Source organism: Fundulus heteroclitus, unplaced genomic scaffold, assembly GCF_011125445.2.
Source record: "Fundulus heteroclitus isolate FHET01 unplaced genomic scaffold, MU-UCD_Fhet_4.1 scaffold_112, whole genome shotgun sequence".
NCBI lineage: Eukaryota > Metazoa > Chordata > Actinopteri > Cyprinodontiformes > Fundulidae > Fundulus > Fundulus heteroclitus.
In genome coordinates this window covers 305,148-449,326 of record NW_023396525.1, presented here as the reverse complement: position 1 = coordinate 449,326, position 144,179 = coordinate 305,148, and the positions used below count along the sequence as shown (strand labels likewise).

The 144,179-nt window shown below is 38.4% G+C and overlaps 3 protein-coding genes across 7 annotated transcripts; 2 read left to right on the top strand and 1 right to left on the bottom strand.

The window, feature by feature from the left end:
- Window positions 1–23,732: 23,732 nt before the first annotated feature.
- loxl1 (lysyl oxidase-like 1) lies at window positions 23,733–54,986 on the top strand. The gene is made up of 7 exons (XM_012850899.3): window positions 23,733–25,254; window positions 32,519–32,627; window positions 34,688–34,825; window positions 50,280–50,436; window positions 51,389–51,484; window positions 51,817–51,932; window positions 52,817–54,986. The coding sequence occupies exons 1-7, from the start codon at window positions 24,195–24,197 to the stop codon at window positions 52,821–52,823; spliced, it is 1,683 nt and encodes a 560-aa protein (XP_012706353.2). The 5' UTR covers window positions 23,733–24,194; the 3' UTR covers window positions 52,824–54,986.
- Window positions 54,987–77,993: 23,007 nt separating this feature from the next.
- Window positions 77,994–91,384, bottom strand: LOC105916395 (secretory carrier-associated membrane protein 5). Of its 5 annotated transcripts, none has more exons than XM_036128716.1 (9): window positions 91,316–91,384; window positions 89,582–89,842; window positions 89,257–89,434; window positions 86,795–86,842; window positions 86,583–86,708; window positions 84,925–85,081; window positions 82,872–82,973; window positions 79,793–79,910; window positions 78,870–79,049 (listed from the first exon to the last, which is right to left on the bottom strand). In XM_036128716.1, exons 4-9 carry the CDS (start codon window positions 86,799–86,801, stop codon window positions 78,870–78,872), a joined length of 690 nt encoding a protein of 229 aa, XP_035984609.1. In that variant the 5' UTR covers window positions 86,802–86,842; window positions 89,257–89,434; window positions 89,582–89,842; window positions 91,316–91,384. The 5 variants fall into 5 exon arrangements, with proteins under 5 accessions (XP_012706354.1, XP_035984609.1, XP_035984607.1 ...); XM_036128714.1 differs by having other exon boundaries at window positions 89,257–89,431; XM_021309660.2 differs by having other exon boundaries at window positions 89,257–89,431; window positions 91,321–91,383.
- A 9,367-nt stretch (window positions 91,385–100,751) lies between these two features.
- On the top strand, window positions 100,752–142,848 carry LOC118558234 (immunoglobulin superfamily DCC subclass member 4-like). Its single transcript, XM_036128721.1, has 3 exons — window positions 100,752–101,236; window positions 134,880–135,194; window positions 142,769–142,848. Exons 1-3 carry the CDS (start codon window positions 101,170–101,172, stop codon window positions 142,846–142,848), a joined length of 462 nt encoding a protein of 153 aa, XP_035984614.1. The 5' UTR covers window positions 100,752–101,169.
- The last annotated feature ends 1,331 nt before the right edge of the window (window positions 142,849–144,179 follow it).

The following is a 144,179-nucleotide window of genomic DNA, read 5'->3' as shown; positions in this document are numbered from 1 at the left end:
ATATATATATATATATATATATATATATATATGCACACATTGATGTTGATATCTGTGATTCTGTATATTGGGCAGTTAAAACCTTTTTCACATAAGATAATGTTTTATCTTATCTTCATTTATAGGGTATAATATTATATTATATTATATATATATATATATATATATATATATATATATATATATAGTATATATATACAGTATATATATATATATATATATATATATATATATATATATATATATATATATATATATATATACTGTATCTATACTACTATATATATATCTATATCTATATATATATATATCTATAATATAATATAATATTATACCCTATAAATGAAGATAAGATAAAACATTATCTTATGTGAAAAAGGTTTTAACTGCCCAATATACAGAATCACAGATATCAACATCAATGTGTGCAATTTTGAAAACATACAGGATTGCTTGGATACAGTATTTTGTACTATATTATATTTAAGGATCGGTGCATGCTATTCCTGCATGCCAAAAATATATTTGGCCTCTTGTATAAAATATTCAGACTGTCATGTGTGACCATATGTTATAACATATGTATTATATTGTTGCTGTAAATGTCATAGAATGTTTAAATGAATTAGCTCCACTACTTAGCCAGAAAAAAAGAATTGCACTCACATATCATTTACCCCCAAAAACTCTCTCTCTCTCTCTCTCTCTCTCTCTCTCTCTCTCTCTCTCTCTCTCTCTCTCTCTCTCTCTCTCTCTCTCTTAGTTGTTTATCAGCATTTTTACAATTTATCCTAAACAAGATCTTGCTTTATGCATTCATAATTTCTGTGCCCTCAAAACTTCCTGATGGGGTAATGTATTTTCTCACTTCTTTCCTTTTCTGTGATCATTTGCATAACTAATCTGGTATTTATATTCATCAATTGCCTCATTAATTAGGTCAGTGATCAAAGCAGGATTTTCTATCATTCGAAAAGGAAGGGAGAAAATGCATTTTATTGGCTCTCTGCTACAGCTCTGCGCTGCAACAAAGGGAAATAAAAGCAGGGAGTTTGGGTTGAGATCTAACACATAATTTCTTATGGAGAGCCTGCTGAGAGATACTGCACTCTTATGTAACTCTGTAACATCATTATGATGACAGTCTGAGAAAGCCTCCATCTTTAGCTGGTACCTCCAGCAGCACAATCGGATCGCCCACGCCATCTACTGGTAGACAGCTGGAGGGATTCTTAACCTCTCCTAATGACCACACAGGGGAGAGGGCTAGAAAGAGAAGGCAAAGAAAGTAAAAAAGAATTTAAAAACTTAAACAGTGTTGACATGTGTGATCCACGTTCAGTCGATATTTTTTAGTCAGGTGAGGGTAATCGAGGTTCTGAGAGCGACAGTGGTGCACTGCTGCTCCTTTGTCGGCAGTGATATGTAATTTGTCCACCCTCGCCATTTATACGATCTCCGCTTTCATGAAACATCGGCCTGAAGACGGCTTTTTAGTCTGCTGGGCGTTCGTGTTGTCTTGCTGACACACACAGTGTAACCAGTGAGCATGTCCTGAGGTCCCCGTGCTCCACTTCTCCAATCTATCATCTGTAGGGGGCTTTACCATCATCGTGTTAAAAAAAATAGCAAACAAGACACAGAAAAGGTGCACAAAGTGCTGAACCATCTGTTTTATGCATCAGGAGCAGGGCAAGAATAGTAAAATATGAACAAAATTGAAAAAGGCATGATCAATTTGAAAGGCATGACTGCACTGACAGATGAGTGTTGGCTTGCTTTAATTGTGCATATTGAAGTTTTTGCACCTCAGTGAGTTAAGCCTCCTATTCTCTCACTTACTCCCTCCCCTAAAATAAGCCTTTCCCAAACATAGGCTATAAATTATGCTCTGTTAGTTTTAAAAGTCATTCAATAAATTACCTAAATGACTGAACTAACTGTATATTAACTCAGGCTTATTCTTGAACCATGTGAAGCTTCCCAGGTTGAATTTAACTCTTGAAAAAATAAACTACAGCAGCCAAATGGCCATCCTCTTGCTTTTTAATAGTTTAAAATGAAGGGTATTTGATTTAGACAATAGGTGAAAAAATTCAATGGACATTTGTTGTTTTTTTCACAAAGCTCAGAGGAAAATATTTTCCCTGCTGTTATATGACAAAAATCTAATGTAAGACAAGGAGGTACAGATGGAGTTCCTTGCAAAATTATTCACTTCTCTGGCCCCTTTCCACATCTGGTCAGATACGAACACACACCTCCTGAAATGGCACAAGCTAGTGTATTATTGTGAAGTAGAAGGAAAAGGATTTATGTTTTTCCATTTTTTTTTACATTCAAATATCTGTAAAGTTTGTAAAGTTGCATGCAACCTTCTGGAGTAAAAGCTTTACTGAACCATATTTTGCTGCAATTATAGCTGCAAGGCTTCAGGGCTCTAAAGTCTGACATTTTTGCCCATTCCATTTTGGAAATATCCCAAGCTCAGTCAGAGTGGATGGAGAGGGTCTGGAAATAGTAATTCTCTAGTATTGTCACCGATTCTCCATCACATTTAGATCTGGAGTTTAATAGAACTATTTCATGCAGGAATATGACTTGATCTAAATCTGGTAGTTCTGGCTGTATGCTTGGTGTCAACCTTCTTGAAGGCTTTTCACAGCCTCCAACACGTTTTTGTTCAAGATTGTCCTGCATTCAGCTCCATCCATCTTCCATCAACTCTGATCAGCTTCATTCTGCATGCTGGGGAAAAGCATCCAAACAGCATGATGCTGTTTCATAGTAGGGATTGTGTTTACAAGGTGATGTGCAGTGTTAGTTTCTTGCTACACATCTCGTTTTGCATCTGACCAGATCATCGTCCCTATGTTTACAATGTCTCTCTTACATGTCTTTTGGCCTACATGACTTCTACCAGCTTTTTTTAAACAATGGCTTCCTTTTTTGCCGCTGGTTGTTCCGTCAACAGATTCTTCCCTCTAAGCTTCGGATATCTGCAGCCCCTCCTGAGATACCATGTGACTCTTGGCCTGATGTGTTAGGCAGACTAATATCTTGGTTGTTTTGCATTCATTCTATGTACTTTCCATTTTCCCATGACTGGTTGAACAGTTCTCTCTGAGAGGTCCAAAGCATGGGATATGGTTTTATAACCTAACCCTGCTATGAAATTCTAAATTGCGGGCTTATTGGACGTCATAATGCCTATTTTTTCACTAACATTCTCTGACAGATCTCTGAGGCCTTCAAAGACATTTTAAGGTATGCACAGATGGACCCCACTGACTATTCAGGTGATTCCTTAATTCATTGCATTGGATTGTATTTTGGGGAATCAAATTGAATGGGGAGGAACACAACCCCCCCTCCCTGCTTTTATATTTTTTTCCTAAACAAATGTAAAAGCAATTTATCAATGTCCTTCAACCCAAAAGTATGTGTCACTGTGTATTGCTCTTTCACACACAAAGTTTAAGGGGCATACATATTTTTGGAAGTCAGTGTACTCACACAGACATAAACTGTTCCTGTGACCCCTCCCCCTCTCCAAAACAAAAAGAAAAAAAATATCCCCAAGTTAAATTTAACTGAACATATATTAAGCTTTTTAATAGCTTATCTTATAAAAAGGTAAAATTATCAGTAATCATATGTTTAACCAACCTCGGGGTGGAAGATTTCCTCTGCTTTGAAGAAAAATCAAGGTAGAATATTTCTGATAGGACAAAGCCTCTTTATTCACCTCAGCCTCCCAATCAAATGTCACACAAAGATGCCCGTTACTGTTTCCCCTCAAGTCTGTCAGTAACAGGAGATCAAAATAACTCTTCACCATATAGACTATCTCCATGAAAAATGTTAGATATCTAAAAAAGAGGCTTGTTTTTAGAACATCCCCCATTCCGGTTCATATATTCCTCTGTAACATACAAAGGAGGGATTTATAATTCACATGTCAAACTGCCATGGATGCAAGTTTTGGATGCAAGATGTAAAGGAACTGCCCTCTTTGTTAACAACATAAAAAAACCTTAAACTGTTTATAAAATATACTGTCAAAATATCTCACATTCACTCTACACTGCAGCTTTTTCAGTAAGAGCAGCCATGACTAATCCAAGATGAAATGAGCTGGAAAGCGTGTGCGAGGCCTCAGAAACTTAAAAAGGGAGAGGGATGATGCCGTTCATACACACTGGTGCACAAAAATATCCACTCATGGTTCCGCAGAAATTCTTTCATGAGACTCAAAGTGCAGAAGATTAAATCCCATTAAATCACTGCTTTTTCAATAGAATGTGAGCTGATTACACCTTTAGTCAGCTATATGAATATTTCTGATTAAATAATTGACTGAATTAGCTGACACTGTAAAGTACAAAGTGGGGAATACTGAAGTAACAGTTTAAAAGAAAGAATGGTGGCTCACAGATGGAGCAGAACTGACTGTGGCCAGGGATTCATTGCCGGCTCAGGTCCCACCAGCAGGTTTAAACTCCAACTCTCAGGTTAGCTGTTGAGCTGTAATTGCCTGCTGTTGCTCTTATCAAACTCCTGCCACTTTGAAGTTGGCCCTCCTTTTGTTGTCCATCTCTGGCCCATGGGGACATCCTTATTGAACAGAAATTTGATAAACAAGCTTTTTTTCATCTTTTCCTTTGTTTATCCTTTGTTATCCCATAAAAAAGAAAATACAGACACAGACAGGTGTGTTAGCTTTGTACTTGTATGTTTGTAATACAAGTACAAAGTACATAAAACATCTTAAAATACATGAGTACTATTATTAGTTTTACTATCATTAAAATACATGAGTACTATTATTAGTTTTATTATTATTAAAATACATGCATAGCCTACTATTATTAGTTTAATTATCATTAATGACATAATTACTTGCTGTTAAGACTTTGCATATCAACCCTTTTCCAGTAGAACAGCCTTTACTCCGCCAACTGTCTTCTATTTTGATGGGGTAGGAAAACATGACTCTATGGGAAATAATACAAAGTTTACTCTTTAGCATAAACGGTTTTATCACTATATAACCTTGTCACAGGTGTTTTGGACATGTCAAGAAGTTACACCACAGGAGCACTACAGCTCTGACACAACATGTACACCGCAGATGTGTGCCACTGGTAAAGAATCATGTCTGCCTAGAAAACAGCAGCTTTAGTTTTCCTCTATAACCTTTCACAACTCAGGAGCGTACAGATGGAGGGATTTATAACCATTCATTTTTACACAATGTCAGTTGACTGTCCTGAGTCTTGGGGTGACTTTTTTGCACTCATCTCCTCAGCTCCCTCCACATGTTTTCTACAGGATTTAGGTCTCTGGACTGAAATAGCCACAGAACAAGGTTTAAGATTGAGTTTATAAGGCCATACGCATTGCATCATTGCTCTGCTGAAGAACCCAATGACAAGCCCCTTTTAGTTCACTGGTCAGGTTAACTAAATTTCTTTTTTTTTTTTTTACTTCCTGGTTTGTCAACGATTTGATGTTGTCACTCTAACAATGTTCCCATTGACCAGTGGAAGGAAAACAGGCCCACAGAAAACAGGCCCACAACATCACTGATCCTCCATTGCAGACATCTGTAGGGGTGAGTTGCTTCTCAGCAGATTTTTTTTCTTTTCTTGCCAGACCCTCTTGGAGTGTGTGTTACAGAAAAGCTTGAGCTTAATCTCATGTGACTAAAGCAAGTGGTGCAAGTGAAAGTCTCAGCTGAGTTTAGCTAACTCTGCTTTTAAGTTTGTGATGTGGACAGAAAAGGGTTTTCCTGGCTTCACTACCAAATAACCAATTAGCATGTAGATGGTTTCTGATGGTTGTCATGGAGACTTTTTGACCCTAAGATGTTACTCTTTGCTGCAGTCATCTGAAAAAGAAGATAAATGCAGATCCTCATTCTCATTAATGTTTGTAGATCATAGATATGTTTCTCTTTGTCATGTCATTGATTACTTATTAGAAGTTCACATAAAGGTAAGTTTGAAAAAAGCTAATTATGAGCAAAAAAGTGATTCAGTTACATTTTGTTTAAAATAACTGTGGAGGTACCTATAGAAGTATTTTGATTTTTCACAAATACATTGGTGTATGAAAGGTTTGATTTTTCTACATTTCCACTGTAAGTTTAAACTATTACAGAAAAGTCTGCATCTATTAAGGGGCTTTTTCCAAATGTTTGCATTTCCATTGACTTTTACAGGTAGATCTTGGCTATATTGTATTAATATTGTGATTTAAGACTAGTTGTATTCTTAGTTGAATACTATGACCACATCTTTTCCTGATTTTAAAGGCGACATTAGACTACAGTGAAGTGATGCCATTTTGTGAAGTTGAAAGACTGTTCTTGCAGTTTGATTATTATTAATATTTGCCTTATTCACTGTGTTGTCCACATTACTGCTGAATATTTATCAAGCATTTCATCATGTAAACATGTTACAAAATCACCAATCGCCTGTGAAGGAAACCTTGACTTTATGGTCGTTTATTATTTTGATCCTGTTCTTGTTTCAATAGAAGTCCTTGTGAGATGAAGATGTTTTACTGATACCGCCATTCAGTCTCAGATGAAATAATTTTCAATCATATCACCCAGTAAAACATCTTCATCTCACTAATGATGGTTATCAACTTGTCAATAAAATTTAGCATTACACCTGGCTTCTTAGGCAGACAGTGGATAGTGTTCTCTGCAGAAGGACATAAAGTTAAGGCTATTTCTACACCTGAATACTTTCTAACTTTCCCTAAGGTGGAAGTCACTGATGGCAAGTCTTGCTGCTGTTATTTAATTAGCTATGCTTACGCTGTTATCCACTAAAGTAAAAGCCTTTTTGACATGATTCCAGCTTTACTTCTTCCCTGTAAACTGACTGTGGAGTGATGACTGTGGCCAGCCGGTTGGTGTGTGCGTAGCGTCAGTGCCGTCCCTGTCTGGTCTGCTGGACGCACGTTATACCGAGCTGCGCTCTTTTTGCGCTGTCTGGCCAGCAGAAGAGTGGGACTAATATGCTTTATATGAGTCAGGTTTTGGCAACTTCACAGAATAATAAAGTATTATTAGTCGTCGGCTGCTATTGTGAAAAAAAATTAATAATTACTTCTCCCTCAGTGCGCCCCTACGAATCCATGGCACCCTTAGCATTGGCCCATACTGCCTATAGTCAGGTCTGGTGTTGTGACGGTTCACCATATCCATCAGAACAGCATACCTTGATTATTGGGCATGCGCTGCATTGAAACCTTAATGGTTGCACATGCGTTAAATTCCATTCATCCTTTCAGCATACCTCTGACATTGAGTGGTTTAGGTGTATTATATTACATATTAATTATGTATCAATTAATTCCAGGCCTTGCAAAGATATACACAGACGTTTTGTATAATTCTTTTAGCAAGTGTAGCCACAAAATCGTGTGGCCTCCTGTTAAATCATTCACTCTGGTATTAGATAGATAGATATTAGTGTTTAGCAGCTTCCTCCAAACTGATGTTTGTCAAAATCTGTCAAAACAGCATTCCTCTTCATAAATTGTATTTTCAAATGAGCACCATCAGATGCTGAATAGACACATGCTGATTTGATAAAATAGTCTACACTGAGATATAAGCCCAGCCCACATGTATGTATGTATGTATGTATGTACAAATGTATACAATGTATATGCACATACATACGCGTAGGTGCGTATGTAAGTAGGCGCATAGATATATGTATATATTTAAGTATATAGATATGTTTATATATATATATATATATATATATATATATATATATATATATATATATATATATATATATATATATATATATATATATATAGACCACTAAGAATGTAAATGAGACATCATATGCCCATTCCTATTTCCTTTTTTGTATTTTTTGGTATTCTTTCTGATCCATTGTATATATGAAGATTCACTGTATATAACTGAATGCACCTTCCCTACTCTGCACCTTCTTGTATGAGCCGATGTGACGAGTGAATTTCTCCATTGTGAGATCAATAAAGACTATCTTATCTTATCTTATCTTATAAAAATGTACTGCCGGATTTGCTATTATGTGAGGTATGCCACACCGACAGAACACCGGCTCTGGCTTTTTACACATCTTTACCATAGATGCCATCACATCTGTGTCCTTACATGATAAAAAGCTGCAAAATAAATACATAGAGGAATAAAAAACTGTCAACCTTACAGAAAGTTTCCTTCCCATTCTTTTTTCTTAATGTTCTTTCTTCTATCAGCGAGCATCAGTAATGAGACAAAATGGAGGTCAGGCACTTTGCTTAATGACAGTTCAGCAGGGGAGACCTTTAGCCATCATTCTGCATGATAAGTTGCAAGATAACCAGTACGATTAGACTGCTGAAAAGCTGAAGGCTGTGTTTGCCTTTGATGGGTTTTGTAGGTCACTGATATTCATTTTGCTACCTTTGACTTATCTGTAAATTTAAGAAAGCTTGTTTTAAGAATCAAAATATTTTAGAAATTAGATTTTTTTTTTACATGTTAGCACCAGATTTCTTTCTATCTGTACATGTGGGGAATTTGCATTTTGCTCGTGGTCTTCAAACAAATTAGATTTGGGGCCTGAGCCAGTTTGTTAAGATACTTAAACAGAGACTGCACAATTTTTAATGGTGTGACTATCTGAGCAAGCAAGTAAAGAATTCCCATTTTTTGGTCAGCTAGCTTTTGTAAAAAATAAAAAAAAACATCCATTTACAGTGTTTCGATCCCGTTTTTTCCAACATAATAAATATATATATATATATATATATATATATATATATATATATATATATATATATATAGTATGCACTGTCAGATATACAGTAAATTGGAAGGATGTCTTAAAACAGCATAAAACATATATGTTAGGAGTTCGAGTGCATTTGGAAACAAGCAAACGGCCAAGAGAGTATAAAATAGCATATATGACTGTGATGCTCCACACTGCATTATGCAAACCCGTCAAAACCCCAAGTGATTTATTGCAGGGTCAAGATTACATTTTTCATTGCAGGACAACAAGTAAAACGCTGTCCGTCTTTCTTTTTTTTTTATGTATTTTATTTACTCAGAAGGGAGCTCTTGCAATTTTCATCTCACATTCACCCAGTAAGTAGAGAAGTGTGTTTATCTCATGAGAAAGGCAGAATCTAGCTGTTAAAGCCTGAAAGACACAAGAGGCACAGCACCATATTAGAAAATAAGGGTGGGAGGTGGAATCCTGATAAAGACTCAAGAGGGACACTATAACAAGAATAATGAGCCATTTGCGCCATAAAATGCTGTGTATATTTGGTTAAGTATTCTGAAATCTTTCAAATTGCTCAGCACAAAGAACATATCCAGTATGTCCACTAAGACAAATACAGTGTAAAGTGTAAGTATGCTATGTACAAATATCCTTCTTTCTTACTGTTTTAAATAAAATCAAAATAAACCTTTCATGTTATAGGTCAAGAATTTTTGTTTTAGGTTAAGATTGCCAATAAAATGTCTAGTGCTTAATCCCAGAATAATAAGAAATTCAAACCTTTCCTTGGTGTTTGGAAGAACTGCCTTTTAAATTGTGTGGCTTGGGTTAAACATTTTGTACATACCTTCACTTGCTTCCCATAATAGTTTCCTAAAATGTAAATGTAACATTTCAAAGCAAATGTTGAAATAATTTGCTTAAATGAATTAAATAAATATGTGAGCTAGATTTAGAAAATGTTGGGGCAATAATTATAATTTTTTCTTTTAAAGTATAATTTTAGAGCAACACACTACTTAACACATGCCAAACGCCAACATCTCTCCTTTCACAATTTCTGGGATTTTCAACTTAAATATCTAAAATATAAAAATGCTGGGGCAAAAAAACTCTGTTATTTCAAATGTAAGAGGTATATTGTTTTTATTAACATTAAAGCTTTTCAGTTACCATAGATACAGATGAATAATCATTTTGTCTCCTTTTGTTGCTTTTGGTCCTCTTTAGGACCTTTTTGTGTCCATATTTTGCAAGAATCTTTCAAAATTAATCCAATGGGGCTTTGAATGTTTCATGACAATTTCCTACTTAATAAAATGCATGTTTCAAAATGTTCCAGCTGTATTACCCCCAAAAGACATCTTTGTTATTTTGGCATGAATCACTGTAAGGATAGAAAGGAAAGGTCTTGAGATTGAGACCTCAAAGTAGTTAACAAGAGCTGAAAGGCTCTGGCAAAGCACAACTCAAGTCAGCATTCCAGGATGATTATGCCTGCCAAGGGAAGCTCATACTCTATAAAAGTTTAAAGATAAAGGCTTTGAGATGGACTAACAAAGTACATCATCTCCATTGTGAGATGTTTGTGCATGGTAGAAATCTGCAAACTGCAGTTTATATAGTATCTAGGACATAAAATGCAGAGGGGGTTCAATGAAACTAAAAAGCTGGGCTGTACTGTCAGCCTCTTTTCTAAAGGGGCCTCAATAAGGCAGCATGCTATCAGCCCAATCAGGTTTATCTTTCACCAACAAAAGCAAAGCCTGAGCTCATTGTCCATAAACACTGTGTGCAGTTTATAATGGCCTATCTAGCAATCGATGGGAACTCTAAATTAGGGTTTCAAAGTGTGAAAAATACAGTTTCACTTACTTGACACTTACTTCTGCAATAGGAGTCTATTATTTTACTCCAATGGAAACTAAATAAGATAAATACATATGTAAAGAAAGGGTTTTGAATGTGTAATTGTGAAGCAATCATCTGCAGTTATTGCACCGTTTTTGAAATAAAATGTGAAAATGTTTATGTCTCAGAAGAAATTAGCCCACTAACATCCCACAAGGGGGCGGCAGTTTGTTGAGGTCCCTGATAGTTTTTGATGGAGCTGAAGAAAGGTGTATTAGACCACTACAAGTACACTGTTTCATGAGCTCAGTTACCATTTAAAGCGGCCACAGCACACTTTGGTAAGAGAAAATGAGCATGTGTGTCTTCCTTAGAGATCTGTAAAACACAAGGAAAGAGAGGAAAGGAGAGTATGTCCTTATAACTCCATTTCTATCATCCCATTTTATTAAGCCTGTGTGGTATGTGTGGTATGTATTGTAATCTCTAACAAAGGATTATGAAAGGTTTTAACAGGTCCATTTAAATCTCAAACTTTGCTTTATACAGTACGTTTCTAAGGTATCTAAACTATGTTTTCTTTAATTTGATCATGTTGCAAGCCCGTTTACTGTGTTTATATATATATATATATATATATATATATATATATATATATATATATATATATATATATATATATATATATATACCAATAATTCTGACACGCTCACGTAACAACAATATCCGGTTATCTGGTTAGTTTAGCGGTTAGCTTTGGTGTTTATTGTAGCTCCGCTGCTCTCACCATATACTTAGGAAAATGGCTGAGAGTCACAAGAAGAAAACCGTGTACAAGTTTATGAGAAGAACAAAAAGGCCTTAGTAGAAAGAAATAAGGCCAGAGGAGATTTAGGAGATTTTTGCGCGGGACCCCCTGAGGAGCAGAAGAGCAGGTTAAGACGGTCTTGCGCATGTGCAGTTATTCAAAAAGGGACTTGCTTACATTGTTACATTTCTTACCAACACATCTTGGTAAGATATGCCCTAGTCCCTTTTTAAATAGGGAAGACCATCTGCAAGACCATCTTACGTGCTCTTCCGCTCCTCAGCGGGATTGCATGAAAAAAACTCCCAAATACAATCTGGTCTTATTCTTTTCTTCTGAGGTCTTACTCTTCCCCTCATAAACTTGTAAGATAGTTTGCTTCTTGAGACTTTCAGCCATTTTAATACTGTGAAAGCAGGAGAGCTACAATGATGGTACTAGACAGGTAGAACAGTCCACCATCTCCTAACCGTATGACAAAAGAAGTAAAACCAAAAAAATACTGTATTCAGCAAAATTTCAACTTGAAATTTTTTTTAAATACCTAATAAACTTGTTTTTCAGTTAAACTCTTATACATAACATTATGTATTTTTTTTTTTAAATAACGAAGGTTTTCCTATTATCAGGGCAACGTGAGCTCCACTGTGGATAGGTTGATGAGCACACTGGTAAAAAGATTAAAGTTTTTGACAAGGCATGCACCATACATACGTTTGTACATTGCAATTTGGGAAAAACAAAAGAATTACCTCGTTTCAAGTTATTTATACTCAATACCCTTGTGTATACGTAAAAAATAAACCTTTAGTGACCAATTTTACACATAAAATTTGTATCCACAATGAAGCCCAACACAAGATATACTTCTGGTATATTTAGATTTAAAATTACTTTCAATCAACCAAAAAGTCTGGATCCGGTAATATTTCAAAATAAAGGTGGGAGGTGGTGGGACTCTATAGACTGCTTGAACGGATCCAGTTTGGATTGCTATGCGGCACATTTTGCAGTGAACGGATGGAGCACACAAGGGACATAGTTAGTGTCAAGCCGGCTGGAGGCCACCCTTGTGCCACCACAGCGTTCCAAGAAGTGTGACTCCGATAGGAAATAAGAGGACCATCTCTCAAAAAGTAATTTGTAAATGTAAAAGGCTCATCAATATTGAAAAAAATAAATAAATTGTGTTTAAAAGATAGTTTATACCATTCTAAATAATTTATAGAAAAATCTTTGCTGGTTTACAGAAATATAACTCTCCTTGTAATCGCTGGCTGGCATGCTGTATACTTCCGCTGGTATTTTTTCAAGATTTAGCTGATGTGATTGGTGATCTTTGGTGATGGGCTCCAAGTCTAAAGGATTACTTTAAATGGTAAATGTCCTGCACCTATATAGCACTTTATCTAGTCCTGAGAACTCCAAAGTGCTTTACACTACAATCAGTCACTCACTCACTGATGGTGGTGAGCTACATTGTAGCCACAGCTGCCCTGGGGCAGACCGACAGAAGTGGAGCTACCATACAATTGGCACCACTGACTTAGACTTAGACTTTCTTTATTGTCATTTTGTATACACAGAGTGCATACAGAACGAAATTTTGTTTTCACACAGGGCCCTCTGACCACCGGCAGCAGGCAAAGTGGGCTGAGACGGAAAGAGTGGAGGTTTGAACCTGCAACCCACTGGTCGCAGGACAAATTCCTAGCACCTGTTCCACTTTCACCCCTTACATGAGTCAGGGGTTTAAATAATCTTGGGCTTACCTGTATCCAATGAAAAGACTAACATTTCTCACGTGACTTAAAGGGGTTATCAGAGGTTAAGGACAGGGAAGGGACACTACAGACACACTGCTCTGACAAAATCTGGATCCCAACATTTTGGAGGCTGATACTTGACTGATGTAAAACTGGGGCTCAGTTTAGACCCTGTGATTAGGCAGTTAAGGATATGCATGTTCAATGTTATTGACAAAAGTAGAGGCAGGTAGAAAACAGCATAAGGAAAATAATAATTGTCTTTTGTTATGATATAGCTACGTTGTGTAGCCCTACAGATATAACACAAAGAACAAAAACATCTGAGAATTGGAAAGATTTAGTATTCTTCTCACGCTCCCGCCATAAATAAGCCTGATCTGATGAGTTATGAGCACTTTCACTTCCCTCGTTATCGTACAAATGTCCAGATGGACCTTTAGATGGTGCTTTTTACTCTTCGCACATTGTGACAGAACTCAGGGGGGGTGTTAAATCTGCTCAGCCGATTTGTATGTTTTTAGGTGTGAGCCTACGACCTGTAACCCTCGTTTTAGACGCACCGTCTAATTTGAGCTTGAATGCCCAACAGCCTTTTGCACACATGGTTCAACCTCGGGGGAAGGACGCAGAGGCAATACACAATCTAAATCAGAGATTATAATGCAAACATCCCTGTGGGGCTCACTAATGACTAAGGTGAGCCTGAGATGCGGCTTCAGCTCCGCTTTGGAATATCAATTAGGTCTCTCAGGAATGTGAAGATGGAAAGAAGTGACTGGCATAGTAAGAGCCCTGTGCTTTTCTGTTGCTTCTCTAGCACATCTGCAACCACAACTGCAAGGCAAAATCAAGTCTAAGGGAAAAGAGACTGAAAACCAAGTGGAGAAATGAAAGAAATGTGGGTGTGGTGCAAGTGATGCAAGATTGAGGATTCCATTGTCTTGTGTTTCCCATAGCTAGAGGAGCCTGTACATTTGCTGGAACAGCCTTTTCAATTAGCTCCAAATATCCACAGCTGGTCACCAGGGAATTATCTCCACAGATGTGCTGCGTGTTGTTGTCTTTGCAGTCCAGAGAACAAGCCTTTGTCTCTCACTGCTCTCCTCCCTTTTTGCTGCATCCTCTGAACAACATAACAGGGTCCTGATGATCAAATCCTGGCTGAGCTGATATACAGAGCACTGAAACAAACAACAGGCTGAATATGAAACAATTTCACACCCCCACTTGATATTGTACAATGAGGGGAAAAAAAGGAGTCACCCACGACCCTCCTCTGCACAGGCAAAAAGGCCGGGAAAACTTAGTCGCAATCAGAACAATGAGGGATAATGTTAAAAAAAAAATGCTAGCTTTCAGAGAGTCCATGAAAGGGTTTTGGCAGAATGGCATGCGTAGTTACAGACAGTAGTTACAGAATAGCTCTGTCTGTGAGAGAAATCACAAACTCACTGCCTCGCAGCCTTTTAGTTTGACTGAAATTAATTAATTAAGGTAACTAAATTAAGCAGATCAACGGTTTAACAAATGAACAAGTAAAAATGTGCCTCAACAATTAAAATAACGTGACCAACCGCACCCATAGCGCATTGGAAAAAAAAGTGCTCCTTGAATCTCTTCCTTTTTTTTCTTTTCTTTTTTTTTGTTGCGTTACAAGCAGAGACATCAGCATAACTTATTGGGTTTTTACTTTGAGAGACCAAGACAAACCAATGCATACTTGTGGAACTTTGAACTTATGTAAGGTGACTGTAGTCTTACATATGGGACTGCTGTCTTATTCTGCAGCTTCTCTCACAAAGGGATGACCTCATGTTATCCTCTGAGATTTGCAGAGTTGAATAGAGTACGCAACATTACATGATTGCTTTCATGCTCGAGTGATTTTTCTTTCCTGTTTTGAGAAATTCTGAGTATGATTTAACACAGATGTTTCCAGATCCTTATTCAGACGGCTCAGATTCATTCCTGCTAAAAGGTTATATCTGTGTTGAGGCTTGACATTCATTTTGGGTACTCCTTGTAATTAAATTGATACAACCCCATACCAGAGTCTCTGACTGCAGAGCCAAGGACTTTAACTGTCACTACGATGAAGGAAGGCCAGTCGTGATTTTGATATTTTTGCGGGATCTGTTCTTACTGACTGGATGAGTCCTTTATTGTCTTGAATGGTCTTGTTACTGCAAAGTGCTATATAGATAAACTTGCCAAAATCCTTACTTTTCACTGTTTGTACTTGACCTTGTTACGTGAATAAAAACATGAATAAAAAAATATATATAGATAAACTTGCCTTGCTTTACCTTGATGTACTGTTGGAAGACTTTAGAAAAATTGTCTTCTTCTGACAAGGTTCCTTTTTGTTTCATGTGAACTCCGTAAAAAACCTCTCTATCAGTAAACCTCTCTAATTTCTTGTTTCTTAAACAATACACTAAACTCTGGCCTGTGTAAAATGTGAACTTTGAATGTTGTCACTTTGCAATGCGTTAAACAGCCTTGTGGTGTGTCAAACAAAACAATAGTGATGAACATCCAAGTGAAAATCCTACTTTCTCTTTGCTGAAGTTCATTTTTCAGAAAAAAAAAGTTTTATTTTTAATCAGTATCACGTCTCCACCGCCTTCTTCCTTCGCCCCATCTCTCTCCCCCTCCTGCCTCTCTCTCCTCTCTCTCTCTCTCTCTCTCTCTCTCTCTCTGAGTGATTGATCTGATACGCCATTGAGTCAGATTACATTATGCAGTTCTCACTGATAAGGGAATAGCGAAACAACTATTTTCTTTCCCCTTATCTCCTCCAAGAGACTGTGTTTCTAAAAGAAGAACTAGCCTCCATGGCCAGATATCATTATTCATTTTGATCTGGGGCCTTCAGCACACTGATTACATTTTATAGGCTCCTAAATTTCACAACAGCATTCAGCTCTACGGCTGTTGCTCCGTGTTTGAGATTCAAAGCATGGATTGGGTTTGCACGGTTGAGCCAAAAAATGTGAAGTATTCTAATCATTTCCGGTAGGTGTTGAATGTGGAGCGTCTTACTGAAATTCCTTCTTTAAAAGCTACTATTGCTTAAAGTCACGGGTTAGGATAGTGGCTGTGGGACTGAAGCTGCCTCACAGCTCTCACCTTTTGCGAACTGAATACGTTTCATGTTTTAGTATTCATAGGGCTAACTCACTCAAAGTTGCAAAAAGCCGACCCGGTGTGAGCAGGAAAAATTTCTAGAAATGTATAACAACTTTCACATTTATGTAAAATAATCCCGGAAGAGTAGCATCAGTATTGCTGCCAGGTACAGTAGAAGTCAGTATCTACAGCAGAGCTCTTTTGTGATGATTTCCCACTTTAGAGCCACCTGCAGTATACCTTCACACACTGTCCAGTCCAATCCCAGTCCCATACTGCTATTGATTGAGGGTGTCAGTCTGTAGCTCCAAAGTTCATGGATGTGTTTGACCAATGGATTTATACTATGCTGATGTGTGGAGTCAATGTCAAAGTAGAGAGTTTGTTGCAAGCCGCTATTCAAAAGTATTCCTACCTCCTTAACCTTTCAAAGGTTCTCATATTACAGAAGCACACTTCAGTTTATCTTAAAGGTATGTTATGTGGTAGACAACCACAAAATAAATACACAACTTTGAAATGGAACATGTCCTTGCTTAAAAGATGGCATGTTCTCTTCTTTGATCAATATGTCAGATTGAATGGAGGGCATCTGTGAAGGCTTGGTCACAGAATGTCGATTAGATTTTGGATGGGACTTTGACTAGGCCATCGTAACACCTATTATTATTTTTTTGTTTATCTAAGCCATTTCATTGCAGCTCTGGTTGTATGCTTAAGGTCGTCATTGTACCGGAAGGTAAACTCCAGTCGTGAGTCTTATGCAACCTCCAATAGGTTTTCTTGCCGGACTTCTCAGCTTTTAGCTCCATTAGTCGTCCCATCAACTCTGATCAGCCTTTCTGTGCCAGCCGACTAAAAACCAGCCCAATGCACGATGTTCTGTTACTATGGGGTTGGTGTTTTCAGGGTGCTGTTTAGTTTTCTTGCACACTTAGGGTGTATTAACACCAGTCATATTTGGTCAGCTTTAAACGGACCAGAGTTTGTTTCCAACCTTGATAGTTTAATACACTCTATAGTTGATAGTTCCAGGGTCCAGAACTGGACCTGACATTTTATTTGTACATGTTTTTGATCTACTTTATCTGCTTATGCTGGAGGTAGGACTTCTGTTGGACTCATTTCAAGACATTAAACAATCTCAACAGCTGCAGTGGCAACATTAACATTGAATATTTTGAAAAAAACTAAGCTATTTGTGAAGTACACTACAGAGTAAAACTGAGTGTAAAATCTTTATCTTTCTAGAAGGGCATATGAAGAAAATGTAACAAATTCCAGTAATCCCATGATCAAAATCAATTTAGCATTTTGTGCCCCCATGTATCTGATGGCGAGCCAAGCGGAGAGTGCAGGTACCTGATGACTCTCCTAGAATGAAAATGAAATTAATGGAAAGCAGGTGGGTACTTCAAAGGCTGGCTGCTCGAGCAGCATTACCGGATGTGTTTGCAATCGCTGAGCTCAGCTGCTGGGTCTCTGTCACAGTGAAGAAGTAGTTGGGCTTGTGAATGGAAATAATTACCTAATGTTTGAAACGCTGTGAGAGAAGATGAAAGAAAAAGGATCTGATGTACTCCTTGAGAGTCAACAGTTATTACAGGGTCAAACTACAGATACAGTGTGTGGTTGAGTATTGTTGCCATATCGTTATGAGCTTTTTATTTCAAAGCTATTGGGCTGTAAATCACTGAGGAGTGTGCACAGGATGTGTGCCGTATTGTTCCGCTGTGGACCTGCTTTCAGTGTCCTAATAAAACCCCTTTTTATTGCAGCACTGTTTAAACAATTTCACTGACCTATTTTAACACCTACGTTACAGATCAAATCAATGCTCCCAAACAACACAAGCCACAGTCGTCTTTAATGTTTGGATTGGATAATAAAAATCCCCAGCATGACCCAAAAAAAATCATTTGCAAAATAGCTGGAAATGTTCCATGAAAAATGCATCCCCAGCAATCTTTTATGTTTCTAAAGCAGATTAGAGATGGGAAGGAAAGCTGCAGGACAACAAAATGCTGAACGTGTCAGATTCTCAGGCAAAGTCAGGAAGTGGTTTATTATCATAACTAGTGTTAAAAGCATCATTTCAGCATCTCAAAAGTCTTACCTCATACCAACAATACAGATAAGTATAACTTCTACTATTTCTTTTACTTGCCCACTTTTTTTTGTACATCAGTAGACAGTTTTGTTTTGAAAAGAGGGAGTATGAGATAAGGATGATGCAAGTCTAAGTATTGCAACATCTGACAGCTGCAAATTTAAACTTGTTTTCTATAAAAATTACTTGTTTCTGCATAATTATGAAATCTTCTTATTTCAACTTCTGTGTCCAGCTGTCAGAATCAACATTTAATCAACCCTGGGCAAAAAAAAAAAAAAGTCTCCTTGGAGAATAGACAATTCTTTTGACAGAAAATGTAATGTAGCTGCCAAAATCTAAATAAATTAAGAAACCACTGAGTGTATATATATATATATATATATATATATATATATATATATATATATATATATATATATATATATATATATATATATATATATACTTATACACTTGTGGCTTGCTTCCCTAAACTAGTGCTTTTGGTTCCCCAGAATATCCCTTGGGATCCACCTGTAATTATGCATACACACCCTAGAGACACACGTAAGTAGGACAGCTGATTTTCAGGCAATTGTTTTCTGGAGAAAGAACATAAAGTTGAAAGAAACCAGCTTTTTTGTATGACAGTAAAAAGATCAATGCAAACTCTAATGAGATACAAGAAAATGAGTTAGTGTGTTGTATTTCTCAATAAAACATTTTTTGGGAGTGTGTATTTCTCGAAAGTTTCCAAATTTTTTATTTATTTCTATTTTGCAGTGTGATAGATGTTTTAAGGCAAAATAAAATTGTTCTTTAACCAATCAATCTTTACTGATATAGCCCCTATTCATGAATGTACCGTTGATTAAAGTGCATTGCGCAGCCAAAATTTAGCAACAAAATACTATGGCATGCATTATATTCACAAAGTTACTTGAAAATGCATTACATATAAAAGAAAAAGGATAACAAATAAAACATTACAAATAATTTTAAAGATAAATATTAAAATAACTCAAATCCAACACCCATGTTTTAAAACCAGAAGACAGAACTAAAAACAAAAGTGAGAGATATTAAATATATACTGTGATTTATAGTTAGAATTTAAATTATTTAATGTCGCTGTAAAAACAGCCTCAAGATAACTCAGGGCAACTTTACTCATCAGCTTTTAAAAAAGGAAAGTTTTAAGGCTAACTTAAAATTGAATGTGTGTCTGACTCTAATCATATTATGCCGTCGGTTCCATGATAAAAGGGGCCTGCACATAAATTAGTTGTGCAATCTTTGTATTTCAGCACAAGCTTTTCATCTGGTGAATCCAGGCAATTTACAATATGTCCTATTGTAAAAGTAATGTTTTGTATAATGGATGTTAAATGCAGACTATGGATCAATAACAAGAGTCCCGGTACTGTCAATAACCGGGTTGGATACGCCCGTATAAGAGCCAATTGAACTTGTTGGACAAGCACATGCTTCTGTTTATACCAGATATATTTCTTTAAAACAAGCTTCATTGTTGCTTTTATTCTGCTGCTGATGGTCTGACCCATTGTATTCTTTACTTGCTGGGCACTTAGTGCCACCCTGTGGCTAGGAGTGCCAACAGGGACTGTTATGATATGATGGATACAAACAAATGGGCTGCACATTGACATTTACAGAGACGTTGCAGATAAACGGGCGGTAGAACGGACTAGGATCTATGACTTAAAATTCTTACCAAAAAGAAAGAAAAAGAGAATTGAGAATTGGCAAAATATTTTTAAACAAGGTCAGACAATTAATGAAATATTGGATTCAAAAGCCATTTGATCTAACACAAAATATATATATTTTTTAAATGAACAACAAAAACAACTACATAAGTATCTTGTTAAGGTGGTGTCAGCGTAGGCACATCGTCGTCTGTCAGCCTGCTCTTCTTTACCTTTTTTTAAAATGTTTAATATGCTAGTATGATGTCTCTGTTACATTGGTATATAATCACCAAGCTCTTCTACATGTTGAACATTATCATAAGTCTGTTTTGAAGTGTAAATTAGATCATAAAGCCTCAAACCTTCCGCCATTCCTGTCGGACACACCTGCCAACCTGCGAAGAACACCTGTCATCTCACTGCAGACTAATAATCCCAGGAAACAGAGGTCGCTCTCTGGTGCAGTCTTTCTAAGGTCTTCCAAAGGAAATTCCCATCTCTGCTGGAGCCATGGCTCCTCTGTTTGTCGGATTATACCCCACCATAATTCAAGATTTCTTTTGTCTGCCTCTTCGGAGCTGCTATCACAACAAACAGTCCACAACATCAAACTTTAAAATGTCAATTAAATAGAATAGGAAAAAAAAGAAACAAACAAGTTCACGTTTACTCGTCACAAAATCAACATCCAACCATCTTCACAAACATTCTACTAAATCATAACCATTCTTATTAAAATTTGTTCTTTTACAAATTTGCTTTGTGAAAGAACATGACACCAGACAGCTGGAGTCTCCTACTCAACTAAAGTCGCACAAAGTTTTGCAGTATGTTGTTTCCAATTGAAGTTACTATATGAATACATAGATATTTGCCTGAATCAACTTGCTTAATGTTTTTATCATGAATGACCACAGAGGTCCGGTCACCAACTGACCTAGGGTCCAGTACCTTCTCCTTAATTTGCAGCTGACGATCGTAATATCTGACCACAAATCTTCCCACTGCAGCTGTGTGGCTCCCTGAAAGAGAGACAGTTCTTAAGCTGAAAACTACTAAGTCATCTGAAATGCAACCACATTGGCCTGACTCAGAACTTAACAAATTCATTGGTGCATAATGCAAACAAAAATGGAGAACTAACGCATCCCTGAGGTGCCCAGGTGTTACTGACAACTGTCTGAAAGAGAAGGGTTAAATTTCACCTGTTTTGGCCTATTTGAAAGGAATGTATTGTACTATTTAATCAAAGTGAGATTCATGTTCAAATGGACCAGTTGTTTTTTTTTTCAGACTAATTAATATCTGAATCGTATTAAAGAATAAACTACAATCAATAAAAAGGAGTCTGGCATTTTCAAAAGGGCTTTCAAGGTGTTTGAGAACCAAATGCATTATTGTTAAAATGACATCTTTCGTACTGCATCTCCTTGTATAGGCAAATTGATATTGATTGAGGGATGGTTCAACCTCTGAACATAGTACCTGTATTAACAGTTCCTCCAAAGTTTTCATGACGTTGGAGGTCAATGCCACAGGCCGATATTCATTGTTCTCTTGGGGGCATGTGATTTTTGGAAATTGGAACCATTATGAATTTTTTCTGGCACTGAATGTGTGTCAGTATAAGGCTTAAAAACCTGATGCCATGCTGGAGTGGGTTCCTCTAAAAAGTTTTTAAAAAGAAGGCCACATATTGAAGCCCATAATCTCTTTATGTTGATTCTAGACAGTTTTATTGTAATTGGGCTGCTCTCATCAACTGAGATGCTTCTTGTTATGCTGCTCTGACTCCAGCAGTGTCTCCAGATTTCAAAGCTGTTTATTTTCCTGTTAATAATATATTTTATTACCCCTGTGAGATAGGGCTTGGTATTTCAGGGACTTCTTAACAACAGTTTTCTTAGTCGTGACTAACTCTAAACAGAAAGAAGCAGAAGCAGTAGGCTAATTGATTCTATGGCCATTAATCTCAATATGTTTTAATAAAAAAGTCCCAGTCTGTACAAAGAAAGTGTAATTTGAGCGCCATCATTTTGTTCAATGACCACTCCTGAACAGTGTGGAGTTCAGGTGTCATCAGTTTAAAATTTGAGCAACAGTGAGCTATTGAGATAAGCTCTTCCCATTGCCCTAACTGTTGCTACACATTCTTCCAGGAGTGAATGCTGCTAGTTAATGACTTGATGCTATTAGCTGGGTTCCTTTAGATTGAAAACTTTTTGACCAATCTATCTGTAAGATTTGACTGAATTGACTTTGTAAAGTGCCTTGAGATGACATGTGTTGTGAACTGGTGCTATATAAATAAAACAAAATTGAATTGAACTTAGGGGGCTAGCTTTACACCATTTTGAGACAAATTGCTACCAATTTACTAGTAGTAGTAATGATGAAAGTTCTGTAACTCTTATCCACCACAATTACTTGTTATTTTATCCCCACAACTTTAATGGTACTGGATCTGACATTTTTGAGTAACATATCTGCTTTTGAAAATTCTGTTGTTTTTTAACATTGTGTTAAGTGCCCCTAGTGATTTACCACTAGGGGCACTGAAGTTCCAGCCATTCCCTTGCTAATACCTGGACATGTTAATTATTTTGCATACAGGCATTTTTATGATAACGTTTCTCTTTTGTAAACTAGTTTCTTGTAAGAAGTTGAAATGAGTACACTTTCTATTAGAACCTGTTCCTCTGAGACAAAATGCTCATTTACTCTCATACAAGTACATGCTTGTTCCCTGCTGCAGCTCCGAAAGAATGTTGCTTTTTCCTTGCTCTGTGGCACACAAGCCATGCCAAGCAAAGCACAATTACCTCTCTGTTGACTTTCATTACAAAAGGAATTCTGACTCTATCTAGCATTAGCAATTACACAGGTGTAAATGTTTTGGTAGTGTGCACAGATTAAAACATACCTATTAACCATATGTAATCTAGGAGTTAGGGGAACAGAAAGTATGTGTATGTGTGTGCAGGCGGATTGGTGGGGTCGCACAGGGCAAATGTGCCTGTACATGTGTGTTAGGGTTAGTGTTTGGTGAAAAGAACATTTTGTGAGCTTTGTTAATTGACCTTGGTTTGATACTTCTTTGGGTGGAGCATCCAAATCACATTTACAATACATTTCTTACATGAATTGTATTTGAGTATTTGTGTTTTTTTATACTTTTTTATACAACTTTACAACCTGAGTAAAGACTTTTATACAATATATAGGGGAAGTTTTAAACATACCGTGAAGGTTTGTTCTGACAAGACATTCCTGGGTCAAATTAGACAGATGAATGTAGGTTATCTTTCCAATTGTCTTAAAGATATAGTGAAGAAATTAAAATGTTTAAAACACCTTTTGAAAAATTAAGATCACTTTGCTCATAACCAGTAAAAAGTCACTGAAAGTCACTTTTTTTTTTTGCTTGAATGCTTTTGCAGCTGGTAATGTTTACTTTGGAAACCTCATGGAAGTTTTGCTCCTGCAGGCCAGGAAACATCGCTAGCACTAGGGCCATGTGGGACCTCTCCTTTAAAAGGAAAAAAGTTAGCGTTTTTTTCACAGCCCATTGTAAGCAATCAGGCAAATAGAAGCTTGCTGTTGTGCAGTGAACAGGCACTTCTTTCAAGAAGGAGGAGAGCAATGCTTACTCTACTGACAGAAGAGCTAGCAGACCGGCAAGAAGTCAGGACATATTCTCATTGCACCAGCGGATGGTTACACCAACAGCGGATCTTTTAAAGTGAACTTCTACTCGTCTGGGTGTGATTGCTTCTGAATGCAAATTCAAGCTCCTTTATTGCTGGCAAACAAGAAGCAACAGATGCACTCGACCACAGGCTTACTTCCCAACCCTGCGTTTATCTCAACACGCACGCCAAAGCAGTGCCTACGGGAGGAGGATACACATGCTTTATTGACAGAAGAACAAGTGGTTTGAGTTTGAGCTGGTGACTGACAAGATTTTCTATCATTCCATTTTCCATGCTTTTTTTCTTTTGGGTAAACCCCTGAATTTCTTGAGCAAGTATGATGTCTGTTGCTGTGGTATGTGTGATGTTTTTTCTAGTGGGCTCAGGGGAGGCTCAGGTTGCTTCACAAACTCAGGGGCAAAGCCAGAGTCAGGGTCAAGAGCAGGACAGTTCTGCTACCCCTTGGAGACAGGTAATACAGTGGGAAAACAATGGACAGGTGTTTAGCCTGCTGAACAGTGAGGCTGAATATGTCCCTGCTGGGGCTGGAGACCAAGAAAGAGCTCCCAGGGTAATTTTGTCAGATCCCCGTCCTTCTCGCAGACGTCAAGGAGGCAATCTCCGTAGACAGGCTCCACCAAGGGGATCATCCGAAACTGTCCGTGGGCAGGCCAGGCATCCTTTTGGCTTTGGACAAGTGCCCGATAACTGGAGACAAACCACAGGCAGCACAGGAAGTAGCCAGTTCCATGGTTCCTCAAGCAGTCATCGCCGTCAATCATCTTCATCCTTTTCTTCATCTTCATATAATATACCATCCTACCCACAATATCCACTTCCCCAACAGCCCCCCTTCCAGCCTTTTGATGGGAGTTTTCCAGATGGTCCAGTCAGAAACTACGAGCCACCTTTTCAGCCTGCCCCAGGTCCCGGATACGGTGGAGGAACATATGGAACTGGACAAGGGTATACTGCAGGTGGATATGGAGGAGGTCTGGGCCCAGTGTTCCCAGGTTCTCCATCTGAACTTCCCGAGAACGGTTACTATTATTACCAGTCATATGGCTATGGGCCCAATCCAGTGGTACCTGCAGGTGCTGCCCAACAACCATTTGCGGACGGTCTAGATCACAGATATACCCATAGCCTCTTTAACGAAGAATCTGCCCCTGTCAACCCTGTCCCTGATGCCAACCAAGCCCTTCCAGTTGTGATGGGTAGAACAGGAACTGCTGGGCAACCAGCGGTCAGAAGTCCACAATATGAACAGTTTCCTCCTTTTGGAAGACCCCGGCCTCCCTTCTTGCAGCCCTTTCCTCAAGGCAGGACCTCTCCAAACTCTGCCCCGGAGAACCCTGGTACCAATGTTGGCAATGTGTATCGAGGATCCCAAAGAGGTATGGTATAGTTTCATTTAGTTAATTATTTAATTCATGAAGTGATTTTGTAAGCACATTGGGCAAGTATAGACACTAATTTACATTCATTTAGATTATTTTTTGATTAAATCCTGAAACATTGTTATGTTGTTAAAAGAAACAGGGTTGAAGCTGTCTTGTACAGATGTGCTGAAAGTATTTCTGTGTCAAAGGAAAAAAAAGATGAAACACTCAACATGTGATGTCAGTCGTTGCTGTGCATAATAATATGATTATCCAGAATCTGCACCTCTACCCCTGTCAGCACACAGTCATGTTTTTCTTACATACTTTTTTAAACCTGATGTAATAAAAATTAAACGGCTAGTTCAAGGTAAATACTTTTTTTGCAACTGCGAAGAACACATAGCGGATACGAAGTTCATCTTCTCCTGCCAATGATGTTATTGAAACCAGGTGTTGCACGAAGCCTGTGAACATGCAGCAAGCAGACACAAAAACCGCTCTGTTTTTGGAGGGGGAGTTTAAAGTTGCAAGCAGGTTGACTGGTTCATGAGGCATTTCAATTTTGGTAATGGTTGTGGTGACCTCATTTAAGGGCCGTGTGTCAAGGGGTGTTGGTGGCTAAGTCTTGGGCATGAGTGAGAGGGACAAGAGAGGGAGAAACAGTTCTGCTTGAAACCCTGAAAGGAGGGAGAGTGGAAAGTCCCTGTAACACATGGGGTCCATTTCTTCAGAACAGGAAATCAAATAAATATTTAGTCAGGGTACTTGGAGGAGAAAAATGAGGAGTATGAAAGCATGTAGTATGCTCTCCTAAAATCTATGTTTTTTTGACAAAGCAGTCAGCTTCTGCAAATCTTTAAGCTTGCAATCAGATTCTTCTCAATTAATGGAATGAAGAATTTTCTCTTGAGATTGGTAGAGATTAATAAATAAAGATAGATTTGAGATTAGAAAAAAACAACAACATGGGTGTTTGAGCTCTGAGTGCCGGGGGCTACGTGCACACTGAGTAGGAAGGAGATTGTGACCTCCAATGAGATTCACAAACTCTTCAATGCTGGTTTATAATTTTTGTTTCTCACTGCAATCTGTTTTCCTGCACAGCAGCCTCTCTGGTGTGCTGTGTGCTTTCCAACCATGGTTCATTAGACACTTTAGAGCTGTGAGCCATTTCTAGCATACAGCACAAAAAGCCATCATGTGCATAAATGCCTTAGTGCTTTCAGTAATCACTGCAATATAGATTCTGCCGTTAAGAGCTGTTGAAAAACAGACATCTTTATTGCGCTGGTTCACAGCAAGGCATCACATGTTTTACAGTCATGTTATACCTATTGCAATCTAGAATTGTACCGTTTTATTTAGAAATTACACAGAGAAAAACTTGATTTACAAGGGTTTATTAGTGTTGTGCAATTTTACCTATTTGATTATGAATATTATAATTATAATTAGATATTATGTTTAATAATATATTATTCTAGTCAAAGGTAAGTAGCAACAAAAAATGTTTCCAAATGGCTACCAGCCTTGAATGATTATAATTAGCAAGTGTGCTTATCAATTAACAAGTATTAGCCTTATGTACGATAAAAGATGGGTGCTTAAAGCAGTCGTGGAACTAAGTTAGGTTAGTCACCAGTAAATGTTAATAACCTTAATATATAATTGCAATTGGAATCACTAATCATTAACCACAAGCAAAGGAAAAATGTCTCTATGTATATTGTGTTTTTATCTGAAAAGGGATGATTCGGTAACTGTTAGAGGCAATTCGATCACTGATATATGTAAGAACAACAGATGACTTCCTTTAAACTAGATAAAATGTATTAAACCAAAAATTCCCTGTTACAGTAATTATTCTGTTTAATAGTAACACTACTTGAACATACTACAGAAATCAAACAATGCATAACATAAAAGAAGAAAGCAAAAATAAACAAACAGCCGTGATGAAACTTGGAGGTAGCAGTTTTTAGGTAATTAAGCCTTACTTAATTAAACATTGAATAATAAACATTAAACTGCAGCACATGTAACGCAAATAGCAATGCAATGGTTTTGGCAAATGCTTAATAGAGTAATGTGATGGCCCTTCAACTCTAGGGTAAGCTAGTCAAATTGTCCCGAACCATTCTTGGTTCAGAAACAAATGGTTGAAGCCAGAGCAGAACAAGATGGATTCTCGTGTGTTTGTGAATGCACAAATACTACGAGAATTCATCTTGCAGGCAAGATTAGTCCAAGATGGCGGAGTTCAGACAATGAGCTACAGCTTACAATGATTAGCCCAGGCGGGCTCAAATTGTGACACTAAGACAATGAATGAGCTTCAAATATCACAATGTAAAGGCATTCAACAGACAGTTCAAATAACGTCTTCTGGTGTAAAACATCTACATCAAACCTACTTCTAAATAACACCCCTGCCCAGGCTCAGTATCGAGTATCCAGATCTAGAAAATAAATGAAAGGATTTCTTTCTTTCTGGTGCTTCCCGGTGGGAGATTAGTCCACTCAGTAATGCGGCTGGCAAAAGAGGCCAGCGGCTCCTTGCAACTTCTCGCCGGGTTCAGCAGCAGGTTAGAGGTGCGTTGGCTCACCTGGTCTGAGAGGATAAGCAGTTGTGGTAGCGGTCGTTGTGATCTGCTTGGCCAAAGCAGAAAAGATGTTACCTCATCTGTCAAAGGAAAAGGGTGGGGGGGGCTTGTTCATCTTCTGGACCTTCTCTGTCAATCCCACAACTGTGTTAAAGGGAGACCTCACAGAGTGGTCTGGTGGCTCCAAGCTTAAAGGCTCCTAAGCTTTTCTACAAAGAATAAGGGGTGATGGGCTGCTTTTGTGCAGCAAAAACGTTGATCATCAGGTCCACCCTGAGTTTGTAATAGTGTTTGAAAATTGAAAGTAATGTTAAAGATGCAGCAAAATAAAAAGATTGTCACCAAACCTGAATCACAAAGTTATAAAATAAATAACTGGATAGATAAGCACTTAAACATAAAGTTATTAATGTTTGTAATTTTACAGAACCACATCTTCACAGCTTGAAAGGTTGTTTTGTTTAGGAATTAGCCTAATGATATTTTTAACTTAACGTATCTGAGCAAGGGACACAACAAGTGGTGTCCTTTAAAGATGAACAGAAACAAACTAAAGATCAGCTTCAGGGAAAGCTTGCATTACCATAAACTGTGAAATACAGAATCTCCGTAATATTGGTATGTTTGGATACCCCTGTATGTCTTATCGACTGTAAAACTGTCATAAAATGTAAAATGACCTGTGAAACGTTTTCACACGGCCAGAAAACTGCTTGTTGTTGCAACCAAATCCTATGGAATTCTGTGAGAGTAGGGAGTAGCAAGATGGCGGCCGGTGACTTCAGTTTTTCAGGCAAATCAGCAATCCAGTGTGTAATAGAGATCAGTGGAAAGGACGGGCTGGGTTTTGTTTTGGTCTTCAGACAGTGCTCAAGCACAACCTAAAAGTGCAAATTTTGTATTTATTTATTTTATTTTGTTAGTTTTTTTTATTCACTTTTTTTACTGCAGCTTTTGCTAAGTTTTTAAATGCAAGGCATCCATATTGGATTCTGAAGTTGGGATTGTTAAAACACCTCTCATTTCCAGCTTCAAATTCCGATTTCAAGAAAACTTTCTATTAACGTCCCATCATTTTTATTTTAGAGATTTCCACTTCTTAGTAAAAAAGGATTAACCTTGCCTGCAAGATGAATTCTCGTGGTATTTGTGTGTTAATTGAAAATAAACATGGCAGCGCAGGAGGATGCATGCACATCTGTTTTGTCAGAATCTGCAATTTCATATGTTAAGCACAGCAAGAAGTGCCTTGACTAGCTTACCTTCTTTTCTTCATCTGCTGCTTACGTTTTAATTTGATATTGTCATTGGCCAAAACAAACCTTTGCTAGGTGGGCACTAGGCGTTGCTTCACCCAATCAGACTGGAGAGGTCTGCTGAATGTCCCTCCTTTCCCCAAACGGATTCAATGGGGCAGCAGTTCCAGATTGATAATGTGTGCAGAACAGAGAGTGTTAGACATTATCACGCTGGCTGGCCAGGTTAAAAATTTACTACATGATTAAATTACACTCTTCAACCAACCATGCCAGCGCATAAGAACATTTCTACAAAGTTATTTATAATAAGTTTTTCTTGCACACTACAACAAACTGAAAAAGACAAAGTCCTGTTGTACTGCATTATATAATGTCAGCATGCTGAGAAAACACTGTCTTAGTAGTATGTTACTGCCTAAATATAATATTTAAATTTATTTCAGTATTAATTATGTGTTAGGAGCTTAAAGTACAAAAGTCATTCCATAAAGTAGGATGTGCATTTCTATGAGGCTTGTTTGTCAGATGAAATGTACCTTTAGAAAAAAACAACCTTTGAGTCAGTATTAAATATACTTTTCATTAACCCCCCCCCCTCCCCTTTCTCCATAAAAAATCTTACTTTTTTATTGGTCTGATGCAATATTCTAATTTTAATCGCTGCATTTTGATTAGCTGGAGGTGGGAAAAAAAACATTAACAGGAATATTGGCTTTTAAACATCATAAGTCTGTGTTAATCTATCTAATGTGTTTTCCTTAGTGAATTGAGTTAGTAAAATAAATTAACGTTTCAAAACTATTCTAAATTATTGACAATGTACTTTGAGTAAATATGTCCATTAAGGGTCAGACTGCTTATTAGAAAATGCACTAATGTTCAAAAAAGGTCTATTAAGATTTGTGGCCAGATTTTCTTTAAAATAGAAAAAAGTGTCAAAGTTTTCCATCTCTAGGAATGTGTCTGCCATATGCTAGTTGGTGCAAAATTGTCAGTCGATGAACACTGACCTTTCCCTCTAAATCAAACCATCCCCTTGTACATCAGTACTAGCTCAGAAGAACTGAAAATGGCAAAATCACAAACTCAAATACTTTCATATTAAACTAACACTGTCCCTTACCTTAAAATAGCAGGGAGAAATAAATCAAAACAGAAAAGCATAAATTTGTTATTGACTACCAGCTAACAGGATTTAGAAAAAAATCAAGGATGCAAAAACGGACAACTCGTGTTATTTTTTTTTTTGTCTTCTCATATGAGACTGAAATCCCAGCCATAAACCCTGGCAAGACTTCTTTTCTCTGTGACCCACTTGGAGTATAATGGGTGGTTTTGTCACTTGCCGTCGAAGGCTGATCAGCTTTTGCTCCTCAATACACTTTATACGCCGGAAAGAGACACACTTTCATATTTCAAAAGATTAGAGGACAGAGAACAAAGCCTTCTGAAGGAGAAGAGAAAAAAAGTTGGATTGAGAGTGATGCTTGGAATCCTCAGTGCTTCACACTGGTTTACAGTGTTTACATGGCCTGCTCCAGGAAGCTTCCCCGTGCCCTATATGTCAGCCTCAGATAGACATGTCAGATTGGCAGTTTACACAGAGCCTCCAGTGGGAGAGGTTGCATTTAAAGTTGCAGCTGAGGGAGGAAGATTCACCTAGGTGTGAAATACCAGGCAAATGTATCAGGAAGTTTGCTTTCTGTTTTTTTTTCACCTTGTTTCTCTTAAGCAGACAAAATAGATACTGACCTAATTGTCAGTGAGAGGTTGAGCAAGTTCACATTAAACCATGTCTGGCCTATGTAAGTCAAACACAGAAGTCTGATAAGGCCTGTCAGAGATCTTGTTGGCATGGCCTTTTTAGGCAATGTTAAGGGCATGCAGACATTTTCGCTGACAAGACCTGGTTTTTAAAACCCATACCACTCTATCACTTAGGCATGAGCAGGTTACCAGTATCAACACATACCAAGGTTTAGAAAAGTTGTGCTTTCTGAACCATTAAAAGTATTAGTTAATTCTGTTCCTTAAAGCTATTTGATTGAGATGCCAGAGAAAGTATTGGTTTGATCAGATTTCTTCTCCGGGTTTATGGAGCACAGATCTACCAGCATTCCCCTTATACCACCTGTTAAAACAAAGACTAATTTGTCTGATTTGAAATATTTCTGGTCATGACAAATGCAGACATCCATGGTGTGGAAACTGAAGGAAAGCCCCCCTGCCTGGTATTAAGGTCACACAAAATTGTGGCCGGGCTTCTGGAGCAGGTAGCCTAACCAGCTAATATATACTTGGTATACTTAGATTATACTATATGTAGAGTAAACACACACACACACACACACACACACACACACACACACACACACACACACACACACACACACACACACACACACACACACACACACACACATAGTCATGTTTATCTTTAGTCAACAAATCCAAATGAAAATAAATGCAAATAGGGTATACATAAAATATATGAACATCAAAAACCTTCAAACCCATTCAATTAATTAGAATATTATTGAAAAGTTCCTTTATTTCAGAAACTAATGCACTTAGTGAAACAAAGATTATTTAGAAACAGACTGATGTTTTGGAGCCTTTAATTCTGCTCTGATTATTTTCATCTTATAGCTAATTAAAATACAACCTTTAAAATTGGAATATTACATCATTCTAATTTATTAAATATGACTTCATCTTATTTTAACAGCAGCAGGTATCTTGTTGTTTAAAATAATGTGTAATATTTGTTTTGAATAACAGCAATGCCTTTTTTTCTGTACATCAAGGTAAACTGTGATATTTTTAACAAGGTAGAGATTAAGCAATTTTCTCCCTAATCAGAAACTACACAATGCAAGTGAAACTTGTATGAGTTCATTATCAGCCTTTTTCCTTTTCATTTTTGAGTAATTATGCAAACACAGACCTGAATGAAGCCTTCAAGGTCTCTCTTAATCAGCAACCTATACTTAATGGCTTGAACCAAAAAAGTGTCCTATTAAAAAGTGATGATAAAATTCGGAATGGCAGAATAATAAGGCTCTGATTCTCCCTGATGTGACCCAGACCTGAACTGTGGGTCCTGTTACTTCATTTTTTGCCCTTCACACCCTCAGTCAGCACCAGCATATTTCACAGATCACAAAAGATGACGACCAACATGCTAAAAGCACACTGACAGTACTGACCTTAACATCACTTTTGATATACTTGGAATGATAATAACAGCCCACGGAGTAAATTTGGCAGGTTAAATAACTTCAACTATTTTAGGCCTACCGTAATTTACTCTTTCTGCTTTATACAGAAGCTTGAGCAGAAATGGGAATAATCTGTTGCAGTGTTGAATGTGTGAAAATGTAAGTCGAGCAATTTTCTTTTTCATTATTTCAGGTTTGCCTGACCTGGTTCCTGATCCGAACTATGTCCAGGCTTCAACATATATCCAGAGAGCGCACATGTACTCTCTCCGCTGTGCTGCGGAGGAAAAATGCCTGTCAAGGTAATGCAAAGTCAGAAGGAGTTTCATTGGAAACGCTAAACAGGGATGCTATAACTTGCTTTTTTTCCTCCCCAAAGAAATTTGGTTACATCATGATCTCGGTACTTAAAACACAGATTGAAACATTTTTTGCTCACTTGGAAATGTGCCAGTTTTTAATTTAAACCCATGGAATTATTGTGAGTATGTGTACAATGAGCAAGACTGGCAGACACTGTTAGTGTTATATATTAAAATCTAAAATAAACATTCATTGCATTCTTTACACTTTGCTGTAATCAAAAAACCAGAGCATTACAGCCCAACAGACCTTTTAATGAGCCATTGTTAAAGGTAATCTGGTGAGCTCTTACTCCATACTTCCTGGAGGATTTCCTCTAAAAGATAGGCCTAATGGAGCTTTTTTCCCTGTGCCGTGCAGTCTAACCATGACAGCTTCATAGCATGTTGCTCTGGTGACTTTCCTGGCCACTCCATTACAGTGTGAATTTCTGTTGACTTCTAGTTCTTTGAACATTGCATACAAAGTTCGGAAGTTTGCCTGGTATCGTATCCTGTTGTTGGATGAAATTTGTATAGCATAGGGTGGCAAGATCATGTGATACCCTAACTTCTTTAAGCTTCTTCTCACTGTGTGAAAAAAATGTCCCATTTTGCCAACTACAAAGCACATCCAAACCAGTATGCTGCCATTACCAGGTCTGACTGAACAAATTAAGCACTGTTCTAACATCTTAAAATTAGTACCACATCCCACCTTGTTCTCCGGTTGGATCCCAGAACTCTAAACGTGGACTCTTCAGTCCACACCAGGTTTTATTTTTTCATACTTCTGGAGCTGGTGTCTATCCTCTCTTGGAATTTTAATTAAGCATACAATTATTTATACACTCCCTAAAAGCTGAGTTAACTACATATAAACAAAAGTAGTCTTCAAGCATATTCAGTTAAAAGAGCTACTGAGACAAATGAACTAAGAGCACAAGATTAGTAAACTAAGTCCTTCTCTTTTAGGGGTGAAGGCTACCCTTAGTTTAATGTCTCTGTGTTGGTGGAAACCATCCCCTTTGTCATGTTGGGGGTGGTGTAAGTACCCAGACATAGACACAGCGTGGTGACGATCGATCGCTTTTTAAAACAAGAGAATTTACAGCTGTAATCCAGGAAGTTAAAGGCACAGCGTAACAGGAAGGCTAGAAGAACGATCCAAAATGAAAGCAGATGACTCAGCAGTGGGAAGAGGGAACGAGGGAGTATATATACACAGGGGTAGAGTGGAGAGATGAGTCAGAAGACAGGTGAAGTAATCAGATGGATAATGGGTGACAGCTGAGAGCAATGAAGGCAGGGAGCTGGGATAGAGGGAGAACAATAGACAGAGAATAAAGGATGGAAACACAGGAAGAAATCCAACAGAATGACACAGAATTAACCAACATAATCCACTAATTAAATCCACAGGTTAAAAACAAACACCAAAGGATAATAAACTAAAAAGAAACGACCAAGGAACTTGAAGAACTTAGTCCAAAACAAACACCTGGAGATTGTCAGACCCAGGCCTGGGTCCTTTGACTGCTCCTGCAGCAGGAATACTGCTGAAGTGTATTGTCCCTAAGGCTGTTCAGTTATCTGTTTTCCTTTTAGAGGCACACCCATCCCTCAAAGCTCTTTATATCTTCTCTGAGTCTGCTGCAATCGCCCACAGATGGGCTGTTGTAATTTGCCATCCACTCCAGTGTCAACAACAGTCGCACAATAAATGGCTTATATCTTCAGTGGTTGTGAACTCTAGGATATGCCTCCTTTTTCTCACAAAAAAAGTGATTCACACCACAGAATATGTATATTCTGTTTTTGTCTTCATGTTGTTTTTGGAGAGATATGATCTGTAAAATAAGTAGTTTAATAGGGATACTTCTGCCTCATTGTTTTCCAGTTCGGCCTGCTATGCTTCGAATTTGTTTATTAGAAAAAGAAAAGCAGACATTCTTCCAGCAGGAAGCTGGACATGTTCCCTTATCGGATTTCTTTTTTCCATGCATGTGTACATCCTTTAGCTCTGCCTACAGCCCTGAGACCACTGACTATGATGTAAGGGTCCTGCTTCGATTTCCACAGAGGGTGAAGAATAAAGGCACAGCCGACTTCATGCCCAACAGGCCTCGTCATACCTGGGAATGGCACAGCTGTCATCAGTAAGTCCTTAAACCTCATCAGAGCTGTAACATCCTTTATTTTGTCAGCCACTGTATATGTATGCAACAGTATAGAACTCTTCACCAGCTTATAACATTTTTGTTAACATGATATTATTTTTACTTATGTATGTATTGCAAAGCATTACATTGCCTGAAATGTCTGAAATGTTTAATTGCAAAACTTCATAGCGGTTGATGGTTAATTGTATCCACATCAAAGGTTGGATTTGGACTTTTTTGGTTTTCCTTTTTTGATCAAAGCAGTTCAGTTTATTGAATTATACACTACCTTGGTCTTTACGTTTGCTTGATCTGCCAATGTCTTTTCCAGCAGATAGTTTTCTGGTTTTCAATAAGTCTCACATGGAACACTACTGTTAATAATCTGTGAAGCAATCCTGATGAACTATAGAATAAAAACTATAGAAGGTTTATATGATCTGGTTGTTACAAGATGGCAGGTATCCCCCCTGGAGATGGACTGATAAGAATAGCCACAAGCTTTCCTTTTACTGTTTTAGCTCCTTTCTTTGTATTCAAACTGAAATTAACTGCAGTGTACGACAGATAGCATTGGTCAAGTTAATTATTTTCAAGAACGAGTTTGCAGCTCAAGTGAAAACTAAATCAACTGATATTTATAGTGCACACATTCTAAACTAAAAATCACACTCACAGTATGAACTAGTTCTATACAAGGCCTAACCACATTAGCCAGTTAGGTTATCAATCATGTCATCTTTTAGCATTTCCAAACAGGCCTTTGCAAAGTTATTTATATGTTTTTATATCACTCCTGTTCTCTCTCCTCACACAGACTGTGTCTTAATATAGCCCAATTCCAAAAGGGTGCACCTGATAAACTATATTTAACAAGATGTTCATGTTGTTCATGTTCATGTTCATCATTTATTCCAGAGGTAAAAATGTTGACTATCTATTGCACAAATTTCCATCCATTGTCTGCTGACCAAAAAAACCCTTTATCAGTAAAACAATGAAAGGACAATAGGCACAATTTCATACTAGTTTATAATTATTTTTCTTTCTTTTATATTCTTTATCTTCATTTTGTGTTTTTTCTGCAGCAAATGTCTGCCTTAAAATTAACTATTCATTATCTAAACTTAATGGAAAAAATTAGCAGTATGAAATCAAATTTCTTAATTATTCTGAATTTACACAAGGCTATCAATATGCGGCACACCAAAGTAACATGCAGTTCAATACATGTTTGCGAATAACATTTTGGTTTAATGCATGGTAAAACGAAAGCGCATCTTTCAAGGCTTCAGGGTTTGTGTACATCTTTCATATGTATGGTTCTAAACTCTCATTTACATGGTCCTAAAATAATTGAAATCAAATGCAGAAACATACACAGCAGACTGTATTGTTTGTAATGAAACAGAAAATGTGTGTGCAAGAAGCAACCAATTATCCATTAGCTTGTGCAACAAGTCTCTTCCACCATTATGGAGTCATATTGGCCTACTGGCAAACAGAGGGTTAAGTCGGAGGCAAGCGGACTTTCATTTTTTGTTAAACTGTGGTGGTGGTCAAACACCACCACAGTTTACATTGCCTGAATCCACACTGATTTGATAAATATATATTATAGGGTTAGATGTAAGAACAATATAGTAAAATATAGTAAAAATACTGTAAGCTATTTAGTTTTTCTAAATTTAAATACAATATTGTCACACGGACGTGGCCATGTTTACGCTGCAATGCATTCTGGTTAAATGATGTATGCTAGGTCCTTTACTGCTAGCTCCGTCCAGCCGAAACAGCAATGAGTGATGTTTAACCTTTTCAGTTTGAACTGGCATGCATTGAAATTAATGACAAAGTAGTGATAGTAATAGTAAAACGATGAATGACACGTACCGTTCGTAAGACTGTGTGATTCCGGCAAGTAGTTCTCTGTGTCTGGTGTCAGGTCCAATAACACTTGCTTAGGATCTACTCATTGTGGTCTTTGGTTCGTCACCTGTTTAGGGTCTGTTCTACCGACAGCAGGGGCAGTACTTTCTTTATTTAAAAGGGTGTCCAGTGTTACCTGTCTCTGATATTCTCCTAATGTCTGTCACTCACAAAAAGGAGGGGTTTAGGCGCTATATGGATAAAAATAGTCAGCATGACAGCTGGTTTTAGCTTGCAAGAGTAACAGCCATCTGTTGTCATCAATTTTGTTGGTAAAAATGACTCAAAGTCTTCTGGAGAGAGGTGTTCAAAGCACAAATGTGAGCCCATTGGAATTTGTCTTCTTTTAACAGCTTTTTCCCATAGCGCTTTTCTTTTATTCATGAGGAAAGCGACCTCCATGTGTGAAAAATATAACAAAGGACATACAATTTTTTTAAGTAAATATGAGTTTTTACATATCACAAACAGCAATTTTTATGTTCATAGGAAAATGATAACATATTTAGCTCATCATGTTCAACTAATCGTGGATCCCTTTAAGGCACTGGAACGGTAACTGTACCACATTTAATGTGTACCCGGTGTAAGTGTTCATGAGACGATTGAGGGTCTGTCATCTCCCCCTACTGTCTCTGGCTGGGAAATCACACTGTCTCGCTGTTCACATTTTTGCGGTAGCACAAACAGCTTTATGGCAGGCCTTTGGCATCAACAGCCACATGCTCCTCGCTGCACAACTCAGAGGTAATCATAGAACACTTTTGGATTCATGAGGTTTATGACATGGCGGAGCCAGAAAAAAAAAGCAAAGAGAGTCTTTGTCCGAAGTGGAAAGGAAAACAAAACGTGAATCATTGTGATATTGTCTTCCAGCTGCTTTGAGAGTGACCGTGCGCTATAGCTGTGGAGTGCAGGGAGTGCGGAGGGCAGTCAGTGTTTATGACTGCTATTTACAAAAGGTCCTGTAGGCGGCGCACCACTCAAAAATTACTCAGAGCTGCTTTAACACACCCCACATTCACAAATGTAAGCAAATTTTAAAAAGCCCTGCAGGTGTTATTTTCCTGCATGTACAATAAAATTTCTTAAAAATAAAGGGGAACTTCATGAAATATGAACTCGTGATAATCCTAAATGAAACAGACTCAGTAGTAGCTATGCTTACATCCACAAAATTCCTTGATGGTATTCAAATGTATTTGAATAAAAAAAATAACCCAAATACATTGTTTATATGGACACAATTAATTAATCAGATTATGATGTACGTTTACATGCACCAGGCTTTATTCACAATACAAGCACTGTGACATGTGCAGAGTCCTCAAATGTCCCTTAAAACGTTTATCATTCCCTGTATTAAAAAAAAAACAATTGTTATAGATTGTCATTTGCTGTTCTGATTGTTTGTCTGTTAGAATCCAAACTCAAATTCCTTGTTTCAAAAAAAAGGTCCAGTTTCTGTCCCCATTGTCCCATATATTATCCAGTAATGATGACTGCCTTCAGTGTTCAACAGTACAATGTTATACATGCTGTGTTTTAGTATCCCTTTCCTTACTGTTATCTCTTTACCATGAGATTATTTTGATCTTTGTGAACTCTTTGCAAACTATGGTTTTAGCTAAAGTGCACCCTTTGAGCACCTTTCAGGAATTCCTACTAGAAGAGGTGAACTTTAAATCAGGTTAATCAGATTCACTGCAACTGATGGCATGTGTGAACTCAAGATGACTGAAGGCTCAAGTTAAATCAGAAGGTGTTTCAGTATTACTTTAATAGTGTGCACTCTTGCAGCTGCAATCAGGTTATTGGAGCTTTTAATATTTGATATACCTCTCCCTCTAACAGGCTGAATTTTACATGAAAACCTGATCTGATTTCTTAAGTCTCAAAATCTAAAACTGGACAGTAAATACAATGGCGCTATGATTAGACGTTCCATTTGTAAATCTCACTGCGACTCCATACTCTCAACCTAACATGTATTTTACCATTTTGCTACAGAGACACCTTTTTCCTGACATTATATACTTTATAGAGAGACTTTCATCCAAAAGAATCAGTCTCTGATGCAGCGTACAGGCTCTCTTTTACTGTTCTCATCTTAGTGGAATGTTGACTGGCCGATAGGAGGCTGGCAATGTTGTTGCTGTCTGACAGCAGTCTACATGTACACAGTGGTTCCCAGGAGGCAGCGAGCCAAGGCAATTATTCCAATGGCTGTGTGATCAAAACATAAATCAATGCATTTCTTCCTGTCAATCTATCACACCAGATCAAAAGGCTGTTAAAGTATGGTGGTGCGGATGTGGGTTTCTGGGACAGAGCGTTTGGTTACAAAAAAAAAATCTGTTTTAGGGAGAGAAAAGCTCCAGCCCAGATTCTTACAATAAACTTTGTTGCCCTACATTTTTGTCAAATAAGCTGTGTATTTGACAGTGTTGCGTTTCACTGCATTCACCCCAATCTTTCGCACTATAGTAGAAAAACTTGGGAATGAAGCAGCAAACTCCTAAATGTTGAGGGTTGTGAAATGCTGGAACTGTACTTTTTTTTTAATCAACAATTTTTTTTTTGTATTGTGCCTATGGCTCATTTAAGTAACAGTGGAAATCATGGGCAATTTTTATTAGTGTCATTTTTGTGAAGTTGCAAATATATCTCCTGAAGTGTATGTTGTATCTAATTTGCGCTTTCATTAACACAGTCTTGTTTGTGCTGGTGTTTGGGTGTAAGTCTTGCATTCACATTTCTGATAGCAAATGTCAGGGCATGGTGAAATAAGGAACATGTTATGTTTTTGCCAGTGTTTCAAATGATCAGAAATAAACTTTAAAACATCCTCTTGTGTTTGGTGTAACACAAGTGGAAGATACCTTGCAACCATTAATACATACTGGAATTCTTTGTAAAATACATTTACAAGCCGTTCTTTGAGACCCTGTGTTCCCTGCCAACACTACATTCTCAGTGGGTTACACAGCCAGTAAGGGGATCCAGGATTCCAGTGAAGCTGGGGACCCGTCCAAGCATCTTATCGTCTAGCACCTCCTGCTCTCTCTCTCTCTCTCTCTCTCTCTCTCTCTCTCTCTCTCTCTCTCTCTCTCTCTCTCTCTCTCTCTCTATCTCTATCTCTCTCTCCCCACATATGTTAAAGATAATCATTTCAAGACTACCTTTGAAATGAATTGAAATTTCCAGAACACAAACGACAATTGTATTCCAGCCTTTAAGGCTTTCACATACACTCAGAAAAGTTTTTGAATTACTATATCCTATGTGCCTTCCATTTTGTACAAGCTCTTGCAAAAGTATTCATACATTTTATTGTTTTCACGTTTTATCATGTTACAACCACAAACTACAGAGCAATTTATTGGGATTTACGTAATTCATCAGCACAGTCGTGCAATATTGTAAAGTGGTAGGGAAAGTGATAGAAGGTTTGTAAAAGATTTACACATAAAAACATGAACAGTGTGACTTGCATAGGTCAATAATCTGCACAAGTATCTTTCTCTTTCATCAAATATGTAAGTATTCTGAGAATACATCAACTATTTATGGCAGAGCATTTAGAGATTTAGATCTTTGATTATTCTTTTTCGCAAAATTTCTCAAGTTGACCTCTCCCTGGGCTGCCAACTTATCGTGGTGGAGGGGTTTGAGTGTCCCAATGACCTTAAGAGCTATGCTGTCAGGGGCTTTATGCCCCTGGTAGGGTCACCCAAGGCAGACAGGTCCTAGGTGACGGACCAGACAAAGAGCAGTCCAAAACCGCCTTATGATGAGTACGATTAATGGACGTCATGTTCCCTCGCCCAGACGCACCGGGGCCCCACTCTGGAGTCAGGCCTGGAGGTGGAGCACGTTGGCGAGCACCTGGTGACCGGGCTTTTGCCCATGGAGCCCGGCCGGGCACAGCCCGTAGAGGAAACATGGGTCCCCCTTCCCATGGGCTCACCACCTGGGGCCAAAGGGGTCGAGTGCATTGTACAAGGGGTGGCAGTCGAGGGCGGAGACCTTGGCGATCCGATCCTTGGCTGCATAAAACTGGCTCTTGGGACATGGAATGTCACCTCTCAGGTGGGGAAGGAACCTGAGCTAGTGCACGAGATTGAGATGTTCCAACTAGGGCAGCTGTAGCTACTAACATAGCTCACCACAGTCAGGGTGTGAATGTGTGTGTGAATGTGTGAATGACTGAACTGTAGTGTAAAGTGCTTTGGAGGTCGTCAAGACTAGTTAAAGCGCTATACAAGTACAAGCCATTTACCATGGCTCTGGCTCTGGAACCAGTCTTCTTGAGAGTTGCCCTTGGGGAGAGGCGTCGAGCAGGAGTGGGCATACTTGTTGCCCCTCATCTTGGTGCTTGTATGTTGGGGGTTTACCCCGGTGAACGAGAGGGTAGTCTCTCTCCACATACGTGTGGGGGGACGGGTTCCGACTGTTGTACCTAACAGCCGTTCAAATTACCCACCCTTTTTGGAGTCCTTAGAGGGGGTACTGGAGAGTGCCCCTCCTGGGGATTCCCCTCGTTCTTCTGCGGGGACTTCAAGGCTCACGTGGGCAATGACAGTAAGACCTAGAGGGACGTGGTTAGGAGGAATGGCCCACCTGATCTGAACTCGGGTGGTGTTCTGTTGTTGGACTTCTGTGCTGTCATGGATTGTCCATAACGAACACCATGTTCAAGCATAAGGGTGTCCATATGTGCTCTTGGCACCAGGACACCCTAGGCTGTAGTTCAATGATCGACTTTGTTGTTGTTTCATCTGACCTGCGGCCACATGTCTTGGACACTCGGGTGAAGAAAGGGGTGGAGCTCTCCACCGACCACTACCTGGTGGTGAGCTGACTCCAATGACGGGGGAGGAAGCCGGTCAGACCTGGTAGGCCCAAAAGTATCATGAGGGTTTGCTGGAAACGCCTGGCAGAGTCCCCTGTGAGACTGAGCTTTAACTCCCACCTCCGGGGGAGCTCTGAACAGGTTCAGAGGGAGGTGGGGGACATTGAGTCTGAGTGGACCATGTTCCGTGCCTCTATTGTTGAGACGGCTAGTCGGAGCTGTGGGCGCAAGGTTGTGGGTGCATGCCGTGGCGCCAGCCCTCGAACACGCTGATGGACACCAGTGGTGAGGGAAGCTGTCAAGCTCAAGAAAGAGTCATATCAGGCTTTATTGGGCTGTGGGACTCCGGAAGCAGCTGATGTGTACCGGCAGTCAAAGCGGCAGGCGGCTCGGCTGATTGCTGAGGTAAAAACTCGGGCATGGGAAGAGTTCAGAGAGGCCATAGAGAAAGACTTCCGTACGCCTTCGAAGCGATTCTGGTTCACTATCCGGCATCTCAGGAGGGGGAAGCAGTGCAGTACCAACACTGTTTATAGTGGGCGTGGTGTGCTGCTGACCTCGACTCGGGACGTTGTGTGTCGGTGGTCGGAATACCTTCTCAATCCCACCAACATGTCTTCCATTGAGGAAGCAGAGCCTGGGGACTCTGAGTCGGGTTCTTCCATCTCTGGTGCTAAGGTCACCAAGGTGGTTAAAAAGCTCCTCGGTGGCTAGGCCCCGGGTGTGGATGAGATTCGTTCTGAGCACCTTAAGGCTCGGGATGTTGTGAGGCTGTGTTGGTTAACGCGACTTTGCAAGATTGCGTGGACATCAGGGGCAGTTCCCCTGGATTGGCAGACTGGGGTGGTGGTCCCCCTATTTAAAAAGGGGGACAGGAGGGTGTGTTCCAACTACAGAGGAATCATACTCTTAAGCCTCCCTGGTAAGGTCTATTCCGGGGTTCTGGAAAGGAGGGTCTGTCGGATAGTTGAATCTCAGATTCAGGAAGTACAGGGTGGTTTTTGTCCTGGCCACAGAACACTGGATCAGCTCTACACCCTCAGCAGGATCCTGGAGGGTTCATGGGAGGTTGCCCAACCAGTCTACATGTGTGTTGTGGATCTGAAGAAGGCATTCGACCGTGTCCCTCGTGGGGGGGGGGGGGGGTACTCCGGGAGTATGGAGTACCGGGTCCTTTAACAGGGGCTGTAACTTTTATGGACAGAATTTCTGGGCACAGCCAAGGTGTTCATGGGATCCGTTCTGGTGACCTTGAGATCGCGTCTCTGCTATTCGCAGATGACGTGGTTCTATTGTCTTCATCAGGGCGTGATCTACAGCTCTCACTAGAGCGGTTTGCAGCCGAGTGTGAAGTGGCCGGGAAGAGGATCAGTGCCTCCAAATCCGAGACCATGGTCTTGAGCCAGAAAAGGATAGAGGGTCTGCTCCGGGTTGGGGAAGATGTGCTGCCCCTAGTGGAGGAGTTTAAATATCTTTGGGTCTTGTTCATGAATGAGGGGAAGATGGAGCGGGAGATCGACAGGCAGATTGGTAGGGCGTCTGCTGTGAAGCGGGCGCTGTACCTGTCCGTTGTGGTGAAGAGAGAGCTGAGCTAAAAGACAAAGCTCTCGATTTACTGGTCGATCTACGTTTCTACTCTCATCTATGGTCATGAGCTTTGGGTCATGACCGAAAGAACGAGACCCCGAAGAAAGAATGGCCGAAATAAGTTTTCTCCATAGTGTGTCTGGGCTCTCCCTTAGAGATAGGGTGAGGAGCTCAGTCATCCGGGGAGGACTCAGAGTAGAGCCGGTGCTCCTCCAGGTCCCTGGTAAGGTGTTCCAGGCACGTCCCACGGGAGGAGACCCAGAGGGAGACCCAGGACACGCTGGAGGGACTATGTCTCTTGGCTGGCCTGGGAATGCCTTGGGATTCCCCCGGAGGAGCTGGCTCAAGGGGCTGGGGAGAGGGACGTCTGGGCCTCCCTACTGAAGCTGCTACCCCCGCGACCCGACCCAGGATAAGCAGAAGAAGATGGTTGGATAGATAGATTCTCAAGTTGAAGCAAAGTGTCTGTTGATTTTTAGATCTTGCCACATGTCTTCTCAGTCAGATTTAAGTCTTGAATGTCATTGGGCTACTCCTACAATTAATGTGTTTTGATCTATTGTAGCTCTGGTTGTATATTTAGTGTTGTTCCACTGGAAAGTGACCCCATCCCAACCACCCCCGTCCCCCAAGATTTTCCCAACCTTACATTTAAACTTCATCCATCTTCCCATCCACTTTTACCAGCTTCCCCTTCTCCAGCTCTAGAAAAGCATGCTCAGCCCATGATGCTGTCGCAAAGATGTTCCAACGCAATGATGGCATGTTCAGTGCAATGTATAGTGGAAGTTTTTCCACCAAACACAGTTTTCGCCAACAGATTCTTACACCTGAGCTGTGGACCTTTGCAGCTCATCCAAAGTTAACATATACCAAGGTTGCCAATATTCTTTTCACCAGGGCAACCAATTTAGGTGGACAGCCAGGTCTTGGTAGGGTGCACCTATGAAAGACTGTTTCCATTTGTGGGCAATTAATTGAACTATTTTTGTGATTCTTATTCTATTTTATCTTAAAACTTGAAATTCAAGTATCATTTTGATCCCACATTACGATTTTACACTACTACTTTGTGTTGTTCTGGCATGTAAAATCCCAATGCATTACTTTGAGGTTTGTGAAACATGAAAACATGTGAAAATATTTCAGGGAGGAGCACCGTAGTCCCATCCTTGAGAGGAGTGTATGTGAACAGAAGCAAGGGAATGAGAAAATAACCTATATATATACCCAGAACTGAAATAGCACGAGTTTTCCACATCTGATAACATTACACAAGTTTTACCAGGATGTTATCCTTAGTTAGTCACCTGTCTCATGGAACATATGTACCCTTGTTCTATTGGTGGAAAGTACACTTTCCCTTAAGTCATTCGACAAAGTTTGATGATTTTTCCACTAAAAACAGTTTCTGTTTTGAGAGTTGGGAGATGAAGCAAGGCAAAAAAGGCAATATTATTACAGTCTGAGTTTTTCTGACAGTGAGAGACTGTAGGAGTTGCTTACCTCACCAACAAAAGTTAAATCAACAGCAAATCATTATATGTGTCATAAGTACAGAGTAGTTATGGTATGATGAAAAAACATAACACAGCATAATAGTCCATCTTGTTATAGACTGACATCAGCAATTTTTGTAATTCTTTTTACCAAATGGTTGGGTTACCAGACAAATCTCTATCCAGTATGCTTAATAAACTACTTTTAGCTTGCTATATAAATAAACTTACGTTTTTCTTTTTTTTTGTTCTTTTTTATAAATGATTATAGGAAATGAAAAATTATTCAACATGAAAAAAATCTTAAGAAAACCCTTTTTATTGCATTATTAGGTTTTATTCTGGGACTATTTCCTGTTTTAACCCCTATTTCATGTTCAATGGACACACAAAAAGGAAAGGTAGAAGAGAAAAAGATGATTTGCAGAGGTTGTGAACCCAAAGTTCAGGAAAAGTGACGCCGAGCAATCATGGAGAGTAATATATTTAATAACTGAAAACTTGAGGACAGTGACATGTTGACAAATAGGGCAGAACATCAGGTAGCGTCAACAGACAATCCAGCAACTAATGAACAGAAAACAGGAACTTAAATACACCGGGAAGTAATCAACTGGATAGCGAACATGTGAGTAACAGTCAACAGAAATACACAGCAGGGGAGGCAGCTAGGGTGGGAAACTAGAAGGCCATGAAACACAGGTAAACTATACAAAAAACAAACACTAACTAAAATATGCACAATCCAAGGAACCTAAAAACTAATAAACCAAACACCTTAGGATTGTGACAAAGACAAAATGCTAAAAGAGAGAAAAGGTGAATATAGGAGCAGGGAAAGGAGAGAACAAGATAACATCCTCAGAGTCTGCTTCTACGCCTGCAAAGAGAAATATAAAAAGAACAGCAAAACAAACCAATAAAGTATTACAGGTACAAAAAACCAACGCCTTGATAACGTCACTGAAAAATACAGAGTATTATTTATTATGAGATGTATAAATTGACAGCTATGTTAATAATAGGGATTTTGTGTATAAAAGTGAGTCTGTAAGCATCCGAATCCAAGCACCTGTAGGTGTTTGCGAGAGTTCCCACATAGTCATTTCACAGTTCTCAACATTTTTAAGGAGGCTAGCTCTGTTAAATTTAGGACATTTTATTTGAGTGCTCCTGATTGTGGCATTAGAGTAAATGTCAGGGTGAAAGAGTTTTCTGGGACCTTGAGAAAGAAGATTATTGTAACCAGGGTGCGATTTGCTGGGGGGGATGGTGGGGATTTTCCCCCCCTCTGGTCATTCATGTTTTATCCCTGGGGGGGATACGTTCCCCCCCTTCTGATCTGAATAAGTAATATTATCAGGGGTTTAATGTTATCCGTCGCTGTGAGGGACTTTCATCATTTGGAAAATGAGCGCAAAATGTTCCGTGTATACTTTTTATTCAAGATTTTAAACAGAAGCTGCGCCTAACCAATGAAATCTGGCAGAGCTAGGACATTAGCCAGTCAGAAGGAGAGTAGGGCGGGTCTTTGCAAAGTGGAAATCTACCAGTCTGAGGTTTATCGGTGTTCAATCATTTTAACTTTTAAAAGAACATCTCAAACTGACCACAGATGCATGAATGAAAGTAGCGGTAGTCAAAGGTTTTCTTTGGATTTATGTAAACCAGCAGGTCAGAAAGTTCAGTGCATAAAACAACTGACAACAACTTCCCTCGGTAAGTGTGTCTCTTGCTGTTATGTTTTATTTAAAACTGAAAGAGTAACGCTGTAGCTTGGCTAATTTAGCATGACGCGCTTTTTTTTAAGAAGAAGAAGGAGGGTCGGAATGTGAAATGATGTCCCGGTTTGACTGGGTCTGATTCGGAAAAAGTAAAAAAAAATCATAAATATTATTCCACCAGCGCTTTTCTGTAACAAAGAAGGTCATGGAGGGGCTGGTGACCATCTCCAGCAGTCAATGAGTGAGAGGTGGGGACACAGAGTATATAGGATTGATTTATATTGAATGTTACAGTAGAGTTAATGTACAGGTGTGAAGAAGATGATGTAATGATGCCAGCTGCTGTCTTTTGAATTAGCTGCAGTTTATAGAGGGTTTTGAAATTGTAAAGTGGAAAGGTGAGTGGACTGTGGACCAGTTTGGCAAAAGTGTGAAGGAAGAACTTGCTTGATGCTGCAAATATGAAAGTTAACCAGGTGATGTTATGGATGTGGAAAGTGAAGGAGATCATGCAGAGGGCTGTCCTTGATGGTGCAAAGGCTCTGAAGCTGGAAGGTGGGAGAGATACAGGAATTGTCAATGGAACTGTCAGATTTGGTTAAAGAGGACTTTGCACAATAAGCAAATGAGGTTACTAAGGTGGAATGACGTCCACGGCCCGGGAATATATGGGCTGACTAGAAAATGTTTTCAGTCAAATTGATTGTTTTTGCTTTAACCCCTGAATATGATGGATTTTTCAAAATTGATATTAATACATGTCTTGTGTCCTTCACATTTGTAAATTAATTTTGGTGTTTGTATTTAAAGAGTATTATTACATTTTCTGCTCAATGCGGTTAAAGTAAACTAATACCCACTCCTGAGTCCCGACAATAGATGGCGCAAGTTTAAAAACAAAAGTCTAACCTACTGGATCTAGCTAGCTACCTGAAAGAGCACCTGCTAGCTAACCATTATTAATAAAACTTTAATTCATTAATACAACTTTTGAAATTATCCCCCCCTCTGTTTTTTTTTTTGCAAATCGCACACTGATTGTAACTTTTGAGTTTATGATGCGCTTTACGGCCTTCTTACACTGTGTGATTTAAAAAAATAATAATAATTTTAGCAATCTTGTAAGACATCGCATGACAGTCTGTGTGATGTAGATTTAATCATATTTGGTAAAATGTCAAGTTTGTTGTGTGCATATTGTATGGTCACTGTTTACGACTAAATTGCTTACATTGTATAACAATAGGCAAATTTAGCATAAGTCACATCAGCGTATACAATCCATCTACAGCACAGGCTGTATTTAATTTAGGTGTTGTGGTGGTTTAGGCCACCACAACAAGAAAACTATAATTAAAGCTGTCCCCGGTTTGTGACTGCTGTGCGATCTGACATGCACGCAGCTGATACAGATGCACCTGTTCTGTGCCTTGGTCAGTATTCTATGTGGCAGTGCATTTGGTCCAATCAGAAAAGTTTGTCTGATCGGAGCAAACAGGACAGGTTATCCCTGACATAAATTGATTCATATATCCAAAACTTGAATTTTTTTTTTTTCTATTTGGAGAGCAGCACCATTCAGAACCTGTGAAAACTGTCATACTGTGTGAGCTATTCATTCCAAATAACTGACACTGTCAGATATTGATTGCAGGTCATCTTTGGTTGCAAAATGCTAACAATGGCCATCCTTGACATTTCTCCGCAATTTTTCTACAGTCCTCGTCTCATGTCTGCAATGGGCCAAAATTACAGTGTGTACCAAGCAAAATAAGGCCAGTGGGTCTCCATAGGATTTTCAATCAGCCATTCCACTGTACATAAAATAGTCTACAAGCAGAGGACATTCAAAATACCTGCCAACAATGCCAGGTCTAGCTATCCACACACCCTGAGGGCAGCTAGCAAGATGCAAAACAAAGTCTCCAAAACTCTTCTGCAGGCTCCTGTGAAAATGTATGTAAAAGTGCAAGCCTCTGCACAAGGTTAACTCATCGAAGATGTCCAAAGAGGAACCCTTTGCTATTAAAAAAAAAAAAAAAAAACAACACATTGAAGCCAGGGTAAAGCTTGCCAAAGAGAACAAAGACAAAAACACATAGTATTATGATCTTTGGATAGATGAGTCTAAAATGTATTTGTTTTCATACAGCAGAACAGAGGACATGGTTTGCTGAAACCAAATACACCTTTCTAGGAGGTATAGAGGAATAGACCTGGAAGTGTTATAGTTCAGGGATGCTTTGCTGCAGCGGGACCTGGACAGCTTACTGTTATGGATCATCAGAAATTAGGCCATTTTTCAGAGGGTGTTTGTGGAAAATGTGAGACCATTTTTAAATCTGTTTTGAAAAATGCATGCTAAGGTAGAACCGGACACTGCAACACACAGGTCACTGTGTGTTGGAAATGGAAAAGCCCTGGGTTGAATCAAAACCTGGATGGTAATCTCATTTAGATGCTGTGGGGAAATTTGAGAGGGGCTCTACATACAAGAAACCCATATAATACCTCACAAAGGGAGGAGTTGGGTAAACTTATGTACATTGATATTTGGTCCTTTTTAGCATGCTTCTTAGGAAGTCAGTATGAATACATCATAGGGATAGAAAAAACACCCCACTGTTGACAGTGCTGTGCACAAAATCATCAAACACAAAGAAGAGAAGCAGAACTTTTGTCTTCACAGCTGAATTATGTTGTTGTCATTCCCTGTGCAAATATGGACTTGCAACCCAGCACTGTAATAATGAGCACAGCAGGCTTGCAAAAGTGAAAAGCAACCTGGGGTCACTTTGATACTTGGGAGTGCACCAATGCATACAGCAGTTCACTCTACAGAGGAATGGACCAGCTCATTTACTCGGTATCTTGCTAAAAGTAACCCCATGATTCGAACTACGTTTCAGCTGAGTTGATCAGTAGCCTTGTGTATCCAAGCTTGCCTAAGCTCCTACAGCTGTCCAAACAAGCATCCACAAACAAACATACTGCAGCGTGCACACTAAGGTCCTGTCCATACACACTTATTTACAGATGCAAACAAAGATGTGTGCACACACTTGGAAATGGCAACACACATGCTTGTGCATAAATTCCCCCACACAGGCAGCTCTGGTGTTGCCAACTGGTACAACCGAATTAACAAAATGTATACATCATTAGGGTGGTATTTCCTTGCTTCATTCTGACTTTATTAAAAGCATTACTATCCATTATCCACTTCTCAATCCAGATGTTGTTCTCAAAATTCAGCATTGCTTAAAAAGATGTTGGCATCTGATGTCTACAGGTTCAGTGCGTGGTTTTCAGACCAACCCGAGCTACATGGTTAGGGTTGCTCTATATGTAGGCCAAAGGGTGCGGTTATTTAATCGGAAAACCTTTGGGTGCAACCAGAGTGACCTACTGATGTACAAATTTGGGAAGTCATAGTAGGTCATGATTAGGCCCCTTTAAAAATTACTAAACTGACAGGAATTGTTGTTTTGATGCACATGGTATCTTCCTGTCTATAGCAATCTGTAACAGTAGGCGGGGCACACCCTGGACTGGTTGTCAGTCTGTCAAAGGGTCAATAGAAGGAAATATGAGAAAGACAACAATGTAAAATCTCCAAATAACCTAATATATATATATATATATATATATATATATATATATATATATATATATATATATATATATATATATATATATATGTATATATATATATATATAGATATAAGTTTGTACTTTCGGATGCAAATACACCAGATCTGAACCCAGGATCTTCTTGTTTTGAAGCACCGACAGTAATCCTTGGCTCACCCTGACAACATATTTTATTTTTTTGAAACTTGTGCTTATTTTGGCAGACATTACCACAGCATGGATGAGTTCAGCCATTATGATTTGCTGGAGGTCAGCACTGGTCGCAAAGTGGCAGAGGGACACAAGGCCAGCTTCTGCCTTGAGGACACCACCTGTGACTTTGGTCACCTGAAGCGCTATGCTTGCACCTCTCACACACAGGTAATGTCACAGACAAAAGTACAATAATCAGCTGAAAATGGTCTTACGTCATTGTAGAGCCATAATCATATGTGTCTTGTTTTCTCTCATTTTTTATGGTTGAATGTAACAGTTTTTATAGTCTTTGGACTTTTGCTTATTTGGTGTTGTTCATTGGTGGTGTACACCATGTCCATGTCACCAGTCCATCATAGGGCGACTCAAAAAGACACACGCGGCAGACAACCATGCACACACACACCCATACCTAAGAGCTATTTAGAGAGACCAATTTAACCTAACGATCCGTGAGAAGAGGCCAGAGTACCCAGAGAGAACCCAGGCATGTAAGGGGAGCATTTTGCATGTAGCCAAAAATATTTTGGTGCCTGACCAAAGCATCAATTAAAGGTTTCTTCTTGCCACCCTTACATGTAGCCTATATCTGTAGGTTGCATGACCAGTAGTTGTCCTCTCAACAGATTATGCCAACCTAGTTTTCAATCTCCGTGGCTCAACCAGAGTAAGCAGGTCCTCTTTCCTGCTTCTAAGATGACTGCTCTCATTGAATGGCCAGGTTTAGAAGGATGGCAGTTTTGCAGTTGTGGCATCTTATATTCTCATTTTCATATACACCCAGGGAATGAACAATGCTCCGTGAGTTGTCCAAAGCTTGAAATATACTAAGAAGCTATACACAGGTGGACTCTACTTAAAAAAATATGGGATATAAAAGTATCATATTGGATTTTATGCAGGAGTATCAGAGTAACTATACATTATTTGTGGTTAGTTAATCCAGTAAAATCCCTATAAAATACAAGGAACATTGTGGTTGTATGATGAGAAATGTGGAATAAAATTCAATGGGTAGGATTTTTTTTTTTTTTTTGCAAGACACTGTGTTTAACCTCTGGAGCTCACAACAATCAGTATTCTTGACAAGCTTCTCTCCTCCCTGCTGCTTCTTCAGGGTCTGAGCCCAGGCTGCTACGATACATACAATGCTGATATTGACTGCCAGTGGATCGATATCACCGACATCAAACCTGGAAACTACATACTAAAGGTGAGGGTCTAGTGAGAGCTGGGTGTGCATGAACATGAAGTTTTTAGGCATCTCCCACTCCCATCAAATGATCATGGGAGTGAGAGAAGGGTCAAGGCCACCAAAACAAATTGATCCATTTCATAAAGTTTTCAGCTTTTAGGTAATAGACGTGTCTGAGGCTGCACCTCCCTTCGTATATTGTTTGTTTGGTTGTCCGTTCATATTCTATGTGGCATGCATAAAAAATGGAGTTAAAATTTATTTCCGGGCAATGCCAGGCCATGTTTGTATATGTGTTGTTTTATTCCCAAGTTTGGACATATTTCTGAACTGCATTCTTTTATCTCCAGCTTGTGGTGAATCCCAAATTCTTGGTGCTTGAGTCGGATTTCACCAACAATGTAGTGAGGTGCAACATTCACTACACGGGACGATCTGTCACAACAAACAACTGCAAGTTAGCACAGTAAGTATAACATATTACATGTACTGTACAAAAACAGTACATTTATATATGCCTTTATTGGGAGACCTTTGACTACAACTGTTACATTGTTGTTGTTTTTTTACCTTTGTAAGTTAAATCAATGCACTTCCAGTGGAATCACTAACACTCCTCTGTTTAACAGATCAGAGACTGGATGCCCTTATACAAAGTGTCTCATAATGTTTTGAGACACTCAGGGAACTTAATAGGTTCCTGGCTAAAATATTTGATGGTTTAATGTATTATGCTCTCATTCTCCCACGAAGATTAACAGCCTCTCAAAGTTTGATATTTTCCCTCAAAAGGGGATCCAAGGACGTTGAACTTGCAAATAGCTCTATTAGAAAGTGTAGCATTGCACTCTAAATTACTCCCAGATCCTCTTGAAAAGAGCTTTTATAGAGGTTCAAGTACTCAGGCTAGCCTCTCCCCTGTGCGCAATGAAGACTTATTTGTCAAAGCATATCTAAAATTAGACGAAAGCTTGACTTACTAGATCCGTTTTACTGTTTCTTTCAAAAAATTTAATGTTTTAGGAAATGTAAAGAATAATTTTCCCCTTTTTTGAACACACACAAATTTATGATTTATATTTTTTTTATACTTGAATAATTCATTTTTGAGCTTTAAGAACTTTAAAAAACTCCTGTAAATGTGTAAGGCAATAATAAATAGCTCCATCAGGACCATCAAAAGCATTTTAAAAAGGTTTGTATTGCATCTTTATGCAGTTTGAATAAAGGGAATCTTTGTGAAAGTGTAACAGTCAGGTTTTCTACTCACCAAATTACACAGAAATGCTGAACTCAGCCTGAGTGCACCAACTCTAACAAAAGTGCTACTTTTTTTTGCTTTCCTTCTAGGTCTTGATCCAGCAAGGGAAGACTGCCAGAATAAAGTGTCCTTGATTGCTATTCCATTGAAATGTGAATGGAATCCCTTTCTTCTTGTTTAAATCCTTTTGTTTGTTTGTTGTTTTTTTATAGTTTTGATTTTTTGTCTCTGTTTAATTTGCTGTTTGGGAATCTTGAGCCTACAGCAAACCACAATTTTACTATTCCTAAAAATGTGGAAGTTTAAACATCCCCATCTAACATCTTCATAATGCATTTCACACATTAGTATCTCAATAATGCACCAACAGTTCACACAGCCCTGCATTTTACGGTAAAAGCACTCGCTTTTATGTGTTTCAAATAACAGTGTTACTGGCCTGGATTTGCTCCATGATGGTTCACATCACTGACTTTTAAAAGACGTGTTCACTGTATTTCCACACAGTTAAGGCTCATTTAAGCTACAATCTAACATATGAAATTAGGGAAAAGGTTCTGCATTCATCCATGCAGTGCAGCAACAGATCAGAAATGCCCAGTGATTCGGAAGAGGTATAACAAGCCAGTTTGTGTTCTTCTTTGTCTCTAAACCACCTTCGCAGATCAAGATGGGATGTTGTGATTTTCTGGCCACATCCTGGTAAATGTTGTGTTGCCAGTGAAAAGAAGACAGCAGGTCTTATTTGCATGTGTTAACGTCAAATTGTTAGCCACCGGAAAAGACGGGCGATTTGCAACAGGCTGTGTAAAGCACGACTCTTTGAAAGAAGGGTGCATATCTTGGCAGAAAATGGTGCTCTCAAGAAAACAACACTTGCAGTATGTTTGCTGAATTATTACACCTTTGTTTGTGTTTCACACTCCAACACTGGTCAGATGGCACATAGGTCATCTATATCTTTTAAAAAATGTTAAACCAATACATGTTTCTAGTGATGGAGATCATTTTATGTAACTGATTATTTGATTAGTCAATTGTGTTTGTTGTTGTTATTGCTAAATTTTACTTAGATTTTTTTTCTTGATTGTTAAAAAAAAACACCACTGCAGATAGGTAAAAGCTATTTGGCTATTTTGTGTGTAATACAGAGAGTGCAGAGTTGCAGAAAGCCATCTCTTCCTACCTCTCCTGTTGAGTGAGTCACCGTTTCCGAGACCTTTCATCTGCAGACAATTTACGGTAGAAACTCTAAGTGTCCAGGCCCGGGTTATTTGGTATTGCCTGCTGTGTCCTAATACAACAATATTTGAATACAAACACGGAGTATTACTTGAATTCTGTTCATTTTAAGAGAAAAAAAAACACAAGAGCAAAACCAATATTCTATGTTCACAGTTGTGCAAGTTGTTGTGTGTCATATCACCTTGAGTAAAATTGAAACTTGTCTTTTACTGATATTTTAGGATATAAAACAACACAAAGTAGTGCTTGACTGTCAAATGGAAGCACAATTTCTTACAATTGAAAATCTAAACAGTTTGGCCAAACAGGCTAAATACAAACAAAATATGCAGCAACACTACCATGTTAACTGAGGTAAACATCTGTAAGATAACCAAATGGTTTTAATTAATCAACTGTAACTTGACAGTAAAGCTGGGATTCCAGAGGAACATCAATATCTTTAGAATTTGCCTTTTATAAATGCAATTGCTTGTGTTTATGCAAAGAAAGCATTTTCTTAATCTCTATATATCAATGTGCTGACCAAATAATGCAGCAACATTATATTCTTTTGTACACATTTATATGTTGTTACATTCAGAGCAGGTATACTCGTTACTGTAGGACTTTCATTTAGTACTGTAAATGGTCAGATGTTATGATTTAATGTTCGGTATCTTGGAAACATTGAGCTGCCATATTGTATCATGCAGATGGCTTGGTCAGGAGCCCTGGCATCACAGCTTAATGCACCAGGTGCCACTTGAGAGCTGTACGATGGATCTGGTGGTTAGCACTGTTGTCTCACTGCTAGTGGTGAGTTTACATGTTTTGAAATGTACTTTTGTAGCCGCTGGCCTCCTTCCACAGCCCTTTATAGGATTAAGCGGGTACAAAAAGTGAATGACACACCACTTCAACATACAGTGTAACTCAAGCAAATTTATTTGAACATCTGAAGTGTATCCCATGACGACACCACCTCAATGCGCTGTAGTAACCCTGAAAATAAAGAAATATGTTGTAAATGGAGTGTGTCATTATAAAGTGTGACTGGATTTCTGAAAAATGGTGTTTAACTCATGTCATGACATCCTGCTTAACATAACTTAGCAATTTTATTTCCAAAAGTTAATAAAATAACAGTAAAAAACTAAAGTTGTACACATGTTTTGTGCCAATAACAAATCACATTTGTTTTTAGTATTCCCACCTGGTTTATATATGTACAACTTTTACCTTAGAAAGTTGGAATCTTAACTGTATTTTTTTAAAAGGATGATAAATATGCTCACAAAATGTAATGCAAAAACACACTCACAGTGAACTTAATTTTTTTTATATAAAATAAGTACATTGATGTCATCTTTGCATATTGACAGTATGATTTTTCCTTATAGTGCTGTTTCACTGTGCTGCATCTGATTTCCTGTCTGTTGATTTGCATAGAGTATGAGTTGGAAAGTTCTTAAGATATCTAAAAACATTTGCTTCATAATATAAGGCAGGGGTCACCAACATGGTGCCCGCGGGCACCAGATAGCCCCCCTAGGATCAAATGTGGTGCCCACAAGCCTGTTCAAAGAAATAGCACAACCCTCCAGTGAGCTGCATTTAAAATATTTTATTCAGTTACTGTTCCTTTTTAATCATACTTGTGTTTGCATAGATTTAACAATGACAAAAGCATTAAAAACATATTTATATTATGTAAAGTTAGGGTGAGCTTGGACTCTTGTAGCTCAAAGATCAGTACTGGTAGCCCTTCATATGACACAGTACCGGGGAAGTAGCTCTCAGTTTCAAAAAGGTTGGTGATCCCTGATATAAGGCATACCTCTGAAAGTTACGGATGTCACAGAGTGACCTCACATATGAGCTGGGGATCCATATCACTACTGCTTGGATTGCTTGGTATCAGCATTGTTGACTGCAATAAATTCTTTATGTCTGCTATCACAACCCAGTCTCACTAAGAAATGTGTAATGACCACGTTGGTCCACAGGGGTAAACGTACTATTGTCCCAATTTAGTTCCTCAATACGTTTGTCCTATGTTTTATTTGGCCTATTTATTTACATTAGCTTGTAACTCAGTCACATGAGTACCACGTTTCTCCCAGCAAATAAAAGAACATGGCCACCATTCTCCATACTTTATGTGGAAAACTCAACATTTAAAGAAAACCTCCATGTTTCAATGTATTTTGACATTTTTAGTGAGAGGTTTGCATAATAATTTCAGAATCATCATTCTGGGAATGTAGACAATGTTTTATTTATTTGTTCACTGAAGATTTGAGTGTCACGTGTTACTGTTGTGCAAGCTGGAGCTACGGAAATCGCTGTCACCAGAGCAGGGCTGCGTTCCATTTAGTCTGTGATCATTTCCCGTATTTAGAGCGTGATATGCAGCATTTTTTTGTAGAATTCTATACATTTTAATTACATTAATAACAAGAAGTCTGAAGTTAGGGTGGATGATATATAATATATATCATACCAGTGACAGCTGACTGTGGAATATTTAAGAGTGAGGAAATTTCATAGGTGGAATCCTAATACAGAACCACACTGGAGTTCTCAGAGCTCCTGAGAGACACCCATTCTCCCACAAATGTTTGTAGAAACAGTCTGCATACCTGGTAGTTGATTTTATACACATGTGGCCATGAAAGTGATTAGGAACACATGATTTCCATTATTTGGATGGGTGAGGGAATACTTTTCACTATATATGTCTAGTTGTCGAATTAGGTCAAATTGTAGATTTGCATGACACCTAGACTCTCATGTTACCCTTTTCCCTTAACTGTTAAGGTTTTCTTTTAACAGTTTTTAGGAATGTATCCCAACATTGTTATTTACACATAAGCCCTGATCAACTTCATTCCCATCAAGAGAGCCGTACATCTAACTAAACACGCTCTCATTTGGTAATTACAGTAGATGAAGGCTTCCCACTACCATTGAGTGTCTGGAATAAAATCTGTGCATGTGTCTTAACCTTGTCAATGTCAGTTATGTCTTTGGTAAATGTGTAACGTTAGATCCTAATGTGTAAAACAGTTGGAGGTATAACTTTATGGGCACAATTATACTTTCATCGCAACTTCAAAGCATGAAACGGTATCACCTTGAAATCTTTGTGAAACATTTTTCCTTTGCAGAAACTTTAACATGTGCGAAAGTGCAGTCAGCTCCATACCTGTGGTTACAACAGAAAAAAATCTGTACTTAACACTTTTGCAGAGACATTTTGAATTAAGGACTACTTTTAATCACTGATTGTGTGAAAAAAAACATTATCACTGTATGGTGTATCTAAATATTAAAAATTATATTAAATTCAGTTAAAAAAAAGACATTACTAGTCCCAAAGGGAAATTAAATGCTGGTATAAGTATTGTTATTGGTGTTTCTTCAATAAGCTGTTGTAGATGTAGGGTGATATATATATATATATATATATATATATATATATATATATATATATATATATATATATGTATATATATATATAGATATATAGATAGATATACCACTTTGACGCCTTGCTTTAAGAATGTGTGTTGATTAATGTTCTTGATGAAATATGAACAGACTGTTATGTTTTTGTTTTAACTTTCAAAAGCTTTGAAAAAAAAAAAAAAAATGGCAGCTTCCATGGAAACAGCCTAAACAAAAGGGTTGAGGTTAGGAAAACTACTTAACCAAATTGTCTAGACTTCCTGAATGAACATACATCAAAATATTATGCATCGTTTTGCCAGAAATGTCATTGAAATGTATAGAATTGCATATCTTAAAATGTTTCATTTCCCGCTGAAAATACGGAGGATTATCACAGACTAAACTGAATGGAGCCCTGCTTTGGCCACAGCAGCATCTGTAGCTAGAAGAACATGTGACATTGAAATATTCAGCTAAACTTTTAAATGAAGGATTGTGAAAATATTAGCTATACTTCTCGCTAGAAATGACCTAAAATGCAGATGTTTTCTTTAAAAAAAAAAAAAAATTAGCAGGGAATGTCAACACAGGTTGATGACATTGAAAGTGCAGAGTCCATAGCAACAACAGTAGAAAATGTTACATTTTCACTGAAATCTTTGGCGATACTTAGAAATGGAAGATTCGCTACATTCCCTGAGAAAAGGCTATGCACACTTCTAGAAATGTCATCAAATGCATATAAATGCTTCCTTTAAATGTTGAGTTTTCCACAAAATGTATAGGGAATGGCAGCCATTTTCTTTTTGTTGCTAGGAGACACTGCAAGCCAATGTAAATAAATAGGCCTAATAAAACATGGGATTAAAACGAATTAAGGAGCCAAATTGTGACAATACTACATTTCCCCCTGTGGACCAATGTGGCTTTTACATGTTTTTCAGTGAGATTGTGTTTGCTATTGTTCTACCAGGGAGAGATTTAATATTGCCTACCTGGCTTTTTGTCCCAGCACTGTATATTAGGGGAGGATGCCATGAGGCAAAAGAAATAAAATAAAAAAGATAATGGATTGGTTTTCTTGTCTTAGCTGCAGGTCCAATCAGTAGAAGGAGGCGACAGCTTGTGGCATGCACAGTGTAAGCACAAAATACCATTTAATGATAGTGAAATATGTATCTGATTTGCTCTAAAATGTGTCCAAAATTCCCAGCAAAAATTCTGTTTTTCTTGCACAGTATTTTCAAACTGAATGCACCACATGTGTTTATATAAGAAATATTTCAAAAGAAATCCAATATTGATGCAGACATCCAGTATGTATAGACATTCAGTAATGAAATGTGTGCTGGCACATGTAGAATGACAAAAACAATGTTTTACAGGGACCCTTTACAAGACCCCTGCTTTATAAGATAATATTGATTAATAATTTTTGTAGCGAAAAAGACAAGGGGGTGCACATAGTTATCTGTACTAAGGTATATTGCTTGTGACAGTTGTATTTGAGTGCGTCTAACTAAGCAGTTTACCTACTAAACTGGGGACTCAGTGTAATAAGTTCCACTTGTGAAATATGGCACTTGAACAGCACAGACATTCCTCACGCAGGAATTTCCTGCCTCTCGGAGGAATTAGAACCTTTGATCTGATTGTTTTGCTCCCCAGTTCTTTCTCATTTGCTATCAGTCCTATAAAAACTGCTCCCCCCATTTGTTTCAGGCCTCTTCTTGGTTTGAACTGTTTGTTATGGGCTTTCACAAAAAAAGAAATCTACCATTGCTGCTCTATAGTTGTACAATGCCCTACAGTTTGTACGATGTGGTAGTCTTGTTTGTCTGCCGCATTGCACTGTTATTGGAAAAAACAGACTGTGTGTTGGAATAACAGACTGTAAGACGAGGAGACATATACTACAGAGAAAGGCTTGCTGATCTATTGCATTGCCACAGGAATTCTTTGTTAAAAAAAAGGAATGAATGGATGGAGTTTCACAGTTTTAGATTTTTCCAGACTAATTCTTCTTTATTTGTTAGTACAAATATTCTTCCAGCTGCAATTCAAGTAACACTTGTAGATTCTATTTTCCCTCTCACAATATTCCTCCATGGACTATATGCAGTGATGCTCAATGTCCACAAGGAGATTATTTTCTAGTTGTAGGTTCTTGCTCTTGATGATAATGAGAACATGCTCCTGCACTCTCACTAAAGGTGATCCTGTAATGGCTGTCAGAGCCATTGAGTTGCGCACACACACAGAATATTTAGGCCCAATCAAATATGCAATTGGGAATTTTCAAAAACATGCCAGAGGGTGTTTCTCGGAGGAATCCAAACAGTGTGAGATTCTAAAGTGGAGCACATAAAAATACCCCGAGGGGTGCAGAGAGCAAAACGCAACAGACACATGCTGAATGGCTGAGATATGGAATTTGCATTGTGCACTGGATGCCATTAAAGGTCTGGTTGGAGGAACTGCTCCAAGAGGAGAGTGAAGTTACTGGTTTTAACAACCAGCAGCTCCTAGCGTGGGGTAGTGGCAGTGCAAATTAACCAAACCGTGTGTCGTATTCCAGGCTGATTCCAAGAATTGTGGTATTTAAATAATCCTGCCAGGTTGTGCAGTGGAGTTACTTGTCCAGCTCAAGATAAATCCATTCATTTTCTATACCTTATTTCATCTTTCTTATCCATGGAAGGTCGTGGGAGTATGGTGCCTATCTTCAGTTGTCAATGGGCGAGAGACGGGTCATCAGTCTATCACAGGGCAACACATAAACATGCAGGACAAACAACCATGCACAAACACACTCACACCTATGAGCAATTTAGAGTAACAAATTACCCTGATAGTCATGTTTTTGGAAGCCGGAGTACCCAGAGAGAACCCATGCATCCACAGGGAGAACATGCAAACTCCATGCAATAAGACCCCAGGTAGAGTGGTGTATTCTGTACATTAACTGAATGGAAAAGTACATGTTCTTACAATATCTGCTACAGCAGTATTTTATTTAGCTTTGCAGATTCCTTTTTCAAGACAGTACAGTATGCATACAGGCCCCGCAAACATGTCAGCACATGATTTGAGAGCATGTTGAGTTTTACTGTATTGTAGATTGCATGCACCCGTAAATCCTTCCCATATGTTTATACTTTGCTTGGGGCAAGAAAGGTGTTATGCCGGATAGTAGATAAGCAGAAGATCTAAAAGTGTGGCTGTAAACATTCTCAAGACAAACATTTCCCTTAACAACAAGCCACATTGAATTTACCAGATAGCCTATGTAAAAGCAGCAAGCATTCTGCAGTTGCAAGCTAATGGAGGGAACAGATCAAGTGAAGTCGAGCAAGACTGATTACATCTACCAGCAATCTAGGGCACACGACACCATTGAATACACAAAAGAACCACAGGTCTGGCAGACGGCAGTGTAACACTGCCAATGCTGAGAATTGAAAAACACAAGGAGATGCCCACTTCTCGAGTGCCTGCCATTACAAGATGAGAGTCTTTTGTGAACGTCCTTTGGCTCAATTTCCACCTATTACATACCGAGGATCACTGATCAGCCGTTGCAATCTTACTGACTGGCTGAAAGAGATCACAGCATGGAAACTGTGGTGAATACTTGCACCTGATAACAACTCTACTGACTATTAGAAAGAATTGTTTAGATTTTTTTTAAAGACTGTTCTGTGAAACTATTACGAGTAATAGTGCCAATACCTGAAGTAGATAGATGCCACATAAAAATGTAAAGAAACTCTCAGAGCATTGGAAGGCGAACAGCAAATCAATCAATCAATCAATCAATCAATCATGCTTTATACATCCAAGGTTACCAAAATGCTATACAGGTCCACAAATTGAACTGTGTATATTCATAATTATGGCATACAATCCTATATTAGAGGATTTCAAACATCTGCACTTTTGTGGACAAGTGTTGTCAATGTTTTCTCTGCCGACCATGTCACTATGTGAAGTTATAATGGGTTAGGGGTCCATCTGTTTGAGAATATGACCACTTTTTGAGATTTCCAGAAACCTGTTGCGGTATAACACTTTTATGCTTTATTTATTTTGTTTGCTTAATTTCCATCCATCCATTTTCTAACACGTCTGTCCCTTGTGGGGTCGCGAGGGGTGCTGGTGCCTATCTCCAGCTGTCAATGGGCGAGAAGCAAGGTACACCCTGGAGAGGTCGCCAGTCTGTCACAGGGCAACACAGAAACAGACAGGTGTTTGCTTAATTTATTTTAGTAAATTCAATTCAAACATGCAACTCACCCACAAAGTGAAATATTAACATATTTCCAATCAAGCACAGTGACGCTGTAGCCGTTAAAGCAGTTTGGTCAAATACCAAGTCCTGCTGTAAAATGAGACCACCATCTCCATGAAGCTTGTCAGTACATCATTTCCTGTTAGATGTCTTCATAAAACAAGATACACCAAAACTGGCAGATGACATGACCCCCCAAATCATCATTGACTGGGGAACCTTCTTGCTGGACCTCAAGAAGCTTGGATTCCGTCCTTCTCCACGATTCTCCAGTTTCTGGGACATTGAGTTCCAAATTGAGTTCACTTTGATCTGAAAAGAGGACTTTGTACCACAATTATCTTTGTTGCTTAAGAGCCATTTTTTCTACCATATTTGTTCCATGCTTTAATATGCTTGTCTGAAGCACTCTATGAAGACCCAACTTCTATAGCAATGAGTGGCCTACCCTCCTTATGGAGCGTGTCAATTGCTCTATGTTTAACAGCTTTCAACTCAGCTGTCTTCCCATTGATCGTGTAGGGCATAGCCGAACAAAACATTCTGGTATTGCTTATTCCTTTTTTTTTATTGAATCTATACAATATGCTGTTTTAATGATTGAATCTGGGGAGCCCCATTAACATCAAAATTGTAACTTATCTAGATGCACCTGCATTTGTCAAGATCTCACATATAGTCAGGCTGTAATTGTTTTTCTCTCCAGAAAATACAAATAGTATTGTTACTACTCCGCTTTCTATTTTTAATATCTTCTTTCTATTCCTGACTTTGGCATCATGTCGACAACTCTCAGCCTCACTTATTCGTACGGAACTACACCCAGCACGACCCCTTGGTGGCCGAGTCACATTATGAGTAGAGTACTTGTATTTAAATTACATGTGTTTAATCAAGCTTTTTTTTTTCCTGGGGTACTTTGCCTGCAAAATCTGCATATAATGTGCCCAAGAGCTTAACGACGCTTTCACTGAACACATCCTTACTTAATAGACCAGACCAGTTTGGAGGCGGTTTTCTATTATTCAGGAGAGCTTTTATTAAACAATTTATGCTGTGTTTTGAACACATTATTAAAAGAAAGTGACATGTTATTCATAAACATTAGTTTACACAAGTTTACCTCATTTCAGCCTGTTACTAAATAAAAGTTAAGACTTCCTTCACCGTGAGACTGTGAGGTAGGGTCGAACTGAGTGTCAAACCTCCGTGCAGTAAGTTTATGCAAAGTTAATTGAATTTCGTGGAAGGAGAGAATGTGGATCAATTTGTGTGTTGTCACTGACCCACAACCCCCCCCCCCCCACCCCCCCCCGCCCCCCAAAACCAAAAAAAAAAAACACCCCTGAAAAATAAAGGTCTATTTTTTTTAGAGACCACCACGCGGAAATTCTGTTGCAACAACATCAAGGCTGCTAGTGATTCATATCGTGACTGGAGCTGTGCTATGCAACCTAAATAAATGACACAGATGTGGAGGAATCTTGATTTCTGTCGCGATTAACACATTGCTGCATGAGTCAGGTAAGAGGAAGAGCAGCAGTTTGTATGTGGAAAAACCGAGGCAGAAGGAAACAATGCAAGCTACAAGACAACAACCAAAGATGTTTTAATAGTCTGTTGTGATATACATGAAACTACAGTTGCTGGCTCATTTGTTTTAAAATGGCAAATACTGAACCCAGAGCTGACTCCATCACATTAATCAGAGCTAACACATATTTCACTTCTTATGTTAAATCACCACAATTAATCAATTGTCCATATATACAGCGTTTTGGAAAAGTATTCACATACCTCAATGTTTTTTACAACCACAGACTTCAATACATTTCATTTGGATTTTACTCAAAGTAGTGATTGATTGTGAAGCAGATTGAAAATGATACATGGTTTCTAAAACGTTTCTACACATACAAACCTGAAGGTTGGGCATTTGTTTTCAGTCCCCTGAGTCAGTATTGTGTAGAACCATCTTTCTCTGCAGTTACAGGTGCAAGTTTGTTGGCACAGGCCTCCGTCAGCTTTGAGCGCTTGACATTCTTGCCTGTCCTTCTCGGGAAATAGCTCAAGCTCAGTCAGACTGAATGAAAAGAGCTTTTGAACATTTATTTCTAGTGCAGTCTTTTCCCAGGTCTTGATGTTGGGTGGGCCATTTTAACACAGGGATGTGCTTTGTTCTGAACCATTTTATTGTTGCTTTGGCCGTAGGTTTTATGTCTTCCTGCTGAAAAGTAAACATCCTCCCCAGTCTCAAGTCTTGTGCAGCCTTAAACAGGTTTCCTTCCAGGACTGCCATGTATTTAGCTGACATGCATCTTCCCATCTGCAGATCATGTTCCCTATCCCTGCTAAAGAAAAGCATTCCCCATCTTGATGCTGCCACCACCACGCTTTCCATTGGGGATGGTTTGGTTATTATTTACAGTGAAATGCAATATCAGCAAGACAAATTGAAAGTAAATGGACTTTGACAAATTTCAGTCAACTCCAGGGTTACAAGTCTTGACTTTTGGACTCGGTAGCTATGTCTTTACTTAGAACTTGTCTTGACACTTGAGTGGTAAGATTTGAGATTTAGATGTTGCTAAAAACAATGACAGTCTGTGTCCCACCTTTGCTTTATTCTACTCCACGACTTAATCCCTGACCTGTCTGGTGTGATTATTGATATTCAACAGGCTATTTGTTCACTAATGGCCTCTCAAAAGCCTCTGAGGCCTTCACAGAACACCTTTATTTATAGCTAGATGGAATTACACACAGATGGACTCTGTTTACTAATTAGGCAACTTCTGAAGGCAACTGACATCACTGGACTTTATTTTCTGAAATTACAGTAAAGGAAACCATGAACCTTTTTCTTTTCACTTCACAAAATAAACTGCTTTATGTTCCTTTTTCACATCAGATGGGAATAAATTACGTTATAGTTTGTGGTTGTAATGTGGCAGGATGTAAAATAAATACTGAATCCTGAATGCATGTAATAAAGGGAGGGTTTTTTGTCAAAGATGCAAGGTTTATTTGAATGTACTAGTTCATATGAGCAGTTTAAGTGCTGCATACCTCATCACTTGAATCATAGACCTTGTCTTTGCTGTCTGCTACAAAAAGAGAAGCATCGTTCTTACGTCTTAGTTCCCTCACTTTTCTAAGTCGTTAATTTTAAGGAGCATGCAAATGTAAAACTCCTCCAAAATCCCTGGGAGTCTTCTTGGTTCCAACAACAGGGCAATAAATTCTCATTAAGGCTTTCCTTCCCTGAAAGGCAGAAATTGAAGTTGGTGTATTTGTTTTTATAGTCTGAGGCAATTGGAACAAATGAGGACAACTTGTATAGGTAAGATAGGCTTCAAGCCTTAATCGGGTCGCCTCCAATTCTTTTCCATTTGCCACCCCCTCTTCCCACCCTCTCAACCCCTCTGCTCCGTGGGGAGTGTCAATGATGAAGCCAGCCACGGGGAGCGACGGCCCTTGCGCCACTGCGCTCAGCTTCTCTCCCTGATGACAGCCCCATATTTCATCAGACTCATTCTCCTGCCTCAACGTCATTGTTTCCTGCACTGTCAGGGAGGGGGGTGATTTTACTCCTGCTATCAGATCAGTGATTTCACAGCGTGGTGGCAACAGCTTTCCAGTCCCCTCTGTGACAAACATGCCCCCTCTCAAGGCATCGTGGTGACCCCTCTCTTACTGGTGGGCTCTGATTCCTCTCCTGCAATATTTAAACAAATTTAAATGTTACATTCTATTCATGTTAATACTTCAATTCAAAGAGTATAACCCATAATGATTCTTTGCACACATAGTGGTATTTTTCTGTGTTTTGATGACTGTGGCTTACAAGTTGTGAAACCTAAAGTCGAGAAAATCATAATGCAACAGAACATTTCTAATTATTTAATGTAGATATGATGATATTGTTTTCACAATCATGAAAGACTGCTGACTTGACAAGTGTACTGACAGTCATGTATATGCTTCAAAAGGTACTGTAAGGGTGAACAGCAAAATTAATTTCCTTATGAAAGACTGCAGTATCCAAGCATCAAATGGAAAGTTAAGTGGAAAGAAAAAAATGTAGTGCAAAAAGGGGATTTCCCCAGCCTTGAGACAACTGTAAAGCAAATGGCATTTTCAAAAGTTTTGCCGGAGTTTTACAAGGCGTTGGACTGCAGCTGGTATCCGTGTTCCAAGAGAAGCAAAAGTGACAGGAACATAGGCTGCAACTGTAGTATTTGTTGTGTTAAGTAACTCTGGGATCTTCCACTGTGTTTTAATCAGTACAGCAATTTTCCATGTCAATGTTTATGCTACCCTCTGCTGACAAGCTTGATGTACATCCCTTTATTTTCCAGCCAGATGTTGAATGTTTTCCAGCCAGACCTTGCTTTTCCCCACATTGCCAGAACTACCAATATCTCGCTTTAAACGACCATGGTATTGTGGTGCTTGACTATCCTGCAACGTCATGGGTCCACAATCCTGTTTAGAATCTATGGTGTGTTTTCAAGAAGATAAAAGAGACAGCTGCCCCAAAAGGCTGAAGGCCACTTTTAAAGAAAAACTGAGAGTCCTTAACACCTTAGCAGAGACACAGGCTGATTGCCCCCATGCCATGCTGCATTAATTCAATAATTCATTCAAAAGGAGCTCAAACCAAGTATTGAGTGCACATACTGTACATTACATGCTCATATTTTTTAAGCAGGCTAACAAGTGTGTATTAATATAATACCAGCTTTTCGTATTTGGTTGTGTGTAGGCCAAAATGTTTATAAAATTAAAACACATAAATGCTTGAAATTAATCACTTTATCCATACTTAAAGGTAGAGTCTACAATTCTCCCCAAAGTTTCCCCAAGTCCCTTTTTGAATAACTGTACATGTGCAAGACCACCTTACTTGCTCTTTCGTTCCTCAGGGGATTGTGTGAAAAAAATCTCCCAAATCCACTCTGATCTTATTTCTTCTTTTTCTTCCGGGGTAGCAGCCTAAACCTTTCCCCAGCCACATAGTCCTGCTCCTGGGGGCATCCCAATGCATTCCCAGGTTAGCCAAGAGACATAGTCCCTCCAGCATGGAGGGACTAGGTTACTATCGTTTTGGGTGAAATAATTGAAGGAAAGAATACGCAAATACAGTCCTATCCAGTTTTTTCACTAACATGGAAAGTAAATGTACTTTTGTCCAAAGCAGTTGCATATTAGACTTTAACTAAGATTGCATAATCGTCATGTCCAAGGGAATGCTTGGTTCTAGGTAATGTTAAACCTTCACCTGTTTTGTCTTTAAGACATTTTAACCAGTCTTGTTGTCAAGGAATGGAATTTTAATATGTCCTTTTGCCTTCTGATTAAGGCCAAGGGACTATCCTTTTACCACCTCAACCAAATTTCACAAATATTCCTGTATGGGTATATTTAGGTTCAGGTGACCTACATCGACCCAGATCATTAATCCAGTGCCATTTAAGTGCCATGTGAGCTGTACACCATCCAGGTAAGTACATGTATAGCCCCCCCCCTTACTGTTGGCTCAGCTCTGCCACGCTTGTACACCCTGTCATTTCAGGTGAGGTTTTCTAACTATCTAACTACCAACTACTCTACTACTAGTAGTAGTCTAATACTACGGCATTAGTATAGCAAGATAAGCTGACACTGAACACCACACTAAATTGCACACCGGAGATATCACCAGTATCTTGTGGTTGTGTACTGACATTACCCTCCTGTATTACAATTGTAAGGTCTCATCACTGCCTCAGTGTTGTACTAACAAATGTGACAATTGCTGGATTGGATTCTCTGACCCAAAAAATGCAAGTTCACACTAAAACTTGCATTCATATCTAAGGTAGTCCCTTAGATATGAGCAATTGAAATTATTGGTGGACATCATGCCATCTTGAAGTTCCAATTATAGACAATAACAATGAATAAAACAGTCATTCTCAATAATTTGTTTAGGAAGAAACGTATCTATCTTAAAAAATGTTCAAAGCAAAAACAAAAAATATATATACTGAAGCAGTATGAGATCAGCCACGTAGGCCATCTTGAAAAATAACCACCATCTTGGATTTTCATGTGACCAGCATATTTCTGGAAAGATTGGACCTTGAAGGCTGCATGGAGAAAATTTCATGCCTGCAGCACCATTTGAATGATTCTTCTGAAGTATGCAATATTCCGCTGCACTATCCCTTTATCATTATAGCAATAGTTTTGGTTAGAATGTTATGTAAATTCCTTACACTTTAAAGATTTCAGTCTGCTTTGAAGTCAAATGCAAGTCCAGGGTACATTCTGCCTGCATTCCACTGATACACAATGTGTATTAAAACAGGAAAACACAAAGAAAAATAGTGTTACCTAATTTAGTATCTTAAATTCCTATTGGCGAAAAGCAACTACACACAACAAAATGGATTGTGGAAAACTGATGACCTACCGTATTGACACAAAACACAGCTCATGAATCATTATAATTAGCATGCCACTTGTGTTCCTATGTGAAAATTTCTCCTGGGGCATATCTTTTCCAAACAGCATGTCAGTCACTCCCATTGGATTATAGGCATTCCATTCAGTTCAGTCATGCATCCAAACAATGATCTTGGATGGCTAATTTACACCTAATTAGACGATAATTGGAAATGTTGGAAATGGGAATTGGTTGGAGTCAGGGGGGCTTATTAAACCATGCGCGTGGTCTTACGGGCGTTTCTCACCAGTTTATTTCCAGTTTTCAACCAGGACTGGTGCTAGAGGAAGTTCCTAACTAGGTCTGTGAAATACCCAGTTTAGCGCAAGAATACAGACTGCTCAAACCAGACGCTCAATGTCACTTGGAGGTGACACTGAACGTGTCAGTTCTCATAATAGAATATTGCCAATTAAGGCTAATGTGCTCAAAGTACAATTACTCATTATTACATATCATTGGTAGTTGATATTAGGCCACTTGTATTTTGATTCAGTGCTTGGCTTCATAGTTTGTCATCAGTGGTTTGTATTTGCGTTCTGTATAGCTGCAACAAAGTCACTGAGCCGTGCGTGAACACTGCATATGTTTCCAGATACTTCATCAAAAAAAAAAAAAAAGAAAAAGAAAAACATATAGAAATGCATTTGTGAAGAGTAAAATGGTCTGTAATGGACAACATTTATTTTTATTTAGCAACTAAATAACCTGGTGGGACCTGCAAAACTAAAGGATCATCTACCAAGATTGCCAAGCATAGAGACCGTCCAGTCAAACCAGTTAGTGTCATGCATCCGAATGAAACGTGATACGAGATGTGATATTAGATGCCACAAAAAGAGTTGAGTTGTAAGGACTCATCAAGTTAACATTTAGAACGCAGCACCTGATTCTGTTACATGCATCACAAAATTAAGTTCTCCACTGATTCTCTCCATCACTTGGCAGGTTGCTTAATAAATATGCTTTGAATTTTAATGACTCCTGTACTGGCATGTCACATAACTAGTTGAGGTGGTACCAAAAGATTATGTTCACAAATGATAAACACCGAAACAGAATGTGTTCAGAGATTTCTTCCAGCAACAATAATAGTAATTGTTTACCACTGTTCTCACTGTCCGCTGTCTGTCATTTTGACTCTCTGCGGCATAAGGACGGACATCTGAATGTTCACTCTCCAGAAATAATATGGTTCCTTTAAGCAAGTTTTTTTTTTTATTGATAGTATTTAGAAACCAAGTCAGAAGTAGCATTATTGACAAGTAGCAGCTTTGGGGCACATTGATTTCCCTAAAACTGTGTGACAGCTGATACCAAAATGAACAGCGCATAGTACAATAAGGCACAGTGAGCTTGTTATTCCAGTGCTCGTGTGATTTGTATCAATGTTGAAACTTAGTGCTATTACTATTTTGGTTGTCCCACAAAAAGATTTAAAAAGTTTAACAGACTTGGGGTTTTTAAACATTGTGCTTGCATCGTTCTGATTCATTGCTTGTCTCAATAACCCTGGAATTCCACACTCTCCGCTTCTGTAACTGTTCGTTCCATACCAGACCACCTCCGTGAGTCCGTGAAAAGCAGAGTCTACTACATCCGAAGTTACTCCCCCATCCAGCTCCACTCCAAAATTTCTTGGAGCCCAAGGGGAGCATGTGTGATCTTCGTCATTACAAGTAGAATGCAAATCTATATGGAGAGGATTACCCTAAGTTTCAAGGTAAATGTTAAAATGACAAATCTGCTTCCTTATTTGGTGCAAAAGAGTGGTTTGCATCAGATATTTAAAACAGTTATTGTCAATACGTTTGACAATACTTTTGAAAATGTATTTAATTTGTGGTTAACAATCTCATTTTACACCATTTAACATTAACATTTAGTTTTTGACAGGGATATTACCAACATACTAGATTCAATGCAAGCATTTGGCAAGATCTTGAAGCGGTCATGAAGGAAGCGGGGTTCCACAAGCCGTAGCAAATCTTACGTTCCAAATGGAAAACTCTGAAACAGAAATAACTGGCGGACAAGAGAAAGCTTGGCAAAAGTGGTGCCATTGAAAAAGATAAAATTTGTTTTAAATACTACCCTCATGGACAAGATACCCGCTGGCATAAACGTAGTAACGTATGATTTTAATTGCATGTCTTATTTAATGGAAACACCGCAATTGCGAAAATATGTTTTGTCGAAATAAGCAGAATATCGACAATGTTTTGTACAGATTTGTAATGGAAATGCAAGTAGTGACATTGAGAGAAGTTGCGAAGAATGTGGAATCCTTCTCATTAATTAAAATATCAACGAAGTAGCTCCATTGGTCAGACGTGCATGTACGTGAACAGAGCAATAACAGAGGATGTGGAATCTGGGGGCAAGCCTTCTCATAGCTCCAGATGAAAGCAGCTCTTTACTCTGGCCCAGTTCCTTTCTTTGCCACGAGGGAAACAGAAAGAACTGTTCCTATGCAAGCCATAGCACCAATTTAGTATTAGAACCAGTTTGGCGAGGGTGGGGGATCTATAGTGAATACAAGCTTCAAGGTTTTCTGTTTTAGTTCTGACTCTCAAACTACACACTGATGGCACTCTGCAAAAAAGTTAAAATCAGTGCACACCACCTCTCCTTTTTATTCTAGATGTTTTATGTTTTTTATTGGTGAGCTATCATCTGTAGCCATTTTACAGAAAGGATAAGCTATTCAAAACCCCTGAAAATGAATGTAAGGTTGTCTTTTGACTTTAAAACCTATTTTTAGGCTGTCTGGTCATTAAATCTCTGTTTTGCAAACTTTACAATTACAATCAAAATTACAGAGTTAAACAACTTATTCCTGCGTTTTGACATCTTCTCTGGCTCATCTTGTTTACTCATTTAAATGTTTGTCTACATATCTATCCACAAGCTACATTTCCTGCTTTCCACATAGCAATCTGAGTACATGAGAGCACCTTAATCCTAACGCAGTTTCTTTTTTTTTCTGGGGTTGACAGTGGAAACAGTTATAGAGTTATGTTTGGTGTTGTGACATTAAATCAGTATGGGATTTGTTCGGATACAGAGTCACGCCTGTGTGGCTGCAATGGCTCCATCTGTGTACACCTTTGTTTAAGCATTTCGGTGTGTCAGTGTGACCGGGTGTGTACGCATTTAACAGCATGAAAGAGCACTTTATTTCTATCTCTCTTGAGAACTCGAACACAAAAAGCCACTGTGCTCTGTCAGCTTTAGGTCATAACATGGCCTTTGAGTGTACCTTACTTTATTCTTTTCCACAACCCCTGTTTTCTGCACCATTGATGTGAATGATCACAGAAGACCTGGAGGTTTAGTAAACTTTAGGTGATTTTGTGCTTTGCGAGTATAAATAGCCTTTGTTTTCATTCACCCTTTTAAGTAAAAATACCTGGTTCAAATTCAACCATATTTTCTCAAATCCACAAGTCACTAAACTAAGCCTCCTAAAGCTAGTGTAAGTTTCCCAAGAAAGAAAACAGTCCTAATTAATGCCCAAAGTGGCTAATATAGTCATTTTAGACATTTTCTTACTGTCACATTGTATTGCATTGGCTCTGTGGTCATATCAAAAATAAATTAAGAATTCAGCAACATAGCTTTTTTTATTTAGCAGAGTTCAATTTGAGTTTATATTGTCAGTCGTTTAACTTGTGTTAGTTCATGTTTTGTCTTCATGAGGTCATTGTTGCCTTTTCTAACTTTTGTTCCATCTTTTCTTCTCAGTTTTCCACCGCTGCCTCAAACCCTGCTAATCCCCCTGCTGCTGCCAATCAGTAATCACACACCTGGTTCCTATTCCAGCAATCAGCCCTTCCAGCATACGGCACCTTCCAAAGAAGCCATAAACCTTTTCCCATTTAGTCATTTTACAACCATAAGCCAATGTATTTTAGGGGGAATTTTATATGACATGTTGACAAAAAATTAGTGCATAGTCATATTGTGGTAATATAACAAATGACTGGTCTCCCTGCTACTATAACGAGTTCTAAATGACAATGCTTGTGTATTTTGTTATATTTTGTCTTAGAATGTGCAGTCACATTTTAACAAATGCTCATTGTTAAAAAATAACTGGAAACTTCTATCTTTATGATAAAAAGTTTTGCTTTAATTTATTCACCTGTTAATATGGAACGTATTAATATTAATTTAAGTCACCAGTTAACTTGGAGTTCCTGCTGTAGATGGTTTTTGTAATTTACTGGTGTGTTCCAGTATTTTTATTAGTCAGATTGAGAGAGAGAATTTGCTTTATTGTGTGCACAAACAAGGAATCTGACTTGGGTTACAAGCATCACAGTCGTTGGTTACTATTCCATTTAATACTTTTTTGAAGGCTTTCTTTGAGGTTTCTTGGTTTTAAATTTCTTTGTTGTCAGAGTTGGTGTAATTAGTCACTATTTATGTTTCCTTAATGTCAGTGTTAGTACAGGACTTGTTAGGTTAGTTACTGCCTATTTCACCAAAGGTAGCATCTGTTATGTTGACCTTTTTCAAAATGTATAGTTTTGGCATGTTTATTTTTTTCTGTGAATGAAATATAAATAATTATTTATTTTTTATGAAAACTTGCGGTATTGGTCTGTTCAGTCCCTGACATAAAGATGCAAGATTTTTAAAATGTTTTACAAATGAAAACCTGAATTCATTTCAATAATTCTTTATCAATCATGAAGGTAAAATTAGACATTGCAGGGCGTTCGTTTTTAAGTTTCCTCAAAGAGTTTTATTGCTGTTAATAGCTTTGTTCAGGAGCATCTTCTGGTCTCTGTGTTGCAGCAGATCTTAGGAAGTCTGACTGAAGACACTCTTTTGGATTACTGTGTTGTCAAGAGTATGCTCAAAAACGTTCCCAGTGTGTGTGTTTTTTTTCTTTGTTTTGTTTTATGAAGCATCCTGTACAAGTCTTTTGAGGTATACTTTCAACATTGTTGCCATCTTAGGACCAAAATGTTTGGCAGTTTCTCTATAGAAAACACCTGAGCCTCAGTTGGATTGGATGATCGGTGTGTATGAACATCAGTTATTTTAGCCCTCGACAAATTACTAAGTGGATTTAGGTCTGGACTGACTGGGCCACACTAAAACATGAATATCTTTTCATCAAAACCGTGCCACTGTACTTCTGGCTGTATGGCTAAGGAATCTGTCCCCATTATAAAGTGAACCTCTGCCTCATTCTAAAGTTTTTACAGCCTCTAACAGTTTTTCTTCCCAGGATGGTGCTGTATTTATCGCCAACCATCTTCATTTTAACGGACACCAGCTTCCCTGTCACTGTGGAATCATATGATCCACACAGCATGATGCAGCAACAAGTAAGCTTCACTGTGGGGAAGGTTTGTTCATGGGAAAAGTAAATTTTTTGACACAACTTTTTGAATGTAGGCTAAAGAGCTCAATTTTGTTCTAATCTGACCAGAGAAGCTTCTTTTACATGTTAGCGTTGTTCGTTGTTTGGCTTGTTGCTGCTAAGAACTGCTAACAGGACTTCTGGCTTTCCTTTTACCTCTTATTCTTAAAGATTTGTAGAGCGCATAACAGAATATTACTACAATATTACTGAAAATTACTGAAAATTCCATTAATTTTATTAATTCAAATCACTGAGCGAAAACATATAGATCAGTTACACACAGACCGATGTTTTAAAGCCTTCATTTCTGTTATTCCTGATGAGTTTCCGCTTACAGCTCATGAAAACATGCCTTTTGAGATTAAAATAATAGAGCAGACCATTAAAAAACGTTTGAATACAGAAACGTGGGCTTAATGAAGAGTGTGATTAAAATCAGCTTGAAGGTTGCTATTTTCAAAAGGTACTTTTAATCTGACAAGCCATCGAAATACTAATTTATTAAGTATTACTGTGGTTGTCCTGTAAACAGATTCTCCCAGCTGACTTTTGGGTCTCCATAGCTCCTACCAAACAGGGTGCTGAAGTAAATTGGACTACAGTTGGCATATAACCAGCAAGAAGGATGGAAAGCTTGTTAGTCATAAGTAAGAGAAGAGGAAAGGCAGAGTTTGGTGTAGGAACTTCAAAAGTAAGGACAAAAAGAGGAATGCTGTAGGGATCATCTTGAAAGAACATGTTTTGAAGCATGTTTTGGATGTGACTAGAGTTACAGACACAATTATTATCTTGAAGCTAGACTTTGAAGGTGTGTAGTTAAATGTAAGTAAATATGCACCAGGAGTTGGAATTCAGTTGGAAGAGAAAGACGTTTAGGCAAACAAGCTTAAATCAGAGGCAACCGGACTTTCGCTCAGTTATTTCTGAATACGTTTCGACGCCTATCCAGGAGTCTTCAGCAAATCTGGTGGCTCACACTTGAGCCTCCAATTTAAACCTATTTGCTGTGGCGATGACCTGGATAACTGAGAATTTGCACAGGCAAGATTTCTGGAGCAAAACTAGATGAAGTGGTTGGTGTCCACAGAGCCAAGTTGTGACAGATGCAATATTTACTCTTTAAGTTCTCGCTGAAAAGTACAGAGAAGGTCCGAGAGAGCTGCACTGTGTCTTTGTAGACCTAGAAAAAGTTTGTGTTAAGGAACCTAGAGAGACAGTGTGATACTTCACGAGGAAGTCAGGGGTTTCAGGAAGATATCTGAGGATAGAACAAGGCATGTATGAAGAGAGTGAGACAGTAGTGAGGTGTGCAGTCAGAGTGACTGATGGGTTCAAAGTAGTGGTGGAATAAGTTGACGGATGAGGTCAGACAGGAGGTTCCTGGACGTGTCAGCATCAGGAGTGACTAGGATGGACAGGGTTAGAAATGAGCAGATCAGAGGAACAGCTAAGCTTGGGTGGTTTGGAGAAAAAATTAGAGAGGCAAGGTTGAGATGGTTTGAGGATGCTCTTAGAAGAGATAGTGGAGACAATGGAAAGAGGATGTTGGAGATGCCAGGCAGGAATAGAGGAAGACCCAGAGATGATTCCTGGACACAGTGAAAGAGGACATGGAGATGGTTTTTGTATAACAGTTGAAGAGGCAAATAATAGGGAGAGATGGAGGCAGGTAATGCACTCTGGCGACTCCTCAGGCGAACAGCCTAAGGGGGAAAGGAGAAAGGTCATTTGTAATTTTACATCCTCTTTTATTTCGATAAATAATATGTGTTTTGGTGCGTTTGAAAAAGCACTTTGAAGTTTGTGATTGTAATGTAACTACATTTCTAAAAGTTAAAATGGATATATGGGATGCTACAATGTTTTTGAATCATTTTACCTTTGTGCATAACTCCCATATTCCTGCTACCTAAGATATTGCAGAGGTTTGCACAGACTGATAAAAAAAACAGTTTTAAATCCAGCATATTGTAAAAAACTGGCCAGTGCAACAGAAGATATGCAATGTCGACAGACCGGTAGCTTTCCTCTTGTACATTATTAGCTCACTCTCAGGCTTATTGTTATACGGCTTAAGTTATTCTGTGTTATATTTCAAACTCTGACTAAATATCATGAGATAATGAGAGTTGTGAAGAGTTTCCACATGCTTCTAACATTTGTAAACAGATTTTACAGAGTTGCTACATGTGTTCAGCGTCGACTCGTTATGAACTGATGTGTTTTGTCAATGTCACAAGTCTTTGCTGTCGCTACTTGTCTCCAGAAGCCTCTGTGGTTGCAGCAATTACAGAGTTTGCTGTTGGCTGCTGGTGGGTCCTGTGGGCATCTATATTGTGGTCTAATTTCATCCTCACTCTGTGGGGTAATTCAATCATTTCTCACAGCCTGGGGAGAGGCGCACAGTAGGTACAAGATGGGGGGGAAAAAATCAGCTAAATCTATTTAGACTATTTTTAATCTGTTCAGTGATGGTCTGTTGTTTACAAGATGTCAAAGTAGGAACAGTTTGAAGCCTGTGAGTTTAACTTTTAGTGTAGGCAAGAGGCATCAATCACACAAAGTATCTCAGAATCCTTGTGTTGATGTACTGTAGAGCCTTTTCCTCTAGAAAAACGGGCCATCTACTGCCCCTGGTGGCCAGTCTGAGGCGACTGTTGGAGCAGGATTATGGGCGTACAGTGCCATCTACTGGCAAAGGATTGTCCTCTGATTTCTGATAATGACAATGTTTAAATGTGACTGAAGCATCATTATCTTTGTGTAATGTTTTGGAAACAACATAAATCACATTTTAATGACGAAAAAGAACATCTTGATGAAATGGGACAAACAACATAAAACACTGAAACACCACCGCAAATAGCAAACATACACATCCTGGATGAATGATAGTTACCCCAGCTCACTGGTAGTAATTGGGCTTTTCACCAACAACTGCATGTGCCTGTGTATGTTGACTTTATACCTTGTTGTTTGGAATGCCACCACTATGACTGACTGACTAAATGTACTCTATACCTGTATTTGTGAAGGGTAATTGAGGGTAAAGCTGTTGCTGAACTTATTTTTTCATCCAAGATCCATCAGCGCCACTGTGTGGTCATATGGCAAAACAGTGAAAGAGGTTTCTTTCAAATCCATAATTTATAAAAAAAAAAAAAAAAAGAAACCTTAATAGACTCCCACAAGACGTTCAGAGCAAAAACTGTAAAAGATCAGTCAGAAATGAGAGTTTACTCTTTCACAGTCTTAAATACACATATTGTCATTGTGGATAAAATTGCCGCATTAATCTTTGGCTTTATCTTTTTGAAGCTTTTTGTTTTCCAGGGTGGAATAATTCAACAGTATAAAACATTGATCATTTCTAAGAAATAGCAATTTGATGTAAAGGTTTTGAACTCTTGTGGATATTCTCTAATCCATTCAGGCTAAAATATATATACTTACACCTCTGGCAATAGTTGGTTCAGTCTTCCTGAACAAGGTGCACAGCCATCAACAAGCTTTTGGCATAAATCCAGCTGGATGTTTGATCACTTTTCATGGTGGAGTTCATGGTGGAGTCCATTCAAATTGGTGGTTTACTGCCATGGAACCAACTTTTAGGTGTAGTGCATAAATGTTCTAAGTAATTGAGAACAGGCTTTAGGTAGGCTGTCAAGAGAGGAATCCAGGAACAACTAAGGCTCAAGCTGGTCATAAACTGGAAGGTGCTGAAAAACCAGTGCTACTGTCCATTGTGAAATGAGTTTCACATCAGCATGGAATAAAGGGATACTGACCAGAAGAAAGAAAAGTTCCTCATATTAAAAGGTCATCTTTTAGCTTGACGGAAATTTTCACTTAACATGGACAAAGCAAAGGCCGTTTGGAGAAAAGTTGCTTTGGCCAGACAAGACTAAATCTGACTAATTTGACCGCAGGAAGTACATTTGGAAAAGTTGAGGTGTAGAATTCCCCAAAGGACCGTATCTCAGATGTCAAGCATGGCAATGGCAGCATCATGTTGTTAGGCTTTTTTATGTTAGTGGCACAGATGAATTGCAAAATTACAGGTAATGAATAATGAGAACTATATCCAAATTCTTCAACTTCACCTCAAATCAATAATAGTGAAAACCTGATTGGGACAATCAACCCAAAAACAATAGTTAAAACAGGCTAACATTAAGCTTCAGAATGATTCTGATCTCAACCCATATTGTGAACTGTGCTTATACGCAAGGTCCATTCCAGGAAACCTAACTATCAAAATAAGATCTGCCATTTCTGATTGAAAGGGTGGTAAAATATTCAGCAAAAATTATGATAGAGTGATGCTGATGTCTTCAGAGAGTATTTGGTCCTCCTGAAACATGCTAAGTGAGATTATGCAAATATTTGCTGGTGTGTATGCATATATTTGAGCCTTTCCCCAAGTTATTTGTCTTTTAATTATTCATCCTGAAAAAACAACAGTTGAATTGGATTTTTAAAAGCCCAAAAATAATGACATTCATGCCAATAATGAGTGACTATATAAACATACAACTGAACTGTAGTTTTCTTGTTTACCAGAACAATAAAGGTATTTAAAACTTGATATAAACCTTGTGTTTTCAGGATGAGAAATATTAACAACACTTCCTGGTACTAAACAGAGACAGCAGTGAAGAAGCTCAATTCTAAGTTTGTCAGTGACTAAATCCACTAAAAGGGATGCCGTAATACAGTTGTTTTTAATATAATATAGACGTTTGCATTTCAAAGTGGGATTATCGATAAAGATCATGTTTACAGATCTGAGGTTATTGACTGTCATGATCTAATAGATGTTTACAAAATCAGTATCCCTGGTTAAAGTTTACGTTTAAAATACAAAAACACATAGAGTACCTCTATAACTACTTTACAATCAAAAGAAAACTATACATTAAGTTAATTGATCATCAATAATTCTGACATCTTTATATGAAAATACATTCCATATACTGGAAATATAATAAATAGGTAAATATTTTGTTTCATTCATATAAACTAAAGGTTTTCAATTAGCACACAGCACTTCTGCTATTATAATAACACTTAAACCTATTTTCTCTCCAAGTTGACAGACACATTTCTAGGAAATTTTAATTTAAAAATATTGCAAAGTAGTTGAATGCCTTTTAATGTAAATTGTTAAAAAAAAAACAGTTACCCACAGATGTTCAGTGCTTTTTTTTTCTGCTTTTAAATTGCTTAGATGGTTTTGATGTTCTGAAATAAGATTTTGGCATTAAATCTCTGACATCTCCTGTCTTGATGATGCTACATCTGGTTTTCATTGTACTGTGGGCTGGAGAACTGATCCTGCATAGCTCCGGTAGCTGCCCCCATGGCGGCCTGCTGGGCTGCTGCCTGGACATGGGGGTTCTTCCAGGCCCCTGTAGCCCACTCTTCCTGAGCTTTGGACATGCTGGCCCCAGTGCCGCGATAGAAATTATGGATCTGCAGGCAAAGTGGGGTTAGAGGTTAATATTAATAACAACACAGTTTCTCATGAAAGATACAGGTGCCTTCCAAAAGCAGTTAAACCATTTAGACTTGCCCACACTTTGTCAGGTTTCACAAATTTTCACAAACCACAATATTTGCTGTTTTTTTTTAGTTTATTGAACTGCACAGATTAATACCTTTCTGAGTAGTCAATGGATAATAATGTATGTTTTTTTCACGTTCTTACAAATATAAATCTGTTGAGTGTTGTATGCATTTGTATTCAGCCATCAGTCGTCTATTGACCATTTTTGACCATTGAGTATTAATCAGAGAAGCAACATGGAGGGCTATGGTAGCTCTCTGGGGGTATTTGTCAATAAGAAAACTAAAGCTTTCATGGAATCTTGATTTAGGGGGATGAATGCACACTGAGAATCTGAGGCAAGACTTTAAAATTGATGGCAAAAGGTATTTCTAGATAGCATTGACTCAGGTGTAGACAGTGGATGGATGGATGGATGGATGGATGGATGGATGGATGGATGGATGGATGGATGGATGGATGGATGGATGGATGGATGGATGGATGGATGGATGGATGGATGGACGGATGGATGATTAACTAGGTTTCTAGACAAGTTATGTACATACATTGTTTCGTTTCTTCATTTTTATGAGACATAATAACCTCAACTTCAATACATGTATACCTAATGTGGTTTTACAAAGAAATTAAAAGATAAAACCGTTACCTTGGTGAGTGCGATGAAGGACAGTGAGGCCACAGCAGTGAACATGATTGTGGGTATCATCATGATTAATGCAATGAAAATGTTATAGCTGAAGAAGGAGATGGTGGCCAACCAGCCGCTGTAAAAAAAACAAAAAAAAAACGAAATAATAACAATTAGGAGCATTAGAAAATGTTGTTTAAATTAATTCATTTTAAAATCAGAGAACTTGGACTAAGCAGGAACAGAAGCAGTCTGACTTTGGAAGGGAGCTTCTGCACATTAAAAACTGAACATCTGGCTTCTAAAGGCAATAATATTCATAGATTTAAGTATTGTGATAAAAAAGTTCAGGTTTTATGGACGAGAACATCCCAATGCACATGGTGACATTTAAAAACTTTATGGAGGGTGTCATAACATTATTTTCTGATCATCAGCCTGACTCAGGTGGCATTTACTAGATTACTTTAATGGCCTTTCATTGCATAATATTAGGACTAACATAAAAGTTATATAGAACCAATATCTGAGAGTTTGACATTGTCACTTTTATTAGAAGTAGTGGGGGGGGGGGGGGGGGGGGGGGACAATAAATTTTATTTGGGTGGCTCTGCGAAGTTCTTTATGCACAAGATATTACAGCAACCAAAGAAGTGAACTTCGTCCTTTTAGGCTCTGTTGTCTTTTAATCCACATTCTGAAAGACGTGTCTTTTTAGTTATTTGTCATTCTAACCTTAAATATGAGTTTCACATTTCATCCATGTAGACAATTGATGAAATGTTGTACAAAATGACCCATTAACCATTCAGCTTTGGCTAAAATGTGGTTGCAGTTGTTTGTTTTTGCATTGTTTTTGTTTTTTGTTAGAGTTTTCTTTGCTGGAACAGTGCCTTTCTAAAGTTAGCCCTTTGTCAGATTTGATCAACCACAAATTTTGATTTTACTGGGATTTTTTGTTTGGGACCATTACAGCAGAGTGCTTAATAGGGAAATAAAACGAAAATATTTTTTTCATGAATCAGGGTTTCCAAAATGCTTTGTTAATAGAAATCTGAATAGTGTGGTGTGTGTTTCTGTTTAACCCTCTTTACTCTGCTGCCGCTTAATAAAATCAAGTGCAGCCAGTCGCCTTCAAAAGTAAAGCAACTAGAGAAACAAAGTCCATCTGTGTTGGGTGGGAAAAAGGTGGATCCTGTCTCAAGTGGAGAAGTATCTCAGTCTTATTCACGAGTGAGGGGAGAATGGAGCAGGGGATCAAAAAACGTATTGGTGTGGCCGCTGCAGTACTGTGTATGCTGCACCAACCTGTTGTGGTTAAGAGAGAGCTGAGTCGAAAGGTTAAGATCTCCATTTACCAATTGGTCTGCTTCCTACCTTCACCTAGGGTCAAGAAATTTGGCTTGTGACCGAAAGAACAAAATCCCAGATACAAGCAGCTGAAGTGAGCTTCCTCTGCAGGGTGGCCAGGAACTCCCTTAGAGGTAGGGTGAGAAGCTCACCCGGCCATCCTTGAAGGGCTTGGAGTAGAGTTGTTGCTCTCAGCTGGCCTGGGAATGTCTCGGGCTTTCACCAGAGGAACTGGAGGAAGTATCTGGGCTGGGGAGAAGGAAGTCTGGGCGTCTCTGCTAAGTTAGCTGCCCCCATGTCCCAGTCCCGAATAGGCGGAAGACGACAAGTATGAGTATGAACCCCATCTGTGTGCAATTCAATCTCAGTATAAATACAGCTGTTCTGTGAAGGCCTCTGAGGTTTGTTAAAGTACATTAATGAACAAACACCATTGTGGAGACCAAGGAACACGGTAGAGGGATAAAGTTGTAGAAAACTTAACAGCAGAGTAAGAGTACAATCAGTCTCCTAAGCTTGGGACATCTCACAGAGTATTGTTTAAGCCACTCTCTGAAAAAGTATGGCAGAACTGAAAACCTACTAGGAATTGCCCCTGCATCTAAACTGACAAATTAAGCAAAGTGAATCCTAAAGCATCTCAATAATCCCGGTAGAAAAATAGAAGAAAAAATTGAATTGGTCCACTGAACAACTTCGTCATTGTTGAAACACTTTATCTATTCTCTAAGAGACGTATTTAGTCTAGAGCTGTAGGCACACTCAGCCTTATAAGCGGTGCCTTTGCAGTACCTAAACAAGAAGAGGATTAATCAGAGAAGCGGCCAAGAGGTCCATGATAACTTTGGAGGAGCAGCAGAGATAAAATAATCTGCTCACAGGACAATTATTAGTCTTGCCCTTATAAGGGAGTGACAAAAACAAAGTCTTTGATGAAAGAAGGTTATAAAAAAACCTTTTAGCAGTTTGCCACAAACATGGTAGGGCATAAAATATTGTGGAGTAAGGTGGTCTGATCAGATGAGAACGAAAATCTAGCACAAAATCCCCACAGAGGTCCATGGCAGCATCATTCTGAGTGCTGTGGACATGTTTTTCTTCAGTAGGGATAAGAAAGGTAGATGGAGGTAAGAAAGGTAGATGGAGGTAAATACAGGGCAGTGCTGGTTGAAAGCTTGTTAGAGGCTGCACAAGAACTTGAGACTGGAGTGGAGGCTCACTTTCCTGCAAGACAACAACACTAACATAAAACCATGGCTAACTAAACGGTTTGGATCAAACTACATCCATGTATTCAAATTCAAATTTGAGTTATTTTTCTAAGAGCAATGACAAAAAGCATAGGAGCAAGGCTAGTAGAGAAAAGCACCCTAAAAGGTTTACAGCTTTAACTGGGAATAAAAGTTTATTCTAAAGAGCATCGATTCCAGAGAGCTTAATACAAATAAATACCTCACGTTTTAGATTTTTATTTTTAAAATATTTCAAAAACCATGTATCACTTTGCTTTCACTTCAAATAAAACCCCACATTGTGTTGGCATATTACATAAAATTCCAATGAAGAACAACAAAGTTTGTGACCGCAATATAAGAAATGGAGTGGATAAACCTCAAAGTTTAGGTCCAAATCACAACGAGTTAAATGGATGAAAAGACTTTTCAGAAGAACAGAAATATCTTAAATCTCATTTTGAACCAGGTATTGTGGGTTACAGGACAAGGTTTATCGTCTCTCTGACCCTTACCACACACCCCATCCTGGGATGCCGATGCTCTGGATGATGCTGATTCCAACTTGGGCCATGAACACAAAAAAGAACAGCATGAAGTTGAAGGAGCTGTCCGACCTAACAGAAATACAGAAAAAAACAATAATCATTTCTGTTTCCCATACAGTTTTAGGTTATGTTTTCTGTTTTCCAATCTATACAGATCTTGTACGTTGAATTTCTCAATTGTTGACAGTCGTGGTTAAAATGTGAAAAATCCATAAAATAAATAGATGTTTTAGTGCAGTAGCATAATCTCACACTAGCAATGTTCTTGCGGATTTCTAACAATGATCTTTGAAGAATTTAATTAGCTTACCTTATTTATTTTAGAGTTAATGGTAGATGGATAAACGCAGGTTGTATAGCCTAGTTAATCACAATTGTAGTTGTCTGACAGTAAATATGAGCCTGTTTTGAGCAACTATTTTCCTTTGGCCTTTTTCAAACTTTCCAAGATCAACACAGATCTACCATAGTTAAAAGCTATGTTTTCTTTTTTTCTGCTTCTTAGAGAGTGTCCAAGAGAACTGGCCTTCTGTGTCACGGCATTTTCAAATTCAGGAAAACATTGACATCTTGGATTACAAGTTTAAAATCCATGCACACCTTGATCACCAAAAAGGGTAAGGCCTCACATCTCTTTTATATTACTTATCAGAGATGCCAATAAGTATGACACACTTACTTTTAAGTAAAAATGCCCTGTCTTAAGTAAGATATTTACTGTAAAACCAACCTAAATCATTATCATTTGTCTTCCGGGATGGAAGTAACATTCCCTATAAAAGATCGGTCCTCTCCATCAACAATGTCTTAGTCACTGCCAGTAAGAGAAGCAGACCAGAAATAGAACATAATACATTATATACCTGTCCTATGTTAGTAAAAATTCTGTGAATCAACGGACCATTGAGTAAATGTTTGGTGTCCGTGAAAGGCATCTTGTTTCTGTTATTCCAATTTTAACCACTAGGTGTCCTTATTCCTTATTGTTCCTTTAACATTAGATGTACTCATGTACTCAAAGTTAGATACATTTTCTAAATTTATCAGACTGAGATAAGGATGTAAATCAGCAGCTCTATCACAATACAATGTTACATGGATTTGTTTGGATGACGGTGCATCATTTGCCGATATAATAAAGTCTGTTATGATTTGCGATCAGTGCAATCAATATGATGCGATATCATCTGTCCATCTAACACTATTATTTACATTCAAATTAACTCACATAAAAACAAATATGACTTGAAATTTTTATTTCAAAGCAGACATTTAAATCAAAAACATTATTCTAATTTCAAAATAATAATAATAGCTCACCTGTTCACTTTAGTCTCATGCCTTGTGAATTTCAAAATTAAGGTTCATCTTAAAAATGACGATATAAATTGATATTTTCATTCTGCATCAATGTAATTGAATCGTTAATCATTTAATCAACATGTGGATCAATGTTAACACCCCTAGTGTGAGATAATGTTTGTACAGTAAAAGATCTATATCATTTAGGGCTTTTTAAATATCTTTGTCAGAGATTTCCATAGCTATGGAGTAGGCTGCATGTGTGTCCATGTTCTGAATTGTTTTAAAGCAGCTTTTTCAACTAACATAAACTTCATATTGTGATTACTTAACATTCATTTAACATAGATTCTGTTGGTGATGCTTAAATTTTAGCAAGCTGATGTTTGTTCAAATTAGCCTTAAAAGAGTTTGCAATTGAAGATGTGGAGCTACAGAGTCCCTTATTGACAAATGGCAAACAACACCACATTTATACATGGTTGGATAACGTATTTTAGACGGAAAGGTCCTTTGTAATTTTGAGATTTTTTAACCAAATCAAATTGGACACGAGCTAACAAAAGATAGATTTATCTTTCCCTTTGAAAATGACATAAAGCATTGTCACATTTAAAACAATAAGGTTTTATAATAATCGTTCCAACCACAACAACTTTAATTTAAATTCCAACAAGAACATTGTTTAAAAAATGAGCATGTCATGGTCTTAACTTACTTAAATGCCTTGTAGATGGGCCTAAACCAACACACATAGGAGCAAGGAGTGAACATTAGGAGCCAGATGATGGACAATCCAAAGTTGGTCACTCCACCGCCGCCAAACATCCAAGCAAAGCAAGCAATGAAATTCACTGCAAGGGTGGCACTGTTCACTGTAAAATCACCACAGAGACATTTCAGGTTGTGCATATTGCAAACAAAACCTTATATCTACTTAATTTACTTTCCGCATGCACATGCAGAAAATAGTTTTAAAAGGAAAATTAAACTGATAGGAGGATAGTACTTTTCTCTTCATGCTGCTTTTGTTCCATGAAAGATAGGCAAAAAAGTTTAAAAACTGCATTGCTTAGAAAATAAAATATTTTAGAATTTTTAGAAAAAACTCTAAGGCAAAGTACACAAAAACAAGAAGAGAGAATAAATAAAAACAAAAGACAAAATTCAGTCAACACACAAAATGCGGTCGGCTTCAAATTTTCTGTCTGAATATAAAAACACTGAAAAAGTGACAAAAAGCATGCAAATTATCCTCGCACACAAATGAAATACCTTCTGTTTAGCATTCATTTTAAAAAGAAACCTGCAGAAAGAAGAACATTTTTAACACTTTCAGAGTTGGTTCACACAGGAAGACTATGTATCCTTAGCCTTTGAACTTTTCACAGTTTGTTGCAACCACAAACATCAATTTGTTTCATTGGGATTTTATGTGGTAACACAAAGCAATACAAATTTGTGAAATGGAAATAAAAGGATACATGATAATTTTCAAATATTATATTTTAGAAAATAAAAAGAAGTTTAGCATGCACATATTTTCAGCAGCCCTGAGTCAATACTTTGCATTATTTTGGTATCTGAGTCACATCTATCTTTGGAGAGCAACTTCAAAGTCTTGTCATAACCTTCTTGGCTGGATTCAGGTCTTGGTATTGACTGGTTGATTCGGCCAAATGAATATAGTTTCATCTAAACCATTCCCTTAAAGTTCTGGGTATGAGTTTACAGCCGTTGTCCTGTTGGAAGGTGGACATTCATCCAAAAATTAAAATCTTGTGCATTCTCTGAGAACAGTTCTTCACACATGTCCCTGTGTTTAGCACCATGCATTCCCACAGCACAGTGCCGCTAATACTCAGTGCCTCATTAGTATGTTGTTCAGCCACCCACATCCCAGTAATCAACCCTATAGCATTTATACCTTTCAGACTCCTGAGCACTTAGTTTCAGCAGTTTGTGTTCTAACTCTAGTGTTCTTCTTTGTGTCTTTGGCAGTTTTTGCAAGTTTGTCCTCTTCTATATTGTTGATTAAATTTCACCTTACTCATCATCCTACCTGAATCATGTCTTCTAAAAACAATTAATAGGGTGACTTTTGAAAGAAATTGGTAGAAGTGGATTTTATTTAGGGATATCAAATAAAAAAGGGGCTGAATACATATGTATAGCAACATTTTCAAATATAGCATTTTCTTTCCATTTCATAATTATGCACAAATGTATGTTTATCAGTCACATAACATTCTAATTATTAAATATTATGTGGTTTGTAGTAATATCTGACCAAATTTGGACACCTTAATGAAGTCTTGTTAGTTTTGCAAAGCAGTGTGTCAAGTGTCACGTGCAGCATTGCTTATGAGTACTCACAGATCCACAGGTTGTACATTTTCTTGCACATGCTGCGGTGCTGTTCAGGGATCTCCTCAAAGTTTTGATAGAAACAGGGCTTAAGAGGAACAAACCCGGGCAGTGGGGGGAAATTGGGCTCAGTATCTGTAAATAATTAAGGGGTAGTTAGACAGTTCTGCTTGAGTCTCGCGTTTTGTAAAATTATTTTGTTGATGTTCGTTTATACTGACCAGCCATGAGGACACACGGTAGTTTCCTTTAAAGATGTAATCTCCAGCCTATAAAACAAGAAAAAAAGAAAAAAAAGAAAGAAAGAAAAAGAAACTTCCGATCGGTACAGCTGGCAACGTGCGGGATAATTTCCCAAATATGTGATACTTAACGGAGTGGATCGTACAGCTACTACACTAAACAGGGAAAAGGAAGTTAACAGAAAGTGGAACAGCTCAGGTATGCGGCCGAGGCGTTTGCGGAAACATTTAATACGTCTGCTAAAATGTGAGCGACTCAATCTTTCCGCTTTCATCGTGCATTGCGGTCTGTGCGCACACCGGGCGCACAGACCGGTGACAGCCCTCAAACAGGGGAACGAAAGTGGGAGAAGAAAGGGTGGGGGCGGCAGATCCCAAAGTCGTGGGTTCGACAGCCCTCAAGCAGTCTGGAAGCACATGAGACGCAGTATTGCATACTGCGAATGGAGAATACGGTCGAGCAGGCTGTCGTTGCCGGGAATTACGGATTCAACAGGAAACTTAATCTGCTTACCTCAGAGAGCAGCGGCTCCTCTGTAATATGCGCCCACGCAGCGGCTTCACCTGTGTCGTGAACACGCTGCGAATACCGGTCGAACGCTTTAAGGTCGAGCTACTGTCAATAACAGTACTTTCTTCGGCTCGGTGTGACTGTAGGAATGAATTATGGCTAGTCTAACCCTCCACCAATCACCGCGAAGAGCTCGGCTGTCGCTTTGATTCGGTCCAATCGAGGGATTACTTTAATCCTTGACGTTGAATTGTTGACCCAATCACTGTTCAGAACCCTGTCCATGGTGCTGAACACAGAGACCAACACGCTAATTTGTCTAAAACGACTGATTAGTTTTCAAAGGAAGTCTGACACCTTCAATACAATAACGACCCACCTTGTGACACGTGTCCTTCAAAATAAGGAAGTTCAAGGGGCTTATTTCTTGACTAAAATGCATGCTCTGTGTTAAACCAATAAGGACAGGGGCTTATCCTCTATTTCCGAGTCCTCTTGAACATAGCATCATTTCGAAAACTATAGTCTACTATGAAGATATTACCAAACTAATTTAATGGACCATTTAAATAAATTAGAATATCCTAACTCAGGTGTTTCAGGTGTTTATTTTTGTTAATATTAGTGTTTATAACTTACATGGAATAAAAACCTAAAGTTTTTTTGTTGTTACTTTGTCTTTTCATATTTTATACTCAAATTTTATGTTATGATCTTTTACACAATCATGGGAAATAATGGGTTTCTACTGGACTTGAAAGGGAACTATAACAACTACATTGCATTGTGGCATATCTATCTGGAAACAGGCCAGCTCGGGCAAATTAACTTTTCATTTTAGCAACATGGAATCAGAGCCAAGGAGCTCAGATCTCTGAACTGACAGAGATGCAGAATGGACTTTGGATAGGAGCTGTGAGATGACCAAACCTCACTTTCAACGCCATATCCTGATACATGTGTGTGCTCATAACATTTTCAAACTGGTAAGTTTGCCATAGCTTGTTATGCTGTTTTACACAAAACTTATAGTAAGCTGCTAAGACTAGCCTAGCCAGCTGAAGGTAAATTTAAAAGTGTTCGTGTGTGTGTGTGTGTGTTTCTAGAGGAGCTCTACTTATGAAGTGAATGAATCCCATCCAGACACCCTTTCTACCCGTCAGCCACACAGAAATGAGAGCTGCAGATAACAAGAGATTTAAACGGAGGACAAGGAGACAGAAGAGTGAACAAGTTAGCCGTGCTTCTGCTCCACCTGCAGCTCCCACATCAGATGCATGCAGGAGCAGCTATCCAGATGGGTCAGAGCAATATGAGACATGCTTTTTATCTGAATTATGTGCTATCAATGACTGTGTTTTTCAGAAAATAAAAATTGTGCCTTTTATTTTTTATGTAATTTATTTATATGTTTTATTGCTGTGTCATACACAAAAAATATCACCTGTTACTTGCTTAGAAGGCACAAAACACAATGCCTACATGTTACAGAGACAGTTGATAAGACTGCCTATTGGTGATAGTATTTAAATTCAGTAGGTATATATGAAACAATTTACAGAGTACATTAATTAGACCCTGACATTTTCTTATGCAATGTCTGACCAAATCTTTGTTATAATTATTGTGCAGTGCAATGCCACTACAAAAGACTGTTAAAAATACAATGTACAAACCCAGATCATTATCTCTTAATTAGGTAAGGAAGTTATACTATGTAAAAACCCAGATAAATGTATAGACCAGAAAGGATGCTACAAAACACTTTCACTTTCGGAGACAGGTTAAAAGATTTTAGCTTTGCAAAAGATCGTGCCAACTTGATAAAAAGAGAAGTAAAGCCATTGGGGCATTTCTCTCGGCTGGTCGTACAGGAAGAATGCAAATTACAATGGCAACAACTGCAATACTAATAATTTTGGAAGATTACCACGTTCCAGGAGCTTTTTTCAACCTGCTTCAATCAAGGATCCCAGCTTAGAACAGCTTAAACGTTGGTTGAAATGTAGAGGCCTCAAAGTGAGCAGAAAGAAAGCAGTAGTAGTAGAAAGGTAGGAGAAGCTGTCCTCTCCTCTCTCACAACAGATCAAACCCAAGGAAGAAACCTGCTGAATCCACATAGAATTACAACTAATACTAAGACAAAATATATATGTATTATTACAGGTAAATGTTTATTATAGACTCATTGCAGAAAATAGACTTAAAAACAGTCAATCATCCTGCTGTAATCAGACACTCAGATCCCGTCTCACCTTTACACGCAGATACATGTCTGCAGGTGCGCATTTGACCTTGTTCAGTCCAGGTCATGCTGATGCTGCCTCATCAGTGCATGTTTTTGAACATCTCATTCTCACAGCTGCCTCCGTCTTAAAGAGCACTGCTGCAACATGTGAGCAGGATTCAGCCACACCAGCTGTGCAGGTACCATGGGCAGAATCCACCTTGCCACTTGCTTCAAGAATAACCCAGGACTTTGGTGGAACCTCCCTCAGCCGCTGGGAGTGCAGAACCTGGGCATAAATAGATGTGCAATTAGCACATAAGAAAAGAGGGCAATAGCCATATAACAGCAATTTGTTCACCAAAATAACTTGTTGCTTTTTGTTAAAATTGAACCAAGTAAAAATAGGGATAATGTTTACAATTTTAATAAATGGTTATTGATTCATTTCCATCACGCTTGTCCCTCAAGGGGTTGCGAGGGGTGCTGTCAATGGGCAAGAGGTGGGGTACACCCTGGACAGGTTGCCAGTCTGTCACAGGGCAACACAGAGACAAACAATTCACACACCTAAGGAGAGCTTATAGAGACCAATTAACCTAACGGTCAGGTTTTTGGACTGTGGGAGGAAGCCAGAAAGATCCCACGCATGCACAGGGTGAACATGCAAACTCCAAGAACAAAGACCCAGTTCAGACTTGAACACAGGACCTTCTTGCTGCAAGGCAACAGTGCTACCCACTGCGTCACTGTGCAGCCCATTTGAGTAATTTAAATTATGAAAATATCTTGGATTAAGATGACAGATACAATAACATAAAACACATTACAAACTGGGTCCACCCATGTATGATGAGGGAGAGCAAGACATAATGGATTGTGAAAATTCAACGGTTAAAAAAAAAAAATACTGATAAGTCCCTAAATATGTCCATAATAGAATGCAGAGTAGATGCCAGGCTTAAAATTTTAAAGAAATTTGTTCTGCGGACACTGGGACAGAGGAGGTGCACTGTGAGGTGAAAATGTTTTGTTTACCTAGTCTTGAAATTATGACAGTTTTCTCTTTAAGATGAACGATTTGGAGATCCTAGACCCACCTGAAGTTTTTTTGCCCTTACAATTAACTTAACATTTCTGCATTAGATATAAGATCTAACTCTATTGATGAGATAGAAAGCAAGCTCTGCTTCTGATTGGGCAGCGGTGGCTGTGGCTCCTTTACAGGTCATGTAAATCCTTTGTCTAGTTATCATGCTCATATGGAGCAATCCTACTGATCCCAGAGATTTTCAACATGGCGACCCTTCAAAACAGGGTCTAACTTGTCCCGGTACAGCCGTTGCATTTCTCTTATCTATGGTCCATTTTTCAAGCACTTTGCATCTATCTTTCACAGCACGGCATCTGAAGAAAAACAAAAGTGTCAGGATTTGTTTACTGAAGGACTTAGAATCACATATACAGGACTAAAGTTGAGAGTCTTTATTGTAGGGATGATGGAAGATGTGACCGGAGACACAGAACTGCAGAGGATTGAGAGTGCAGGTGATGGCAGGAGCTGACGGCCTGGAGCGAGAGTTCAGAGAGCCCATGAAAGGCAGCAGGAATCCACAGTTCAGCACCAAGTTAACCAGGGCACGGTGACAGGAGTCCACAGTTCGGTGCCAAGTCAGCTAGGGCACAATAGCAGGCCCTTCAGGATAACAGAGAAAACAAAAACCAGAACCAGGCAACAGGACATCCAAAACATATAACAAACCTTACAGAGGCGACAAGGTTCCAAGCGTATAGGCAGACTAGCATGGAGAGGGTGTTGGTAGATGACGGACCAGCACTAGAGTGTGGCAGAGGGAGGCTTAAATAGGAAGGCTATCAGGTGAAACGTGTCTGATTGATTAATTACCAACAGGTGTGACTGACTGCAAGGAGAGTGAAGTGAAGGCTGAGTGGAAGGGAAGGAGGAAACTAAAAACTAACAATGAATAAAGTCAAAACATAACTAAAACCCAAACAAGGTGGAAAAACTGAGAATAATAGTAAACCAAAGCCGAATCAAAAACTAAACCATTACAAAAAGGCCTTGCCCTGGAAAATGGTGACCACATTCCACAATGCATTGCCCTTTTGAGCCCCATAGAAGCACAGAAGCCCATAATGAAAAAAGAGTGTTATTTCATATGTCAGTGGTCATAATGTTCTGCCTCATCGATGTATTTTAAGTCAAATCATTGTGTTTATCAAAAGTAGATTCAGTCTATATCTAATTGGCTGATTTAAGGCCAATAGGCTTTGCAAAACACTCTACAAACAGATGACAAAAGTGATTTGTGCTTATCTCTTCTCTGATTAATTTGATTTTGTTGCTCTCCCTCTTAATGTTACTTTTGTTTCTGTACAACAGACAAGATGCCACTAGGACATTAAGGATAGATAACATCTCCCCTTTTGTCCCATATTTTACAAATGAGAATCTGATTCTGAGTTTTGAGTAAACGAGGCCAAAGGCTGCCTCATTCAGAAAATAATAGTATTGTTCACCTGCTTCCAAAACTCTCCACCAGCAAACGAGGGCTTTAATCTGCAAAGAACAGAGAAGGAATGTCATATTTGTCATGTGCTCTGCCACTGAATTATTGATGTAACACAGACAAACGTTCATGGCTGATTCTGAAGAATTGTTTTCAGCTTGGGATGGGTTGCTAAACAGCAGTTTATAAAGTAAACAAGTGAATGTATGCTGTGGTGTCTCTGCATTTGAGGCCAGTGAGGCCTGGCCCCACCAGATGTCACTGTGGAGCTCTTTGTTCAAAGTAATCAATGGAACAGGATCGTTCTTTATAGAGGAATATTGTAAAAAAAAAAAAAAAAAAAAAAAAGACTGATTCCCTTACCAATAAAATTCTGTTACAAATTTTTGTGTCAATATATCTTACTCTGCCAGAAAACTGACAAGTTCAGTAGGCTAAATCCTCTTAAGGCGCCTTGATAATGGGGCCGGCCACCAACGTTTGTTTAAATAAAATTGCAGAGCACATGCCCCACACCCTCTCAGTAGACAGTTGTGGGGCACACATCCTGTAGCCCCAAGCTTGGATAGTCCAATCAAAATACTGGAAATGCACATGTTATGTTTATGCTCTGCCAGAAAGTGTGCGGCAATCTAGTGTTGTCCTTGCTGGCTCATTGTAGAATTGATCTGAATCTTTTCTGTTTAATAAATGAACAGTATTGTGAACCTTTATTTGTAATTTTATGTATAATAATTAAATTTAATGTAAAATATAAAACGGCATTTCTAGTGTGTTGGTTTAAGATAATTTATCTGTTTCATTTAAAATTTATCAAAGTCAGGTTGTATGCATCACAAAAAAATAGTTGCTGCTAATAGCTGTTGAGTTTCTGTGCCCCACTTAACTTATCATACCAGACACGCCACTAGATGTATGATAAATTGAGGAAGCAAAATACAAGAACAGCAAACAAATAAAGGACAAAGGGATGACAAACAAAATCTTCCAAAACTGTAGATGGGAACTATTTCACAGCAAAATAGCCAAAGCTTACTGAGGCTGGATTGAAAGAACCTGTGAACATCAACTTCAAATCTTGCCACAGATTCTTAAATTGATTTGGGTTTTGACTAATCCATTCAGTGGTATTACTGGCTGCATGACTATGGTCTTGGTCTGCAGGGAGATAAACCTCTGCCCTACTCTAAAGTCTCTTGGAGCCTTAAACAGGTTATCTTCAATGATTTTCATGTATTTAGTTCCAACCATCTTCCTATAAACTCTGACCTTGATCCTTGTTACTGATTTAGGAAAATAATCCCCTTAGCATGATGCTACCACCACCAACATGTTTCAACTTTAGGCTGGTGTGCTCCATATGATGAACAGTGTTGGTTTTCTATCACACATACATAGGCCCAAAACTTAGTTAAAATTAAATGCACCTTGATGTGCATTTCATTCACAAGACCGCTGTCTAGTGAAGAACAACAAGCAATCAAAAGGTTTCTTAACATAATTTGCAACCCCTGGGTGTATTTGTCTCTTCAAACCAAACTTCTGAAACTGTGGTATTATTTTTGACTCTGCCATATAATTGCAGTGCCATTCTCATGGATTAATCGGAAACTGTTTCTGCTTCAATGCAGTCTCAAAGGGGGCACAGTGTCCTGTGTCATATTTGTGTTGGCCCCAACCCTGGGAAAATTGCAGAGTTTTGTCAGAAAGAGCATCCAGCATAAAACATTGGCCACCTCTACCATGCAAGTCAAGAACATGATCTGATGAGTCGAATTCCAAGATAACAGCAACATCCACTAGTCCTGGTAGCCAACTGGTTACCAGTGGAAGTTGGGCCACTGTTTGTCAGCAAAAAAGTAGGTGGAGAAGAGGAGGAAGGTGTGCCTATAGGCAGAAAGAGAAGAGTAAAGACAAGAGTATTGGACTGAAAGTAGGGACTTTGAATATAGCGACTACGAATATCGCTAGGAGGAAGGTGGTGAGGGAAGTGATTGGCGCAGATTTCAATGTTCATGTTGGAGCTGGGAACAGATGTGACGAGGAAGTAATGGTGCGGTTTGATATTCAGGAAGGGAATGCTGAAGGACAGATAGTGGTAGAACTTGGAAAGGGGATAAAAATGGCGGAATACTTCCTTCCAAAAGAGAAAAATAATCCCTTACAGAAGCATAGATAGGAGCACACAGATGATAATCATCTGAAGGATCTCAATGACTGCAAGGTAATGGTTGGTGACAGTATCGCTAGACAGCACAGGATGGTGGCATGTAGATTGAGTCTTATGGTGAGGAAGATAAAGATGACAAAGGCAGAGCAGAGGACCAAGTGTTGGAAGTTAAAAAAGAAAGAAAGTTGTGTGGCTTTCAGGTAGGAGTTGAGTCAGCCTCTGGGGGGTCACGAAGGTCTTCCAGATCACTTGACAACTACAGCTAATGTTACCAGGGAGACAGGTAGGAGAGTACTTGGTATGTCTTCTGGAAAGGAAGTTGAAAAGGAGACCTGGTGGCACAATGAGGTAGAGGTGGCCATTCATACCACTATTAAATATGACCGCCATCATATTTCTGTCTGAACGGTTCAAGACTGCAAAGTGATCTGCCTGCACAGATACTTCACAGAGCAGTTCACTATTTACGGAAGTGATGGTGAATGCAATTGTTTCCAGAAGTGTTTAATAATGTTTTGTTAACAAAAGAAAAACACTGCTAAAAAAAACACAGATACCGGCCTGTGTCTCTCCTTGCTTTTATTAGAAAGCTATTGAGCAATGGGAGTTGACAATATTAAGATCACATCATAGCAAGACGAAGTAAGGTGACATCCCTGTGGAGGTAAGGAAGTATCTAAGAGAGACAGCAGTAGTGATTTTGACTAGGCAGTTCAATGAGATTAATGAAAGATGCCTGAGGAATGTTATGCAAAACACATGTGTGTGAATGAGAGGGACTAAGGTAGAGCCATGAGGTTAGAGGCAGCAGAGATACAGAAGGTGGAGGATTTTTAGCACTTAGGGTCAACAGTCCAGAGCAATGGAGAGTCTGGAATACGAACCACCCATAAAATTTTTTTTTTTTTTTTTTTGCTCAGTGTGTTCAAAAAAAGCCCAATTGGGTGTAAACCTAACCAGTCTTGCAACACTAACTACACTATTGCTTTTTTTTAAGATGCTGTTGACATAATATTTTTTCTCAGCACTGTAGGAGTGGTCACAGAGCCACTGTTCAATCTGAAGCATATTATTATTTTTTTTTTTTAAAGTAGCCCCCCCCCCCTTTAATTTGTTTCTGCAGCCGGGTCTGATTTGCTCCCCATTCATTTTAGAATCCTTTCCAAAATTTGGGTCTTTACTTTTACGCCTATTGACCAGCTAAAACCCTTCACCTCTTCTCCCAGTCTGAGATTTTCCAGTCAAAGGCTGGTAGTGGATAAAGCGTTTGGAGTGGTGTAACTTAAATTGTGGAATTTGTTGTTTCCATCTTTATGCTGTCGTGATTCTGTGAATTAATTTATTCAGACTGGCTTTTAACTAATTTTATGCTGTATGATGGTATATGTATGCTGTTTTGCTCTTATCTTTTGTGCTTTTAAATTTTGTTTCCTTTTACTGTTTTTGTAAAACATGCTTTGTAAATTAACTTTACTTTCCTTGTCATCAGTCTTGTTATGTCTGTTATATCTTCAGAAATGATAAAACAAATAATGTCTCTGCAAAGATGAAGACATTTTACTTTACAAATCCACTTTTTTTCCTAATGCAGAAACCCTGCTTTCTTCCTTTATTTTGAGTAAAAATGCAAATTGAGTTAGGGTTTAAAAATAGTGTGTCTTGCACAGCATTCAAAACCTGTACTTGATGCATTGACTAGCACCTCAGCACCTCTGCTGCCCTGTGTCCTTGTCCTGAAGAAAATAACTTGGCCTTGTAACCCTGTAAACCTATGTCCCACTGTTTTCTTAGTCTCTATGGGGATCTTTTAATGCTGACCAAGCATGTGGAGGGCACCCCTCCAGTGGAAGGGGATGGACTAACACTGTGGCAAAGCAATCATACATCAGCCTAATTTACATGTCCAAACATGAACCATGGACCATGATATATAGTGTTTGGTCACTAAATATTTCACTGTAGAGAGATTCAAGTCAATTTGAAATAGAACACACAGGCAAGCTAAGAGGACCTTAGATAAAAAATTGGACTGCCATGTAAAGCAGTGCTATGCCAACATATTGAGTAGGATTCAGTGAAGTACAGATTAATATGCAGATTTTAGGAGGAATTTCTTTCGCTTATTCAGCATTTAGCTTCAGAGTTGAATGAAATCAGTTTGGGTCAGATGGGATCACACCATATTGCAAATCCATACTGGGGCAATGTTCTCTCTCTCATGTTTCTGTTTTTATACTGTCACCAGTTATTTTGTTTAACACTGGAATAGAACCACAGGCAAGCATTTCACTGTGAGTTGTCTTTAGTTATATATACATACGGCACAAACTTGAGAGAACTTGTGACACTGACGCAACTTGAGAAAGAAAGCGTCAGATAAATCTTTTCCATCATCATCAGCAGCTAGACTTATTGGTGTGAACTTTAAAAACTGACGGTAAAAATCACACAGAATGCCTTGCAAAAGTACTTGTACCCTTTGGTGCGTATGTATTTAGATATGAGTTAATACTTTGTAGAACCACCTTTCACTGGAATCACAGCAACAAATCTATTGGGGGACGTCCCTGCCATCTTCACACATTGGTATTTTACATAAAATTTTAATAAACCACATTTAAGTTTTTAGTTGTAATAAGATAAAAAAAAGTCCTAGGGTTGCTGTTATTTTAAAGGCACTGTAAATTGAAAGGCAAGACAGTATTTTATCAGGCTCCTAATTTAATTTGCAGACTGATCTAAGCAGCTCAATCTCAAATAGCAGCAGTCATTTTTGAAGGAACAGAGCAATTAAAGGAATTGTGTTAAATCATTACATATATGTTTACCAATCATTTTTCTTAGGAAAACTGAACACATACAGGCACACAAGGGGGTGATAATCAGCCAGCTAACTTTCTGTAGAAAGAAAAGGACATCAATGTCATTATTACTTTTACTAACATTTCTAGATTCATCCTGCTGAAGTTATTTAATTCAATTCAATTCCATTTATTTATTTAGTGCCAATTCACAACACATGACATCTTGAGGCACTTTACAAAGTAAAATTCAATCATATCATTCAGACAGAAAGGTCAAAAAGTTTTCTATCAATGGAAACCCAGTAGATTGCATTGAGTTTTGATAAGCAGCATTCACTCCTCATGAATGAGTGTAGAGCCACAGTGGACAGTTGTCTGCATTGTCAATGGATTTGCAGCAATCCCTCATACTGAGCATGCATAAAGCGAAGGTGGAGATGAAAACTCCCCTTTGACAGGAAGGAAAAACCTCCAGCAGAACCAGGCTCAGTATGAACGGTCATCTGCCTTGACCGACTGGGGGTTAGACAAGACAGAGCAGAGACACGAAAGCACAGAAGCACACACTGATCCAGGAATCCTTTCTATGTTATAGGGTAATGGCAGATAATCTTCCCCTTAAATGGTGTCACCGCTAACACAATATGTTAGCATTTTTCTGGAGGTGAAAAAAGAAAACCCTGGAAACCTTATTAAAATGGGGTTTAAATTACATGTCCTGGTCAAAAATAACACCAAGGTTTGTTCTATTTAATTTAATGCCATTCAGATTAAGTGGTGGATTAAGAAGTTTATTTTTAAAGGCTCTGGTCCAAAAATGACAACTTCTGTTTTGTGAGTATTTAAAAGCAGGTTTTCAAGACATGCCTGTAGCCTAAGCAATTGATTGGATTTGTTAGGATTTGTGGATGAATATAACTAAGTGTCATCAGCATAGCAGTGGAAATTAATCCCATGCTGTCTGATAATTTTACCAATCGGAATCATATATATATATATATATATATATATAGTAAAGAGAATTTGCGCAATAACTGAACCTAGTGGTACTCTTCAAGTGACCCTATAGTTTGAAGAAGATATATTATTAACATGAACAAACAGGAAACTGTCAAAACAGATAAGATTTAGACAAGCCTAATGCTTTCCCCTTAACAACTACTGTATGTTCAAGCATTTTTAGGAGAATTTTTTGATAAACTGTATCAAATGCAGTGCTAATATCTAACAGGACAGGTCAATCAGTGCTACACTGTGCCCATGAACATGTTAAAGATATTTAGCACTAATAACATTTGTCTTTCATTTTTAGCTTAATATTAGGTCATAACAGTAAGTCATAGGTCTCATGTCTGCATGCAGATCATAACCATACATGCATGTGGTCCACAGATCCATCCCTTCCTCCAGGGTGTCCTGACCTGTTTTGGTCCTGGGATGTCAGCATTGACAGAGGGGTTCTATGAAAGTGCATTTATCTAAGTATGCACACATTTAACATCCAGTGTGTACCTTCTATATTTAGCCTTTCACCCACCAACACTACCTTTAACAGAAGAATGTCAATTTACCGTTAATGTCTTGGAAGGAACTGTGGGAACCTCTTACCATCTAATGCCAGAGATGCATACAAATGATTTCTCCAAAAGTGTTGAATATATACAGTACTTAGCAAAAGTATTAATGCCTACTGCTTTTTTTCATATTTTATGTAACAATCACAAAAGATTTGTCTTCTCCACATCTAGAGTATAAGTTTCGTCCTGGATAATTCACAAACTGGCTCAAAGGAAAAATATATTTTTTTCATAAATACCAGTGTAAAAACGGAAGTATGTAGCCTTGAGTTGATACTTTGTACAACCACCATTCACTGTAACAACAGCAGCATGAATCTCTCTGCCATTGTTGAACGGCTATATGCTTGCCATTCGTCTAGAAAAGGCAGGTTTGTGTGTTGTGCACCACTAATGAGGGTATTGCTGATAGATTGCCCTACCTGAGATGTTTGTGATTATGTGCTACTTTGTCTTAGTCTGCCATGTTCAATCCCAACACAACACACCTTAAAGTTTGTGGTCAGCATGACGGAAAAAACAAAGTTCAAAGGGTATGGATATTTTTGCTGTTAGGGATGCAGTAAATATTAAGAATTGCTTCCTTTGGAGCAACTATACAACTTGCATACTCAACTTGCAACCACAGTTCCAACAGCTCCTCTCTCCTGTGTCGTATTAGAGCTTAGAGTGGTGATAACATGAGTGAAAACACAAAAACAAATAAAAAAGCCTGGAGCATCCTGCGCCGCCATCTTGGTTCAAATACAATATTGGTGACAAATAAAATATTCTCGATTCTTGAACTTGCAACCACAGGATATCAGGTGAAGGCACTAGGGCAAAAGTCCAAATTCTGTATTCATTATGTTTCATCAGCTGGGGAAGAAGGACACACACAGGGAAAATTAAAGTTGAACAACAATCACAAAGGATATAGTCATGCTATCAAGCTCATGATCCTACGCGGCAGACATTTGCTTTAATCAGACACCTGGGAGATGAATCCACCCCAATTCATCAGCTCAAATCAATTCCACATCAGAGATGAATGAATAAAGTGAGGTGGGAAATCTGGCTACATCAGATGTTATTACCAGAAGGAACAGTTTTATTTCAGGCTTGTTCGATTCGCTGTCTTTTCTTCTGTGATAGGCAACACTAACCAGGAAACTGAAGGTTATTTATAAAATAAATAAAAAGCAAGTTTAATAGCATAATATATTAAAGTTAGGGGGGTTGAAATATTGCCAAGGCTTTCCGTTTTTTTCTGCGAGAAATGTTGTCCTAAGATGTCTTGTCATACAGTCTGGAAGTTCCATGAAACTTTGGAGAAATGCCCGGTGCAGGGCTCTGTTGCACATGTTAGAGCTTGGACTCTGCGTATTTCCTTGCCTGTAATGCTTGTGCTGGAATCAGTGATGATGAGGGGACCGCAGGAGGCGAGTCATTGTCTGTACTGTGTAGGCTCAGCTCCAGCTGGCTCCTACTATGTGTTTACATGCAAAAGTCAGTGGGTCCCTCGATCAGCACTTGGAGCAGGGGTGGGGGCAGCTGGTTGATTGATTGGGATGCAAAAGAGCCCCCTACACCACCCCACCTCTTTTTTTCCCTTTTGCTTAGGGTGCACATGAGCCCCTACTGCCCCACCCCCTTTTTCTAAAGCCGGATAACCTTTACATATAACAAAGGTGCATGCTTTCACACATGTAACAATGCTAAAAAAAAAAAATATTAGCACATTTTAAGAATACATTTGTGCATATGCAACACATTGTCTGTGCGTTTTGTGCAGCTTAGAGACCCTCAACGTATACCGCATCCCATACTAGGTTCATAGGGGCCAACGCATTAGTAGTCTTCACAGACACCCATCCGGACCGTTCTCCGCTCTATTTTGCTCCAGCTCATGCACAATCCTTGTCCTTTATGACCCCCTCTGCAGACAAGCATGGGCCTGAAATGTCCAAGTAGATTTCTAGCTGTCGGCTCGCCTGTTACCATCGGGTCCAACAAGGGTGAGTGGAAAGCATGGAGTGTGCGTGTGTGTGTGTGTGTGTGAGAGAGAGAGAGAGAGAGAGAGAGAGAGAGAGAGAGAGAGAGAGAGAGAGAGAGAGAGAGAGAGAGAGAGAGAGAGAGAGAGAGAGTATCATCAAGAGCTTCTCCGGACTCCAGCGGACTACCAGCCAGCCAGTGTCTGGCAAAGGGGCGCGTGCATGATGGGATGCGAGTGCTCGTGTGCGGCCAAGCGCGTGTGTTAGGATAGGAAAGCGACACACACACACGCACACACATATTCGCTCGCAACATGGCGTTGAAGCGCCGAGAGACACGACAGCTCAGCCCCGACTAATGCGGTGGTTCTATGCGGGAAGCTCGGGGACCGCTGCCCTATAGAGAGCCAAACCTCCACAGAGACTCCTTTTACGCACGGCCGCCGTGGACAATAGCGGATTCCAGCGTGTGCATGTCGCTGTAAGGGCTTGAAACTACGGTGTTTGGGATTGTATACAGGCGCACGCTTCTGCCCCACTGGTGGAAATCAAAGGCTGTACATGGCGGTGGAGAGTACGATCTGGCTGTTCTGTCTTCTTTCGCTGTACTGGGGTCCAAGCAAGCAAGGTGAGGGTGTTCTCTAATCATGTCTTTTGTTTTTCTTTCGGTGGGGTAGAGCTGGCCGCTCAGATTACGCTGAAGTGCAGTCACTCCGCACCGGAGTAGGCTGCGAAACAGACAGGACAGTGGTGCTGCTGGGGGGGAAATTTGCACCTTGCGCCTCGCTGCGTCTCCTCGGTATTCCGTCTTCACCTCACATGGCCTCTGTGCTGCTTGTGAGATTGGGGGTGCGTTGCTACTTTGGTTGCCTCTCAACCAACGACGCGTCCGCAGCTCTCTGGGGTTGTCAAGTTGCAGAAGCCCGGAATGTGACCACGGGGGCGGCCAAGGCGCTTTGAGCTGACCGGTGAAAGTTTGGTGGCTCACTGTGAAGAAATGGGAGTTCTGGCTTGCTGTCCAAAATTGAGCATTGCTGAAATAAGAAAATAGGTGGTTTATATTCTGCTGCTGCTAAAATAATAGGCACACACAATACCATTATAACAGCGGTATAAATTGTATTTTTTGTTTGTTTTATTTTAGTTTGATTGTCTTAAGTAACATTATAGACTAAATGACACGATTTTTTATTTGTTAGAACTCTTTGTTTGCCAATATCTGCATTATGCTGTGACAAGTGCAGGGTTTTCCAGCATAAAACAGCTGATCTATACTTTACAGAGATGTAGTTAAGTAAACTGAAGTTTTATAACTATTGCGACCATCTTCTCAGCGTGACTTAATGTTACTATAGATCAGAATACAATCACATTCAGTCCAGCAGTTCATGGAGCAATTGTTGCACATTCTGCGTCAGATGTCAGGATCAAGCTATTCAGGAGCAAAACTGACAATGTACAACATGTTCAGACCTGCACACTGTGCTGTATACTGAAATAAATAACAACATGACAAAGAAGGAGATTTTACATTTAGAGCAAATTTGTTTCTCAAAAGCAGTAAAATCATGGCCCAATAATTTCCTCTGTCAGTGACTTTATTTAGAGAGCATCTCATTCAAATCTCTGTAGTTCTAATAAATGCAAGAACATAAATCAGATTTTATAGAAACATATTGGGTCAGATAACAAGAGACTTAGATCGTTCCTCCACCTTCATCTGGTAATTTGTTAAGCTTAACCTTGTAAGCGTTTATTTGTTGTAGAAATAATAATGTGGTCCCTGTGTGAAGGAAAAAAGTAGCTTTGATGTCATACTATATTGAATCAATCTGAAAAGAATGCGAAAGAAAAAACTTGCACTGTTAAACTGGATGGATCAAAATATAATTAGGTAAACAAGACAAGTTTGTAAAATCAAGACTTTACTTGTATTTAAAAAAAGTATATAAAAATGAAACTAAAAATAAAAAAATCTGCAAATCTTTAGAATCATTCAGTTTTTATTATTATTATTATTATTATTATTATTATTATTATTATTATTATTATTATTATTATTATTATTATTATGTTGTTGTTGTTGTTGTTTTTTGGTTTCATTATGTTCAGTGTTTAGTTTCATGTGTCAGTAATGGAGTTAATGAAGTGTATTGCTGTTTATAACTGTTAACTGATTTAGTAGCAATTGTTGAGCAGCTAAAAATCTTTATGTTAATTTTTTAACAAACTCTTCAAATATCAATTGATGATGAATGAATTGAAATATCTAATACCACAATTTTAGTGATGTTTAACCACGACTGGTGCATCACTTGATAGTCTGTGATCATAGTCCCAGTTGGTACCACAATGTGACTAGCCCTATTAGATGTCTTGCTTTCCTGCTTGAAATGTAGAAAACCTACGTGCACTGCAATAGGTGGGCAAGGGTCAGCACTCTGCGCTCAATAAGGCCAGAGAAATCTCAATTCAGTCTGGCACGTTCTCTAGCATCTCATTAAAATATTTTTTTGTGCCATGACTATAAATTTGAAAGATTTTAAAACAAGAACTTTATGTCTCGTTCTGACAAGCCCCCAATACTGGTACGACAGCAGCAATGCCACCTGTATGGGTATATGATTTAGTTACGTTAAGTCGAGTAAGCCTAAAGCAGGACAGCTGCAGTTTAATTTCTCATTAGCTTTAGAGAGTCAGAGGCAAGTTCGGGAGAAGAGTGATGGTGGCCATAAACTATCTCCTCGCAGGATTATGACAGAAGACTTTTAAAAGAATAGCAGACTGGTCTGTCCATTCAATTGGTTTCAAGGGCATGAAACACAGCTATACTATGCATTCTGTATGCCTCTCTTGTTTGAATGAATGATGATGAGATTATTCATTAAATATTGAAAGTAGCCTTATCATGTAATCCATGCATGTACTTTAACTTTGTGTTTGGGGAACAGAGATAAAATAATATACACCATTTGTTTGACAAATGACCCGAATATCACAGAGTGTATTCTAAGAATGGGAAGCAATTTATTTGGGTACCTGGCAAGTCTGTCAGCTGTTTTTGATCTGCCAGTCCTACTGTACTCAAAATACACTGATCATATATCATGACCACTGACAAGTGAACGGAATAAAACAGATCATCTTTTCATAATGGTACCTATCTTTGGTCGGGATATATTAAGCACAAAGTGCACCTTTTGTTCTTAGTACAAAACCTCTGTTCTTGTAACACTGTTAGAAACTCAAAGGAAAGGTGTTATTCATACATCATATAAAAGCAATATTTTTGACAAGTAGAGGTATTATCCATAAGGCACATTCTATGCGATGCAGTTCTATGTGCTTTCTCCAATGCATCAGTTTAATCAGTTGCATTATAGTTACTGGTTTTAGCGATTACAACTGTAAAAACCTTGGTATAAACATTTAGTTAGTTTTGCGGTTTCAAAATCCTGGTCGTCTCAGGAAGGGCATCCAGTGTGAAGACTCTGCCAAGTCTATATTCAAGTCCTCATGACTTTCTGTAGCGGTTCCTGAATAAGGGAGCCAAAAAGACAAACTCACGGTTTCAAAATCAAATTAAATGAATTTTAAATTGGATTTGCCTAAGATGCTATTACAAATATTTTTCAAATTAACCTGGAAACTTATCTTCTGGAGACGTGTTGACAGACTGAAGCAGAAAGTGGTAAAAGTAAGTAAGCACCATGTATTATAGGTGACTGAAAGGAAGGCTTTTTCAAGATCATTTTGTATTTGCTACATGCAGAGGGAAGGACACCTTAGTCTTCGGTCTTCAAGTCTTCTATTAAAGGTAGAGTAGGCGATCTTTCCAGAAATGTAAGTAAGAAACACCCAAGTCCCTTTTTGAACGTGAAATGACCAATTGGTCAGAGGTTTTACAGGCCTGCAGCTCTCACATAAGTGTAATTTTCCTTTTCCTTTTTAAGAATACATAATGTATGACTACTCTCAGGATGGAAAGACCATTTCACCCAGTGTAACAAAATGTGTTTCTGAACATGATTACCAACTATAGCTATATTGCTAAGTCAATTTACTTTTAGATGTTGTTTGTGGTTTTCTGCAGAATCTGTAATTATACCAGCCTGATGTAACTTGCCAGATATTTTATAGCCGAGGCTTACATGGCCAAATTACATCATTTTGGCTATCGAATCCTTCCACGCGACCAAAAGTTTCTGCTCCGCGCACCTTGGCAAATTTCTAACTATGCTGACTGTCCCGTGCGGAAAAACATGGCGGACGAGCAAGCCCATAAACATCACCATGATTGATAGGAATAATGAAAAGATAAAAATGCTAACACTTCTACTCTTCATACTACTTCTACCAATAGAGGCTGGTGAGCAGTAAGGGCAGTGAGGGCTGTGTTGGTAGTTTCTGGACAAAAAGGAGATCAAGTCTTTTCCTACATACACAAAGAGAGTGTATATTAACTCTAGACCAGGGCGTCAAACACCAGTCTTCGAGGGCTGGTTACAATACCTGAATCAAATGGCCTATATTGTATCATAAGCATGTAGACACATTCCTCTAATCCTGCTGATGACCTAATAATTGTATTGAGGTATGTTGGAACAGAGAAATATCTGAAACTTGACACCTGTAATATAGACAGCTCCTTGTTTTTTACATGTATAGACAAACAATACAGCAGTTACTAAAAAACATAATCATATACAGATATGCAAGACCTAGGGTAGAAACTGAATTGGACAGCAATGCTTTTATTCAATTTATTTTTAGTAATTTTCTATTTTAATTAAATATTCATAGGCTTAATTTACCAAATAATGTGTCACAGCTACCACTGACTATCCTACTTTCTTAAAAAAAAAACACCATTTTGGTCACACATATCGTATAACCATTTAAAACTCACCTTTATCTTATCCATTTAGGCTAACTACTTTTGTTATTTGTTTCTGCTTTGTCAAGGTCAAATCCCCTAACCCTCACGTTGGCAATAAACAATTGAACGGCCACCCCCTTACAATCCCACAGAAGAAGCAGAGTGTGAATCTAAAACGTACATTAATTTCTACCAAAGTGAATTCTTCAAAGGGCTTTTTCCTATTAGAACAACCAGGCAATGGAAAATGTGTGAATTCGAGATAGAAAAGTGCCTGCAAGTAAATTTCAGTTAGTTGTGCTCATAGATTAAGAGCCAGTTGTTATTTAGGAGTGGTTTGTTCAGTGAGTGGTTCACATGAGGACAACAAATTGTATTGCTTCTGTATCTTGTGGAAAATTACAAGACATCTACCAGCTGTAAATTCACTTTCTTGCTGATATTCTACTGACAACATGAATTTTTTTTACAGTATTATAACATTCACATTTATAATGTGTGGACACAATTATCTGAAATATTAACAAATTGTCTGTAACAAGCATTTGTCACATATGAATTAGACATAAGGACCTCTTTGTTTTGTTTCTGAATCAGTCTCTAACAGACATAGGCTGGTATGACATTCTCACGGTATCATAGCCCTGAGTAGAAATACCCAGTACGGTATTTTACACAAGTTTTAAACAAAAATGTATAACATCTACCAATAGCTTGCATTTCACAGATTACCAGCACCAATCCTTTCTGCTGCAAAAACAATGCTTATTCAGCCAGTTATGTTGTTGTTATAAATCACATTGTTTCATTGTTATTTTGATACAAAGACAAAATAGTAGGAGGACCTGCTCATTTGAGTAGTATGTTTGAACATCTTTGAGTGTTGTAGTTTATGGGAACAGGGGTCACCTTAAATTCCAAAAGATGCGGGTTTGATTCCGGCTTCCTCTCTGTCATGTGCCAACATGTCCTTGAGCAAGGCACTTACCCCTAAATTGCCTATTTGATTTGTGCATGAATGTATGAATGTGAGTGTGAGTGGATGAATGTCGCTCTGGTGTAAAATCATCTTGAATGATCAGGATGACTAGACAAGCGCGAGATAAGTCCAATTCATCTACCAATAAGTTATAAGTGCTTTTTGTACAGAATATTTTCCCCTTTTGCCATTTTGCCCTTTACTGGGTAATACAAGTATAAAACAAAATATAAAAAGCAAATATTAATGGGTTATTAAGTTAATGAAAAATATACAACATTTTTAATGCTTGATCAGTTAGAGAATGGGAATACTGTAAGCTGCCTTTTAAGGTTTCAGGTAATTTCCACAGAAATGCTTCTCAATCAGAGCAGTTTTCCATTATGAAATGTGTACTGCACACATTTGATTAAACTTTGGTGCCTGCAATGGAAACTTGAGCCTTAAAGTTGATACTTCATCAATATTTTGGCGACATCACAGTAAAGAGCTTACTACTATTTCTTTAATGGAATCTGAAAAGTATCAAGGGTCATAAAATAAAACTTGAACAATCAAATGAGCTCTTTGAACCTATAAATAGAACAGATTAATAGAGATTTATATTTTAGAATAAAGCATGAAATTACTCTAAACAACAAAGGATCTCTGATTTTCATAATTTAGTGGGATGGGTGTAAATATAACTCAAATAATAATTTCAGTAGAAGAAAAATATACTTGTTGTTGTAAGGTTATCCCTTTTGTAAAGTATGTGATAAACATTTTTGTTCAATGAGCAATACAATTACAGACACAATAGACAGTAGAAGTCTTAATCATTATGGCAGATGGCAAGAATTAAAACAAAACTAACCTAACCAGGGCAAACCAAAAATAGAGAACACTGGGGAACCAAAGAACCCTGAGAACACTGGGGAACCGAAGGGCGTTAGGAAACGCCGGGGGAACAGGAGGGCGTCTAACACGCCGGGAAACAGGAGGGTGCCAGACAACTCAGGAGCTAGGGAGCACTAGAACAACACAGAAACTAGGGAAAGCTAGAGCCACAGATAAACTAGAGGAAGCTAGAACCACACAGACACTAGGGGAAGCTAGAACCACACAGAAACTAGGGGACGCTAGAACCACACAGAAACTAAGGAATGCTAGAACCACACAGAAACTAAGGAACGCAGAAACAACTCAAAACTAGGGAGCGCAAGAACCTTATGAGCGCCGGGACCATATGAGCGCTAGGAGAGCGCAGGAACCCTTTAGAGCGCATGAACTTGAGAACGAGGCAGGAACTTGAGAACAAGGTAGGAACTTGAGAACGTGGCAGGAACTTGAGAACGTGGCAGGAACTTGAGAACGTGGCAGGAACTTGAGAGCGAAGCAGGAACTTGAGAGCGAAGCAGGAACTTGAGAGCGAAGCAGGAACTTGAGAGCGAAGTGAACTAACAGGCGAGGTGTTGGATGACTGAATACGAGCTGGCGACAAGGAACAGACTGAGGTGAGCTAAATAGTGGAGTGAACAGGTGGAGCCAGTCCAGGTTAATTGCAGCCTGACAGGCGCTCCCAATCAGAGCTGCACTGTGGCAGGAGGAGGCAGGAAACGCCCAGAGTGCAGCTATCCAGGCTGCATCATGACAGTTTCCACTCCCATATAGTCAGTAGCTGGTGGCAAATTAACAGTTTAAAGGGGACATGTAATGCAAAATCCCATTTTTTTAGCTCTTAAAAATACATTTTGGTGTGCACTTGGAGTCTCTAAGGCTACGTTCACACAGCAGGTAAATGCAACAAAATCAGATTTTTTTGCCCATATGTAACCTATATCTGTCTTTTTCATGGCAGTTTAAATGGCTGAATTCTGATCTTTATACTCCCCCAAAAATCTGATTTGTGCCCCTTCCTTATTTGGTACTTATTTGGATACATAGATATGTTCCAAAGTGTCTGTGGTCTGAACGGTCATGTAGCATTTCAGCTGCCTTTTACGTCACTGTGCTGGCTCTACCAACACAGACTTTTCCGCAACAGTAGCTCTCACGGCTCCACAAAAGATAATTTTTAGTAGCTGTGCTTTTTTCTTCTTACCTTTCTTCTTCCTGTTTTGATAGGGTCTAAATATTGTCAGCTCCCATTGTTCAGCAAGTCCATAATAACAGAGATGCTGGTATCTGTGTTTAAAAAAAACATTGTAATAAAGCGTTATTGAACTCTTCTAGTAACAATCACATACGCCATTACTTCCATAAACAACGTGCTGCTGTGTGATAATTGTCTTCTGTTATTTGTGCATGCAGATCACTTTGGGGTCTTGAACCGTTCAGACAGAAGTCTGATAGTGGTCGTATATAATTAGTAGTATAAACGACCACCCAAAAAAAATCTGATTTCAACAAAAAATCGGAACTGAGTATTAAGACCTGCAGTGTGATTATAGCCTCGGAGTGCAGAAAATTTGAATGTCTGTCCATGCTGTGTAGATATCTTTATATTCTATTTGTAAGCTTTTACCAAGACAATATAGTATATATATATATATATATATATATATATATATATATATATATATATATATATATATATTAGGGCTGGGCAAGTTAACACGTTAATTTCGCGTTAATTCATTAGACTATTAACGGCGATATTTATTTTATCGCGCATTAACGCATGTTGCTCACATGCTTTCAGTCAGTGTCAGTCAGCAGGCGTGCTGACTGCAGCGCGCTGTCACGGCAGCACTCTCCCGCTCCCCCTCCCCTCTCGTACATGGCTCAGCGGCGCCAGCCAATCAGCACGCAGGCTCAGCCTGGCCCGCCCACTCAGCTCTCACACAAACTTAATACACAAACAGCTGAGAGAGACCGCAGCAGCGAAAAAACATGAACAGGGGAAGTAGCACCGTTTGGCTTTATTTTAATACCGTAAATGAAATCAAGCTGTATGTTTTGTAAAAAGCCGGTTCATTTCAGTGGAAACACAACAAATTTATCTAAGCACGTGAAAAAACATGAAAACGTCGAGCCCCAGAAACGGAGAGAGGAGACGAAACTTCTCTCATTGCCCCGACAGACCCACAGACTGACGTCACTGACTGAGGCGTTTCAGTCCTCCAGGGAACATCCAGGTAGATCAGTGGATGGATGGATGGATGGATGGATGGATGGATGTTACTGGAGCCCACACATAACATGTAATTAAGACCTTGAAAGAACCCAGTACATATATTAAAAAGTGTTATTTAAGATAAGATAACATTAGCTAATCCTTTTTTTAATCCCACGACGGGGAAATTTATAGGATTAAAGCAACAGGCAGGTGCACACAACACAGACAAAATTACATAAGGATTGAAATATATAAGAGGTGGATTAGCGAAAAAACACTGAACATAACATTATTATTATTATTATTATTATTATTATTATTATTATTATTATTATTATTATTATTATTATTATTATTATTTAATTGTAATAATAAAATAAAAACCACAAAACCCAAAAGGTCAACAGTTTCATGATACATCAAGCTTAGGGACTGGCTAATATACAGCAGGTCAAAAAAGGCCATATTTTGGCTGCAGTGATTGCTGTTCTCTTATGAAGAAAAGATCAACTAGTGCACTAAATTCAATAGATGGGTTGAAAATATCCAGTATAAAATAAGTGCTACAAATGTTACAACACTTTTGTTCATATGGCAGCAGAACATTAAAATAAAAGTGCTCTTTACACTACTTTTGAATTCATTCTTGGAGTTTGTAAATACAATGCGATTAATCGCGATTAATCGCGATTAATCAGGGCGATTAATCGCGATTAAATATTTTAATCGTTGCCCAGCCCTAATATATATATATATAGTATATATATATATATATATATAGTATATATATATATATATATATATATATATATATATATATATATATATATATATATATATATATATATATATATATATATGTATATATATATATATATATATATAGGTGTGTTAGTGTTTGGCAACACTAACACACCTGTTGTTTTTTTACTCCTCTGCAGTAAGGCTCAAAATAATGGTGGAAGCACGGAAAGCTCACAGCTTTGTATCGTTAGATATCTTTATGTATTGGCTCTGTTTTTCATTTGCCCCACCATGATTATCTGTTTTTTGGGCTGGTTGGCTGTTTGCCCCAGTCTGCTCTTCTCCGCTCTACTAAAGCAGATACACCTGTCTCTCTCTTAATCACCTTCATTCCTTACAGCTGTGATCCAGCCTATACATACCTGCCTCTCAAAGCCAATCTCTGACAGAACGTTGTAAGCCTTTTAGTATGTGTTGCTGGCCAGCGTTCATGGTTTGCATCACCTGTTTCCTGTTGTTTTTTAGACTTCCCTGTTTCTAGAGATAGCGAGATGAAGCCTCTTGAAGCACTGAGGCTTTACATCCATTTGTTCAACACTCTGGTGTAGGGGCATCAGGATAGTTAATTTACTTTACTGTGCCATTAAGTGGACAATGAAATAAATGAACGGTGTTGGTGATGCCAATAAAGACATTCTGACCATGATCTTAGTATGATCTTAAGCTGTCTCGATGTAATAGCTGAATCCATCCATCCATTTTCTTACTCGCTTTATCACTCATGGGGTCGCGAGGGGTGCTGGTGCCTATGTCCAGCATTTCAATGGGCGAGAGGCGGGGTACACCCTGGACAGGTCGCCAGTCTGTCGCAGGTAATAGCTGAATTGAAAGGGAAAATGGAAAGTGGGTTGAGGCTTATGACGTGAATCTGCTTACGTTACTTTGTTATTGTGCTTATAATTAACAATCTCGAATTTCCCAATTGTGGGACAATAAACAAATTGCTTATCATCTTATAATGATAACTTTTATTTAACCAGGTAAACATGGAGTTGACATAAAATCTATTTTTCAAGCTAAAACTGAAAAAAATAAAGCTCAGTAGCGATGAGAACCCGCTCAGGCTCATCAATGAAATATCTTAATTTAACCATCAGACCAACAGGAACCGCTTAGCAGACCAACAGGAATCGCTTAGCACTGTTTCTCAAAAAAATATCATTTGACGAGGCACAGATGAAGTGAATGATACAGCAAGTTGCAATAAGTTGGAATAGTCTGTTCCAACACTATCTTGATGATTTCAAAGCTAAAAATTACACTTAAATATTTAGCAAATTTTGCAAAGAGAATTAGATGTGACGGGGAATCGGCAGCGTATAGCTGCCCCTTCAAATTACAAGCAACCCGGTGACTCAGCTCTTGAATCAGTCCTGTGGTACGGTTGGCTTTCGAGGCTTCATATGTAATGACCTACGCCATCAACGCAAGCCTCCATTCTCGCTTCCCTAAAGCGAGAATGGAGGCGGTGGGTGGGGGGTAGGGTTGCGTCAGAACTCTATAATGGGTAGGAAAGAAGCATCGGACTGCTGTGCTGATTTCGCACAGCCTTTAACAAAACATTACATGACGGAAATGCACATGTATGATGCTAGTCAAATCCGGGCCTACATCTTTCCGAAAAATAACTGCAAAGTGCATCCTCTCTTCTCTCCGGACGCTTTTGTTCCTTTACGTTATGTAGGCTTTGCTTATACATCATGTCACTGAAAGCATTGTGGGATTCCTTATGGCTCCTTAGTACCAGAAAGAGACATTGCAAGCATCCTATGCTAACAGAAGAATGCTAGTAAGCATACTGCTTCTTTTCCTACCTCGTTCCTTACTGACTGCACTATTTGGACGGTACTTATCAAGGCAAATGCTGGTGCACTTATTCTTTTGCTAAAGAGTCCTTACCAATTAGACTTGTTCAGATACAGCGCTCCCAAAAAACATAATACAATTTAAAATGTATTAAATGTTTTAGCTCTAAATACATGTTATAATTGATTCCTCCAGCTGATGTCAAGTTTCATATCGGTGTCCCAAGATAATGTATTTGTACTTTGAGCTGTTTTTTTAATGTTTTTATTCTTGAAATAGCTACACTACCTAACTATTTTGAACTTCTGACTCCATATGCAAGCTAAGGGATTGATTTGCTGCTAGTCCCAAACCTGTGGTTCCGAACAAGATGTCATTCTAGTTTTGTCTTGAATGTTGGAGACGAGAATTTTTAAAAGAAGTCGCCTTATATTTGTTGTGTGAAATGTAAGCATAAGAAAAAGGACTGCCTTTATAAAATTCTTAAATCAAATTTCCAAGGTCTTCTTTTCGTGTTCACCCCTCTACCCCCCCCCCACACACACACACACACACACACAAACACACACACACACACACAAACACCAAATACATTAATGTAGTTTTGTTTTTCTAATTTTAAGTTATTCAAATAATATACCTAAAGATCTATGCAAGTATGCATAGTGTTGATTAGAAATATGGTTTAAATTTAGAGCCCTCTTTAACATCGCTGATACACATGCAGATTTCTTGAGACTTAAACATAAGAGCAGTGTCTGTAGAGAATAGCTAATGACACATTAGGGCAAATTAAGCTTCTGTTTGTGTGTGTGTGTGTGTGTGTGTGTGTGTGTTTGCGCGCGCGCGCACTTGGTTTAGGTAATGCAAAATACCTAGAGTGCCTCCTTGCTCATTTGCGACCTTGGGTGTGTTAACTGCGATTTGTGACTGCATCTTGCGTCCATTCCCGAGAGACAAGACACTAAATTAGGATGCATATTATTTAAACATGCCCTGGGCTTAGTTTTTTTCTGGTTGTATTTGTGGAGTGAATATGTTGATTTTTATGGTGTATTAGCAATTAAAGAGAGAATGCTTTAAGTCTGCCTCATGCTGAATGTCAGCGCATGTTTTCTTTCAGTTTTTAGCAAGTCTGGCTCTCTTTGCTCGTTTTATTCCAGTAAGCATCACAGTGCATTGATATAGTCATAGTGAATAGTAATCACTTCAAGCAAAAGAAAATCCTTTTCTATAAATGCTATATATTTAGTCATATAAAAACATAGGATTTTCTTTGACAGCCTGTTAATAAGCATCCATGAATATATTTGTTCATGGATTCTTATTAACAGGCCTGTACATTTAAGTAAACAATGAAAACTGAAGAAAAGCTTTTTTTAATTTTCTAATTTTCTAAAAAATGTTAATTTTTTAAAGTGCAGAAAAGGAATACATTTTATGGAGACTGGTATTACGACACTCCCATCTTTATTCCCACCTAAAATGTCGCAATTCATACCCAGCTGTATCACAACATGTTTGCATAATTAGAACATTTTACAAAGTATGTCAAAGGAGGTTTGTCCCATTTAAACATTAGATATATGAGTTTATTTGTTTCAAAAAGGGACAATGCATATTAATGGACATGTGCATGTACATATGACAGATTATAGCCTATGGCTAATTTCCATCTGTAGTCCCTTCGGCAGGTTGAGTCAACAACATAAAATCATAAAATCAATAGAACAGTAAAAACAATTAGAACAGTCAGCCATTATGGCTGTGAGCAGTATAAACAGGGGGAGAAATTACATAGAGATATAACATTTCCTTGAAAACAATAGAATAAAAAATTAAAGGAAAAGCAAGAACAATGAAAAATATAGTGGATCATAAAGTTTAGTTGTATAAGATTTTAACCACTGAAGGGTGAAGTCCCGTAAAGGATTTCAGGAGGTCTCAAAAGTATTTGAAATTAATTGTTCATTCCACTGTACGGAAAATTGTCTAAAAGTGGAGGACTTTTTAAAAAATCTGTCTGGCTGTCCAAGCAAGCGCACTCTAAAAAAAGCTATAAGACACTTGATACTGTTGATGTGAAAATGCTTCCCTGTACTATTAGAAACAGACTGGACCCGAAAACATGGCAGTGAGACTAAAGTTTGCCAGTGAGAACATAGACAGAGTAGCACATGTGAAATTATATTTTTGAATAGATGAGTCTACAACTTAATTATTTGGAAATCAGAACTGAGGACATGTTAGGCATCAACCTAACACACTGAACCTGGAAAAGAACCTCATACCAAATGTGACGCATAGATCTGGAAGTGTCATGCTTTGCTGCAGTAGAACCTGGTCACCTGGTTTACCACCATATAATGCCCCCACGCATTCTGCTGTGCATCAGATAGTACTTGAGGAAAATTTGAGACCATCTGTATAAGAATCAAAGCTGAAACAGAACTGGACCCTGCAACATATTTACTATAAACATAGCAGTAAGTTCACTAAGGACTGCCTAAGCATTCAGAGATGTTTATCACTAGCAGACACTGTGGGTGACTTGTGACAGGCTTTACATGCGTGAACCCCTCAAAGACACCCAGATGAAAGTGAAGCGTGCTGCAAACATTTCTTAGAATGACGTCACAGACTCGTAAATGGTTACATGAACCATCGCATGAAACTTATTTCAGCCAAAGGTGGTAACACTAGCTATTAGGGTATCGTGAGTATCCCAGAGTTCTTTTCTTGTCCTCTCCTCTACTCTGCTGGATCTGTTGACCAAGATCTGGACATATACCCTGTTTACACTACCCCTTTTTAACCGTGCCGAGACCAGTCCGAGCTCAGTAACCGAGATAACTATCTAGTGTAAATGGAGCGCAAACTGAACTGAACCGAGCTTGACACAACTGGACTGTGCTAAATGCAGACCAGTTCCATGTGTGGGCTCGGCCCGGTTTTTTAGTAGCCCGGTTCTTAGATAACAAAGAGCACATTAGCAGACCGTGTCATCTCCTTACAGTCAGCTGACATTTCAGACATTCATAATGATACTAGCTTCCTTACCATGCCACACGGTTTCCAGTGATGATTCTGCTTAGCAGGGTGATGAACCTCAGCGTCTGTCATTGTTTCCTGCGTCTGTAAATCCTTATTAGACGTTCGTTTGTCTTATCCACTTCCCAAAAGCCGACTGTGTCAAGTAAATTCACCAAAAGTTGCCGTCTTTGCCTGACTCTCCGCAAACAACGAAATATAACCAAACATGACTTCCTGAATGTTACGGGCGCCGCCATTTTTATTTGCTTGATTTCCTCCTTCAATCCCAGAGAGCATTAGTACCGCAGATCGTCACTAGGAAGCGAGGAAACCAGGGAACCGAGATAGCGTGATGTGTAAGGGGTCGTCAGAACCAAGCTCGGCTTGGTTAACCGATCCAAGCTCGGATGAGCTTGGATCGGTTTAACAAGGGTAGTGTAAATGGGGCTATAGCCTGTTCTTCTAAAATGTTTCTGTGGGGTGCAATAAGAACTTGGTGTTGACACGCCTTTACAACTTTAGATTTTTAGTTTTCATGCTTAAGTTTTAGGTTTTCTTTTTAGTTTTCATAGGCTTAAAGGAAACAGAAGGATTATACATATATTTAGTGACACATCCCCCAAAAATAGGACTACAAAGACGGATTAGAAATTATGTTAACACCACAGACAGCTAGATAGTTGCCAAGATAAACTGTGCTGTGTCCTCTAATTAAAAGTTTACGAATATAGCAGGTAATCAAGCCTCTGATACATCTTAGGGTAAATGGTACATAAATATCCATACATTTTTTTGAAAAAATATGTTAGACTTTTCTGAGACAAATCTGCAGTATTAACAACTCAAAGATTGTGTCTCCCATCGTTCAATGTGCCAGTGGTTACTGTTAGATGGCACAGTGGGACATGTCAATGTGTGCCAATCACATATTGTGGTTGTGAAGGACCCAAATGCAAGCAAGAGGTAGGCAGGATTGTGATTTAACAGTGATTTATTAAAATATCCCAGAAACATGAGTTAAAATGGGGAAATGGCTAACATGGGACTTAGAACTTGACGGCAGAGATTCAAAAGGTGGCTCTGGCAAAGAATTGACTAAAGTGAGAGGTTTTTAAACTGGGAGTGTGACTACTCAGCAATAAGTTGGTGGTTGATTAGAGACAGACTGTCACTGAGAGGGAAACGCTATATATATATATATATATATATATATATATATATATATATATATATATATATATATATATATATATATATATATATATATATGTGTGTGTGTGTGTGTGTGTGTGTGTGTGTGTGTGTATGTGTATTGTATACTTTGGACCATAAGGTGCACCGGATTATAAGGCAAATTTTATTTTTATTTATATAGCACAATTCAGACGCACAGTGAACAAATGTGTCTATGTCCATCTTTGTCCACATATGAGGCGATAAGCACCCCTTTAGGTTTGAGGCCGTGAAATAATCTCTTTGGCTCCAGGTCATAGGTTCAGTGTGTCATATTGATAAGCTTTTCTCCTTTTGTCCATCCATCCATTTTCCATTGAGGTCTAATCCTTTTTGAGGTCGTGGAACCTGGAACCTATTCCAGCAGTTGTGTCTGAAAGACAGGGTGCAACATGTTTTTTATGAAAGAATTAGCAGCTCTAGCAATATTCACTTGCTACATGAATGAGAGGTCACTTGCTCTCAGTTTCTCCTTGCTGTTTGCTCATCCTCTTGTGAGTAACGCCACTCTGTAGTTGGCCATGCAGGGGGACAGAAATGGGTTATTTGCAGAGGTTTACTGATGTGTGGAGAGGCAGTTCTTGGAAATTCCCGATGAGCTGCGCTTTGTTTTGAAGGCCACTACAGAAAAAAAAACACTCTTTTATTGATCTCCTTAACAAACATTTATGCATTCATGATGAGTATGCCAAAGATCCTGATTTAAATACAATATACAATTCAAAGACCAAACCACCAGACCCTGACAGTAAATGTTTGTGTTAGAATCACTGTATGAGTATTTGTTATACTTGATCAGAGTCGTTCCTCAGTGTATGATCTCAAATGACAGTCGTATGCGTCATCTGGATCTGTGCCTTTGAAGAAATGTATTATTATATTTTTGCCTCACTTCAAAAAAGGAGCAATAGGTTTAAACACGAATGGATCTGAACTTTTGAAGTGCCGATTATATGTGTTGCCTTCTTTGGAAATATAAATGGTCATAGTTTATGTTCATACCAATTTGTCTAATAACAGATTATACTTCATAAACTGGTACAGGTCCTATACTGTAGGATTCCTGTGTTTTTAATTTAGCTGGTTCTTATTCAGGGCCTTCACAGAAACATAGGAGTGTTACTCCTATGTTAGCTTTGTTGCAAGTATTGTTGACTCTTGCAAGTGCATCTGGCCCTTGACATGGTCATGTGGAGGCCCCAGCTGGGAGGCAGTGTATGCAGGAGAGGTGCTCTGTGATTGGAGGAAGCTTGCCTGGTATGAATGAGCACTGTACACAGAACAGGGGGCCTGAGAGACTCCAGAGTCCCCCTCTCATTCTCTAGCCTTGCTTTGCTCTTTTCACCCCACATCAGTACAACAAACTATTCCAATTTAGCCAATGAAATTGGTGTAATACATTTTAATCGGATGTATTTTAAGCAATATGTTTGAGTAGAAGTTGTGTGCTTTTAAGGGCTGATAGGAATTTAAATCAGTCTAGTTTCAACATTTTTTTTAATTTACTTCAAAAGAGATTTATGTTTAACAATTTTATCAGATTATTATACTCATTGATTTATTTAATCACTTAAACACATTTGATTCATTCTAGCTGGTCTGTGTTACATAAACTTAAAATTTAGACACAATAGGGGAGGCTTTCACGTAGATCAATATTTATTAATCGAATGCAAGAACAAACCATCTGGTAAAAGGAAAACGTTCACAAACAGAATAGCTTGTAGCATTTTATTTTCAAGAATAAAAATAAAAATGCTACAAGCTCAGATTGATCAATTAGTAGCAAGTAAACTAATCAGCTTTTAAGTGTTAAAATGAATTTCCCCAAACTATCCATACCCATGGCAGATTTAAGTTTAAGTAATGTTTTAATTTAGTCTACATAATTTCTCTCACTGCAAGTAATATTAATGTTGTGGAGTGGCTCGGCTATAGTCCTGACCTGTGAAATGTTTTTTTTTTAAAGGAGCTGGAGATGAGGGTAATGGCAAGGAGACCTTCCAGGCTCAAAAACCAGAAATGTCATTGAAAAACATCAATTGCCTGAAATATGTAAAAATATAAACAAATGTCACATTTATTTCCCAAATATTTCATGATAGATTGCAGCTTAACTTTACAGACCTCTTACCCCAAAAATAAGTAGTTAATGTCACAGTTGCTTCATACATTTATTTTTATACCAGCTTGTGACTATAATAAAAAAATTAACCTTAAAATTTTACCTTGACTCATATCAATTGTGTCCTTTCAATTGGTGTGAAGAAAAACATTACTTGATTTCAATCTTCAATTAAGGAGTCCCTTTAACATATAGGTTTTATGTAATCTTTGAAGTATTGTAGGATATTTTTTGGAGTTTAAAAGTGGACCTTTTGCTGCCCGTGAATTGGCGTGAGAAAACATTGGTGTATCCATGTGGGAGGAAACACAGCTGGGATGGCTCACTCTTGACATAGCAGCTGTTACATGGCTGATTGACTTACAACTTTACTGGGGCTCCCCTCTGCAGGATATGGCAAGTTTCTGGTTAATAGCTTCAAGTATTACCATTAAAAATGGTATTTAATATATGCATTTAAATTTATTAGAAGCAGCTAAATAAGGGGAATTTATCCTTTATTTATGGGCAGTATAGATGGGCCTAAAAACCAACCCAACAAACACAATTACTATACAAAAACAATGCTTCATGTTCCAGTGACCCAACCAAAATCAATTACATTGAAACACCTTAAAAGTCCTCAAGACTTTTGCAAAGTAATGTATTTTTAATACAAACATCAAACTACATCTATTAGCCATAGACTGGTTTATAAAAAGGTAAAAACATAATAAACTACTTTATTGTCACACAATGGGAAAATTCAGGCGTGATAGCAGCAAAAATAGAGTTACACACTAAATCAGTAATGAAAAAACAACTAATCTAATCTAGAGTTAGTTCTAAAGCAAAAAATAATTAATTTATCAGAAAGGCTATGATAAAAGTAAAAAAAAATACAATCTGAGTAAGTGTTGCACAGTTATTCATAATATGATAATATGGCATAATCAGATAAAAAATATTCAAGTTGAACATTGGAAAGACAGTAGTGGATTTACACAGCAATATGAGAAACTATGCAATATGTATGTATGCATCTGAGAGACTAATGATGAATCTGAATCAGATAAGAAATGCAATATTCCATTTAACAGAGAAAATGCTGCAGATGATTTGCACAACAAAGTGAGAACAATATGCCATATGCATAATTATACAAGCAACACCCAGAGTAGCAAAAAAGGTCTGCAAATGGACATCAATCTAAGAGACAGTGTAAATATTCATGATCAGATCAGAACCTGTGCAACCATTTTGATGTTTATAAACACTTGTTGATTTTTTTTTGAGCAGGAAAACAAATTTTGACATTGAGCAAAAATAGTACAGTTTCCTGTTTAAAAATGGTATTTAAAATTATTAAAGCATTCCATGGCCTAACCAATCTAGTTAAAAAACCCAAAATCGTATTGTTATAGCTGAAGAATAGCAATCAAATATTAAGTGACACTGAGAGCCGTACAAGAAGATGTTGGCTGGTTAATTAACCATAAATGTGCTAGTCTGTATTTAGGCTGTATGTTAGGCCAACAACAAAGCTGACTCTTATAAGTCAGTTAAACCCTAAAAGGAGCAAAAGATGGTGCTCTTGGAAGTTTGCCTTAGTGTTTCCACTAGTTCGCAGGTCATAGATACAGTATGTTTGGAATCATTTCCAAAACGCTGATTTTGTCTTTTTTAATGGGGGAAAAGTTATGGGACTTCTTCAGCCATCAGACACGGCTGACTGACTGACAAACCAACTGAAGGTGGAAAAAAAGTGCGAGTTAAGATCTCCGAGAACTCGCTCATAAAGTTTAAATCCTAGTAGTGGTAAAATGGAAAAAAGTGTATACCTCTCCATAGCTGGATCCAACAAACCTTTTCGACAACATCAAAGTAATTAGACTATAATAAAGAATTCACTGATGTTCTATTGTTGTACAGGCAGTTCTACTCTCACTGAAACCCAAGAGTCTCTTACTCCCTGCAGCATTTATCACAGGCTTTAGTTACCAGACCTGTATCTTGCAAATATTGATTCATTCACATGGTGGGTGTATAGATTTTATTTCTCACCACAAGCATTTCTACATAGTTAGCTATTTGTTTTTAACCTTGTTTTAAAAACCTAGAAGTAAAAAAAAAAACACCCTTGAGATAAAACTAAAATATTTTTTTAATTGATTCTTTCTTTCCATTTAAAAATTATCCATTAAGGCTTTTTCGTTTCTTTGTATCATACGTTTCCTTTAAATTTCTTATGAAACACTCTTTTTTGTGTGATATAATTGGTCTGCAATAATTAGCTATGGATGCTGTATGTCTGTGAAAATGTTCTGTTATGACACCGATACTTACTACCATATTGTTTGAGTTTGAAAAGTATGTAATCGTTTTTCACCTGCTCAGTTAAATAACTTGGAGACTACAAAGCGCAGATGGTCACCATTATGCCTGGCAAAATAATTTCATGTGAGAATGTGTGCTAATAACAATTTTTTTTAGCACCGACAATGATGTAGAATACAGCACCTTTCATTTCATTTGCTTGGGAAAATGCAATGCTGTGGCAATAAATAATGCTCTGGCATTGCCATCCAGTACATTTGACACTTAAAGTGTAACTCGACCCTATTAAGCATATTCCCGCCCCCAGACAAATTTGAAAATTCCAACAAAGTGGGCGGGGATACTTGGGAAAGGGAGGGGAAAGCAGCTGCAAGCTTGATTTGCCATATTGAATCATGGAGAGTGAGCAGAGTTATGCTGGTAGTTACGCCACGGTTCGGTCTGTTGAGATGTAGTATTTTTCACTCCCCTTGTCCCTGGAGGTTGAAAGAGGCTGTGTGGAGTCCAGTGGGGCTGGGCATTTTTAGTTTGATCTGCTGGCTCAGAGTACTAACTCAGTGAAGCCCAAACTCAAAGCTACAGAGGCAATGGAGGACGGGATTGTTCCTGTTATACATTATATTTATTCCCCGCTTTGTAATCCAGGAGGGGTCACCGGCAGCTTTGCGCATCATGATTCATTTGTAATGTGGACATGAAGCATGGTTGATCTTCTCTTTGCTCTGACTGCAGCAGGCAGGTTTCAATACGAGGGAAGGCAGAGAGGGACATTCACAGCAACCGTGGTGAAGTTAGTTCTAGGTTGGACAGTGGACATTCGCGCTCTGCGACTACAGCGGCGCCTGCCTCCTGTTCGAGCCGATACAGGGTGGCTGATCTCTGCCTATCCCATTCAGCCTGTCAAATGTGTGATTTTTACTAGTATTATCAATTTGAGCTGATCTAAGTCTTTGAAACCTGAAGCTGCTTATTTATGAATCACACTGTGACTTAGGGCTGGGTATCATCTAGGATGAGGTGATTCAATACGATTAACGATACATTGCTCACGATACAATACGATTCTTGATATAGCTCAGCGTGATTTGATTTGACTCCAATATCAATATTTATTACTTTCAAATTAATAAATCATTCAATCAACAAAACCAGCCAAATATTCTATTTATGTTAAATTCATTGAACACGGATATATTAACAGGAAAATAAAGTGCATTTGGTTTGATGCATTAACATATCACAGAAAGCAAAAATGTGCCCAAACATATGATTTTTAGGGATGAAGAAGCTTCTAAAATCCTGTTAGCCAATCCACAAATTCGTCTCACTCGCACTTCCTTGCTGTGAAAAGTAATGGTGCTCTGTAATAACGCCCCCAAGGGGTTGGAGGTATATTGATATTGAAAGCCAGACTATCGATATTAAAACATTTTTAAAAACATCAATATTAATCTTTATATCGATTTTTATGCACAGCCCTACAGTGACTATAGTAAAATTACTTTATAAACCCCATGAGTTGCTGCTGGTGCCCCCCCCCCCCCTCCTCTTATTTTTTGTTCTGCTCCTTCATCATTGCTGATCGTGATACCACAAGATTTTTCACTTTAATTATTTATTTTTTTGGGTGGACTGGGTGGGTGAAGTGGAGGGGATTTGAATGAATTGGCTGTTCTAATGACATATCAGGGTGCCCATGTTCTCAGATACAGTTTTTCCCCTACAAATTTTGTCTTGAAATAGAGGAGGGATGCAAAGATTTTTTTTCTTCTACTCAACCTTCCACTAATTTATTTGGATACAGTTCTATATGAGCAGCCACGTTTTTCTCTCTCCATCTTTCTCTTATTTATTCATCTTTCTGTGTCCCTTTTTATCTGTTTCTGACTCTACCCATTTTTTTCCTTCATCTTTCAAACTATGATGTGTCTGTATACATTGTTGTTATGACCCAACTCGTCTAGGGGGAAGGAACATTCAGAGCCAACATGGAAAGGTTAGGAAAAACGTAAGGATTTATTGTTTAGTTGGCTTTTGAACAGAAGTGATGGAAACAATAAGTACACTATCGAAGGACAGGAGTGACAGGAGTCTTAATCCCACCAATCACCTCAGGATCAACCTCTGGTGTCTTCCACTGCAGTTCTTTAGTAACCGTATGAGAGGGACCAGCCGCGGATAATGCTGCAGGAAGCACGTCAGCCGGCGAATCAGCTGAAAAGGCAGGAATCAGTTTTAACTCAACCAACTTACGAACAATCAGATCCCTCAACTCCTTCTTAACAATTTGTTTTGAATAAGAAATTGAAAAATGGTTAGCAATCTGAGCTATGTCAGCTTTATGGCAACTAGTAAATTGTTCAAGAGAAGGATGTTCCATAAACTGAGCATTGTCAAACTGAGCCATGTTAAGCCAATAGCGCACGGGTGCTCCACAACTATAATTAGAAACAAATTGTATAGGGATCACATATTTGTCCTAATTCAATTGCTCCCGGACGAGCCCCCATTAAATGTTACGACCTAACTCGTCTAGGGGGATGCAAGAGCCAACATTGAAAGGTTAGGAAAAACGTAAGGATTTATTGTTTAGTTGGCTTTTGAACAGAAGTGATGGAAACAATAAGTACACTATGGAAGGACAGGACGTGATCTAATAACAAAAGAAGCCAAGAAATGATGTGTTGATGCTGGAAACAGCAGCAACACTGAAATAAACCAAAAGGGCAAAAGCAAAACATCAAAGTAGTGACAAAACCAGCATTTGTGAGGTTGAACAGAGTTTCACAGCTAAACAGCAGCCTAGTGACACAACCAGCACTTATCGGGTTAACAAAGTGCCACGGAAAAAAAGAAAACAAGCAACACAACCAGCAATTGTCAGGTTAAAAGAGTATTACAGCTATCTCGCTCGGTCAGCTTAGATGTATGCCATTATCTTGGCAGGTTTGCACTTGTGTCATACTCTTAGTATGTTTTGGATGATGGATTAGACAGCTCTCAATTGGATGTTATCTGCTTGGGATATTGTTTTGTGAAATTGCCCTGCTCTAAAACTCTCTCCAACTTTATCCCTGGGCTGACAAACCTGGCATGCATTCACGGAACAGCTGTATGAACAGTAATGTTTTAGTGACTAACGTTGACTCTGTTTACCAATTAACTTCTAATGACGGTTGGTTGCACTGAGCGGTAAAAGAAGAAAGCAAACTGAGTGGATATGCATAAAAAATTTTGATTTTAATTCTGTAAAAAGCTTTAGAAGACCATATATGCATGTCATTCCTTACATTATGTGCTATTTTGACTTTTCTCTATAATAAAATACCAACTACTGACATTAAAGTTTGTGGTATAATCATGACAAACTGAACATGTTCAAAGAGTATTTTAACTTTGCAAGGCACTGCAGGTGAGATGTATTAACTGATAGCATGAAATCATCCCAATTTGGATCTCATCAGGGAGCTTTCTTTGCAAAGATACTCCAGCTCCTGTCTGTAGTACATTTTCTAGTGTGTGTATTTTTTCTGTGTTGGATTATGTTTTCTCCCAGCGTGACAGCTTGTTTGCTGTAGAATCTTGAGCTGTTTTTCATCACCTGTGCTTTTTGTGCTCTACTGCAGTTTGTTACAACTTCTCAGTTTGAAAACTCTGCATCCTCATTCTCCCAGACTGGCTTCTGTCCTATAGTGCAGAAATAATTTGTAGAGTGAAATGGCAGAAGGGCCACATCTCACATTCTACCCTCCTTCACTGCACCATTACCTCATGTGACGCTTGCTGTTATTGCATCAGTGTTCCAACATCTGTCAGTTTATACTTGTACGTGTTAGCTTGTGCTAGATTACACTATGCATGACATCAGCTTTAAATTAGGGCATTCCAAGATTTCTGGAGCAGATGAATGGGTACATAAAGCCAGATTACATCTCTGGTCTTTCAAATCCTATTGTAAAGAATGAGAGATTGTGCTAAACTACATTTCAAGAACTGTTTCAAAAAATCTTCCAAGCAGTGTTTGTATTGTTTGATTTATTCTGGAATTCAATGAGTATAACATAACATTTCAAAACTTTTATTAATAGAGAAGGTTGCGTTATTCTAACCCAATAGTTTCATGCTGCTACCACACCTTGATTTCCTCTTTGAGGGTTAATACTGAGTCATACTCACCTTTCATTTAATTTAACTTACTTGCACCAAGCTGGGAAATGGCTGTTAGCATTTTAATGACTTAATTACCAGAAATGGGATAGAGGATGTAAGGAGACGTGGAGGTGATCTGTCTGTGTTGAAGCATATCAACATTTACGTTGGACGTTTTAATATGCTTCCCGTGTGCAACATGTAAAGGCTGTGGTTTGAATGATATTGCATTTGGTTAGTGTGTGTTTCAATACGTTTGTACAGCAGCTTTTTTTCCTGTGTAGACACGTGTGCATGTGTCTGCTGCCTCACTCAGCATTGCCTCATCATCAGGAGGTGATGGTGGGGAGTCAGGCCTCATTTATTCAAGGGAAGAATTCCATTTCCCATTAACTTAATTAATCTGATGACAGAGACAGAGAAGCTAAAAGTAGCCTTCTTGTGAGTATGTAAACGTCTACTAATTTAAAGGCGAATTATAAACGTTATTTATTTATATTATTGAAATACAAAGACAGTATTATGCAAAGCAGAGTTTTCTAAATTAATTGTCAAAAAGGAATGGTTCACTATTGCATATCTGCCTTTCATTTTCATAGCATACAAAAATCAATATCATTGGAAAATAATAGTCTGGCTTTTGCTTAATACGCACTGTGATACTGTAAACACAATTTGATCACCAGATAAGCCACTGTTTTACACAGCTGCCACTTAGGTGTTGAACCAATGAGCCATTAATAAAATGCATAATCTCACACTATGCTGTGCAGGCGCTATGTCTGAAATGACATGAAGATTTACTCTGGAGGCAAAAGCCTTTAAACTGAAAGTCAAACTGACAGCTTGTCCTACTTTGTGAATAGTTCAGCACATTAAGATCTTTCTTCGTCTGGAAACAAGTGTTTACAACCCTTTATGGGCGCAGCCATGATGAACTCGTTGAACTCACTCAGCTGCCAATACAGCGATCTGATTGGCTGAGCAGCAAAAATTGAATCACGTGACCTCTTGGACCGGAGCGCAACAGTTTAGATTTTTTATCAGCTTTAACTTATTAATGTGCAAGTGAAAACGTGGGAACATTGGTGTTTTGAGATCACTGCTATGTGTAGCAACTTATCCCGGTGGAAAAAAGTTGCCCCCTGACAGTTCATACGAAAAGTCATTCTACAGATTCTGACCCACGGCCTAACTGTACTGAAGAGAAATCTAGGATTATTTTTATTCTCCTCAATTAATGATGAAATATATGCTGCTCTAATTCTGTGAAGGGTCTTTTTATTCAACAGTAGACTGTCTTTCCAGATTAGGTAGGATTCCTCTTGGTGTGTAGAGCGCCATTTTCTCTCCAATTTCCTAACATTGTGCTTCAAGGAACGCAGCTCTGAATTAAACCAGGGAGCCAGCTTACTGTGAATAATCACCTTCTTTTTCAAGGGAGCTACACTGTCTAATGCAGAACGCAATGAGGAAGTCACACCGTTGACAAAGACATCTATTTGTTAATGGGAAGAAACAACATGTCTGCTACCTGCAGGGCATTTCTGCAATACTGAAGATATTAAAAGTGGGACAGACTTTTTAAAGTTTGATACAGCATTATCCAATGAAGATCTACTATAGTGGAACCCTCTTTTGGGGATGGAGAATTCAGTTAGATTAAACTCAAATGTTATTAAAAAATTATCAGATAGGACAGGGTTGTGAGTAAATACTGTTAATTCTTTACAATTAATGCCATATGTCAGCACAAGGTCTAAAGCAGAATTAATTCTGCTTTAGAATTAATTCTAAAGCAGGGGGAATTAATTTATTTAGGGGGCCACATGACAAATCTGAAATGTGCTGGAGGGCCGCACCACTAAAACGAATAATTTTATAATGCTCATTCTGCCTTTTTATGATTCTTTTGGTAATAAGAACTTAAACATATTCTGTAAATATGTATATATATATATATAAAAGTGATAGTGTAAAACAAACACAATCATACTATAAGATTTTGTTTTTTTTAATCTTGTCACAAATGAAAATGACATTATTTTATAACGTGAACCTCTCCACCATGAACAATAAAGTCTTATTGTAAACATGAGCATCTTATCAACATTAGCAAAAATGATTGGAATAATTGTAGTTCAGTTAAGTTTTCAATGAGAAAAGTCCAATCTCTCCTGTGCTTCAACAAGTGCATTGAAATATGGTTCAATGTCTGATACCGCAATGCAGGACAGCTGCAAGGTGGTCATCTGTAATGGAAGACCTGTTTCTGGATTTGTTGAACTTCATCAGTGAAAATGTTTGCTCACACATATATGTAGATCCAAAAAGTACAAGGATCTTTTGAACATGTCTCCTCAGGTGTGGAAAGTTCTCCTCTTTTAGTGAAGAGTAAAACTGAAGCAGTGAGACTGACTTAAAGTGCTCTGCCAAAAGTGTGTCAGCCTGCAGATCAATAAGTTCCATCTGAACATCATTACATGCATCTTCAATACTACAAATGAAGGGAGAAGAAACCATGTTCATCTCACTCTCAACTATTTTGAAGTCTTGGAATGTCCTTGAAAACTCATCGTGCAGTGCATCTAACATGGATGAGTACCTGAGGAGCTGATCTGCTGATGGTGTAGCTTGCTTTAGTGTTGGCATGTGAGTGAGAGTATTATCCCTCAGCTGGCTTGAAAGAAGCTGCAACTTCCTACTGAAAGCCTTGACTGCACTGTTCTTACATTTGAAATACAAAATGTCCCTTGCTTTGCAGTTTCACATTTAGTGCATTCATTTGAGCAGTCACATCTACAGTAAAAGCAAGATCTGCCAACCAGTCTGCCTCTGAGAGCTGGGGGATGTCCTTTCCCTTCCTCTCACAGAACTCCTTAATCTCACCTCTCAGGTCCCAGAAGCCTCTCAGCACATTTCCCAAACTGAGCCACCTCACAGCTGTATGGTAACTAATGTCACGGTGCTCAGTCTCACATTATTCTAAAAGTAAAATAAATTGTCTATGATTAAGAGCTCTTGCTTTTATGAAGTTTACAGTTTTTGTTACAACTTCCACTAAGTGGAAGATGAGCAGCTGGGCGGTGTCCTGTACATCACTGCTCTCTTCCAGAGCCAGGGAGAAGAAGTCAATGCCCTTCACTGTATCCTTTAGTTGTCCCTCCAGGTTTTTTGCGATGTCCTCAACTCTTCGCGTCACAGTGCGGCGCGATAGTGATACGCTCTCAAAAGCGCCCCTTTTGTCCGGGCAAATTATCGCGGATGAGTCCAGTAAACATTCTTTAATGAACTCCCCATTAGAAAAGGGTTTACTCTTCTTTGCTATCTTATGAGAGATAACAAAACTTGTCTTGACCGCAGCAGCTCTAGATGGCAAGCGTTTTCTCAAAAGTGTTTGTTGAGATTGCAGCTTGGCTAGCAAAACTGACGACTCAGTGGCGTGCTCTTTATCAGAAAACTTTTTGTATTTCTCCTCATGCTTGGTCGCGTAGTGACGATTCAGATTGTAATCCTTTAACACAGCAACTTGTGCACCACAAACTAAACATAGGGCTTTACCTTTGACTTCTGTGAACAAATATTTCTCTGTCCAAGCCTTGTTGAATACGCGACCCTCAGAATCAACTTTCCTGTTTTTATGTGTCGACATTTTGACCTGACCTGTCACTGGACAGACTGGGGTAGACAGATAGCAGAATGCACGTGCATGCACGTACGTGCTGCGCGCGCTTGTAAAAAATGCGTCAAGCCCTTTCAACATAAAAGACCGTTGTGTCGCATCCACACTAAAGTAGTTGTTTTTTGGACTGATGGTCCGAGGGCCGGACAGGGACGCCTTGCGGGCCGGATGTGGCCTGCGGGCCATAAAACGCCCAGTTCTGGTCTAAAGTATGAAGCCAAGAGTGCATCGGTTTATGCACATTTTGAGCAAAACCAATTGAATCTAGGATAGTTGTAAAGGCTTCACTAAGGTTATCACATTCCGTGTCAACATGAATGTTAAAATCCCCCACGATAATAACCTTGTCAGTGTTTATCACCAAATCAGATAAGAAGTCTGACAACTGATCCAAAAACTGAGTGTAAGGACATGGTGGATGATACAAAACAACAAACAGAAGAGGTTTTATTGCTATGTAGTTTGGATGAGGGAAACTGAGGGTTAAATGTTCAAAAGAACTGTAGTTATTTATTGGCCTGGGACTAATTAATAAATCAGACTGAAAGATGGTTGCTACTCCTCCTTCTCTTCCTGTAGATCTGGGAATGTGGAAATTCTAATAATTGGAGGGAGTTGACTCATTTATACTAACGTAGTCCTCTTATAGCCAGGTTTCTGTGAGACGAAATAAATCAATCTGATTAACTGAAATTCATTAACTAACAAAGTCTTTGGAGGGAGATACCTCATATTTAATAGACCACATGTAATTGTTTTATTTTTTTGTTTCAAGGTGAGCCATATTGATTTTTATTATTTTTTATGATTTGTTTCTTTTAGATCAGTTTTTGATCTATTCAGTTTTGGCTGTGGGAAAGACACTGTGTCAGTAGGGTAATGGGTGGGTAACAGTACAGAAGCTGCAGAGAGGTGTGTTAAACTACGGCTCTGCTTCCTGGTCTGGACCCTGGGTTGTCAGCATTAGCAACACACAAGCTGTTAGTTTTAGCTGACTTCAGCAGTTTAAAACAATTTAAATAAAAATGCTCATAACAGGGATATATAATGCTATGTTAGCAGAGATTCATATGCTACATTTTCAAAGACTGTTGGTAACTTTATGCTGTTTTTTTCAGGAGGTCTGTGTGCCTATGTGGGCTTTTGTTGATTAAGCCTGCCAGATGTACCAATCCTCCTCACCAGCTGATTTTACAGATCAGCTGTTTAAAATTACTTTGAAGTTCTTCAGTGTGATTTTTAAACAAGTCCCGGAGGCAAAGGAACATAACAGGAAAATAAAGTCTTAGATGCTGGCACACAACTGACAGTCTCATGGAAAATCCAAATGTTTTCTCAGTTGTTGGAAGAACTCGAGCACACCAACGACTCACAGCAACCAATATCTTCACAGAACCTCACTTCAAAAAATGCAAACTAGCTCTTTAACATCTGTTGCCATGTTAAGCTGCATATGAAAAAGGACACTGCACAAAACAGCGGATTGTGAATTATAGTAGGGGTTTTCTTCAGGACATAATTCTGTAAACATATTTATAAAGAAAGTTAATACAAACAAGCATTCACCCTAGGCCAAAACCTTTACTGTGAGACTGTGGTGGATCATCCTCCCACCACCACATCGTGTTAGTATTTTTTTCTTTCTTTATATTATATTACAGTTTATGTTTAAGTTAGTTGTTTCATTTAGACAGGTATTTTCTAATGAGTGCACACTTTAGTTAATGTCTGTCTGAATGGTTTATTTACACTTGTTTTTTGTTTGAGGTGCTGCTGATACAAACCAGCTGGAGGAGGAAACCTGGAGCATACCATTTGTTTTTTGAAAGACTGACGGTGGAGAATTGTTTCAAGTTGTTTTTAATTAGTTAATTTTGTATGTATTGGTTCTTTTGTTATGTCGTGCCTCCCTCATGTGGTAGACTTGGGTTACTCCATCCCAATTAAGCAGCCTTTTGTTCTTTGTTTGTATGTCAGATTTGTTTGTGTTGAGTTAGAATTCAGTTGACCTCAGTTAAATTGGGCCCAAATTTGTTATTTATCCTTTGATTTATTATTACATAAAATCTTTTTTTGTTTACTATTTTTGGAATAATTAAATTTAATTCTTTTCTACTTTGAACATTTTTGTCCTTGTTGAGTCTGGTCCCTCACAGAGACAAATCTATGGTTGCGAGTTCAAAGCATGAGAATGTTTCTGGGAAACTTTTGCAACGCAGTTGCTGCTCCAACCAACGTCTGATTCTTATTATTCCTATTTTACGAAGCCATGAGCACATCTAATTATACACATATAAATGCTGATAAATTAAATGAATTGATTAACTGATACGTCTGTTTGATGCTTTTTGCTGCAGCTACAAGTCGTGCAGTTTGATACCTGCCATCTTACAGTGTGACAGAAAAAAAAAAAAATTCTGTGTTTCCTGTAAGCATTGGGCTGGTATGAATGAGATTCTCAATTGGATGGTGTTAGGTACACATTTCTGCTTGGCATACTGAGTGTAGTTCGCTTACGTATAGGAGAAAATTAGCGTTGACAACCCAGAGCTTTCACTGTTACTAGAAACGTTGCTATAAGTAAATGTCTTCAGCAGCAATGGACACTAATCTTCAGATCACTCTGCTTAAATCAGTCTTAAAGTTTGTTGATACTTTAGGCTTGGGAGTGTTGACTCCTAAAAGCAAGAATTTGATTTTAGACCCTTTTTTTTGTTATGAGATGTTATGCATCTGTTTGCATAGCACTTTTTATCTGGCAAGCAAATTATAGTTATTTCTAGGTAATGTGAGGAAAGTTTAAAGGTAAACTTAAAAAAATCACAAAAAAAAAAAATAATGGCTGTGGCAAATAAAAGCATTCAAAGAGAAACAATAAGCTTCCAAGATCCCCAAAAGACAGAGGAATAGTGTTGTCTTTGAGAAAAGCTGAGCTTTTTTTCCATTATAGATCAAAGGGAGAAAGACTTCTGAGAAGAATTTTTTCTTTTATGCTGTTTAATGAACATATCACTTCAGAAAATGCTCTAAAAATATTTTCAAGGTCTTCATATTAAAGCTGTATCTTCAAGTAATTATAAATTTTACTTTGTGAACTTCACTGTTTAGTTACTATGAGAACAGTCTTCTCTGGTTTCTTGTATATTACAAAGCACATGCTATATATAATGCATGTAAATGGACACTGACTTTCAAGTTATCAATAGTCCTCAAAACACTGATCAGTCTATTGAAGGCCATGCAATATAGTTGCTATAAATATATAAACATGGTAGCATTTTAAAGCTGTATTGTTTCATAAATGTCAATCTGTAACTTGGAGAGTTTCATTTGGACAATTTCCCTGCATCACCCTTTGAATGAAAAAATGTAGTTGTTTAATTTAACCATGACTACATTTCTGAATTGTAAAACTCCATTAGCAATAGACATTTGACCACAATTTATGCTGTAGGTTTTTTTTTTTTAGATCATTAGTAATTTAATGTAGTATAATATCATGCAACTTTCTGGCTAGCAAGCTCTGATGCTCAGTTGTGTTCTGAAGTTTAAAAACTCTAACATAATTTCACTTATTGGGCCCTTTCTGGGGAGAGCAAACTAGTTATAAGATAATCTATGGAAGCAGGTAGATTAACTTAACAGAAAAGGAAAATGATAAAAAAAAGTTTTCCAAGAAATTGAAGGTGATAGTCATCTGCGTTTACACTCTAATTAAGAAGTGGAAAAATAGGGATTCTGTTGAAACCAACTCAAGGTCGGGTAAACTTATTACTTTTCCGGACATACTGTCAGGAAAATAGTTTGGAATGCAGAGAAAAAACACAAAAAACGTCAGCTAAACTACAGAGTTTGGAAAAAAGTACTGCAGTTGTTTCAATATGCACAATAAGGAAGCACTTGGAAAAGAGGCTCAATGTTCAAGTCTCCAAAAGAAAGTCTTTACTGTGCCAATGCCACAAAGGGTTCTGCTGACGATATACCACTCAGCTTAGGGAAAAGCTTCAAAACTTGATAAGACCAAAATGTAACTGTATGGCCAGAAACAAAGTTACATTTGAAAAAGGAGTCCACAAGGCATGCAATGAAAAGTTCAAAATTCCTCCTGTGAACCACAGAGGGGTATTGCTGATCTGTCAGGATGTGTGAGCTACAAGGGCACAGGAAACTATGTCAAAATTGATAGAGAGATGGATGCAGCAAGATAAAATGAATTATTCTCTTAATAATCAGGAAAACCCCAGCCTTTAATTAGAGTTTATTTATTTATTAGTGAACACACTCAATGCTAAGAAATATGTATTTAAAAAACAACATCACTTCATTGGTGACATTTTAGTGATCAGGATGGGAAGGGATGTTAAAACAAATTTTCTAACCTCACCGTCAGTGAACTGCTGTAAAGAGTGGTATCTTGAGGTCAGCAAGTCTCCATAACAACCGAACGCTGTCTACATGCCAGCCAGCAGTTTAAGAGGGATGCCAGAAAAAAAAAAAAAATTCTGTTCTACCATCTGAAACATAAACACTTAGAGTTTAACTGGATGCGTGGGCTTTGGTCAACTGAGACTAAGATTGAGCATTTCAAATATGATAGGTTTGTATTCTTAGTTTCATGCCACCTTAAGATCACTGCTAAATATGGATAGGATCTGTGATCCTGATGCTGCTGACCTGTTCCTCTTCTGAAGGCCCTGGGAACGTTGTTGGAGTCCGTGGAATCACAAGGCATCAGGGTTGTAATTGAGTCTTCCAAAGGGATCATGATTCAAAAACCTATTGCCATCAAGTGCTCTCTGCTCTCCAGATCACCTTACAGCTGTTCTATATCTACATCTGGAGACTAAGAGAGGACCCATGACTCTGGACCATCTAGATTTTCCTACATAGATCACAGCTGTTCTTTATCATGTTCATGTTCTGCCCTTTACACGCCCAGATTCAGCCCTAAATGGTCAATGCAAAGCACCTCATGAATGTTGATGGGGCTTAAAAATGAGTCAGCTGATCGTTGTTTTTTGCATCGATGAAATGGCAACCATGGAGAAAAAGCAAAGAAACTGTGAAAAAAGGTGTAGCCACTTTCTCCTACAGGTTATGGTAAAATACAATGCTTGGAATCTCCTTAGACCATTGCTGGCAATGCTGGCGTATTGGCCAGTCATCATCATTGGCCAGGACATATTAAACCCCTGGAACTGTTTCCTTCTAATTATCCCATCTGCAAAGTCATCAGGCAGTGCCAATGCATTCACTGCGCATCATTACGCACGTGTATTTGACTGCTAAGTAATTACCTCACACCATGTCACAATAATCTGTTCATTTGTGGTACAGGTCACCCTGGTGATCGTCAGGGAGAGGAGTGTGATTGTAGAAAACCCAGATAAAATGTTGTGTGGACTTCTATTCATGAATTAAGTTGGCTTATGGGCATTTTTTATTTATTTGAAAGATCCTTATGTATAGTTGTGGCTGACCAGCACAAGCATGAATAACATTGCGGTTTTGAGTGCTTTTGATGAAGTTGATTTATGATTAAAGTATGAAATAGAGTGAAATTGAGCGTCTGAGAGGAATCTTCATGCAGTTTGGCTGCAATTCACCACTTTACTATCTGCGTCACCAATTTTCCCTATCTCCAAAACGAGTGTACACATGGGTCAGAGTTGGACCGCACAATTTCCCATCAAAATATTTGTTTATAGATCCCAACTTTTGTGTGAAAAGTGATATAAGCACATTCCAGGCCCTGTTTTGTGAGTACAGAAGCTTTATAAATGAGACCCCCAGTTGTTTGCTGTGGAAAAGCAGAGACACATAAAAATTGCAGATCAACAGGTATCGAGGACCAAACCTGCTCTAGAGAGGTGGTACAAAAAGGAACAGCAAAACGTAAATTATTGTGATGTTGGAAAAGGGGCGTTATAGAATGCATGTATATCTGTTAAATTTTGTACGGGAATCGTGATTTTGTTAAAAGTAGGAAACGTACTATTTTTTACAAAAATCTTGTGAATGTATATATATATATATATATATATATATATATATATATATATATATATATATATATACTTTAGGATAAAGCCTAACTTGGCTTGTCCTAGACTTTTAATGCTGCAGCCTAGTTATAAGACCTTTTCCTTTTTTTGCTCTACACAGGAAAGCCTGTTTCAGTGGAATTGAGCTGTGGTGCTGGACCCAGCCATGTAGTTCTGGAGCTAGGTACCCCCCTTTTGCTGGACTGCAACCTGGGGTCCAGCGACACTCCTTTCAATGTCACCTGGTTCAAGGATGGCCAGCTTCTACCACAGCTGCCAGGAGATCCCCTGCAGCATTTGACCAATGGATCCCTCCTGCTGTTCTCCACTTCTACAGACAGCCATCCTCTGCAGAATGTAGAGGGTGCTTACAGCTGTGTGAGCGCCAGCGCCATCGGAGCCCTGACCAGTCGGACTGTGAACGTACAACTTGCAAGTAGGTGTTACACAATTCACAGAACATCCTGCTTTCGTTAGACAGTTGTAATTGAGCTGATCTAAGGCTGGGGCTCAGAACTGTATGTAGATAGGCATTGTGCAAAGAGATCTAAATGCAAGTGTCTGTTGGCTCTATTCAGGCATTAAACATGCATTTCAGCTATGTTTGGTAGCTGGACTGATAATACAACATACAACTATTTTTTTTCTTGAAACAAGAATTGAATGAACAAGTTTGAATTTACCGTGGAGTTTCAGTCATCCACACAGGCTCAAGTATTTACAAACGCATCCCCTGATATGCCTAAATTGCCCCTTTTGTAGCTAGTAATCAAAAAGTTTCTGATTGATTCCTAGCTGGATATTTGACCTATTTTCTTATCAGAAATAGCAAAGTTCGTTTAAATTGACCAGTTTCCTGACATGGTCTCTGAGATTAGGGCCATTGTAGAACCTTTTTTGTCCCTTTCATCCATTTGAAAGAGTTTTGATGAGTGATTGAAATTTTTGCCTTTGTACAACCCAAATGTATGTATCACTGTATACACTGTATATTCACTGTATATACCTCATGCACCTTTTCCTCTCTTTGGCACATTCTTTTGATTATTGAGCTGATGTGACATGTGCATTTCTCCACTGTGAGATCCATAAAGTCTATCTTATCTTATCTTATCTTATCAAAAATAATGGCTCACATGAACCATTGAAAGTCCTAGTTTACCATGATGTTCATGTAGATAATGATTGTTTGTAAAATTCTAACTCAAACATATAAGGAAGCATATTTTCTGGATACAAGATCACAACATTTTGGATTCTGAATCCTTAACAGCAAATCACACCATTATAATCCTGTTTGTATATTAAATGAGTGGAACCAATGGAACAATCTGCACAAGGTATACAAGTCTACACTCATTTTCCCCCAAAACTCTTTCTGCTTGTCCGTCCAGGCCATCCAGCTGGTCCGGTCCTGAAATGTTTTTTTTTTGTTTGTTTGTTGTTGTTTTTTTCAACCTGATATTGATGTCAAAAATCACAGCGGTGACTTGAATTGATGTGACTTTAAGACAGGAAGAGAGACACTGTTAGATAAGGCAGTACTTCTCTTTCTCTTTGCCAGAAGATGCAAAACAGAAACATAAGGAGTTATTCTCTTTATAATGTCATTAGGGTTCTAACAGTTATACTAGCCTGCAAGTTAGAAGTACAAGCATTTGCCATGATTAACAGTCTGTCACGTTGCAGCTGTTTTGAGGAGGGCATTCAGGATGTTCTTGCACACGATGAGTCAGAACTGAAGAAAAAAAAGTTTCCTATCAACATGTAACCCCCAAAGAAAACAACCCAAGCTGGAGAATCACATTGTTTAGGTGAAAATTTAACACATCATTTGCACACATCTAGCACCAATTGTTTTATAAAGCTTTTTGTGGTACCAGTGGCTTTAATTCATGAGTGGCTACTCACAGTAAGTCCCTTGGCATTCCAGCTTGCACCATTGATAAATTACGATTTTTCTAAAGACACTTTTAAACTGAGTTATGTAAAGTTTTTCATTCAACGATAACATTTAATAAATGGCAACCTTAAAATATAGAAAATGATTCTTTTGATAGGAAGTAATTTTGAAATCTCCATTTATTCATCAAAACAGTCACATTCAATAAATTAGAATATTATTGAAAAGTTCATTCATTTAAGTAGCTTAACTCAAACAAATTATATAGATACATTACAACACAGACTAATGTTTTCATGCCTTCATAGCTGTGAATTATGATGATTATCTTCTTACGGCTAATGAAAACACAACATTTAGTATTAAAATATTACATCAGACCATTAAAAAACATTTTAATACAGAAATGTGGGCTTAATGGAACCCGCTTCAAGGTTTTTAATATCAAATGCATTATCTAATTTACTGAATATGATTGTGTAAAACTAAGTTGTAATGCAATTAAAGAACAGACAAAAAAGTTAGAAGTTAAAGTATTTAACTCCCTATTAATTACTAATCAAAACAATACTGGCCAAGTTCTTTCTCTGACCTTTTGACTCGTGCATCAATAATAACTTGTCTTCTGCAGCTGGACGCTTGTTCTCCCCTAGGGAGTCAATTGTTGGGCATAACAAAAACAGGGTTTTTATTAAGTTTTCTTTTTATACCATTTGGATGATGATTGAATTTGTTTTTAACCCCACAGGTTGACTTAAAGCTGTGTAATTTTTCAGTTATAAGCTGAAAGATAATGATATGAAGCAAAAGGGGACAGAATTGAGTTTTTGTCTGAGTAAAGAGATGCCTTTCTCTCAAACTCCTCAGTGCTGGTCTTTATTTAGTCTTTAGCTTTGTGTAAGATGAGACACCATCCACTGTGGATGCCCCGTCTTTTGTCAGCTTCTGCATGCTTATTTATGAGGATCTTTTCTGTGAGGAACAATAAGGACTAAAGTACTAAAAGGGGAGGGGGAGGGCGGGTAGATTAAATGCTGTGAGGGGTGAAAATGGCAAAGGAGAGTTGGGAAAGCGATAGCTCCTCGCACAAAGTGCTTTGCAAAAGTATTCACATCCCTTGTCAGATGGGTTGAAGAGTGTCTGTAAAGAGAAAGACTTGCCATTCCATTGTACATTTCTGACTATATTTAGAGTTGGTTTCCTGCTGGAAGGTGGATATCTACCCTAGTCTCAAGTTTTGAACAATTTATACAACTATTGCCAAAATATCTTAAAGACCTTCTAACCCTACCAGAGCCTTACTTCATCAGCATGTAATATCTGAAGAAATGTCCCTAAAGGAGGCGGTGCCCAGCAGGCCAGGGAACGTACGGTGGGTGAAAGGCTAAGCGTTGTCTGGGCTAAATAAACTAACTGAATGCTAAGCTAATAAACCATTAACCTGAAAATTGATAAAAAGCTCACTATTTCAACTTGCTAAGGAGTCATGTATGAGTTGGAGACGCTTTTATACCCCACAGCAGCAGAAGAACTGGTTGACGTCACAATATCTTTTGCGCCAACACCAATACTGAGTTAAAATTCGAATGCAGTGCACTCGTTAAACCCGAGGAGGGTGCCACACAGGCGGTTTAAGACACAAAATAAGAATATCAACAAATGTGCAGTAAATTATCAAAGCAATGTCTGGGACATGTAGGGCGCACTATAAGACACCATGTATAAGGTTTATTAGCAATTAAAAAAGAAGAAAAGAAGTCATTTTACGGGTTAGTTGTTCTGTAAAGAAATGTTTGAAAATGATAAGCAGCGCAAAATGTGTGGTTTAATGGGATGTGAATACTTTTGAAAGCAATGTAAGCAATGTTTTTTAGTTTGTATGTGATAAAGTCTCAGTGTAGAGTTTTTGTCTTTAATCCGCGCTTTAAGTGAGCACAACAGATGTGAGAAAGGCTCGAGCCTAACTGCCTCAATGTCAGCTCCTGAGTAGACATCCTCATTTCCCACAGTGTCTTCACTTGAAGGAATGAGAGTGATGAGAAAATGTAGCAAAGATCACATCTGTGAAAACACATTAGGAAAGCCACCTGCTCTGGTTTTGCAGGCGTAGTGTATGTATGAATCATGTGCTTGTCCCTGAAAGGCTTAGAAACAGACAAGGACTTTCTCCCCTATTTAAATACAGTTTCTGGGAGGGATGGGTTCATTTTATTTTGTCTTTCAGTCTGTGGCTCTTTTGCTAGAGAAAAACAACAAATACAGCAGACAGCATGTTCTCAGAAGGGAAAATAATAAACGACAGCAGGTATAGTGTGTTTGTTGATCATGAACTAAATAACTTTTCCACAGTAATTATGAGACAGCTTTGGAGACTCACAGTCTATTCTTTTAGATTGTCTGAAGATTTCTGACATATTGTGTCATATAATTATAAACCAATATGGCTTGTTTTTTTTTTTTTTTTTTTTAAACTCACACCTGTTTGCCAAAACACAGGTGAAAGAAAATACACGTTTGAACGGACCAGAACAGTTGGACGTAAAAACCCTTTTTGGACATGGTGAAAAGCTTCCTTTTGGCAGCACTGAAGGGTTTTCCTGCTCGCGTGTAGAAACTGACTGAGCTGCACATGCTCTGACTGCAGTAGCTTTTACAAATAGCTGTCGAGGCTGGAGGTATGCTTGATGAGCTTTCACAATCTCAGCCTTAGAGCCGGGTAGCAAAAAGGTCACGGGTGGAATTATCTGCTTGCACAAGGGGAGGGGAAAAACGCTGCAATCTGATAGCTGAGAGGCCGAAGTGTGGGGCACAGAAAGAGGGACAGACAAAGACAGGGAAGAGCAGAGGGAAAGTCAAGACAGATGAGAAAAAGGGGGGGAGATTTGGCTTCTGTTTTTTTTTTAAATTACATGGATTAACAGTTGAAATTACAAATTGCCTGAAAATCCTATCATAAAATATAAAAACTCTGTTGCTAGGAAACATTTGGACATCTTTTTTAACTCTTGTGCCTTGGAACGTCACCCCTAGCTGTGATCACTACAAAGAAATGCATCATGGGTGCCATCACATCATCAGAGCTGTGTAAGCTTTTAAACAAGTGGGTGATTATGAGGGTTCAGGTTGGATCTGCTGTGGAATTTCATCCCCAGTTCAGAGATCCTAAAAAACTAACACAGCTATACTTTGAAAGAACCGAGGTGGAATCTCTGCCAGTTACTATTGTCCTATCACAGCATGGGCAAAGGGCTTTTTTGAACCCCCCTCCCCCCTCTCTCTTTTCATTGACATTTGTGCTGTGCACTCTTGCTTATCTGCTGTCATTCACCCTCATTGTGCACACACTGTTAGAGATGAGATACCCAAAACGATCCACCGTTGCAAACACAACGAGTCTATCTGCAGGCATCAATGCAGACCGAATACTGTAAAGCAAAAAGTAGCTTTACCCAAAAGCTCTGCTGTTCACACGCTCGCCCACACTCCAATAGTCTGGCATCATGTCAGGCGTTGGCACACGTCATGCGGAACTCTGGGATTTAGGGTATCACAAAGAATAATGTGCGGAAGTCACACGGGTTAATCATCAACGCCTCCTCTGATGCTTGCAGCTCAGCCTCTTTCAGAAATGAATCAGATCCTTTCTGCTACTTTTACCACCTTTCGCAGTCTTCATGTGCTCCAGCAGAATCTTCTCTCTGTGCATTAAAGCACAGGTGGGCAGTTAGTTGTTATTACCACCAGTTTGTGTGAGATTCTCATGTGGATAGCCTTGAGTAATAATTCCATGTTTACTATATTTACAAAACAGCTTTAAGATAATTTTTTTGACTTGACCTTAAAACAGAAAAGCTACAATGATTCTTACTGTTGCACATTTAAGAGAAAAGGTTTGGTATTACAGTTATAGTGATCCTAAGGGACAGAGGATTGAGACCAATTTTTCCTGGTCTTGGATTTGGTCTCGGAATGTGATGCAATTCATGTTTCTCTTGCATGTTTACAGCACCAAGCTAGATTACGGCATTTGATCCTTAAAGTTAAAACATTGCGTTGTCAATCTCCTTGCAGTCCATATTTTGTGACGCAAACACCTGCAATCTGACATCATTAAAATGTCCACAAATTTTAAGCTTTGCTTTGCTTTGTACGAACATGAAGAGTATAAAATAAAGGGAATGAAAAAAACACAGCTCAAGATGGGCTTTTTACGTCATATGGCATAGACATTTTTGTCTATGCCAAATGACGTAATTGGGAATTCCTCCTTTGTAATGCAAGTTGTGTGCCTGACAAGTAGAGTAGGATAGAATATTAATGTTAACAATATGTGCAGGATTTGTTTTGCAGCAGCAGTAATATTTTTTAAGGACAATGATTTGCTATTATTCAACTGACCAAAATAAAGAACATTGTAGCAAACCATGTTCTGCTCTAAAAATAAATAGTCCAGTTATTACTCATTACATGGGTGGCAGTTCCCCTGAATCAAAACTCCTTGTCTGTATGTGTTTGAGACAATTTTATTTTTTAAACCCCAAAGTGTTTGTCACATTGGAAGGCTTGTAGAATGAGGACATTCATAAAAGGATACTTCTACGGCAAGTTACATTATGTCAAAGTCAGTGTTTTGCTTTTTTTAATATGAATTGCCTCAATAACTCTACCATAGAAATATATGGTCTATATTTATTGTTAAAAATTTTGCCTCATTTAGCAAGTTTTGGGCTATTCTAATATTATATAGGAGTTTAAACCACTGGAACAATATGAAAGACATTTTCTGTGTTTTCCTTTATAAACCATAGCTTTTTAAAACCTTAGTATTCCTTAATACCAGTAACCAACCCCTGACTAGCTAAAATATAGGCTGAAATTGCATCAACACACAGCTTGATCTCTAATGTATTTTGCTTTACTTTATTTAAAAAATGAAATAAAAAGCTTAGGGGGTTGAACTGTGATGCATGAATACAGTGATCCCTTCCTTTTTGGTTGGTTAGAGATATTATCTCTATCAAAGAAGCAGCAGAACATCTATCTTTTCTGCTGTCTGTCACAGGAATTCAAGCAAGATTTACCAGATTAGTTTATGTGTTGTGTGTCAAAATAAGCTTAATTAATTATCAGCCTGTTTGTGTAATAAAAATAACCAGAACCAGCAGGTCAGGCCACAAAATCAAAACCAAAGGGGGGGAAAAAATCAGAAATTGAAATCGACCTTTGAGGTCAGATCAGCACATTTCCGACACAAAACATCAGCCTCACTTCACTGTGGACAGTTTATGTGTGTAGCTGAATGCTGTTGACATCACAGTTGCACAAATGTGGTCTGGATTAGTTCTGCAGTTGTGTTCACACAGAAAATCTGTTACCGAAATCTGAAAGAATGTCTGAGAATCTTGTGAACGCATCGCTCATTTGGCGGGTCTCACTGTGTGTTCTCACATTTCATTTAACATTATCTAACATAATGTTGGTTTCGGTGTTTCACAGTCGGCTATGTGGTTAGTATAACTGGAACTATTATCTGCCCCAGTCTCATTTATGGTTTTCAGTTTTCTATTTCCTTGGTACTTTTTTAAAACCCCTCGGTTTGCCTCCTCATGCGTGTTTTGTGCTTTCTCTCCTTTGATCCACTCCCATACTTTACTTCTCGTTCGGGACTAAAGCTGAAGTGGTGGTGACACTTTTTAGCTTACTTTGGTCTTTCTTCTTACCTTTATTTGCATGTAGGGGTAAGAGGTCAGAGGCTCACTGACATTACTCACTGCTGCCCTCTGGTGTTTAAGATTACTACACATGTTTTTAAATTTGACTTTAAACCATGATGATAAGAAATAAAACTGCACTTTGAAAGATCTGAAGTGACATAGAAATTACAGTATTGGTTGATGGCATAACCAAGTAACCAGTCAGAAACTTTTCAAACACATTGCAATTTTAAACCAAAATAAAAATATTCTACTAAAGTGAACAGTACTGTGGACCAAGTTAGATCCTGGCTTGGTGTTTCACCTCTTGTCCATGGGTCATGTTACATGTCTGCCCCTGAGAAGAGTTCTTCTTTGACAGCTAACCTGCTAATTTTGCTTTTATCTCCATAGGTCTGTCAAAGTTTTATCAGGAGCCATCACCACAAACAGTGACCACTGGGGTATCCTGCTCGCTTCGAGTGCCAGATTGAGGGAGTACCCACACCTGTCATACATGGCAAAAGGATAAAGTAACTATTGCTGATGAAACGAGGTAATTTGTGTGTTAAGATAAAGTATGTTTAATATTCTCAGATGCTGTTATTGAAATGTGATATGCATAATGGCGTGCAAAAAACTCCACTCAGCTAAGCACTGGGCAATTGTAAAAGAAAACATGTTAAAGGCTGTGAAAGACCTTAGGCAGGGGTAGAGACTCACCTGCCAGCAAGATATCAATAAATATCAAGCCAAAGTTGCAACACTGTTTAAGTTCATGTTTTAGAATGGTCCAGTCAAAGTCTAAACCTGAATCCAATTGAGAATTTGTGGCAAAACTTGAAAATAGTTTTGTATAGACTATCCATCCAATGTGACAGATGTTGAGCTATTTTACACATTCAAATTAGCAGTGAATTTAGTCTCTGGATGTGTAAAACTAGCAGAAACAAACCTCTAAAGACTTGCAGCTGTAATTCTAGTGAAATACGGTTCTACAAAGTTGAACACAAATGTAAGTGCACATTTTCAAGATTTTTGATTTTAGAAAGTTAAAACAGTGTATGTTCCTTCAGCTCTAAAACTTTACTTTGTGTGGGTCTATTACATCAATATCCCGAGAAAAAAATACATTATTAGTGGAAATGGGGCATAGTTCAAAGGTCATGATTGTTTTGCATAGCACTGTACCTTATTCTGTTGCCACTAATAGGGATCGAAAGTTGCAGACCACATCCACTGATCTGTGCAGATACACCAATCCACATTGCTAAAAACAATATTACCCTGTGATGGGTGTAGTGTGACAACTATTACCCAGGTCCTTGCCTGTACATTCTTTATGCATGTCACTGCCGGCAATGATGTTACCATCACTAGACAAACACCTGAACGTTCTTGATGACTGTCTGCGCCTATTGAACAGACATGTTTAATAACACATCAGAGCAGAGGCGAAGAAGGGGGTTTATTTGTGTTTTGATGTCCGATGGCTCAGTTTTTAAAAGCTCTTCAAATATAAAAAAAATTTAAATTTTGTATTTGAAGGGAAAATGTGAGACCAGGGTTATTTTAAAAATAGCATTTTTAAGATTTCAGTAACTGCGAAAACTACATGAAGAATTCTCTTGTGAAAACAAACACCTCTGTGTTATGTATGAGGACCAAGTCTTCCATATCTAAAAATAAATACAGAAATAAATAAAGCTCAATAAATAAATAGCATACAATTAATTGCCACCAAATTAATAAATGTTGGTAGAAATTAATTATACAGTGAGACATAAATGTATATATCTCTTTTAATTAGCTTATTCTTTTATTC

What these genes read in the sequence shown, in the direction of transcription:
- loxl1 (XM_012850899.3), top strand. Translation starts at nt 24,195, where the DNA reads ATGATGTCTGTTGCTGTGGTATGTGTGATGTTTTTTCTAGTGGGCTCA. An exon ending in GAGGAAAAATGCCTGTCAAG is followed by an intron (nt 32,628 to 34,687) that starts GTAATGCAAAGT and finishes TACATCCTTTAG; the next exon opens with CTCTGCCTACAGCCCTGAGA. An exon ending in CTTGCACCTCTCACACACAG is followed by an intron (nt 50,437 to 51,388) that starts GTAATGTCACAG and finishes CTGCTTCTTCAG; the next exon opens with GGTCTGAGCCCAGGCTGCTA.
- LOC105916395 (XM_036128716.1), bottom strand. An exon ending in CCCATCTACAAGGCATTTAA is followed by an intron (nt 82,974 to 84,924) that starts GTAAGTTAAGAC and finishes TATTTCTGTTAG; the next exon opens with GTCGGACAGCTCCTTCAACT. An exon ending in CCTTCATCGCACTCACCAAG is followed by an intron (nt 79,050 to 79,792) that starts GTAACGGTTTTA and finishes CTTTGCCTGCAG; the next exon opens with ATCCATAATTTCTATCGCGG.
- LOC118558234 (XM_036128721.1), top strand. Translation starts at nt 101,170, where the DNA reads ATGGCGGTGGAGAGTACGATCTGGCTGTTCTGTCTTCTTTCGCTGTAC. An exon ending in CTGGGGTCCAAGCAAGCAAG is followed by an intron (nt 101,237 to 134,879) that starts GTGAGGGTGTTC and finishes TGCTCTACACAG; the next exon opens with GAAAGCCTGTTTCAGTGGAA. An exon ending in TGTGAACGTACAACTTGCAA is followed by an intron (nt 135,195 to 142,768) that starts GTAGGTGTTACA and finishes TTATCTCCATAG; the next exon opens with GTCTGTCAAAGTTTTATCAG.